Source organism: Juglans microcarpa x Juglans regia, chromosome 8S (genome assembly GCF_004785595.1).
Source record: "Juglans microcarpa x Juglans regia isolate MS1-56 chromosome 8S, Jm3101_v1.0, whole genome shotgun sequence".
Taxonomy (NCBI): Eukaryota; Viridiplantae; Streptophyta; class Magnoliopsida; order Fagales; family Juglandaceae; genus Juglans; species Juglans microcarpa x Juglans regia.
In genome coordinates this window covers 17,599,210-17,743,388 of record NC_054609.1, presented here as the reverse complement: position 1 = coordinate 17,743,388, position 144,179 = coordinate 17,599,210, and the positions used below count along the sequence as shown (strand labels likewise).

The 144,179-nt window shown below is 35.5% G+C and overlaps 6 protein-coding genes and 1 pseudogene across 9 annotated transcripts in view; 3 read left to right on the top strand and 4 right to left on the bottom strand.

The window, feature by feature from the left end:
- Window positions 1-994, bottom strand: part of LOC121244954 (receptor-like protein kinase 7) — a 2,301-nt gene extending 1,307 nt beyond the window's left edge. The window contains 1 exon segment of the mRNA XM_041143206.1: window positions 1-994. This exon segment is cut by the window's left edge and continues 298 nt beyond it. Coding sequence (XP_040999140.1) covers window positions 1-867 — 867 coding nt within the window. The 5' untranslated portion in view covers window positions 868-994.
- Window positions 995-41,159: 40,165 nt separating this feature from the next.
- On the bottom strand, window positions 41,160-45,135 carry LOC121244538 (receptor-like protein kinase 7). The gene is made up of 2 exons (XM_041142650.1): window positions 42,404-45,135; window positions 41,160-41,855 (listed from the first exon to the last, which is right to left on the bottom strand). The coding sequence occupies exons 1-2, from the start codon at window positions 44,979-44,981 to the stop codon at window positions 41,494-41,496; spliced, it is 2,940 nt and encodes a 979-aa protein (XP_040998584.1). The 5' UTR covers window positions 44,982-45,135; the 3' UTR covers window positions 41,160-41,493.
- An 18,278-nt stretch (window positions 45,136-63,413) lies between these two features.
- On the top strand, window positions 63,414-70,670 carry LOC121244523 (sucrose transport protein SUC4-like). Of its 2 annotated transcripts, none has more exons than XM_041142628.1 (6): window positions 63,414-64,034; window positions 64,990-65,735; window positions 67,285-67,348; window positions 67,430-67,473; window positions 69,598-69,757; window positions 70,520-70,670. In XM_041142628.1, the coding sequence occupies exons 1-5, from the start codon at window positions 63,551-63,553 to the stop codon at window positions 69,754-69,756; spliced, it is 1,497 nt and encodes a 498-aa protein (XP_040998562.1). In that variant the 5' UTR covers window positions 63,414-63,550; the 3' UTR covers window position 69,757; window positions 70,520-70,670. The 2 variants fall into 2 exon arrangements, with proteins under 2 accessions (XP_040998562.1, XP_040998561.1); XM_041142627.1 differs by having other exon boundaries at window positions 63,415-64,034; window positions 70,146-70,670.
- Window positions 70,671-74,345: 3,675 nt separating this feature from the next.
- Window positions 74,346-76,586, top strand: LOC121244999 (protein DETOXIFICATION 48-like). The gene is made up of 2 exons (XM_041143263.1): window positions 74,346-74,667; window positions 74,843-76,586. The coding sequence occupies exons 1-2, from the start codon at window positions 74,578-74,580 to the stop codon at window positions 76,385-76,387; spliced, it is 1,635 nt and encodes a 544-aa protein (XP_040999197.1). The 5' UTR covers window positions 74,346-74,577; the 3' UTR covers window positions 76,388-76,586.
- A 19,923-nt stretch (window positions 76,587-96,509) lies between these two features.
- On the top strand, window positions 96,510-99,853 carry LOC121244594 (annotated as a pseudogene).
- Window positions 99,854-101,135: 1,282 nt separating this feature from the next.
- On the bottom strand, window positions 101,136-116,587 carry LOC121244026 (symplekin-like). The gene is made up of 19 exons (XM_041142071.1): window positions 116,003-116,587; window positions 114,954-115,022; window positions 113,629-113,742; window positions 113,271-113,516; window positions 112,427-112,474; window positions 111,871-112,014; window positions 111,431-111,595; window positions 111,272-111,334; window positions 107,504-107,614; window positions 107,306-107,389; window positions 107,168-107,215; window positions 106,794-106,868; window positions 105,991-106,086; window positions 104,918-104,998; window positions 104,769-104,840; window positions 103,932-103,976; window positions 103,714-103,797; window positions 103,524-103,627; window positions 101,136-101,769 (listed from the first exon to the last, which is right to left on the bottom strand). Exons 1-19 carry the CDS (start codon window positions 116,447-116,449, stop codon window positions 101,655-101,657), a joined length of 2,211 nt encoding a protein of 736 aa, XP_040998005.1. The 5' UTR covers window positions 116,450-116,587; the 3' UTR covers window positions 101,136-101,654.
- Window positions 116,479-129,376, bottom strand: LOC121244027. Of its 3 annotated transcripts, none has more exons than XM_041142072.1 (9): window positions 128,918-129,376; window positions 128,624-128,783; window positions 128,424-128,516; window positions 127,171-127,273; window positions 126,857-127,022; window positions 118,118-118,292; window positions 117,402-117,530; window positions 116,746-117,315; window positions 116,479-116,619 (listed from the first exon to the last, which is right to left on the bottom strand). In XM_041142072.1, exons 1-9 carry the CDS (start codon window positions 129,118-129,120, stop codon window positions 116,506-116,508), a joined length of 1,713 nt encoding a protein of 570 aa, XP_040998006.1. In that variant the 5' UTR covers window positions 129,121-129,376; the 3' UTR covers window positions 116,479-116,505. The 3 variants fall into 3 exon arrangements, with proteins under 3 accessions (XP_040998006.1, XP_040998007.1, XP_040998008.1); XM_041142073.1 differs by having other exon boundaries at window positions 126,857-127,019; window positions 128,918-129,375; XM_041142074.1 differs by lacking the exons at window positions 116,479-116,619; window positions 116,746-117,315; window positions 117,402-117,530; window positions 118,118-118,292 and adding an exon at window positions 124,197-124,568 and having other exon boundaries at window positions 126,857-127,019; window positions 128,918-129,369.
- Window positions 129,377-144,179: the final 14,803 nt, after the last annotated feature.

Sequence of the window (144,179 nt, the reverse complement as noted above, 5' to 3'; positions counted from 1 at the left end):
GTTCTTCAACGAACGGTCTTGATCTTTTTCCTCCTTTGAGGAGACGAAGCATACCAAACACACAAGCAGGATGGCCAAACCTACTGCGAAGCAAATGATGAGTGTCCGGATGTCACTGGGAATGCCGGAACTGGAGGGACAGCGTGGGAAAACGGAGGTGATGCCCAGGATGCAGAGGCCTCGGTTACCAGAAAAGCTACCGTTGTACGCTTCGATTGATAGAGCTTGCGGTATGGGACCGGTCAAGCTGTTGTGTGAAAGATCGAGAAAGCTTAGCCGGAGAGAAGAAAAGCTCTCCGGAATTGTCCCTGAAAGTTGGTTGTCGGAGAGATCCAGAGAGTTAAGAGTCGGTAGACGTCCTAGAGAGGATGGGATTTGACCCGAAAGTGAATTGTTTGCCATGTTTACGTCACTGAGAGAGCCACAGGAGCCTAATGTCGCTGGCACTGAACCAGTGAACCTGTTGTTCTGCAGATGAAAAACGTTCAAATGCTCCAGTTCACTGATACCTGAAGGAATGTTTCCTGAAAACTGGTTGTCGTTCAACTGAATCAACACCAGTGAGGTAGCGCCAGAGATTTCGGCAGGTATTACACCTGATAAGCGGTTGTTTCCGGCGAACAGCTGCCCAAGAGACTTGCCGTTCTCGATATCGGACGTGATCGGGCCCTGGAGATTATTGGACTCGATGTCGATTATTTTCACGTTAGGTAGTCCCCAGATTCCGGCGGGAACGGTACCCGTAAGCGCGTTCTTGCTGACCCTGAAACGAGCTAGAGTGGAACAGTTGGCGTAGGTTGCCGGAATTTCGCCGGTAAGTTTGTTGTCAAGCATGAGAAGCTCCTTCAGGCTGCCCTGCTTGCACATATCGGGTGGGCTTGCTCAAGAAATTCTCAGACACGTCGATGAAATCGAATTGCGCCCAAGATCCAAGCTTCTCAGGCAGAGGACCCATCAACCTGTTCGAATACAGCGAAAGATTCACCAGTTTCTTAAACTCGCCGAACTCGGCCGGCACTCGCCCACTAAGGTTGTTATAGAATAGTTGCAGACTAACCAGATTGATCGAAAACCTCAGCTCCGACAAATCTCCTTCGAGATGATTCATAGAAGAGTCAAACATCTCAAGCTTCGTGAGGTTTCTTAGACCAACCGGAAGTTTTCCCGTAAACGAATTGTTGTAGAGCTTGAGCTGCCAGAGGTTTACGAGGTTTCCTATCTCTTCGAGAATCTCTCCGGTCATGTTATTGTCTGCAAATTCCAAATTTACTAGCTCTCTGAGATTTCCAATCCCAGCTGGGATTGTTCCTTGGATGTTGCAGTTGGAGAGGTAAAGCCATTCCAGTTTAGTAAGCTTCAGCACCTCGGTTGGAATTGAACTAGGATCGAAGGGATTGTCCCAAGGCTGAGCCAGACCAGACCCGTCATGTTTTGGAGCGAATTCCACGGAAAAGTGCCGGAGAATCCGCTGTTATTCAGGTGAAGATGCTGTAATTTGCTGAGAGAAGATATGCCTGATACCATGTTAGACTTGTTGAAGTTCTGGTTTGCTGGAATAAAAGAGAAGTAGAGTGACTAAGAGAGTAATGAAGAAGATGAAGGAAAGTCGTGTAGGAAAAGTATTCAATCTAATTTCTAGTATTCTGTACAGTAACTATTTATAAGATGAATAAAAAATAATCTATACAGAAGAATGAATATACTATATTGCCCCTAAACATCTATTCATAACAGAATATTGAGAGCAAGTTTGTTGTGCATCCGTTGGGCATGCAGTGGTGCTGTAAGAGCAGGTTTGCTGTGAATCCGTTGGGCATGTAGTGGTGCTGGCAGTACTGATTTGCTCTTTGTTTGTGGTAGCTGACTTATCATCTGGTAATAGCTCCAGTGAAGAAATTGTTTCCCAAATCCAAGTACTGCAATTTCACACAATTCTTCAAGTCCTCCGTGATGGGACCGGTCAAGAGGTTGAAACCCAATAAGAGCTTTTCCAGCGAATGGAGCTCGCATATAGAATCCAAGGGAAGAATCCCAGATAAGTTCTGGTTAGAAAGTTCTATTTCTATAACGGAGCCGACTGAGTTGCAGGTGATTCCGGCGAAATCGCAAACGGAATTGGTGGACTTCCATGAACTGAAGACGTCGGAATTCGATCCTTGGAGCGCGGATTTTACATTCAATAGAATTTTAAGCTCGTCGGAATGGATACCGACGAAATGGGAGTGGAAACAGAGGAGGTAGAAAAAACAATATAGGCATAGCCGGAAAAGTTTTGCCGGCGACATTTGGTATGGTGCTTGGAATTTGGCAAAATCTTTTTCTTTCCGATTAAGCAAAGAAGAATGGACGAAGAGAGGACAGGAGAGAATATATATATAAAAAATATATATATAAAATAATTTAAAAAAATATATAAAAAAACACATCATCAAGCCGCCCAAGTTGACTAAATGGAGCCAGCGCGCGGATAGTGGCTAAAATTTTAGAGGACGGGCGAAACGCCATTGTTCCCTCGCATCACGAAGAAGATTCGACGAAATGAGGGAAGGATGGATGGTTCAGCTTCTGGAAGAGGGGAAACGCCACGCGCGCGGTGGGTTTTGGGATTTGATTAGCGTGGGAAAGAGACGCATGTGTGGAAGATGTTTGTCTTGTCTTCGCCGTGGGGCTCGAAAGACATGTATATTATCACCTTTTCTTTTCAGAAAGAATAAAGTGTCGAATCCCAAGACCAGCCATGTGAAACATTTTTCATTCTACATGACTGGTCTTGGGATAAATTTGTAGTTGGTCACAATCTTAATATTTTAAGTCATGATAAATATTCATTCTAGATTCATCATAGCCATTTTTTTTTAAGCATAGATTCATGATATCTATTATTGAAATGTCACGTCGATCTACGCTTTTATTAATTTGGATAGATATTAATGAGTCCACACATTGTGTATATAATCTGATAAATATAGTGCGTGAAACTTTGCAGTTTTTATTTGGTATATGTGTAAAGCTTTTACTTGCATTAAATGATATACAAATCGTCTAATTAATGCAAAATTTCCATTGATGTGAATTGTGTTATGTATTCATTTTATCGGTCAATATCCTCCATGTCAAAGTAGTCGCATTATGGTTGATGTATGCATTAAGGTAATCATTGAGTTTTTGTAATCTTATAGTCTCCACTATGTTATCCCAATTTGTAATGAGGTTTAAAGTATGAAAAATCCTATTCACATCCTCACATCATACATTACATATAATTTTTTAATTGTTAATTTTTTTTCTTATTAAATGTATGGTGTATGAATAATAAGTAGAAGAATTCAATTAGTTTAAGCAGAATAAAATCAAAAAATAAAAATAAGTATTGTGTATGGAGATTATGAGTAATAAAGCTCTTAAAATATTGATGATGTGTCGTAAGCGTTGCATGCTAAAAAAGATATTGGCTCAATCCACTGAAATTAGAATCTAGAAACATTAGTTAGATCAATCATCAATGCATCTTAGACAACAAAACAAAGGAGTAGAGAATAATTTTACCCCTCAATTAGCTTCGCTAGACATACAACTTTTGTAGACTGATCTATGAACATGTATAGATTAAACATTGAGTATTGCTATTGGGCCATCTGAAAATTTATGTTTAGATGACCCTCTTGACAAGGTACTACCATGTAGTACCACATGGTTTAGTAAAAAGAAATGCAAAAAATATATTCAAACCAAAAAGATGTCTGAAAATATAAAAAGATGAAGACTACAACTCTAGGTTACATCTACTATTTTGTATTTGTGCTTTTAATTTATTTAATAAACTACGCGGCATCACATGGTTTTGCTGCCATGTCAATTTATTACTTGATCTCTTATGTTTTAATTTAGCATAATAACTACATAGATAATTCATTGTTGATGTCTTCTACTTAGAATTAACATTAAAGATGCCATCTATGGTTTTAGAAGCATATTAGTGATTGATCTTCTCAAAGATAAGAAGTGAAAATAGGGTATTTTAATATGGAAAAGGAAAGAGGAAGCTTCATCTTTCCACTCAAATTTAAATATGATGTCTATGATGTTTTCCTTAAGTTTTTGCCGTTTATTGAGCGATTATTTAACACAAAATTAATCACTCTTTAAACCGATGGTGGTGGTAAATTTAATCTATTTCCCACTCCGACATTGAAAAATAAATCACCCTATTTGCTGGTTTACAACAAAGACCTTGATTATAAACTACAGTTTCGGTCCAAATCCTACCTATTTTTGGGCTATAGTCCATCCTACAAAGGTTATAAATGTTTGGACTTAGCCACTAACAGGCTTTATGTGTCAAGAGATGTTTTATTCAATGAACCCTCTTTCCCTTTCTCAAAATCACGGGCCCAGCCCCAAGTCCTACCCATATCTCCTTCTCCGTCTAACGTCAATCTTCCCATTTTTCCCTCCTATATTTTAGGCCCAAGCCCAAGCCCAACCCACCAACTTCTTCTCTTCCGAATTCTCCTCCTTCTACCTCTCGACACTTGTGACGCCCCGACTCCCACGTACAAAAACAAGGGAATCGTGACGTCAGGATGGTGACAACACGGTCACGCATCCCAACGAAATGTGCTCAAGTGTGTGCAACATGCAAAGGTGCACAATAAAAGTCGCAGCGGATAATATAAATAAGTCAACTAAGTACCAGAAATTTAAATACAAATATTCAACACAATTTATCTTTAAAAATTATACAGTCATCCCAAATATAATACAAAAGGTAAATACAGTAATTGATAAAAACATAACTCACTAAACAGGAGCAATCCCAGATCACTCCTCCAACGGAGCCAAGCTAAGGCTCGTCATCATCATCTGCATCAAAATCTGCGATACCATAAAATGGTACCACAGGTAAGTATAAACCAAACAACTCTCGGGATAAAAATACATTAATGCAACCAACAATATAGCAAAATACATTTAGCCATAAAATACCAGTTTTTTCCCAGAAAAATGATTATTTCCAACACACGCCAAAAATTCCATTTTGGCCTAAAAATATAGTTTGTCATTTTCCCAGAAAATGATTCACACCAACAACTCATTTATCGGACACTGTAGGCGGGAATCGCAGGCGGGACTCTACCACCGTCCCTGCTTACCACCATCCCTACAGTTCCTTTACACACAATGAATACTTAACAGAGCACTGTAGGCGGGAATCACAGGCGGGACTCTACCACCGTCCCTGCTTACCACCATCCCTACCGCGTGCACCGTAGGCGGGAATCGCAGGCGGGACACAACCATCATCCCTGCTTATCACCATCCCTACCGCGTGCACCGTAGGCGGGAATTGCAGGCGGGACTCTACCACCATCCCTGCTTACCACCATCCCTACAGTCTCTTTTCCTTTTACTCACATGAGAATCCAATTCCAATAAACACATGAACATGTATGCAATCATGCGAAAACCCAGTTTTCTTTACAAACATGATCATGCATGCAATATGCGATGTACATGAACAAGCCATAACCAACAACCACAATTCACAATGCAAACAAGCACACAACTCCGTCCACAATCCATCCGACCCCCGAAACTCCTCAGACTCAGTCCGGCAAAACAAACCAATTCACAGATAATACGTGTTAGTGCAAAAATATATTTAAATCACGAAAGTTCTTTAAGGAAAATACTTACAGTGCAATATAACAATTTCCGAAGGATCACGAAGTTGAAAAAGGCGACGTTTGAGCAACACCACAGTGTAAAATACACTGTGGCCGTGGGTCACAAATACCAACTTTCAAACGGAGGCAAACGAAGACCCAAGATTGATAGGGTAGGGCCTAGGGAGGTCGGTGAAGCCAATAGTAGTGGTGGTTTGCCGTGGGTGGCGGCGAAATGGGCGGTAGAAGACCAAAATGCCCAAATCGAAAATGTAGATGGTGGAGCTTCACCGGTGGCGGATCGGAGGTGGGGTTGGGTCCAATAGGTTGCTAAGAGGTCGATGATGATGTGGTGTGAAGATGGTGGCCGGAGGTGGCGCGACGGCGGCGCTGGAATGAAAGTGACGCCGCGGCTTGAAGGGCTACTGGTGGTTAACGGCGGCGCGAATGGAGGTGAGGTTGGTGGGGTGAGGTCGCCGGCGGCAGGGGAACACAATGGGGTGGGCGGTGAAGGCCACCGCTGGCTCACGACGGCGCTGGCGTGAAAGTGGCCCGCGGCTTCGTGGGCTTCGTGGGGGCTAACGGCGGCACGAACGGAGGTGATATTGGTGGGGTAGGACGGCCGGCGACAGGGGAATGCAAGGGACCGGGCGGTGTCGACCACCGCCGACGGACAGCGGCGCTGGGAGGGACGTTAGAAACGGGCGGAGGAGAGGAGAGAGAGAGATAGCGCGGGAGAGAAGAAACCGAAGGAAAAATAAGGAGAAAAAGAAAAAAGGGAGGAAAAGAAAAGGAGAGGAAAGAAAAAAAGGAGAAAAGAAATGAGGTCCAATCCTCATAACTTGGGTCACAAAAATGATCCAACGGAGATGATTTTAAAACCACAAGTTAAATAAAATAATTTAAACGTAATGGTAAAGTCAAATTGAAATAATTAAATCCCACAGTAATTAATTTAAATATTAAAAGCAATTTAAATGCATAACAATAAATAAATATTAAGAAAGCACATAAAAATTAATTTTCACCAAATTAAAATCATAGAAATAAACTTACTAAAAACCCAACAAATTTTAAAATAAGAGGATAAATTTTTGAACAATAAAAAAAAATAATCCTTCAGTAAAAATACACTAAAATACGGGGTGTTACAACACTCTGCATCTTCTTCATCAACAGAGTCTTCCTCCCGCAATCATTCTTCCTCACTTATCCTTATTCCACCCTGATCCCCAATCATCACTCGAGCCCAAACTAATTCATCTCGCCCATGTGTTCTCATTGATGGCACCGTACCTCATCCCACTTGACAATGCCTCACTGTCATCACCTCCCCCCGGGGGGACACCCCTACCAGTTTTTCGGCAGCCTAAAAAATACTAGAATGGCGACATGTCATGTCTGAGGAGTATAATGCCCTTATTCAAAACCACACAAGTTCCCCTGATTTTGTCCTCTAATGTGATCGGTTGCAGGTGGATTTACAAAACAAAACTCAACGCAGATGGCTCATTGGAAAGCAAAAAGGCCTGATTGGTAGATAAAGGCTACCACCAGCAAGAGGGAATAGACTATTACACTACCTTCAGCCCTGTTATGAAAGCGTCCACCATCCGTTTGATATATCCATAACTGTTGCTCGTAAGTGGCCTTTTCGGTAGATTGATATCCAAAATGCCTTCTTACATGGCGAGTTGTCGGACATAGTCTATATGCAGTAACCACAAGGATTCACTGTTCCCAACCAACCAGATTATGTTTGTAAATTGAAGAAAGTCATCTATGGCCTCAAGCAGGCACCGCAAGCGTGGTTTGCAGAGCTTAGTAGTTGGCTTCTTGGGTATGGTTTCACAGCTTCAAAAGTTGACCCCTCTCTCTTTATCTTAGCACATGTTGATCAGAGAATTTATTTGCTCATTTACGTAGATGATATAGTCATCACATCTTCACATGCCTCATCCACTAATCAACTTATATCTAACTTGAGCCATGCTTTTCCTATTAAGGACTTAGGTCCTTTGTCTTATTTTTTGGCCTTAGAAATTAATTACCTGCGTGAAGGTCTCCTGCTCTCTCAAAGAAAATATATTAAAGATCTTCTCATTCGGAGCAAAATGTGGCAAGCTAAGCCAATGCCATCACCTATGGTAGCATCTTTAAAACTCTCAAATTTTGATATTCCTGACTTTCACGATGCCACCCTTTATAGAAGTGTAGTAGGAGCCCTGCAATATCTATCTCTTACAAGGCCTGATATCAAATTCGTTGTCAATAAAGCATTGACTCGGAACGCAAATGTCCAAGAAAAACGGCAACCAAGATGACTATAAACTACAAAAATTTCAAAGTATAGAGATCTTTTTGTCCCCATGAAAAAACACAAATGGAGTTAGCACTATTACCCTGACCAAAATTAAAGTACGAACAAAAAGCATTCAAAAGTGGCCAATTCAATTTCGTTTGAAAAAACCATAGTAAGGTTACAACCTACTTTCTTTTATATTTTTCTTCCCTAGAGTGGACTTATGCTGTTCACAATTATGTGGTTTTCATAGAAAAATAGAAATTCTAGTAGATATAATTGAGTCCCCAGATATTCTAATATTCAAATAGAATTATTCAAAGATTTTATTTTTTTCTTTTAAAAAAGATAAGAAAATTATCATATCTAAGCTTGCATGTAGATGTTACATTTAAAATTATCATATATTTTTTAAAGATTTTTTTTTTCTTTTTCTTTCTGAGTAAGGAATTATATTTTTATTGATGTTTTAAATTTATTTATTTTTAAATATTTAAATATATATATATATAAAATAATTTAAAGAAAATATATAAAAAAAAAAAACACATCATCAAGCCGGCGAAGTTGACTAAATGGAGCAGCGCGTGGATGATGGCTAAAATTTTAGAGGACGGGCGAAACCGTTCACTCTCTCAAAGGAGCACGTGATCATTCTTCCCTCGCATTACGAAGAAGATTCGACAAATGAGGGAAGGATAGTTCAGCTTCTGGAAGAGGTGAACCCCACGCGCGAGGTGGGTTTTGGGATTTGATTGGTGTGGGAAAGTGACGAAAAGTCATGTTTATTATGACCTTTTTAGAAAGAAAAAAGTGTCGAATCCCAAGACCAACGGGGTGAAACATTTTTCATTTTGCACGACCTTTGTCCTTTCTAGTGGGTCACAATCCTAAGATTTCAAGTCAGCTTCATTCACGGTAACGAACAAACGGTTCCTATAATTGTTTCTAGGAAAATAACAAGTTTGAGACAAATACGTGTGGTTTGGCTGACGGACGATGGAATTCGAAAAAATATTGGTGGGTTTGGCTTTTAGACAATGAGTTTGAGAGATACGAAGAATAATTGATGAGAGAATAGAAGAATTCTATGCATTTAAATTTAAATTTTTTATTATTTAAAAATAGGACACATGGGCATTCTACATCAAGCGAGAAATTGGAGCGGGATGAAGGAGAGGTGGAAGTAGCATTTCTCTTTTTATTTTACACGACTCTCATACCTTTCTAGTGGGGTCAGAATCCTAATATTTTAAGTCATGCTAAATATTCATTCTAGATTCATCATATCTAATATTGAGATGTGTATTTTTTTTTTTTTATGATATCATTATATTAGTAATGACAATGTCACATCCTAAATGAACAAATTTTATGTAAGTTTTTTTATAAAAAAAAAAAAGAAAAAAAATTAGATTCCCACTAATAAAAAGTGAATTTTTTTATAATTTTTTAAAGTGTAATTCACTTTTTTTATAAAAAAAAAAAAAAGTATGCATGGAATTTGTATATTTGAGACTTGTATATATTATTATTCTTATTATATATTGTGAAGTGAATAATTATGTCTATTTTTTTAATTATAAGAAATATCTAGAATACATAATTACGAAAAGAAATACTACAGACATAAAAATATTTCATAAAAATAAACACACACTAAAATAGTTTCATGTGATATGTTAATCAACTTTACAATAAAAATCACTAGCAGTTTTTCAACAGCCTTAAAAATAGCAGAATGGCGACGTGCAATGTCTGAGGAGTATAATGCCCTTACTCAGAACCACACATGGTCATTAGTTCCACCTGATTTGTCCTCTAATGTGCTCAGTTGCTGGAGGATTTACAAAACAAAATAGAACGCAGATGGCTCATTGGAATGCAGAAAGGCCTGATTCGTAACTAAAGGCTACCACCAACAAGAGGGAATAGATCATCACGATACCTTTAGCCTTGTTGTGAAAGCGCCCACCATCCGTTTAATATTATGCATAGTCCTAGCTCGCAAGTGGCCTATTTGACATATTGATATCCAAAATGCCTTCTTACATTGCAAGCTGTTGGACACAGTCTATATACAGCAACCACAAGGATTTACTGATCCCAACCATCCCGACTATGTCTGTAAATTGAAGACAGCCATCTATGGCCTCAAGTAGCCACCACGAGCGTGGTTTGTGAAGCTTAGCAGTTGGCATCTTGGGTATGGTTTCACAAGTTCAAAAGCTGGCCCCTCTCTTTATCTTAGCACATGGTAATTTGAGAATTTATCTGCTCATTTACATAGATGAAATAGTCATCACATCTTCACATGCCTCAGCCACTGATCAACTTATATCTTACTTGAGCCATGCTTTTCCTGTTAAGGACTTAGGTCCTTTGTCTTATTTTTTGGGCTTAGAAATTGATTACTTGCGTGATGGTCTCCTGCTCTCTCCAAGAAAATATATTAAAGATCTTCTCATTCGCAACAAAATGTGGCGAGCTAAGCCAATGTCATCACCCATGTTAGCATCTTTACAACTCTCAAATTTTGATACTCCTGACTTTCACGATGCCACCCTTTATAGAAGTGTAGTAGGAGCCTTATAATATCTATCTCTTACAAGGCCTGATATCAATTTTGCTTTCAATAAAGCATGTCAGTTCATGCATGCTTTGAAACTATCCCATTGGAGTGCAGTTAAAAGGATATTGCGATACCTCAAATGAACAATTAGTTTTGGTCTGATGTTCTCCTATTCATCTCCCTTTAACTTCCATGCATATTCCGATGTCGATTGGACAGGATGCCCCGATGATAGAAGGTCAACTGGGGGTTTTTGTATTTTCTTGGATAAACGCTTGATTTCTTGGAGTTCCAAAAAGTAAAAGACAGTGGCACGGTCCAGCACATAAGTTGAATACAAGTTCATTGCTTTCTCTGCTGCCAAGCTTATTTGGATGTAAACAGTTTTATGTGAACTTGGTCTTCCTCTTTCTCAAGCTCCCACCTTACGGTGTGACAATCTTGGGGCCACGTTCTTAGCTACTAATCTTGTTTATCATTCTCGAACCAAGTACATGGACATCGACTTCCACTTTGTACAAGATAGTGTTGCAACCAAGTAACTTACAGTTTCTTTCATCAGTTCTAAGGACCAAATTGCAGACATTTTTACTTGACAAGTTTAATAATTTTAAGGCGAGTCTCAATGCAGTTGATACCCCATTGGACTCAAGGGGGCGTATTAGCATAGATGACACCATTGGATCACAAGTACATAATAATATTGTAGTAGAGAAACCGTAGGGAATGTTTCTGTTATTCTCTCCTATTCTTGTAACTACATTGATTCTCTTTTTATTCCATATTCCTATGTAAAGCAGTGTATAAATACACTTGAATTCATAATGAAATGCAAGGATGACTTCTAGTAGTCGCATATCTTTGAGATATAATTGGAGAGTAATTCTACCTATAATAGTAAAGTACATAAATACTGCATAATCACTTTAAAAAAGAGTGAAGTCTGCTTTTTTATTTGCTTTCTGTCCTCTCTCTCTTTCTTTTATCTTCCCCTCTTTGTTTTTTTCTCTATCTCTCTCTTAGTTATTTTTTCTCTCGTTGTTTCTTGCTTTCTCTTGCTAATTTCTCTCTTGGCTGTTTTTTCGCATCATCTCTCTCCGAAACTAGACTTCTTTCTCTCTTTATCTTTTGTCTTTTCTTCATTTTGTATGTTGTTTTTATCTTTATCTTTGATACTTCTCTCTTTAGGTTTATTATTTGTAGCATTGAGTTTGTTTTCGTTTCATTGATGGTTTTTTTTTTCTCATTTCGTTATTTACACCTTTTTTTAAAAAAAATATAATTTTTTTGGTTGTTTGATGGTTTTTTTGTTGTTGTTTATGTGGATTTCCATGTTATGAGTTTATTGTCTTTGGATTTTCTCTCTTCAGGTTTGTTTTGCGGAGAGTTGGGATTTTTTTTCCCATGTCGTTGGTTTGGAGATTTTGCATGTTCTGGGTTATTCTATGTTTTCGTCTTGATTGCCCGGCTTTTTTTCCCTAACTTGGATCATACAAATCTATGAAAAAAGTTGTTCGCATCTTTTTTTTTTTTTTTGTATTTTTTGACAAACTCTGCCAAAATAAAGGAAAACCATCAAAAACTCTTCCAAAATAAAAGATGAGAGCTGTAAATTGTAATGGTGCATGCATGCAGTCTGCCCATCTTGGCTCTTCATTGTATCCATTTGCATGTCGACAAATATATATATATATATATATATATATATGTATGTATATAAAATTCAAAAGAGTTAATGGAGTAGAAAAATGTTGTTTGTCATTTCAAATTTGGTCATTTTTTTTCGGTTTAAGTTTTTGAGATAAATAGTAATTTCACATAATATCATTGTAAACATTTTAAGCTTGAACTCTGAGGAGATGCTTGCAAAATGAATGATATGAAAATTTTGTGAATAGTCATAGGATGATTTGAAAAAAGTTGTATAGCTGTTTTGGAATTTGAAAAAGTTTTTAAAAATTTGATAAAATTATAATGATTATTAGTTTGAAAAAGTTGTATGAATGTTATTTGGGAAGGAAATGGATGAGATGAGACAGGATGAAATGAAATATATTTTCAAACATTCCCAACTCTATACTCTAAATAATTAATTAAATATTTTATGTTATCTAAGATGGAAAATAATATTTCTTTTGGCATTAAGCATTTCTCATATTAAGGGTTTATAATTAATTAAGTAATATAGATCTTTAGGAACTATAATTTATAAAACATGTAAAAGAGATTTGCTTGGGTCCAAAATACCAAAGGTTGAAAGAGTACAATTAATTAGTAACGACTGCCTATATTTGTTTTGTCTTTTGGTCTTTTCTCAGATTAGGGAAAAAAACATCTAATTTTTTCAGATTGAATAATTTAATCCATTCATTTTCTTGATAAAAGGCATCATCTGGTTGTCTTTTCAGTTTTGTTAAAGTCAAGGGGCTAATACTAAAAAATCTATGGGATTTTCAGTTTCTCGAAAATTGCTATATTAAACAAGTAGCACTAATTTAGTGAGTTAGTTTATTTTATTATAGTTCAAAGAAGAAAGGAGTTATTTTTAATTTTACTTTTTATTCTCTCAATTAGTTTTAGTTTTCACTCTTCTTCACGTATGGATCGGATTCTCTCTTATTGGTGGATGCAATATGTGAAATATCTAATTAAATAAGATGAAGTCTAAAGTCAAATCAGTTAAAACTAAGAATCTCTATCCTGATTAAGCTAATAGGAATATATTAATTTAATTATTTATTTTATATAGAAAAATACACTTTAATCTTGAATTACTATGATTTTTAAACAATTTATCCACCAACTTAACAATTTAGATTTAGACAATGGTGCACATTACAAATTTATGGTAATTTAAGGATGCAAATATAAATTTTGAGAAATTATGACTGGAAATCAGTTAAAAGTTACAAAATATATATTTTCCGAAATAACAAGTAATTAGGATAAATATTCTTGGGTTAGATCTACTTTTCATAAATTTAGTACGAAAAGTTTAAGAACATAACTTTCCTTTCTCTCAAACCCTCTCTAAACCCATACTTGATGCCAACTTTTGTGCCCATCTAAGTTGGGTAGGAGCTCAAGTTCTTCTTCCATTGCTCTCCTCTCCTCTTTCCAAGGCTCATCAAAACATATATGCTTGCAAAGTTTTTATTTGTGTTATTACTCCTATAGTGGATGTTGATGTCGTGTTTCGCATGCCAGGGCAATTCCACTCTATCAGAGTTCGTGTGATCACCTGCACAATAACAAGGGGGGACGTCGGGGTCCGTTGATTCTTCGATGTTTAAATCAGTATGGTGTTGAGGATGAAGATGAAGAATATTGGCGATGATAGTGTTAGATTACCTACCTATGTGCTGCAGGTAGTGTTATTTATACTTGCCGACCTGGTCTCCCCGGTAGTGGAACGTTGTATAGCAGGAGATCATATATTCATACTGTCCACTCGCGGAGCTATCCTTTTGCCGCCAGTTCACTGAGCTATGGAGTGCTTAGTGCTATTGAGTGTTGTTCGTGCATTGGGCCGCATTGAATGCGGCGTATATTCTATCTTGGGCCCTTTCCATCTCATTAATGCTGGGTGTGAACTACCGCAAGTCATCTTGTCCAGCATTGAATGCTATATCCCTTCCCTTTTAAGCCCTACCTGTATTTCCAGTCTTGTTTCCTGATATAAGCATGATTTGACCTGGATCTTATACCCGAGCCTTGACCCAGGTGCTACCGTTTGACCTAATCCATATTATGTACCAATGCATTAATCCAGGCCTTGTGTCCAGCCCAAACCTAAGATCTGGGTTTTAACCTGGGCCCTACCATTAGCCAAATCCAATGGATTTTCCCTCTTCACAGTACCCTACGAATTTTTAGCACACTTGTGGCCTGGAAATTAAAAAAAGTTTTTTTTGTGCGAATCCCCATAAATATTTCTAACCTGGATGAGTGTATGGAAGATGAACGGGTTTGCACGTACTTAGCCGTTCTTTCCCCCATATCTAAGAGGATGCGTACCGATCTCGGCATTTAATGAATAATCATTAACTACGTTTCCATTAACTGAAGCCGCTCCCTGGTGTGAGCTTCAACATTGTTCGGGATTGGTTCGTTCCACGCACGCGTGTGGTAGTCAAGCGCCATTCTGTTTTTCCGTGTGGGTGTATCCCTTTGTACTTTGTGTTGTTGTTTCAGACACGCAACCATTCCATCGCACTGTTTTTATTCATTTCTTCCTCTCTTGCCATTTTCGTCTCGCCCTCCCTCTTCATTTCTCTGAAAAACAATACTCTAAGCTTTCTGTCTACTTTCACCATGACCAAACGAGGCGAGAACGATACCTGCTTCAAATATTTTTCTGGGAAGGGTTGGACGTTGGTCATGACTAGTAATGAACTTCGTGCATTCTGCAGAGAATACCCAATCCCTCCAGAAACAGTTCTTGAAATTCTTAGTTCTCGCATTCCGATGGTGGACGAGGCTGGATTGGCATCAAAGGTGGCTCTTTATCCCCATATGTTTTCTAACAGACTGCACTTGCCATTTTGCTGCCTGGTGTGTGATATTTTGGATTTATTGCAACTAGCCCCGTCGCAACTCAACCCCAATGCTTGGCGTTTCATTATGGCTAGTTGTGTGGCCTTTCGAATCATTCTGGGTGATTCAGAAGACTACCCTGATCTTACTGCTATGGAGTTTCTGTCGATGTATCGCATCAATCGGCAGCCAGGAAACATTTGTAGTTTCCAATCCCAATCCACCTAGAAATGTTTCACTACTCTGGAGTGGCATTATTCTTCAATAAGAGATTGGCACCAGCGATTCTTTTTTGTAAGAGGCTCTGAGTGGGAGTTCCCAGAAGGAGAGCGTGAATACGAGGAGTTTCCTGTCTGATCTGTCTGGGGTAAGGTTTCGACTACAAAATCTCTCTCCATCAAGTTATCAGAGAGAGAAGAATTCATGATTGTTTCCTTAATATCCTGGGCATCGGCTAATCCAACCCTTGCTGAGTCTGATTCGATGTTGAGCGATGAGAACATTCATTGTTACATTGTTCTTCCCCACCATGCACATATGCTAGGTTGGGACTTCTTAAAGGTTCCCCCTTCTCCTCCGAGGGAGAAGCGCCGTGCAGCTTTTTCGCCTGAAGATAATTGCACAAAGGGGTCTCGCACAAATGAATATGCCTCTGTGCCCATTCAACCTACATCTTCCCGGGATGCTCCTTCGAAACCCTCGCATCCCCCTCCGTCAAGTGTTCCCCATAAAGAGAAGAGAGATTCTCACCATGCTGCTAAAGACAGTAGTTCCCTTCGAGTCGATCCTAAAGGTGTTTTTCTCCGAGCTGCTAAGGAGAGTAGTTCTCATCGAGCTGCTCCTGAAAGTGCTTCTCTCCGAGCTGCTAAAGAGAGTAGTTCTCATTGAGCCTCTCCTGAAGGCGTTTCTCTCTGAGCTGCTAAAGAGAGTAGTTCTCATCGAGCCGCTCCTGAAGGCATTTCTCTCTGAGCTACTAAAGAGAGCAGTTCCCGTCGAGCTGCTCCTGGGAGCACTTCTCGTCGAGCCGCTCCAGCAAATAACCCCCCGAGAAGTAATTTCTTGAGATTTCTAGGACCCTTCCTCCTTTTTACTGCGTTCGTTTAAACAAAAGATAACATAATTTCGCCTTCATTTTTAGGCCTTGCCAAGGGAGATGAGGCTGACATTACCATTGCCTTTATCTTTTCTTCGACTTTTGACCACTCGGCTTCTTGTGGTTCTGGTCCAGCAACGAGAGTTTTCCCCTCCTTTAAGGAGGTTCTTAGTCAGGGAGTTCTACCACGCGAGTCACCAACTCCTTTTGAGGAAAGACTCGCCGAAGTTGAAGCTTCCTTTGGGGAGTGCTTGACTAACTCTCCTATTTCGCCTCCGAAGTTCTCCTGCCTGACTCCCCTCAGTTTTCCTTCGATCCCATTTCAACCGTTTTTGCCACTCCATTCCTCCAATCCCGCCCTTGGGAATGGACATGGAGGTTACTCCTATTGGAGACAAGGAGCTAACTCCTCCTGAGACTATGGAACCTTGTTCCGAGAAGGCTGCAAAATCCCCTGAGATTGTGGAACCGTGTTCCGAGGAGACTGCAAAAATGATTCCTTCGGAAGTTCAAGTCTCCTTGTCAGTGTTGGAACCGACGTCCTAGCTGGTGCCCCCAATCCTAGAAGTTACCCATTCTCTTCCAATCTTTCAGGTATTTGCTTCTTGCATCTTTGCTCGAACCCCCTCTTTTTTTTTTCCTTTTTTTTTTTTATAGTTTCACCTTATGTCGAGCTGCTTATTCTTTTCAGGAGTGCATAATCCCTCAAGCCGAGACCACTCCTCTGTTCCATGAAGATGTTATCATGGTGAAGAACGGTTCTTCATCTGCTTCTCTTTCATCTGGGAGCTGTTCTCCACATTCTGGGGCTACTCAGGGTGAAGAACGGCCAATCTCTCCATCCGTCCCTCCCTAAGCTCCTCAAGTCGAAGTTCCTATTCAACGTGAGGAGGAATCCGGTCCGCCTTCCATACCTATTGAAGTTATTCTGTTGTTGGTATGCGTAGAACCTTCTTCTTCTTCAGGGAAAAGAAATTCGTAAGAGCCTGGGTCAGGTTTTAAGAAGGCTCGGGCAGAATCCTTTGAAGCGCAGGCCTGGAAGTTCAGGCCTCTGTTTGCCAATGTAAGTGTTTCTTCTCTGTATGCTAACTTTAAGAGAAGATGGAACGGCTTACAAAGGCAATGGATCATAAGTTTGAAACAATGGCTTTGGAAATCGAGCTCAAAGATAAAGAGATTCGGTCGAGGGACCTAGAGATTGAAGAAAGCAATGCGGAGATTGCTTCTAAGGTCCAAGAGTTAGAGTCCGCCCATAAGGAGATTGAAGATCTCCAAGTCCACTTCGAGCTTCTCCTGGTTGAAAGGGAAAGCACCCAAGCCAAAGTGCAGAGGCTGAAGTGTGAGTTAGAGCATTTTCAAGAAGAGCTGAAGTAAAGCAAAGAAGTCATGGAAACATTGGCGAAGGAAAAGAGGCGCGCCATTGAAATTCGTTGTCGAATGTTCCACAAATATATGGGGATTGCCATACAAGGGGATAAGATAAGAGTTTCAGCTTGGGTCAGGGTTTTCCGTTTGGAGTCTTCTCTAGAAGCAGCTTGGCTTCGCATGGACCTTATTGATTCCCAACTTAGAAAAGCTCCCGCCCTGCACGATAAAGCCTGGATTTATGGGTATAGGGGATGTCTCGAGCGTCTCTGAGAGCTGCTACTTGAAGATCCCAAAATTGACCTTCGCACTTTAAATCCTCGAGAACTTGCTTCAAATAAGTCCGCTTATGAAGAAATGTTGACTTGGGGTGTAGATGATATGCCTCTGGCCTTTCGTGATGCTCCTCCTTAGCCTTCAAGTTTTTTTTTTTTTCAACCTACAATCGGTCTTTGATGTAATTTTGATAATTCTACACAATTGAATGTACCTCTGGTTTGTTTGAACTTGGCTGATTGAAAACTTTTGATTCTTTGTTCTTTTTCTGCTTGTTGCATTCGGTTGTTTTCCATTACTGAACCCATGCATTTTGATTTGTTTTGGGTAGAATAAAAAAGATGTATCCTTCAATTGTCGAGACCTAAGCGTAGTCTATTTTTTGTTGAAGGAAATCCGAGCCAACCTCTTTCTTGTTGATGGGGATCTTAGCTAAGTTCATTTGCTAAATGTTTACCAAGTTGCTCTACTTTACTGAATGTTTATCGCGCGACACCACTTCACTGAATGTTTACCACGCGACACCACTTTGGTGAGTGTTTACCGCACGACACCACTTTGCTGGGTGTTTACCGTGCGACACCACTTTGGTGAGTGTTTATCGCGCGGCACCACTTTGTTGAGTGTTTACCGTACGGCACCACTTTGCTGAGTGTTTACCGCGCGGCACCACTTTGCTGAGTGTTTACCGCGCAGCACCACTTTGCTAAGTGTTTACCACGTGGCACCATTTTGCTGATTTAAGAATCTTTGAGATTGTTGGATGCTGAGCAAGACTCGTGTCACATCTCATACTTGTTTGATTGTGTACTGATCATTTATGTACCTTTTATGCACGTGGGCGTCTCGATCTACTATTGATTCCACGTTGATCTTGAGGCTACCTTATTAACATCCTTTCAATTCATGTTTGCTTTGAATGCTGTTTAATTATGTTGCTGATGTTACGCTTGCTGCTAATATCCTATTAACCCGGCATTTAATTCTATCATTAACTTCTGCATGAACTTCGTGTAGCACGTTGGTTGCAGTGTCTACATTTAACCTTGTCATTAACTTCTCCACGAATTCTGTGTAGCACGTTGATTGTAGTTTCTGCATTTAACTCTATCATTAACTTCTCCACGAACTCCTTGTAGCACTCCGATTACAGTTTCTGCCTTTTCCGAATCTCAATGGACCACGGTTTCCCATGAGAGACATGTGGTCACTCTAGGAGGTCTCGAAGACACGTGGCCGCCCAGGGAGATCTCAAGAGTTGTGGTGCCCTGGGATGCCAAATGTCGTTCTCGCCTATAAAAGGGAATTCTCCCTTTTTCCTGAGGAATTCATCTCATTCCATTCTTTATCCATTCTCTCTAGGTTTGGTGACTTCCAAATTTCCATGTCTTTCCTATTTCATACTTTTTACCATAAGGGGCGACGTCTTCTTCTATAGTGTTCAGGTTGTGGTTGTTATGGCAGTTTGAATATCGAAGAAGAAATAAGCCACCCATACTTCTTGTCCTTGCCTTTTTGCTTATGGTGTCGTGCTTGTTCTTGCCCCTTTGCTTATAGGGGTCGACTCCCGAAGCTGTTGTACAAGAACTCACTGCTTATGAGTTTTGTGCAGAGCAAGAACAGAACAGTGGCATGGCGGTGGAGACTGAGGAGGGCAAGAACAGATGGTTAAAGGTGGAAATCAAATCTTTGGAGTTGATTTCTCTTGTCGCTCCACCATCCGTCTATCCTCCATGACGTCCACCCCAATCGACCCCGAACCAAGTTAGCTCTCCTGAGAACTTGGGTGGGGTTCCACTGGACTCCCCTATTCCTGAGAAGGAAGATACATCAATGTTGAGTGTCCTGCTCGGTTGTGCGTGAGGATGGTACTACACTGTTGAGCGCCCTATTTCTGCTCAGACAAATCTGGATCTACCTGGCACCCATCTTTTTGAAGGAGAGACTGTTCTGCCTATCCTATTGTTTGAACCTGAACATAACTGGCTTCCACTAGACGTCTTTCTCCCTGATGGAGATATTGCCTTTCCAATCATCCTGCTCTCATGTGGACGAGAATTTTCTTTCTGTTCCTTGTAATGTTTGATGATGTAATATTCTTCTTTGTAATATTGATGATGTAATGTTCTTCTTTGTAGTCTTGTTTGGAGAATAAAATGACTTTATGATACTTTTTTATGCTTGTTTGCCACGCTGTATTTCCTTTTTTACATCGGGCTTGTACTTTACGAAAGTCGGCAAGTCCAATCTAGGGACTGGCTTATATTCCGGCCAGCTCTCGAGTTTGAGCCGTGGGAGTCCACGCACATGGTGTTTTACCGAGCTGCAATTTTCTTGTTTCGCTACTCTTCTTTCTATTTCCTTTTATTTTTCCCTGTGGCCAGTCAAGTGACTGGGCTTGTACCCTGCAATGGCTGGGCTATATCACTAATAAAATAATTTTATGTACCTGGCTGTATGTTTTTTTTTTTTTTTTTTTCAGTCTTTCATTCTTGTTGCTTTTCCCTTTCGTTTCCTTTGTGGCCAATCTGTCAACATTGCACAAAGCTCGACAAGTCATTGGGACTTGCAGACCCGAGCGTAGTCATACAGCCCAACCATTGCAGGGTACAAGCCCTTTCTTGGCCAAGTTTTCATCTCATAGACGGCACCACTGTAATGTCGTGTTTCGTGGGCTTGGGCAATTCCACTCGGTTAAGAGTTCGGGCAATCACCTGCACAGTAACAAGGGGGACCTCGATCCCGCTCGAGGTATATTAATTCTCCGATGCTTAAGTCAGTATGGTGTTGAGGATGAAGATGAAGTATATTGGCGATGATAATGTTAGATTACCTACCTGTGTGCTGCAGGTAGTGTTATTTATACTTGCCGACTTGGTCTCCACGGTAGTGGAGCCTTGCATAGCAGGAGATCATATATTCATGTTGTCCACTTGCCGAGCTATCCTTTTGCCGGTAGTTTGCCGAGCTATGAAATGCTTAGTGCTACTGAGTGTTGTTCGTGCCTTGGGCCGCATTGAATGCGGCGTATATTCTATCTTGGGCCATTTCCATCTCATTAATGCTAGGTGTGAATTGTCGCAAGTTTTCTCGTCTAGCATTGAATGCTATATTTCTTCCCTTTTAAGCCCTGCTTGTATTTCCAGTATTGTTTCCTGATATAAGCATGATCCGACCCCGATCTTATACCCGAGCTTTGACCTAGGTGCTACCATTTGACCCAGTCCATATTATGTACCCGAGCCTTGTGTCCAGCCCGATCCAACCCAAACCTAAGATTTGGGTTTTAACTTAGGCCCTACCTTTAGCCAAATCCAAGGGATTTTCCCCCTTCATAGTGAAAATATTTAATCTATTGCCTTCTTCTTAACACCCATGCATGCAAAGTCGTACCATCATATTCATAGGTCATTGATCTACAAGCTCAACAAAAGGAGCATGTCAAAATAATCGACATGTAAGTATTATGTGCAACTATGTCTTCAAGTGATCTTCTTAAATAGAGAAACGATAATTACAGTCGTGAGTGCGCAGATGATGCTCAATCACTTTGAAAAAAAAGAATAAATACGGAATTTACATGAAAAAAAATATTTTTTTAATAGTGAATATTTTTATTTTTAAAATGATTGTACGGCGCTTGTGTATTTCATGACGACACGTAGTATTACTCTCAAGAGTAATTGTTGGGGGTCCTCCATTTTATTGGAAACCAAACTTATTTTCGCACAATAAATATTCCAAAGCAAGCCCAAATTAATAATACCATACCAAAAGTGACAAATCAATTCAAGGAATTAAAACTCATGAGCAATAATTGATCTTTTATCAGCGTCACATACTCATTAAATGAAGATCAATATTCGTTGTCTCCTGCCTATACTATGACGTTTTTTTTAAAAAAAAAAGTTCTATACCATCAAATTTTTCTACCATTTTTTCTTGACAAAAAAGAAGAAGAAGAAAATCCAAGACAGCCAGGCCGGGTGGGGCCAGAAAAAACGCAGATAACATGCCCCCACGGAATTGTTGATCTGCTCGTAAATCTGGATAAGCCACATCCACATGACCAACATGGTGTTCCATCATCAACACGGAATGTTCCACCTACTCTCAGCTCACACTGGCTGACTTTGGTATAGACGTTGACATTATTGGAATCAATTGCAACCCAACCCACCTCGCCATGGATTGTACCAAAATTGTACCTTTCGAGTTCTGGTTTTCTGGGTCAAAAATCAAAGTGCCGATTTTCTTATTTCGTGCTTGAGAAGTGATGAAGTCATTAGGTCTTCTTTGACTCGAATTGTCTTCATTCAATATATATATATATATATATATATATATATATATATATATAAACCTCCGCATCTAGGATTGAACTCTGGATCAGAAGAATTTTTTTTTGGATGGGTTTTGCAATTGCTTTTAGATTTAAATTCGTTTTTAAAAGACGATAATAAATCCTGTAAATCAAAGTGAGGGGTTTGCTCCCTTCAAGCATGTCATAACCAGAGGTTAAAATGTTTAAAGTTAAACATTTTGAAATATGATTATCATCAATTGCAAGAGTTAAATCAGGATAACAATTAAAATGGACTGGTCCATCCGTTAAAGAGGATTGAATCATTCCAAGAATACTTGTTTCAAATTGATTGAATCTGGCATATATATATATATATATAAATAAAAGAGTCATTTTCACTTATTAGTTTGATTTTTTTGGGTTAAATGTCTATATCAGAATCTGGTTTATATTTACATTAATTTTATGTGCCGGATCCATTTGATTGGTCATGATCATTGCAAGCTGAGCTTAGATTTGTTCAAGATAATGGATCAGCTTCTAATGTTGTTCATGTAGAACTAATTACTCATTTGTTTTAATTTCTTGCTGCATTAAAAGCTTGCCAAACTCTTTGGAAAAAAATTCAGAAAGTGATATGGATGCATTGCCGTGCAAATTCAAATGGAAATAACTAGCTAGGTTGGGTATCACTATCTTCTCTCTACCAAACAATATGGAAGGTTTGATGTCACACTATTTGAGGAACAACGTAAGTACACTATCTTCACCATTCCTCATTTCTCCTTTTTCTTCTCCTCCTCCTCCTTTAAAATCCCAGCAAAAAATAATAATAATAATAATAAACTAGACCCAAAAACAAAACATGAAAAAAATAAAAAACTAAAAAACAGGTGTGAAATATTTCAAAGAAGCTATATTTATATTTATGTTTATAGAGATAATATATATTGCCTGGCTTCACCCTGTCTGCCTTTTTCCACGCAGCGAGAAGAGCTACATTGTCCAGCTCTCATCTATGAAAGCCCAGAAAGAACCTTCGATTCAGAGATGCATGGGGAGAATATACCTCTTTGAGACTGAGGGAAGCCTGGCTATTGCATGAAGGGGAAGAGAAATACAAGTCCTCCATAGCCATAGCAGAACAGAAAAAGAAAGAAAGAAAGAAACAACAAAGAAGAGGTGGCCAAGCCCAGCACAAAGTATACTGCTGATGTGGAAACATTCTACATCAACAATGCAAAAAAAAAAAAATGATTGGTGTTTTAATTTTTTTTAAGTTATAATAGGTCTCACTATAAGTGATGTATTAACACACCGACTAATCATCTGTAACAAAACTCATATATATATATATATATACACAAATATATATATATATATTATATATAGTTGAGATGCATTAATTTGTAGAAAAATGAAAGAATCCCACGTCTCATTCAAAAGTGGCCAATTCAATTTTGCATGAAAAAACCAAAGAAAGGTTACAACTTACAACCACTTACCTAACCGTGTGAAGCAGTTTTCATTTTACACGACTCTGGTGTTGAAGTCTGCTCAACCTCTAGCGTTCAATGCCCAGTGCTCAACTATCTATTAAATGCAATTAAATGCATTCATACGTGAAGTAAGGTGCTTATAAATTGAAGCTCAATGTTAGAGCTTCAAATCACACCCAAGAAGAGAAGAAAAGAGAGAGAGCCCGGAGAACTCTGAAAGAAAAGAAGAGAGTTGAGTTGAGTTGAGTTGAGTGTGATCCTCTTCCTCTGTAATATTTTCTTGTGTACCACTATTTAATAGTGAAGCTCTTTTCTATGGACGTAGGTAGTTGCCGAACCACGTTAAATTCTTGTTGTCACTGAGTGCGTAAAGTGTACTCTTTTATTACCGCTTTTATCGATTCCGCTGTGTTGATTTCTCCAACAAGTGGTATCAGAGCGATTGTTGGGAAGAGTTTTTTTACAGAAAACTCGGTTTTAGTGTGTAACTCTGTTTTTAAAATTTAAGCATACCACTGTGTTCGTCTCATTGAGACAAGAAAAGCAGTGAAAACCAGAGGCCGAACGGAGGCTGCACGCCCTCCCACGCACCGTCTGAAGATCGGAGAGTGACCAAACTCTCGACACGCGTCGCACGTGCCCAGGAGAGGCCCGAGCGCGTGATACCCACTCTCGGCACGCGCCGCACGCACTCCAGAGAGAGTCTTGCGCGTAAGTACACGCACAATTGACTTTAGAAGGCGCGTGAGATACACGCGCCTACACGTTCCACGCGCACCAATGAGGTTCTGGTGTGTGAAGAACACGCACCTATGCGCTGTTTGTTGCGCCACGTGCTGCACGCGCTACAGTGTTCCTGTTTTGGTTCTTTTGCTCATTCTTTGTGCTATCTGAGTCCGATTTTGACGAAACAAGACTCGTTTCCAACAAAATCAAGCGTTCCGGACACAATGGTGCTGTCCATTTTATGATATTCCATCTTGAAGATCCTGAACTTGCATTTTATATTTAGAATCAGTCTAAATCCATAGAGGATTCAGCATTAGGCGCCATGATAAAACTGACTGCCTCAAACTACAGTTTTTGGAGACCTCGGATGGAGGATCTCTTGAACTGTAAAGATCTATTTGACCCTTTAGAAGATAAAGGGAAGAAGCCAGATGAAGTTACGGATCAAGTATGGAAAAAGATGCACAAGAAGACTATTGGTCAGATCAGACAATGGATTGACCATAGTGTTTTTCACCACGTGGCCCAGGAGACAAATGCATATAACCTCTGGAAAAAGTTAGAGGATATGTATTAGGCTAACACTGCTCGAAACAAGACCCTCTTAATGAGACGGCTTGTTAACTTGAAGTTGAAAAGCGACACATTTGTTGCCAAGCACACTAGCGAGTTTCAAAACCTAGTTAACCAGTTCGGGTCCGTCAACCTGAATCTTGGCGATGAAGAACAAGCCCTCTTACTTCTCAGTTCATTACCAGACAGTTGGGAGACGCTGGTGGTCTCCCTCAGTAACTCTACTCCAGATGGCAAACTTACCATGACGATGGTTAAGGATGCCCTGTTTAATGAGGAGGCCAGACGAAAAGAGACAAGCATGAATCAAACTCATGTCCTTGTCACCGAGAGTAGAGAAACACCTCGAGGTGATGATAGAGAGAGAAGTGGAGGCAGAAACAGAGGGAAGTCTCAACCACGTGGAAGGTCCAACAGTAGCAGGAACCAGCAGACGGGTAACATGAAGTGTTACCATTGTGGCAAAGAAGGCCACATAAGGAAAAATTGCCGCAAGTTTTTAAGAGAGTAAGGTCAAAGCAGTAAGCTGAAGAAAGAAGATGGTGAAACCCTTGTCACTCTTTCGGGAGATGTTGCAATACTCTCCACTAGTGACGTGACGTGTCTGCACGTTGCAAGCCATAATGTTGAGTGGGTGATAGACACAGCAGCATCATACCATGCCACTTCTCATAGTGAATTTTTCACTACGTACAAAGCAGGAGACTTTGGTACGGTAAGGATGGGGAACGCCAGTTCCTCGAAGATCGTGGGAGTTGGCGAAGTGCAGATAAAAACCAACGTTGGTTGTACCATGGTGTTGAAAGATATTCGACACATTCCTGACCTTCGACTCAACCTGATTTCGGGAACAACCCTTGATCGACAGGGCTATGACAGCTACTTCAGCAATGGCACTTGGAAGCTATCACAAGGTGCCATGGTTGTCACCCGAGGACACATTTGAGGTACGTTGTACAAAACCCATGTGAAGATTGGTTTTGATAGCCTCAATGCAGCGGAAGACGAGGCTTCACTGAATCTGTGGCACAAGAGACTCGGACACATGGGTGAGAAAGGGTTGGATACGCTTACGAAGAAGGCACTCATCAAAGTTGCCAAAGGAATAGCGTTAAACCCTTGTGAGTACTGTTTGTTTGGCAAACAACGCAGAGTCTCATTCAATTCATCTACGAAGAGAAGATCAGAGTTGTTGAGTTTGGTACACTCTGATGTATGTGGTCCCATGGAAGAAGAGTCATTGGGAGGTAACAGATATTTCGTGACATTCATTGATGATACTTCACGAAAGGTCTGGGTATATGTTTTGAAGTCAAAGGATCAGATCTTCGAGCACTTCAAGAATTTTCACACCCTAGTGGAAAGAGAGACGGGAAAGAAGTTGAAGTGCCTGCAAACGAACAATGGAGGAGAATATGTTTCCAAAAGGTTCGCTGCATACTGCACTGATCGCAGTATTCGACATGAGAAGACGGTCTCATACACCCTTTAGCACAATGGCCGGAAGAATGAATCGGACCATCATTGAAAGAACAAGATGCATGCTCAGTATGGCCAAGTTACCAAAGCCATTCTGGGGTGAAGCTATTCGTGCTACCTGTTACCTGATCAACAGATCACCTTTTGCACCACTGGAATTTGAAGTTCCTAAGAAGGTTTGGTCTGGAAAAGATGTCTCTTACTCTAACCTAAGAGTGTTTGGGTGCAAAGTCTTTGCACACGTATCCAAGGAGCTGAGACAGAAGCTCGATGTCAAATCAACTCCATGTATCTTTGTTGGATATGGGGATGAAGAATTCGGATACAAGTTATGGGATCCAGTGACAAAGAGAATTGTCAGAAGTAGGGACGTTTTGTTCCATGAAAACCAACATATAGGAACTGAAGCTTCCTCGATGTCAGTAGAGCTTAGTTCTTATACACATCCTGCACCATTACAGTTCGCCACAGATAATGAGGATATGTAGGATCGAGATCAAGAAGCAGAAGAAGAAGCTCATGGTGTCGAGCAGGGGGAGCAAGAACCCTCTCCACCAGCAGCTGGCGTACCACCATAAGGGTTAGATAGTGATTAGCCTCCTTTGGTTGATGAAGCTCAACCAAGAAGATCGGCAAGAGGCCGCCTATTGATTCCTTTGAGGAGATATCCAGAATCAGACTATATTCTGCTTACTAATAAGGGGGAGCTGGAGAGCTTCCAGGAAGTTCAAACTCATGCTGATAGAAGCCTATGGGTGCAGACAATGCAAGAAGAGATGAGTTCTTTGCAAAAAAATCATACCTATGAGTTGGTGAAACTTCATAAAGGAAAGAAAGCCCTAAAGAGCAAATGGGTGTTCAAGCGAAAGAAAGATGGCTAAGGAAAGCTGATAAAGTACAAGACCAGATTGGTTGTCAAAGGATTCCAGCAGAAGAAGGGAATCGATTTTGACGAGATATTTTCCCAAGTGGTGAAAATGATGTCAATCCGAGTTATATACTCGGATTGGTAGCCAACTTGAATTTGGAACTCGAACAGATGGATGTGAAGACAGCCTTTCTCCATGGAGATTTGGAGAAGGAAATCTATATGGAGCAACCAGAAGGGTTTGAAGCTCCAGGGAAAGATCACTTAGTCTACAAGTTAAAGAAGAGTCTCTATGGCCTCAAGCAAGCGCTGAGGCAACGGAACAAGAAGTTTGACTAATTCATGATGAGTCATGGTTACAAAAACTTGTTGCAGATCAGTGTGTCTATGTTCGAAGGTTCCAGGATGACAAGTTTGTCATACTCATTCTTTACGTTGATGATATATTAATCGTTGGTGAGAATAGGTCCAAGATTAACAAATTAAAGAAGGAACTATCCAAGTCCTTTGACATGAAGGACTTAGGCCCAGCACATCAACTTTTGGGCATGAAAATTGTTCGTGATAGGAAAATCAAAAGGGTGTGGCTATCACAATAAAAATTTGTTGAACGGGTTATCAGACGTTTCAATATGGGAGATGCTAAGCCAGTCAGTACTCCACTTGCTAACCACTTCAAGTTGAGCAAGAGCTCGTGTCCTTCTTCAAAGAAAGAGATTGAAGAAATGGAAGCAGTCCCCTACTCTTCAGCAGTAGGAAGCCTGATGTATGCAATGGTTTATACCAGACCAGATATTGCTCATGCTACAAGCATGGTGAGCAGATTCCTTTCCAGGAAAGGATCATTGGGAAGCAATCAAGTGGATTCTCAGGTACCTAAAAGGTACATCGAAGATGTGCTTGTGTTTTGAGGGAGCTAAACCAGTTTTGGAAAGCTATACAGATTCAGATATGGCAGGAGATCTGGATAGCAGGAAATCTACTTCAGGATTTCTCTTCACTTTTGCAGGAGGAGCTGTCTCTTGACAGTCCAAATTGCAGAAGCGTGTTGCTTTATATACAACAGAGGTAGAGTACATTACCGTAGCGGAAGCTGGGAAAGAGTTGTTGTGGATGAAACGTTTTCTCCAAGAACTAGGGATTAGTCAAGAAGACTACAAGGTACATTGTGATAATCAAAGTGCTCTAGATCTGAGCAAGAATTCAATGTACCATTCCCGCACCAAGCATATTGACATCCGCTATTATTGGATACGCAAAGCGATGGAACAACAGCTGTTGAAGGTTTTGAAGATCCATACAAAAGAGAATCCAGCGGACATGCTAACGAAGGTGGTTACAAGTGAGAAGCTTGAGCTATGCAGAGACATAGCTAGGATGGAGAGCATCTAGGTAAATGGGCATGGAGGGGGAGAATTGTTGAAGTCCCTGCCCAGTCATTGACTGCTTGCTGCTCAACCTCCAGTATCCAACGCCTAGCGCTCAACTGTCCATTGAATGCAATTAAATGCATTCATATGTGAAGCAAGGCACCTATAAATTGAAGCTCAATGCGAGAGCTTCAAATCACATCCAAGAAGAGAAGAAAAGAGAGAGAGCACGGAGAGCTCTGAAAGAAAAGAAGAGAGTTGAGTTCAGTGGAGTGTGATCCTCCTCCTCTGTAATATTTTCTTGTGTACCACTATTTAATAGTAAAGTTCTTTTCTGTGGACGTAGGCAGTTGCCGAACCATGTTAAATTCTTGGTGTCACTGAGTGCGTAGAGTGTACTTTTTTATTACCGCTTTTATCCCTTCCGCTGTGTTGATTTCCTCAACATCTGATACCTTTCTAGTGGGTCACAATCCAAATAATTTAAGTCATGATAAATATTCATTCTAGATTCATCATATCTATTATTGAGATGTTTATTTTTTTATGATATTATTATATTAGTAGTGACAATGTCACGTCCTAAATGAACAAATTTTATGTAAGTTTTTTATTTAAGAAAAAAAAAAGATTCCCACTAATAAAAAGTGAATTTTTTTATAATTTTTTAGAATGAAATTCATTTTTTTATAAAATGTCTGTATGGAATTTGTATATTTGAGACATGTATATATTATTATTCTTATTATATATTGTGAAGTTAATAATTATGTCTATTTTTTAATTATAAGAAATATCTAGAATATATAATTACGAAGAGAAATATTACAAACATAAAAAAAAATTCATAAAAATAAACACACATACTAAAATAGCTTCACGTGACATGTTAATCAACTTAACAATTAAAATAATTTTATAATCTGACGTTCCATATCAAATCATATCAATTTATAAGTTTATTTTTACAAAATTTCTTTATAATCAAAACATTTCTCAATTACGAAATGTCACGTCGATCCACGCTTTTATTAATTTGGATAGATATTACTGAGTCCACATATTGTGTATATGATATGATAAGTATAGTGCGTGAAACTTTGCAGTTTTTATTTGGTATATGTGTAAAGCTCTTAGTTGCATTAAATGATATACAAATCGTCTAATTAATGCAAAGTTTCCATTGATGTCAATTGTGTTATTCATTTTCTCGTTCGATATCCTCCATGTCAAAGTAGTCGCATATCTTTGAGATATAATTGGAGAGTAATTCTACCTATAATAGTAAAGTACATAAATACTGCATAATCACTTTAAAAAAGAGTGAAGTCTACTAAAAAATTAATTTTTTTCACGTATGTCTCATATTTCATTCACTTTTTTCAAAGTGATTACGCATCGATTACACAATTCACAGCTGCAAATATCTTTTCTCATAATTGGATTGTTATTGATAGGTGTTTCTTTTGCATATACTTAATTATGATTGATGTATGCATTAAGGTAATCATTGAGTTTTTGTAATCTTATAGTCTCCACTATGTTATCCCAATTTGTAATGAGGTTTAAAGTATGAAAAATCCTATTCACATCCTCACATCATACATTATATATAATTTTTTAATTGTTAATTTTTTTTTTATTAGATGTGTGGTGTATGAATAATGAGTAGAAGAATTCAATTAGTTTAAGCAGAACAAAATCAAAAAATAAAAATAAGTATTGTGTATGAAGATTATGAATAATAAAGCTCTTAAAATATTGATGATGTGTCGTAAGCGTTGCATGCTAAAAAAGATATTGGCTCAATCCACTGAAATTAGAATCTAGAAACATTAGTTAGATCAATCATCAATGCATCTTAGACAACAAAACAAAGGAGTAGAGAATAATTTTACCCCTCAATTAGCTTCGCTAGACATACAACTTTTGTAGACTGATCTATGAACATGTATAGATTAAACATTGAGTATTGCTATTGGGCCATCTGAAAATTACTATTCATATGGCCCTATTGACAAGGTACTACCACGTAGTGCAACATGGTTTATTAAAAGAAAATACAAAAAACATATTCAAACCTAAAGAGCATCCAAAAATATAAAAAGATGAAGACTAAATCTCTAGGTTACATCTATTATTTTGTATTTGTGCTTTTAATTTATTTAATAAAGTACGTGGCATCACATGGTTCTGCTGTCATGCCAATTTATTACTTGATCTCATATGTTTTAATTTAGCATAATGACTACACAGATAACTCATTGTCGATGTCTTCTACTTGGAATTAACATTAAAGATGCCATCTAAGGTTTTAGAAGCATATTAATGATTGATCTTCTCAAAGATAAGAAGTGAAAATAGGGTATTTTAATATGGAAAAGGAAAGAGGAAGCTTCATCTTTCCACTCAAATTCATATATGATGTCTATGATGTTTTCCTTGAGTTTTTTACCGTTTATTGAGCGATTATTTAACGCAAAATTAATCACTTTTCAAACCGATGGTGGTGGCGAATTTAAACCACTAACCCCTTTTTCCAAAAACTTGGCATCATGCTTCATTTTTCTTGTTCACATTCCTATCAACAAAATGGGCTTATTGAGCAGAAATATCGCCACTTTGTTAAGACGGGCCTTAAACTCTTGGCTCATGCATCTTTACGTTTCAAATTTTGGGCCAAAGGCTTTGAAACAACCATCTATCTAATTAATCTACTTCTCACACCGACGTTGAAAAATAAATCACCCTATTTTTTGGTTTACAACAAAGACCCTGATTATAAATTCTTAAAAGTTTTTTACTGTGAATATTGGCCTAATCTACGGCCTATAACTACCATAAGCTACAATTTAGGTCCAAATCCTGCCTGTTTCTGGGCTATAGTCCATCCCACAAAGATTATAAATGTTTGGACTTAGCCACTAATAGGCTTTATGTGTCAAGAGATGTTTTATAAAATGAACATTCTTTTCCTTTCTCAAAATCACGGGCCTAGGCCCAAGTCCTACTCATATCTCCTTCTCCGTCTATCATCAATCTTCCCATTTTTCCCTGCTCTATTTTAGGCCCAGGCCCAAGCCCACCAACTTCTTCTCTTCTGAATTCTCCTCCTTCTACCTCTCGACACTCTGCGTCTTCTTCATCAACAGAGTCTTCCTCCCACAATCCTTTTTCCTCACCTATCCTTATTCCACCCCGATCACCAATCATCACTCAAGCCCAAGCTAGTTCTTCTCACCCATGTGTTCTCACTAATGGCACCGTACCTGCCTCATCGTCATCAACCCCCCCCTCGCGCAGACACCCTTACCAGTTTTTTGACAGCTTAAAAAATACCAGAACTAAAGGCTACCACCAACAAGAGGGAATAGACTATCACGATACCTTCAACCCTGTTGTGAAAGCGCCCACCATCCGTTTGATATTATCCACAGCTGTAGCTCGCAAGTGGCCTATTCGGCAGATTGATATCCAAAATGCCTTCTTACAATGCAAGCTGTTGGACACAGTTTATATACAACAACCACAAGGATTCACGGATCCCAACCATCCCGACTATGTCTGTAAATTGAAGAAACCCATCTATGGCTTCAAGCAGGCATCACGAGCGTGGTTTGTGAAGCTTAGCAGTTGGCTTCTTAGGTATGGTTTCACTGGTTCAAAAGCTAACCCCTCTCTCTTTATCTTAGCACATGGTGATCTGAGAATTTATTTGCTCATTTAGTCATCACATCTTCACATGCCTCAGCCACTGATCAACTTATATCTGACTTGAGCCATGCTTATCCTGTTAAGGACTTAGGTCCTTTGTCTTATTTTTTGGGCTTAGAAATTGATTACTTGCGTGATGGTCTCCTGCTCTCTCCAAGAAAATATATTAAAGATCTTCTCATTCGAAGCAAAATGTGGCAAGCTAAGCTAATGCCATCACCCATGGTAGCATCTTTACAACTCTCAAATTTTGATTCTCCTGACTTTCAGGATGCCACCCTTTATAGAAGTGTATTTGTAGTCTTTCTTTCTTGTCATTTTTCCCTTCCGTTTCCTTTGTGGCCAATCTGTCAACTTTGCACGAAGCTCGACATGTCATTGGGACTTGCAGACCCGAGCGTAGTCATACAGCTCAACCATTGCAAGGTACAAGTCCTTTCTTGTTGCAAGGTACAAGCCCTTTCTTGTTGCAGGATACAAGTCCTTTCTTGTTGAAGGGTTCAAGCCCTTTCTTGGCCAAGTTTTCATCCCACAGACGACGTGTAACACCTCGTATTTTAGTATATTTTTATTGAATGATTATTTTTATTAATTCAAAAATTTATGCTCTTGTTTTAAAATTGTCAGATTTTTAGTGGGTTTATTTTTATAGTTTTTAATTTGTGAAAATTAAATTTGATATGTTTCCTTAATATTAATTACTGTTATGCATTTAAATTGCTCTTTATTTTAAATTAGTTTATTATTGGATTTAATTATTTTATTTTCATTTTATCATTACATTTAAATTATTTCATTTGACTTGCAGTTTTAAAATCTTTTTCGTTGGATCATTTTTGTGACCCAATATGTGAAGATTGGACCTCATTTCTTTCCCTCCATCTTTTCTTTTCTCTTTTTCTTTTCTTCTTCTCTTTTCTTTTTCCTTCATTTTCTTTTTCTCTCCCCTACTCTCCTTCGCGCGAAGGCCTTCTCTCCCTCTCTCCCTCTCGCCGTGTGCCTCACCGCCCAGCCCACGACCTTCCCACCCTTCGGCGACCACCCCCTCCAATCTCAGCCTCCATCGCGTCGCCATTTGTTCCCACGCACAACGCGAAACCGCGGCCTCCATTTGCTCCAGTGCCTCCATCGCGCCACCTCCAGCCACTATCTCTTCACCACTTCATCGTCAACCTCATAGCAACCTAATACACTCATCGTCAGCCCCGATCTACCACCGGTGAAGCACATTCTTCTACATTTTCATTTTGGGCATTCTGACCTTAACCCGCCCTCTACACTGCCACCCACGGCCAACCACCACCACCATTGGCTTCACCGACATCCCTAAGCCCTACCCTATCAATTTCGGGTCTTAGTTCGTCCCCGTTCAAAAGTGAGTTTTTGAGACCCACAGCCACAATGCATTTGGCACTGTTCTGTAGCTGTGTTGTCACTTCTTGCACCTCCGTGATCCTTCAGAAATTATTATATAGCACTGTAATTATTTTTCCAAAGAAATTTCGTGATTTAAATGTATTTTTGCACTAACTCATTTTACTGTGAACTGGTTGGTTATGCTGGACTGAATCCAAAGAGTAAGGGGGTCGGATGGATTAAAGAATGGAGTTGTTTGTGTGATTGTATTGTGTTGACATTTGTTGGTTGTTGGATATTGGTGTCGTGTCTTGTTCATTGTATTTGCACGCATGTTCATGTTTATAACTAAAAACTGGGTTTTCGCATGATTGCATACATGTTCATGTATTTATTTGAAAACTGGGTTTTCATGTGAGAAATGATTTTGAGTATGTTTGAAATGATTGGATTGACTGGTTTGAGAATAAGGGAAAGAGACTGTAGGGATGGTGGTATAGTCCCGCCTATGATTCCTGCCTACGGTGCATGCGGTAGGAATGGTGGTAAGCAGGGATGGTGGTGTAGTCCTGCCTGTGATTTTCGCCTAAGGTGCATGCGGTAAGGATGGTGGTAAGCAAGGATGGTGGTAAAGTCCCGCCTGTAATTCCTGCTTACAGTGCTCTGATTGGTACTCATTGTGTGGAAAGGAACTGTAGGGATGGTGGTAGAGTCTCGCCTGTGATTCTCGCCTACAGTGCACGCGGTAGGGATGGTGGTAAGTAAGGATGGTGGTTGTATCCCGCCTGTGATTCTCGCCTACGGTGCACGCAGTAGGGATAGTGGTAAGCAGGGATGGTGGTATAATCTAGCCTGCGATTCCCGCCTACAGTGTCCGATATATGGTTGGATTTTGTGTGAATCATTTTCTGAAAAAATGACGGATTACATTTTTGGGCCAAAATGGAATTTTGGCGTGTGTTAGAAAATAATCATTTTCAGGGAAATGATATTTGGGTTTGATGTATATTTCATCATATGCACGCATGTTGGTTGCATTAATGCACTTTTATCTCGTGGGTTGTTTGGATTATTATTTACCTGTGGTACTGTTTGGTGGTACTGTAGATTTTGATGCAGATGAGGATGAAGAGCCTGAGGGATCGGCTCCATGAAGGGAATGACTTGTGGTTGCTTTTGAATTATGGAATTTGTTTCATTTTGCCTATGTATTCGGCTTTTTACTTTATTTTACGAATAACTGTATAACGTTTTAAAGGCAATTTATTTTGAATATTTGTATTAAACAATTCTGGTACTTAGTTGGCTTATTTATATTAATGGCTGTGACTTTTATTGTGCACTTTTGCATGTTACACACACTTGAGCACATTTCGTTGAGATGCGTGACCGTGTTGTCATCATCTTGACGTCTCGATTCCCGTATTTTCCTTACATGGGAGTCGGGGGCGCCACATGGCGCCACTATTGATGTCATGTTTCGTGGGCCTGGGCAATTTCACTCAATCAGAGTTCGTGCAATCACCTACACAGTAATAAGGGGGTACCTCGGGGTCCGTTGATTCTCTTATGCTTGAATCAGTATGGTGTTAAGGATGAAGATGAAGTATATTGGCGATGATAGTATTAAATTATCTACCTGTGTGCTGTAGGTAGTGTTATTTATACTTGTCGACCTGGTCTCTACGATAGTAGAAAGTTGCATAGCAGGAGATCATATATTCATGCTGTCTACTCGCTGAGCTATGAAGTGGTTAGTGCTACTGAGTGTTGTTCTTGCCTTGGGCCGCATTGAATGCGGCGTATATTCTGTCTTGGGTCCTTTCCATCTCATCAATGCTGGGTGTGAACTACTGCAAGTTTTCTATTAAATGTTATATTCCTTCCCTTTTAAGCCCTACCTGTATTTCCAGTATTGTTTCCTGATATAAGCATGATATGACCCGGGTCTTATACCCGAGCCTTGACCCAAGTGTTACCGTTTGACCAAGTCCATATTATATACCTGAGCCTTAATACGGGCCTTGTGTCCAGCCTGATCCAGCCCAGACCTAAGATTTAGGTTTTAACTTGGGCCCTACCTTTAGCCAAATCCAAGAGATTTCCCCCCTTCACAGTGGAAAATATTTAATCTATTGCCTTCTTGACACACATGCATGCAAAGTCGTACCATCATAGTCATAGGTCATTGATCTACAAGCTCGACGAAAGTAGCATGTCAAAATAATCGACATGTAAGCATTATGCACAGCCATGTCTTCAAGTGATCTTCTTAAATAGAGAAATGATAGTTACAGTTGTGAGTGCACAAACAACACGCAATCACTTTAAAAAAAGTGAATAAATACGTGATCTACATGAAAAAAAAAATTATTTTTTTAATAGTGAACCTTACTTTTTTTCAAAATGACTGTACAACACTTGTACACTCCACGATTACATATAGCATTATTCTCTTAAATAAGCCTAACATCTAATATATTCGGATTTTTAAGATCTAACCATCCATACTTCACCTCTACGAGCGTATGATCCCTATGCCCCAATATAAGTATCTTTTGATGGACATTTTCTTGATACTTGATCGGCCAAGGAAGTCAAGACCATAGCATTTTGTGCTCTCTCTCTCTCTCAAGTTGCTCTACCTCAAGAGTTGTTTAATTTGTTGGGTGTCCTCCATCCAATTGGCGACCAAACTTATTTCGCCTAATAAATATTCCAAAGCAAGCCCAAATTAATAATACCATGCCATAAGTGACAAATCAATTCAAGGAATTAAAACTCATGAGCAATAATTCATCTTTTATCAACGTCACATATTCATTAAATGATGATCAATATTTGTTGTCTCCTGCCTTATACTATGATGTTTTTTTTTTTTTTAATTATATCCCATCAAATTTTTCTACCATTTTTTCTTGACAAAAAAGAAGAAGAAAATCCAAGACAGGCAGACCGGGTGGGGCCAGAAAAAACACAGATAACATGCCCCACAGAATTGTCGTTCCAAACATGGAGGTTCTATTGTTTGTGTTTGTCCAATATATGGACGACAATATATAGCACACCTACCCATTTATTATTACCTCACTATAAATATAAATATAAATATAAATATTTTAGTAACAATTTTTTTTTTATAAAAATATATTCATAAATTGATTTAATTTGATATAATATCTTAAAATTTGATCATAAGTAGTGTGCAGAGAAGGTAGATCCTGATTCTCCACCTTAACTAATATTTTTTTATATGCTAAACTCGAATGGAGTCTATTCGAGTAATTTTATCAAGAATTTGATGTAATATTTAATGGAGAATGCATATTTAAAATTAATTGAACTTGGATTTAAAAAGCATCAAATTGAAAATTAAGATCTCTGCCGACCAAGATGTGGAGAGACACAATGAACTTTCTATCACCTAGAAGGAATAAAAGAAACAACATGTTTTTTCTTCAACAATTTCTAATCTCTAAAGAACCTCTTAAGTAGTGTGCATAGAAGGTAAATCCTGATTCGAACCCATATAAAATTCTGACCATCTCTAAGAGAAAAAATTTAAATCTTATGAATGAAATTTTAATATTTAAATTTTCCTTACTAATTTAAAATTAGATATCTCAAGAAAATATATATAATTACTGAAAATTATTATGGATTTAAAATATATTATTTTTTAAATGTTGATAATAAGAGAGCCACCTTGTGACGTGAGATATACGTGGTTTTGGAGGCTTCAAGTTAAAAAAGGGTACCCTTATGGCTTGAATTTCACAGAAGTTTTGTTTCCGATAATGGACAGACTGCCAGGCAGGTCAACATAAAAACTAGGGGACAAAAGGGGGACATAAGAGTCTCTAGACATCTCTAGTCTAGACTCTACACCCTAAAAAATTCCATTCTCTTGCTTTATCTTTCTTTTATTTATATTCATTTTTCCACAAAAGTCATAACTATTAGAAGAAAATAAATCTTATGCGAGCCAAAAAGAAAAAATATCTTATGCAGTTTGCAGTTCACAATGCGGTCTGTAGATTATCATCTACTCAAGTTGGAAAGTGTTTATGATATGCACGTCTTATTTCATCTTATCATTATAACTTTATCAAATTTTTTCATAAAATATAATAAATAATTAAACTTTTTCAAATCTTAAAATAATAATAATATCAAAAAATAATATTCTAATAAAAAATTATTCAATTTTCAACTTTTATCTAATATCATCTCATCTCACTATCTAAATGAGGCTCGAAAAATAAAAAAAACAGAATCAATCACACATGAGTCATGATATAAGATTTATTTGGTTTAACAATATACCTACGTCTGCCGAGTTGCAGAAAATTTTATTTTAAATGATAACAAAAATATTGTGGCTGCAGTACAAGAATATAAGATCGGGAATCCATAATCCAGCGGGTTAAATATAGAGACAAGAAACGGGTTAAAAAATTTTCTCCATCTCTCGTAAGACTTGTCCAAGCTTTTGTTGTATGGCCCAAGCCACATTAAAAATCTACCACTAATCTGCAATGAATCACTCTCAACTCGGGTCATCAATGGGGCTAACCCACATATAAAATTAGACTCCACAAAAAAGCCCAACATTACAGAGTCCATTAATATCTGACCATGAAGATTATATTAAGTTAAGAGTGCGGCTACTATGTTGCCCGATCTTGACCGTTGGACGGTATGTCCAGTATAAAAAGGTTTTTTTTTTTTCTTTTCTTTTCATATTTTTTTAATATATTTAAATACATTTAAAAAATAAAAAAATAAATCAATACATTTAAAATTACTTCTTTAATCACTAAGTAAAAAAAAAAAAAATTTAACTAACGGTCAAATGGAAGTGTCAACTTGGAGCAGCAAAGTAGACTTTCTCTTTAAGTTAAATGCTTTTTGCTAACTCAACAGTTAGAAGTGGATGAAAGATGCTATTTATCATAAAATTATGATCGAGAGGGCTGTACTCTGTCGACGTTGATAGTTTAGGTACACATAATAAATTACATATCATTTTAGGAGATAAAAATTATTTTTCCCAAATTATTATATCATGCAATATATGGTAAGAAAAGTAATTAGACAATATATAAATTTTTGAATCTATGACAAAAGTTTATTAATTAATTTTGCAAGATTTTTTAAGTTTTTCTTTTCCTTGTTAATCTTTCCCTAAAGATTGTATTCAATTTCATATTGGGGCAATAGAGAAATTGATAGAGGGTCATATAAGGAATTATATGTATTAGTTACTAGTCACTTCCTCACTTCCACACTTTATACTTAAAATTTTTTTTTATAAAATGTGAGAATCATTTTTACGGGGTGTAAAATAGTGAATAGTAGTTGAGAAGAAAAAATTTTTGAACTATGCAAGTGAAGGATAAAATGAAGTAACACTTTTGTGTCCCCTTGACCTCTACACTGCACGTAGGGGTTAACTCATTGTCTCGATTTTGATGCCTTAGATTATGATTGGATATTGAGTCGAGTTAAGTTAAGTTGAAATGATAAAATATTGTTAGAATATTATTTTTTAATATTATTATTATTTTAGGATTTGAAAAAGTTGAATTGTTTATTATATTTTGTGTTGAAATTTAAAAAAGTTATAATGATGAATTGAGATGAGTTTATAATTCAAACGAAGCCTAAGAGTTCATTAAGAGCCAACTTTTTTTTTTCCAACTCTGATCTACATCTGGTTAAGTTTTTATGGCCATTTATGGTAAAGTTTGGCCAATTGTTGAGAGAAAATAAAACTGTTATAATTCATTTAGGAGTAATCCTAGATACAATCTGATGTGCAAGTTTCGTATAATTTTTTAATATTAAAAAAAAAAGAGTACTATTAAAAATAATTTTTTTGTGAGTCTTAAATTTATCAACTTTTTTAAAAAAGAATGTACGAAAATTGCAAACCTAAGACTGCATATATAAATTTCTCATTTATTGTGTGGTTCTTAGGCTTAAAATTGAAATTAATAGTTTTGAATCACGCAAGTACATTGACATGTAATAATTGTATATATGTTTATTTGTTGGGATATTTTTATTTTTCTAAAATCATATTATTAAGTAATGATGGTTCAATGATAGTGAGTTTTTTATTCAACATAAACTATAAATGACATCATTATGGCTACAAAACCTAACTGGATGAACACCCAATCCTTAAAAACAGGACTCATTTTGTATTTCGAATGATGTCAAGTGAATTAAGAAGCATTTTAGCAATGCACTTCACAACATGCAGTCTTTTTGAATATTTGGGCTAGTGTAGGGTCCAGTGGGCCATGCCCACGTTATGAGTTCTGTAGTCCAGACCGAATGGACCAGATAAGATATTCTCCAAACTTGAGCCCTGTAAGTAGCCCGATTTGATAAGGAAAGTGACACATCTCCAAAATCAACTTGGGCCGAAAGGTACTTTTTGTGTGTGTGGTCTGGGTTTGTTCCTACTCTTTTTCCCAATTCTAGATCTTTGACCCTTGAGACTAATTAAATATTTTCTTGGAAAATTATGAAATATTTAAAAGTGGAAAAATTTGTAAAAATATGCTTGACTTGAGTAATTTTCCCAGATATACTTTTTTATTGAGGATGTAAAAAAGTTGAGGCTCATTAGATATAGAGAAAAGCTCTAACCATAAAGTCATTACACAAACATAATCTCATAAACTGACATGACATTATGTGATTTACGAGATTGTAAAGTTATTTTTACTGTAAAACAGATCTAACGGATCACATGAAACCACGTCAAATCTATTTTGAATTTTTATAATTTATCATGAAAATCGAGAATATTTTTTTTAAAGAGATAATTTTTTTTTTTTTTTGTTTAAAATGTTTTTTTTCTAATTTTCTGGAATATTTTTTGGTGTTCTATTTCTAATAAATGGAACCCAAAAAAAGCATGGAAATATGGGTTTTGAACCAAAATCCAACACAAAAACTCAATATTACTATCTAAGTGACTTCGAGACCCATAATTATCCAGTCATATATGTGATTATTGAAAGCAATTAGGTATGCTGCATTTTATTTTACTTTTCTCTTTATTAATTTTAGGTTTATACTAAATTTGGTAAAGGCTCAAACTTATGAATGGGGAATATGTGAATGGAAACAAAAGTTGACCATAAACTCATTCACATAAGATAAATGTTTGGTCCACAAAGACAATTGCAAAATATCACTTTAAAATGAGTCGCGCTACACCGACCGAGGGAGTAGCCCAACAAATTCTCCTAAGAAGGCTAAATGCCTTTATATATATATATATATATATATATATATATATATATATATATATATATATATATATATTTTTTTTTAAATATATTATTATTAAAAAATACTTACTTAATTATTAAGTAAAAATAAAAAAGTGTCACACTCTCGGGATCCAATCTTGAGACCCCCAAGCATTTATGTTTTAAAATACACTGGATTTGATGTGATATTATAAAACTTATATTATTGCAAGGAAGACATGACTTTATTGAACGAAACTGTGTATTAGTTTCGTTTTCCATACATCTATGTTACATTACATTCTAATTTTACAAATATGAAAAAGACATGCACGCTCTAACTACTATTTTACAAAAGAAATGTTTAATTTTTAAATATATCTTAAAAAAGTAAATTTACAAACTAATATAATTTATTATAATATAACATATTATAAACTTCTTTTTTATTTAAAATATATTTAATATATTACATTAAGTCACGTCAAGTAATAAACTTCATTTTTTTTTGTCAGTCACTTACTCTCACCACCGTCTTTGGTGATGATAATTTTTACCAATTTGCAAGGCTCAGCTTCCTCTAGCATTTGGACAACACTTCTCATTGTGGGCCGAAGAGCTGGAAATGCTGATGTGCAAAGAATTGCAATTCTCAGTACCTTGATAACATCTTCCTCGAAAGCCTTTGGAATTTGAGAGTCCAAAACACTTAGTACACTCTCTTTGTTCTTTAGATTGACTGAAACCCAATTCACTATGTCTTTGTTCTCCCCGAACTCCGGCTCCATCGGTCTTTTTCCGGTCACCAGCTCCATCAGAACCACTCCAAAACTGTACACGTCACTTTTCTCATTCACTCTGCATGTGTACCCATATTCTGCACAACCAAGAAGAGTTCATGAACATTAAGGAATGGATATACATATATGAGCTTGAGGGGATCTTCCTTTTTTATTACATGATATTGTCATACTATTATAAAATGATGTATCACTAAAATTGCTTCACCCAGACGGTCATAACGATGTAGAGCTCTCGCAATTGTTTGGATATTTAAAATATTTTATTATATATGTGAATAATAGTGAAATAATTTAAGTTAAGATATTTTATTGAATTTTGAAAAAGAATAGAGAAAAAATATTGAATAAAAATATTATAAAATTAAAACAAAAATTAAAAAATAGTTTTTTTTAATATTATTTCTGTTTTGAAATTTAAAAAATTAGTATTATTTTTTGTGTTTTGTTTGAGAGTTTAGAAAAATTGTAATGATTAAAAGAAAAAATTCAAGATATAGAATTGAAATATGTTGCGCTGCCAAACGGCTCTAGAAGATCTGAGTTCAGGTGGAAATAACACTTAACATGAGCACTTCGAAAGTAACTAAAGCAAAGGAATTGATCAATGGATATGATCACTAACCAGGAGCAATATAGCCATGTGTTCCTGCAATGACATGGCTGGAATCCTTGCCACCATTGGTCTGAACAATCTTAGCAAGTCCAAAATCAGCAATCCTTGGCTTCAAGAACTCATCCAGAAGTATATTGCTGGATTTCACATCCCTGTGAATCACTGGCTTTTCACACCCATGATGCAGATACTCCAACCCTTTGGCCGCACCGACGGCGATCTCGTACCTCGTCTCCCAATCGAGCTGCTTCTTATGGTGGCCCGTGTGCAGCATATCCCACAAACTTCCATTTGGTAAATATTCATACACCAACAAGCTCGAGTCCTCGCTTGTAATGCTGCAATACAGCTTCACCACATTCACATGCCTTATTGAGCTCAATGTCTGCACTTCGCTGTCGAATTCCTTTGACTTTCCGGCAGAGTGCTTCCCGAGAATCGGCGTGGCGCTGCTCCGAATCTTTCTCCAGCGATTGGGACTTGAATTTGCATTCCATATGTGCTTGACCGCAAGCTCTTTGCCGTTGGGGAGTGGCACTCTGTATACACTCCCGGAGCCACCTTTTCCTATCATATTCTCCGGCTTGATAGCACCAAGAATCTCGCCCTCCGTGAAGCTCAACACGTGGAAGGACTTCAGGTCCCAGGATTCGTTCTTCAACGAACGGTCTTGATCTTTTTCCTCCTTCTTTGAGGAGACGAAGCATACCAAACACACAAGCAGGATGGCCAAACCTACTGCGAAGCAAATGATGAGTGTCCGGATGTCTCTGGGAATGCCGGAACTGGAGGGACAGCGTGGGAAAACGGAGGTGATGCCCAGGATGCAGAGGCCTTGGTTACCAGAAAAGCTACCGTTGTACGCTTCGATTGATAGAGCTTGCGGTATGGGACCGGTCAAGCTGTTGTGTGAAAGATCGAGAAAGCTTAGCCGGAGAGAAGAAAAGCTCTCCGGAATTGTCCCTGAAAGTTGGTTGTCGGAGAGATCCAGTGAGTTAAGAGTCGGTAGACGTCCTAGAGAGGATGGGATTTGACCCGAAAGTGAATTGTTTGCCATGTTTACGTCACTGAGAGAGCCACAAGAGCCTAATGTCGCTGGCACTGAACCAGTGAACCTGTTGTTCTGCAGATGAAAAACGTTCAAATACTCCAGTTCACCGATACCTGAAGGAATGTTTCCTGATAACTGATTGTCGTTCAGCTGAATCGACACCAGTGAGGTAGCGCCAGAGATTTCGGCAGGTATTACACCTGATAAGCTGTTGTTTCCGGCGAACAGCTGCCCAAGAGACTTGGCGTTCTCGATATCGGACGTGATCGGGCCCTGGAGATTATTGGACTCGATGTCGATTATTTTCACGTTAGGTAGTCCCCAGATTCCGGCGGGAACGGTACCCGTAAGCGCGTTCTTGCTGACCCTGAAACGAGTTAGAGTGGAACAGTTGGCGTAGGTTGCGGGAATTTCGCCGGTGAGTTTGTTGTCAAGCATGAGAAGCTCCTTCATTCTGCCCTGCTTGCACATTTCGGGTGGGATTGGACCACTCAAGAAATTCTCAGACACGTCTATGAAATCGAACTGCGCCCAAGATCCAAGCTTCTCAGGCAGAGGACCCATCAACCTGTTCGAATACAGCGAAAGATTCACCAGTTTCTTAAACTCCCCGAACTCGGTCGGCACTCGCCCACTAAGGTTGTTATAGAATAGTTGTAGACTAACCAGATTGATCGAAAACCTCAGCTCCGACAAATCTCCTTCGAGATAATTCATAGAAGCGTCAAACATCTCAAGCTTCGTGAGGTTTCTTAGACCAACCGGAAGTTTTCCCTTAAACGAATTGTTGTAGAGCTCGAGCTGCCAGAGGTTCACGAGGTTTCCTATCTCTTCGAGAATCTCTCCGGTCATGTTATTGTCTGCAAATTCCAAATTTATTAGCTCTCTGAGATTTCCAATCCCAGCTGGGATTGTTCCTTGGATGTTGCAGTTGGAGAGGTAAAGCCATTCCAGTTTAGTAAGCTTCACCACCTCGGTTGGAATTGGACTAGGATCGAAGGGATTGTCCCCGAGGCTGAGCCGGACCAGACCCGTCATGTTTTGGAGCGAATTCCACGGAAAAGTGCCGGAGAATCCGCTGTTATTCAGATGAAGATGCTGTAATTTGCTGAGAGAAGATATGTCTGGAACCGCTCCCGTGAAGAAATTGTTTCCCAAATCCAAGTACTGCAATTTCACACAATTCTTCAAGTCCTCCGTGATGGGACCGGTCAAGAGGTTGAAACCCAACGAGAGCTTTTCCAGCGAATGGAGCTCGCATATAGAATCCAAGGGAAGAATCCCAGGTAAGTTCTGTTTAGAAAGTTCTATTTCTATAACGGAGCCATTTGAGTTGCAGGTGATTCCGGCGAAATCGCAAACGGAATTGGTGGACTTCCATGAACTGAAGACGTTGGAATTCGATCCTTGGAGCGCGGATTTTACCTTCAATAGAGTTTGAAGCTCGTCGGAATGGATACCGGAGAAAAGGGAGAGGAAACAGAGGAGGTAGAAAGAACAATAGAGGCATGGGCGGGAAATTTTTGCCGGCGACATTTGTTTTGGTGCTTGGAATTTGGCAAAATCGTTAATTTGGCAAAATCGTTTTCTTTCCGATTAAGCAAAGAAGAATGGAAGTAGAAAGACGGAGAGAGGATAGGAGAGTGCCATTTTTAATCACTTGCGAAGGTGGGAAGTCACAGTAGTTTCTTTTCTTTTTCCATTCTTATTTATTTCGAAATCGCAGTCTCACTGTACAAAAATCATTGCCGTGAAACAGAACATTGAACTCACTCCTGTTCAAGACAGTTAGTACGGCTGTAATACTAGTAACGTTGAATTTAAAAATTAAATTATTTTTATTGTATAACATATCTAACTGTATATAATATAAAATTCAGTTTATAAATTTATTTTTATAATATATTTTAACATGTATATCATTTTTCATTTTTTTATTAAAAAATATAGATAACATTAAAATTAAAAAAATATAAATTTATGCATTTTTTTTTTTACAAAGCCAACACACTATTAAAAATAAAAGAAATTATTTGTATTCTAAGGTTTTTATAACTATAATGAATATCACAACAACGGGTGCATCGACACAATAGAGCATCTTTAATAGATGAGTTAAAAGTTAAATTCATCATATATTTAACTATTAGACAACAAAAATTAATTGTAATAGATTAGCTAAAGCTAAAAAAATTAGATTTTAGTTACAGTAATTTCTAAATAAACTCCAAACTTAATGATTACTGTACATAGATTAAATTTATTTTTTATTATTGTTTCTCTTTTTTCTTCTCATCGCAACTACCTTCAAGCAAGTGCTTTTTATGAAAGATTTTGTGCATTAATGCTTTCCTTTTCTTTTTATGATGTCCTTTTTATTTACTACCATGGTGGCATTGGCTTGCATAGATAACCATAAGTCATGAATATAAGATACTATATTTCTAGATTTTTAATAATGCACAGCTTCATTTGTCTGATAAAATTAAATATGATAAAATTAAATAAATTTATAATTAAAAAATTAAAATTTTTTTAAATTAATATTATTTTATTACTATATAATGAATAAATAGATAATCCAATGTAGGAATTTGATGTAAATGAAATAGTCAAAACTAAATTCATCTCATATTATTTTATTGTTACATAATGAAAAATTCCAATATGTAGACTTAATGTGAGTATAATAGCCAAAAGTAAATTCATCTCACATTAGTTAAAAGTATCATTTAGTTTTGACTAATCCATATTTGAGAGTGCTCTAATAGTAAAACTCTAGAATTAAATGTGTGTTTGGTTTTGAGTTTGAGAATTTTAACAATTTATAAACTCTTTTTAAAAAATAACGTGTTATAAATTTATGAAAAGTTCTTTAAATGCCTAAAAAATGCTAACCACACTTCTTTTTTTTTTTTTGAAAAAAAAATAGATTTCATTATTAAAAAAATAATTTTTTTATTTAGATTTTAGATTTATTTACTTTTTTAAAATAAATTACAAGAAATTTGAACACCATAATACTATAAATATCATTCCTTTTTATTAAATAGTACTTTGAGAAACTTCAAAAACTCTCATACAACTTTTTAAAAGTAGAATATTTAATAAATCTATATAATAATAAAAAACCTTTATGGCCTACAACAATCCAATTAGGCATTAGATGTAAAAATAAGTGAGGTTCATGAAAAATCAATGTGCGAGAGAGAGAGAGAGAGAGAGAGAGAGAGAGAGAATAGAGTTAACATGGATAAGATTGTGAGCGACCAAATATCGGAGAGTGGTAATCCTTCTAGATTGATGGTCACTACCACTCCTAATTTCGACTTGTTGTGAAGGCGTGACCCACGATGTCAGCAAATGAGTGGCCATTGTCACTGAAAAATGAGGTAAGAGCCAACAAGGGACGACCATTGACTCGGAACGCAAATTTCCAAGAAAAACGACAACCAAGATGACTATAAACTACAAAAAATTTCAAAGTATAGAGATATTTTTGTCCCCATAAAAAAACAACAAAATGGATCCAAAATTAAAGTATGAACAAAAAGCATTCAACAGTGGCCAATTCAATTTTGTTCGAAACAAACACAAAGAAAGGTTACAACAGCTTACAACCACTTACCTAAGTGATAATAAGGTCCCCACTTGCCTTTTTTTTTTTCTTCCCTAGAGTGGACTTACAATTATGTGGTTTTCATTGCAAAATAGCATATATAATTGAGTCCAGATATTCTAATATTCAGATAGAATTATTTTATGATTTTATTTTTTATTTCTTTTCAAAAAGATTAGAAAATTATTATATCTAACCTTGCATTGAGATGGGAGCAACACTTTAGTGTGAATAACCCATTTGTTTTATGATTAGAAGTGTTATAGTTACCAAAGAGAACAAATCTATCTGGAGCAGCGCAATAAAAATTGAGATTTAAGATGAAATTTAAATTAGTCATTCGTAATTATAATACAATAAAATATAAATTATTATATGAAATATTTTTTAAACTTTTCAATAAAATGAGATTTTATTTAAAATCTTTAAATACAGTTTTTGTGAATTTATATTTATACCAACAACTTAAAACGAGGCCTCAATGAAGATTTTGTTCCCTCAATTTAGTAAGATCTTAAAAAATTTATTTAAAATATAAATAATTCATTGTATTACTTATAAACAAAATTATTGTATTAAATATTAAATTTAGTATTATGGGGCCTTGCAAACATTGAAAATTCTAAAAATTATTTAAAATTTTATTTAATGAAATGGTTTTTTTTTTAAACATTTCATTTTTATTTTTAGGGGCCTTTGATAGGGTGTGGGCCTTAGGCAATAGCCTAAATGACCTTACCATTGAGCCGGTCTTGGAATCTATAAATTGATATAATTTTATATAATACGTTATATTTGCTTTACAATAAAAGTAAGTTTACAGTTTAACATACTATATGAAGGTACGCTAGTTTATGAGTTTACTTTTATATAATTTTGTTATGATTAAAATATTTCTCTTCTATAATTTATCTTAAATCTTGTCATGTCAATTTTTTTATTTAAGTTATTTTATATGTCGAGTACTGAATTAAATTTTATTGACAAAATTTGATTATTATTATTATTTAAAAATATAACAATAGAAAATAAATATAAATTGAATCTATGCAACAATAATTGCTTGAATAAAAAATTTTTCTTTAAAAAAAAAAACGAAATATTATGGTGAACATGTGGTGTGGGTGGACTGGTGGGCAGTCGTCGGCTAAGGCACTAAAAAATCATCAAGCCGCCGAAGTTGACTAAATGGAGCCACCCCGTGAAACTGTTCACTCTCTCCAAGGAGCACGTGATGATTCTTCCCTTGCATTTCGAAGAAGATTCGACGAAATGAGTGAAGGATGTTTGAGCTTCTGGAAGAGGTGAAACGCCACGCGCGAGTGGGTTTTGGGATTTGATTGGTGTGGGAAAGTGACGCATGTGTGGAAGATGTTTGTCTTGTCTTCGTCGTGGGGGGCTCGAAAACACATGTATATTATCATACCTTTCCACAAAGAAAAAAAAAAAGTGTCGAATCCGAAGACCAACCGTGTGAAACATTTTTCATTCTACACGACTCTGGTACCTTTCTAGTGGGTCACAATCCTAATAATTTAGGTCACGATAAATATTCAACCTAGATTCATCATATCTATTATTGAGATGTGTATTTTTTTATTATATTATTATATTAGTAATGACAATGTCACGTCTTAAATGAATAAATTTTTCACAAGTTTTTTTTTTTTTTTTTGTAAAAAAATAGATCTTATTAATAAAAAATAAATTTATATATATATTTTTAAAGTAAAATTTAATTTTTTATAAAAGGTCTGCACGATATTTATATATTTGAAATTTATATATATATCATTACTCTTATTATATATTGTGAAGTTAAGAATTATGTCTATTTTTTAATCATAAGAAATATCTACAATATATAAATACGAAGATAAGTATTATAGACACAAAAAAATTTCACAAAAATAAATATACATATTGAAATAGCTTCATGTGATACATTAATTAACTTTACAATGAAAATAATTTTATAATTTGACTAATAAATTTTGCATAAGTTTTTCATAAAAAAAAAAAAATAGATCCTACTAATAAAAAGTGAGTTTTTTTTAATATTTTTTTGAGTAAAATTCACTTTTCTATAAAAAGTTTGTACGAGATTTGTATATTTAAGATTTGTATATATCATTACTCTTATTATATATTGTGAAGTTAATAATTATGTATATTTTTAATTATAAGAAATATCTAGAATATATAATTACGAAGATAAGTACTACAGACACAAAAACATTTCATAAAAATAAATGCACACTGAAATAGTTTCATGTGATACATTAATCAATTTTACAATAAAAATAATTTTATAATCTGACGTTTCATATCAAGCTATGCTAATTTGTAGGTTTATTATTATGAATTTTTTTTTAAGCCAAAGCACATCACATCCCACGCTTTTATTAATGAAAAATGATAGTTGCAATCGTGAGTGTGCAACTACCACACAATCACTTTAAAAAAAGTGAATAAATACAGGACCCACATGAAAAAAAATTAATTTTTTAATAGTAGATCCTACTCTTTTTTAAAATGACTACACGACATTTACACACTCAACGACTGCATGTAACATTACTCCTTATTAATTTAGATAGATATACTAAATCTAAACATTGTGTATATAATATGATAAATAGAGTGCGTGAAACTTTGCAGTTTTTATTTGGTATATGTGTAAAGCTTTTAGTTGCATTAAATGATATACAAATCGTTTAATTAATGTAAAATTTCCATTGATGTGAATTGTGTTATATATTCATTTTCTCGTTCAATATCATCCATGTCAAAGTAGTCGCATATCTTTGAGATATAATTGGATTGTTATTGATAAGTGTTTCTTTTGCATATTATACTTAATAATGATTGATGTATGCATTAAGGTAATCATTGAGTTTTGGTAATCTTATAGACGAAAACTACAACTCTAGGTTACATCTACTATTTTGTGTTTGTGCTTTTAATTTATTTAATAAACTACGTGGCATCATCTGATTACAAGCACAAACACAAAAGAACTAATGATCCTTTTGCATTATCTGATTAAATTGAATGATAAAAATATAGATACATCGTGTGAGTCTTATAACTTCTAATGTTGTATAGGATTCTCAGACTATATAAAGATCTTATGATCGATTTGATATTGTGTTTATTTCTCCCGGAATTGGATAAACAATTACAGAAGATCTCATTCAAGTGAGTACAAGCAAGAAGAGTGTTCTAATACAACCTAACATCTTCTCCCCTTTATTTCGATAGTTTCTTTTCATTTCTATATATATATATATATATATATATATATATATATATTTCCCTTTTAAAGATCAGGACAAAGAACATGTTCTGCCAGTTAATTAATATAGTTCATGCCAGTTATTGGAGTAACATGTTCTGAAGGAATTCCAGGCAGAGTGGTTAAGCCAGCTAGCCACCGATTTGTCTGTCACCAAACCAATTAATTAATTAAAAGCAATGCTGTCAACCTCCATAATCTCTACACATCACATTTTTTTAAAATTTTTAAATTTTTTAATATTATTTTTAACATTTTTTTTGAATTTTTTCTTTTTAAACTAATTTAAATCTTCTATTCATTATTCATATATATTAAATATTTGATAAAACAAAAAAAAATAAAAATTAAAAAAAGTGTGGTATGTCGAGCTTGTGTGAATAATACGAAGATGTATAGATTTTTTCATTAATTAATGCTAGGGATAAATTCTAAGAAAAAATGCTAATTTGCCCTTGGATATCCTCTCTAGATTTGACCGCTAGTGTATTTTATTTTATTTTTATTTTTATTTTTTTAAATGTTTAAAAAAATTGTCAATAGTGATTTGTATATTTTTTTTAAATGTTAGAAAAATGTTTGAAAAAAAAAATTGATTGCACTAGGAGCATGCCCAATGACAAAGGCTAAGCGGCAAAATAACATGGTCTAATCTCAAAGGAAATTACACAAAATAATCTCACAAACTGATATAATTTTATGTGATCCGTTAGATTTATTTATAAGAGTAACTTTATAATCTAATGAATCACATAAAGTCATATTAATTTGTGAGATTATTTTTATATAATTCATTTGTAGTTAAAATATTTCTGATAATTATATATATATATATATATATATATATATATAAAAGGAGGCCCTAAAATATTCAACGTGAACCCACATCAGAATTTAATGTTTTATTTTATTATTGAATAGAGATTTTAATAATAGAAAATAAATACTGTGGTTTTTTTAAATTAATAAAAAAACTGGTACCGTCCTTTTTTGGAAAAATAAATAAATAAAGATGGCAAATCATGACATAGAATTCTCATGCTACTCAACTATAATTAACTTTATGTTAAATTGTTAATGGATAACTTGTGAATATAATATGTTTATATAAAAGTTCCAAAATTAACAATAGATGTTTAATAGGGAAAATTGAATTACTTTTACGAGTGATGCCAATAATCTAACTACAATAATATTATATACAATTCTAAAGTATGCAAGTCTCGTTAAAAAAAATTAATTTTTATATAGATCTTAGATTTATTATAACGCTTCAATAGAAGGTCTAAATCACATGACTTATACTTTAAAAGGACTAGTCAATAATACAATTGAGCCCCATTGAAACCTTATAAAGAGTAAGAACTTATTCTTTCCAAGCAATATGGAATCCTATACACCACCTACCATTATCTATATCACATAAGATATCACAATCTACCCTCTTAAATTCTCGACGTCCTCATCGAGCCTATCCATTGTAGGTGGCACGGCTCAAGTCCCACATTTCTGGTTGAAATAGGCTTTGATACTATTTGTAACGTCTCAATAGAAAACTTAAATCACATGACCTATATTTCAAAATGACTAGTCAATAATACAATTAGAATCCTATTGAAACTTTATAAAGAGTAAAAACTTTTCATTTTCAAATAATATGAGATCATATATATCACCTTTCTTTATCTATATCACATAAGATATCATATTTATTTTTTATTTTTTTTAAACATGAATTACTTATACATTTTAAGATTATAAATATCATTTATCGTCTAATAATTAATTGGAACATATATCAGGAACTAATGGTCTATATTGTAGAACATGAATGCTACTACACTTTTTCCTGGACAGCCGACAGAAACCACGTCACTCGTCAGGAAATTTTATGTTCCATGATGTTTCAGCTCAAGAACATCAATGGTTGGATGCACAAAATATATGAGCTGTAGTGTGGGAAAAATAATGTTTGAAAATGGAAGAAGGTACAAAAGTTGGTGGTATTGATAGTTATAAAAGGAGATGCATGGGGAGTTTTGAGTACATGAGCAAAGTGTCAGTGTCGGTGTCAGTGTGTATAGAAAACACCAAACTCCATGCATGCGTGTACCTAATTCCAGATGCTGTTCTTGTCAAATTTCATCCTTTCAGGCCTCCATGATTTGAAAAGGCCAAATCCACGAAACAGCTGAAACCATGTGCCTGACTAAAAGCACAAAAAAATGGAGTATAATCTGTGTCTGCGTCTCAGCATCTTTATCTCTCTTTATCACTGCCTAATTAGAATTAAAAGGTGTTGATAGTGTATGGTACTTTTTTTTAAAAACAAGTGATATTTTTCCATCTTTTAACCATCATGATCTTATGATATAGATCAAATGTTTGATTGATGAGTAAAAAAAAGAATAGATAATCTAGATTAAAGAAGAACATTTCTCTTACGACATCATTAGATCGATCAGATATGATATATTCATAGCCGTAACTAGAGATGACAAGATTTAAAATAAAAAAAATAATTATCGTTCTTCAAAATGTACATGATAAAGCACTTAGGGAATCATTTGTTGTGAGTGAAGAATGGAGGCTATGGACAAACGATAAAAGGGAAAAGATCACAAGTACTTGAATCATGGTAAAATATATAGAGAACTGTTACAGATATAAATAGATTATATAAAATAAACACACAAATTGATGTAGTTTCATAGAATCCATTAAATTTACTTTATAATAAAAGTAACTTTACAATCTGACGTACCACATCAAACCACATCAATTTGTAGATTTACTTATATGTAATATATTTATGACTAAAGTATTTTTCAAATAGGTAAGTTGTTTCGAAAAGAACTTTAAGAGAGAGAGAGAGATCCAAGACCATGAATTTGTGTCAAGGCTTTTGTGCATGCATTTATTTTGCTTATACATTTATTTTGCTTTGATAATTTGTACCCAAGTTAGGATAAATGGGGAAAGGATTGGTAAGGGCCAAGAGGGGGTTAAGGTTTTTTTTTTTTTTTTTTTTAATTTTGTTCAAAATTAGCAATGATATATCATGTTTCTAAGAAAATAAAATATCTTTCAAAGGAAAAGTGAAATTCAAGAATATCAATATATTTAAGCTGGCCCAATCTATGTGCTATAATTGGAAGGTTTGAAAACGATGCCAGTTTCAACAAGCTACATATAGGGTGACCTGTCTCCAACATGTTTAAGAGTCTTTCTCGAAATTTTGGTCGATATTTCAAAGCAATCAATTTTAGTGCATCATTTTCCAATATGACTTTCTAATGTATTACCACAACCCATTAAATATTAATTAGGTGGTTGAATTGCGTATTTAGGTCATAATAACTTGTCCTTAATTTGTTTGTTTATAGTTTAGTAAGGACAAGAAACTCCAAATACGACAAGCTAGCACAATTACCTTGTGCTAGGTAAATAGGAGTACTGTAACCGTTCTGGTTCAGTCTAATTTTGTATATTTTTTAAAACCGTCACTAGGGGATTATAATAAGGGAATTACAAAGCCCATCGCCCTTGCTCGCGAGCGTGATGCAGGCTGTCGCTGCTCGGCGGTTTATCTACGTAACTCTATATTGTAACAAGAATGCAAAGAAGGTATGGAAGGCAGATACAACCAGTAAGAAAAGGGATTACAAACGACACTAGAGATGATCACTTTGAAAATTTAGTATTGGGTTCTACTGTGTATTTAATGTTGGTGTTCATGACATTATCCACAGGCAGCATCCAATACAATGAGATACTCTCGCTTTAATATATTAGAAAGTGTTTAGATAAAAAGGATCTCATGATGGCCATTTTGTTTGTTTTGCTAAGGGGAGAGTGAGGAAAAAGAAGACAGAAAGTAAGAGAAGTGCATGTCTGCTTGGCATTAGATCCATCAATCTCTCATGTTTAGTACTATTTCACATAACCAAACAAAACATTGTTCATGAGTGTAGGTTGTGTCACAACCCACTGTTGACCAATCTTCACCAATCAGATTTTGCCGTTTACTAACCCACTTCCTCAAAAGTACTGCATGTATGCACTCTACACACCTTATCCCTAAACACTTGCTTTTCCTCGCTTTCTAAAACCAAAAGGGAGCTTTTAAAGGCATGTTTTTGGAAATTACTTGCTGTATCATAATTTTGTGAACAGCAGCCAAATGATTCGAATGAAAATATTTTATTGATTCTTAGGAAATGAGAAAGTAAAAATCGAATAAAAATATTATAAAATTAAAAAAATATTTGAATATAAAGTTTGAATATTATTTTTGGTTGGAAATTTATAAAAATTGTATTGATTTTTTTTGTTTTGTTTTGAAGTTTGTAAAAGCTGTATTTGTTTTTGTGCTTGGATAAAGATTAGAGAATAATTAGATGAAAATTCTAAAAATTTGAAATTGAAAAATATTTTGTGTTTGAGTAATGTTTAAGAATAAAATTATAAAAAAGTTTTAGAATTCTGAGAATTCTTTGCTTATCCAAACATGCCGATAAAACTTAAACACTTTGATCATAATAGATTTATTTCGGTGTCTCCATCGTCATGATACAAAATGATCAATAAAAATAGGATAAATTCCACTTATTATAGGATTGATCATTACATTGATAGAAAAGTTTAGAAAATATTGATATTTTTTTTATAAATAGTATGATCTATATAATGATGTGTTAGGTGTCAATAAGCGAGTTACAAATAAATCTTTTCTTATAAAAATAATAGCCTTAGTGCATGTTGGATGGGAGAATTTTCAAAGTTTTTGATGAATAGTTAAGTAATGGAGATAATGAGATTAAAGATTATAGGTTTTGGTGAATGCGTAGATCCCACCTTTAAACATGTTTATAAAACGAATTTGTAAATTTTTTTTTAAAATTTTAAATAGAAAATAATTTCTTTTTTAAAAAAAATTTCAGGTCACCATATGATCCGGGCCAGCCTCTCGGGCAGCTTAGATCGGGATGCCTACAGGGGATGAGCGCCGTCAACCACCTTGTGGGGTGGCCACAATTGGCCATCCCGGTTTTTACCATTCTTTTTTTAAAAAATAAATAAATTAATTATATTAAAATAATATATTTTATGTGTAGAGAAAATATACAAGGAAATTGTTACTTTTTGGCAAGTCCAAAGATCTTAAACATGATCTCAAAAGAGTTTGATTTGGCCCTTTGATGTCTATAGGTACAATGTACGTATAACGGTATTCGACAGTCCGTCCTCGTGACTTCGAACTTGCTTGCTTATGTATCTAAACCACATGCATATTAATTTTGTGGCCCTTAATTAGTAATTACGTAAGAATAAATATAGATAGAAGTCACTGTTAGGAATAACTATTTTGCATACATGATGTGGCATCATCTAGACCACACATCTCTCAAGTTTAAAATAAAAAAGTAGAGAATTAAAAGCAGTCATGTAATGAGTGCAATGTGTGCACTACTACAGTGACTTCTCTCTAGCATTACTCATTACGTAATACTCTACCATGTTATTGCATTGGTCAAATTCATTTGAATCCCTTCACTAATCCGCTGCAAAAGAAACCTTATAAATTATAAAAAAAAATCTATTTCATAAGGATGTTTATAAGTGTATAACATATTAAACACATCATTGATATAGAAGTCAATCACATCCAGGGACGCTCTGACCTAAAATAATACAATTTATGAAAAATAATTTACACAAAACATATGGTAGGAGTTGCGACATTGGGGTGATGACCACTCAAGTCACGCACCTCAACGCCAAGTTCAAGTGTGTGTAGACATGTAATATGTGTACAGGTTATAAACGTAATAAAAAATAATAAGATAGTATAAAAACTAAGTACCAGAAAATTTAAAATACAACCAAAACAAAGAAGTCTTCCATAAGATTATTACAGTCATCTAGCTTATTTAAAAACAAAATAAGAGTACATCAACTACAACGAAAAAGAAAACCCCAGGTCATCACTTTTCAGGTGAGGTCGGTCTTTCATGCTCCAATCCGTCTTTTGCATAAAAGTCTACGATTCTATGAAACGGAACCGCAGGTGAGAACCCCACAATGAGATCTCGCAATCTCAACAAGTAAATCCACAAATCAACAACTAGGAATTTCAAACATGGAAGCATACAAACAAACACGCATAACAATCATAATATTTTTTTTCCAAAAATACCCTTTTTGTGACCTTTCCTATATGTGCTTTGATTATAGCGACTTACGCCAAAAATCACATTTATACATAGATGACATTTATTTATTACGGTGTGCACTATGGTCTCCTCTAGGGACCATCCTCACATTCTGGCTCCCTTCATCACACCATGGGTAATGACCGTGCCTGTGACTTCGTAACAAGCAATGCCTAACTCAATGTCCAGCATGTACGTAACCAGACATCTTCTAAACCCTACCACCAGGGGGTCATGGAGTCGTACCATGAGCGTTACCATCTTGGTCGAGTCTGCTGTTGCCCAATGATAGTCCAGGGGACATAATTTAGTTTAACAAGTTCCTGAGTGGCTAGAGGAGCTCCACCGAGATAATACCTCATCTCGATTTGGGATCGTGACATCCACGCACCCACAAAATCATTTTATTTTTTTTGTTATAACACCAAAAGTCCCGATTTTTCCAGTTTTACAGCATAACCACAGGGCAGAGCACAATTAATAAAATCATGACAAGCAATAACAATAAAAATGCAGATGCATGACAAACAAACAACATACAGTTCATCACACAGACATCACAGTTGACAAAATTCCAACAATTTTACAATTTTTCAAACTTCACGCGATTCCCGCCCTAGGCCGACATTCATCATCAACTACAATAATATAACCCAACCCTCTACATTGGCCCTAACCGCTTTCCTTCACAACTAGACTACATCAACGTTTAGTGGCATTTTTTCAAAGTTAGAAATTCAAGGGTTGATCTAGAAATTTACTTACCACACGGAACAAAAATTTTGGATGATCGCGCTTGCCGTCTAAGAGATCTAGCGAGTGTGCACGCTTAAGCGTCACTGCAAGTGGAAAAAATCTGCTAATAATTAATAACACTGACTATAAATAAAAAAATAAACACGTAGGGTCACACGGCTTACAAAGGTGGCGGGGACGGTGGAGGCGCCACAAAGGCAATGGCGGATCTGGACAAGACGGGGAGATCTGCAACTAGGAAAAATTAAAGGGCGACAAATTCGATGTAAATGTATGGCGGAGAGTGGTGTAACACAGTGGAGCAGTGGCTAGAGTGAGCCTTAGTTAACGGGTTGGGTGAAATCAAGGGAGGAGGAAGTTAGGAATGGGAAGGGAAGGCCAAGGGGTGATGGAATGGCCGCTAGAACACAACTAGGAGTGGTGGCTAGCGGAGGCGCTCGGTAGTACTGGAGAAAACTTCTCCTAAAGCTACGAGAAGGTAGATCTGGAGGTGAGGAAGATGATGTGACAATATATGAGAGAATGAGAGGGTGTTTTTGGGGTGGTTTCGAAGAGGAAAAGACTTAGCCTATATATAGGCCGAACGATGCACTCGCGACAAACCTCGCCATCGGCGGCGATTGGGGACACTAGGCGGTGTGTAGGCCATAGACAAGGGGCTCATGGTGTCCAGACGCGTGTGTATTGTGATAGGTGTGACCATGTTAGGGACCCCGGTCTTATCCCTAAACACTAAGTCCACGAACTCGCCTTGGTGAGAATGATGACCGAGTGACCTTGCCCTCTTGCTTGATCTTTGAACAATAATGGCAATGAAGGGTTCCTAGGTTGATGAAAGTTTAATGTTTGAGTGATGGAATGATGATGATGATGATGAAATGTGTGTTCTAAATGATAATTATGAGTGTTTGATGCAATGTAGACGGCTTGAGGGTTGTCCTTGATGTTGTGGCCTCTTGGATGATGATTAGGGTTTGAAGGAGTAGTGTAGCTAAGGTTTTGTGTGGTGGCTAAGGAGGATTTCGAGATTGGAAGAGATGGACTAGGGTTGGAGTCTAGGATGAGTTGCTAGGGTTTGAGAATGATGTGGATGAATGAGACTAGGGTTTGGTGTCTAGGGTTGGCCGACTTTGGGTTTGGTTCACCCTTAATGTTAGGGTGGTTCGGTTTTGGAAGATGATCTTGGTTGACTAGATGGATTGGAAGAAGTTGAGAGAATTAAGAGATTGGATTATGGAGATAAGATGGAATTTGAATAAGTCTAGGATTGTTCTTTAAGTTTAGGAATTTGAATTTGAATTTGGCAAGAGTGGTTCCTTGAGTTTAGGGATTTGAATTTGAATTTGAATTTGAATGAGAGGAAGTTAAGACTTCTAAAAGGAATGAGTTTCCTTATAGACCTTGAGGTGGGTGGCTAGGGTTTAATGGAGGGAAGGCTTATGATGGCCGAATATGGTAAGTAAGGAAATGAAAAGATTAGGACAATTAGGGTTTCTAAATTATAGGAACACTAACATAGGAAGTGAAATGGGCGGCTAGGGCAATTCCAATAAAGCAAATGATTGCCGAATTTGAATGTGACTAATAAGGAAAGTGGGTTACGGCTAGAGCAAAGTGTATGGAGCAAATGATTTATGGAAAATGGACAAACACATGGATTGGTCGAAAATTAGGTTTGGATGGATTGGAAGAGCAACAATGAAAAGAACATCAAGAACTCAATGAAGAACACTCAAGAACAAAAGTAATAATACTTAAGAACTTGAATGAATCAAATGATAATAATTCAACAAAGATCCACGAATTTCACAAGAGTTGAATAAATCTCATATATTGAATAAAAATATAATCACACCTATTCATGGATTTCAAGGTGATGATGAAACAATAATCAAAAGATAGATAGATGGAATAACACTTATTCAAAGAATTGCAATGTGATGATCTTCTCCTTGGGGTTCATGAGTGTCACCCAAATAGCCCAAGTGCAAAAGCACCAAAGTGTTCACAAGAACAAGCCTAAACCGTCCACAATGGGAAAAAGTGTCGAATGATCAAAAGTTCTTAACTCAATACTTAAGGGTCCTATTTATAAAGATTACAAAGTGGAAACCCTCAATAGGTCTCTTGGAATATTATTAAATAAAATAAATAATAAATAAATAAATAAAAATGATAAAATGATAAGGCCTTGCATGACCAATGTGGCTCGTGACATGTTTTGGCCCTTGTTGGCCTAAGCTGGCCCATGGTATGGTTGGCATGACTGGCAGGCATGTGGCTAACATGGCTAGTGGCTTGACCATGAGTCACAAAACATGGGGTCCTACCAAACCAACAATGCTCACATGGCCGAAAGAAACCATTCACAGTGCGTGGCAGACTCGACAGCGGCTGAGGATGACGAGTGGTGGTCTGACGGTGGCAGGGAAGGCACGAACCATGCCAACACGTGGAGTTAGCATGGTGGTGGATTTGGGTGGTAGCGCAGCTGCTGCCTACTAGAGGGAAGAGAAATGAAAAAAAAAAAAATTAAAAGGGGGGGTAGAGAAGGGTTGTGCGGCGCTAGCGGTGGGGGAAATAAATAAAGACTTAAAAGTTAAAATCCTAGTCCCAAAATGCTACCGTTTTGCAAGAGGGGAGGGGTTGGGCTTGCTTCCAGATTTTGGGCTTACATGCACACGGGCTGGGCCAAAAGTTTGCACCCATGTCACACCAAAAATAAAAACCCACTTATTAAACCACTTGGGCTTTCCAAAGGAAAACACACACATAAGAGAAAACTTCCTTTTTCTAATTTGTATAGTAACTCCACAATTCGTAATTGGCACTAGTCAATGCTCTTAAATGGCCAGTCTTAAGGGGGCGCCCCGCAAATTGTCAACAATTTTTAATAGATCTTTCTTACTTATCATCAAATTAGGATTTAGTCTCATTTAAAATTTTATGGTTACTACATTTTATTTTTGTATTTTATTTCAAGAAATTTAATTAGAATATAATATTCACATTAGATTATTTCTCTTTTAAATTTTGTAATTAGATGGGTGAAATATATTTAACAAAAAACCTCACGTTCACTGGATAGTTGGCTACACAATATGTAATTGCGCTGCTTAAAAACTTTAAATATTTGACATTACTTATATACATTATTCAACAAAATACAAAAACTTAGTTTATAGTTTACATATATTACCTTTTGTTTTTTATAATTTCTATATAGATAATTTCCGGTTCAACCTCTTTTCTTAATTGCAATATATGAAAAGTTTAAATGTAAAGTTACTGATATGTTATGGAAGAATGCAAGTTTCAAAATTATTTATTTTTTCCTAATTACATCACTATAGTTTTGCCCCAAATGCCATGGCTATCAATGTCATTAGTGCAATATTTTGGGAGTCAAATTCGAATAAGAAATACTTGGTTTATCCTAAAATTTTATAAGAGTAAACTTACAAATTGATATGTCTTGATGTGATACGTCAGATTATAAACTATAAAGTAGATCAGCATATCATATCAAACAATATCATTGTATAAATTTGTTTTTAGATGATCTTCATCTAGATCTAATACTTCTCAATTCAAATATATGGTAAACAAGCCCTTGGGCTAAGTTGATTGGACTAGCTTCCTATTCACAAAAAAATGACATGGCTTTTTGCGGATTGGCAAAGCCCAAACTAGTTAGTTCCTAGGCCTGTTTTATTATGATTTGAATTAAAGCCTTTGATGCTTAAGTACACCTAACTTTCCACGCGTAAATCCTCATAAAAACCTCCTTCCTCTTTTAATGCGTATGGTGTGCACCTATAGTTAAAAGTCAATATGTTTACAAATTCAACATGAATTTAAAATATTTAACGTGTTTAATTAAAGAGGAGTGCTATTGTTTTATAATATAACATATCACATTAAATTACGTTAATTTGAAAATTTATTTTTGTGAAATTTTTTTATGACTAAAAAATTTCTCTTAATTAAATAAATTGAATTAGTTAGGATTGATTGATTTACTAACCAAACTCGACTGACCGCCACACTCTTAGCGTGGCGTGTCCCTCACATGTCATTATAGTCTTTTTGTTTCTTGTATTTTACTTTCTTTCAAGTTAAAAATTCAGATCTCCAGTTATAATCCGTTATTTTTACCTCTATCTTTATATCTATTGTTATTTCCTTTTGTTTAGTTAAAAATAAAAAAGAAATAATCTCCTAGACATTTTGTCCATAGAATGAAAATCATTTTCTCCTCTAGAGGTGAGGTTTGAAATCTCTATTTTAGACAAAGTGCAGTCTCTCAAACGATTTGTCTGTAGAGAGTTATAAAAGTTAAAATCATATCAGTTATAAAAAAATTTATATATTAGTCGAGCCTCAACTATGAATAGTTGGCTTGTAATCTGAAATTTTTTTTGTATGTATCAGATCATAGCTATAACTTCACTTTCATAAATAAATGAAGTATATTTGCTAAAAAAAAAAAAAAAAAAACTAACAATTTTGTTACAACACGCAAACTCGATAAAATCTCATACAAAATTAATGAATTAGAATAGAAAGACGTAGCCCACTAATTAACCCTATTATACGTAGATGTTGTGCTCGACGTCTACTGTTAATACTATTTTTATAGACTTGAATAATGCTATGAAAACTATAGATTATATGATTTATAGATATTAATTTAGGATCATATATCCTCATGTGTCGACTAGTCAATTAATCAATAAGAGGCTAGCGGAAACAAACAATGGCCCACTAGAAAAACAAAAACAAATGATTCCAAAACATGGTTCTATCTATTTCAACTAGAATGGGAAATGTCACCAAGATATATATAGATATGTTATTAATCATTAAAAGACAACCTTTCCATACTTACTTAATTATCGAAGGGGTTGGTAACTTGGTTCCGACCAATCTTGGGGATACACCTCTTCCGTGAATTTTGTAAAAGAATATTTATATCTATCTGTTCATCTGTCGTCAGGCTAGATGCGCCGACAACTGTATGCATGGATGCATCCCCCTTGAACAAAATGTCAGCATGCTCTCTCCACTTTCAGAGTGGAAAAGAGACACGAGTCCCAGGTTTGTGTCATGGGAGTGGATTAGATGATGTCATCTTTGTATGCTGCAGTCATTTGGATCAGCTATTCTTCTTCTTCTTCTTCGACAACTGGCCCCTGTTTTTTTTTTTTATTTAAAGAAGTAATTTTAAATATATTGATATATTTTTTTATTTTTAAAATATATTTAAATATATTAAAAAATATAAAAAGAATAAAAGAGAATTTTTTTTTTCACGCAAAGTAATATGTCTAACGGTCAAGATGGGATGGTATAATAGTCGCACCCATTTAGAATATGTCAATATATCTATAAATAATAATATAATAAATAAAATTAAAATATTTTATTAAATTATAAAAATAAAAGAAAAAAATTGAATAAAAATATTATAAAATTAAAAAAATATTTAAATTTTTTTTAAAAAATATGCGAAACTTTTACATCTTAGAATTACAAAATTACAAATTTCATTTCTTTTTTAAATTAAAATTATTTTTATTAACGATTATAGTTTTATAAATTGTATTATATAAGACTATATTTGGTAAATAAACTATTTTAATATTATTAATTATTTATTATTTTTTCATTAATATTTACAAATCACCTGACTGCATATGAAAATATAATTGTAGCCTAAAAGTTACGATTGGGTAATAAGATATTTTAAATATTTTTTTAATAGTAATAAAAAAATAATAAATAATAGCGAAAAGTATATATTTATAAAAAAAAATAGTAAAAATATGTAACAAAATAATAAATAATAATAAATTATTTTAAAAATAATTCAAATATTCTCGAAATTCAAACTAGACATAAATATCTCTAATTTAAATTGAATCATAAAAAGGTTACACACGTATATATATTTTTTATTCTCCACATCATCCATATGAGTTAACGCGTCAAAAATATAGATTTGTAAATTATTTTTTGGGGAATGACATTTGACAAAATAAAAAAAATATCAGAGGATGATGACGACTTGGACGAAATGTAATCGGACACGCAAAACCGCCAACTCAAGCTCCCGCTCTTCTACCAGAAACAGTTACAGACAGAAAAGAGCAAAGAAAAGTGAAAATTAAAAAAAATAAAATAAAACGAAAAAGCTGAAGAGAACAAAACCAAAATGGCGAACCCTGAAGCGGAGCGCCATCGGGGAAGAGCTACACTGGCGGTCGTAGCTAAGATTCGCTTGAGGCGGTTGCTGCGCGTGGCTTCTGTGGCGTGTGGGATTCAGTTCGGTTGGGCGTTGCAGCTATCTCTGCTTACTCCCTACGTGCAGGAGCTGGGGATCCCTCACGCCTGGGCCAGCGTAATATGGCTCTGCGGCCCGCTCTCTGGCCTCCTAGTCCAGCCCCTGGTCGGCCACATGAGTGACCGCTGCACCAGCCGCTTTGGTCGCCGCAGGCCCTTCATCCTCGCCGGAGCAATTATGATCGCCTTCGCCGTCCTCATAATCGGACACTCGGCAGACATCGGCTGGTTGCTCGGCGACCGAGGCAACGTCAGGCCCAGAGCCGTGGCTGTTTTCGTATTCGGATTTTGGATTCTGGATGTGGCCAATAATATGACTCAGGGTCCTTGTAGAGCGCTGCTCGCCGATCTTACCGGTAAATCACCATGGATTTTGTTTCCTATTATCTATCCATTTAATTTAATCGTTGCAAACATGCAACTGAGTCTTCAGTGGCAAATCAATAACTGGGCCCTTCAAAGCTCTGCTTGATCGAAGATTTTCTAGAGTTCTTTGTTGGCTGCTACTTTATCAGTGCTCCTTGGAACTGATGTGTGCCGAACAAAAATAAATTATTAAAAGAAGAGAAATAAGTTGTTCGATGGATATATAAAAATATTAATTTTGCTCATTAATTTGTTGGTTCCGTACAGTTACAAGCTTACATTGGACTTGGTAGGCATCGTAGGGTGGATTTTGATGCTTATTAATTATTGATACATATCTGTCTTAGATCGATATGGATTAGGATTTACCACTTAATGGATCTCTTTTACGGAAATCGAAGTACCAAAATCTTCTCGGACTAGACTTTGGTTGCATTAATATATTCGCAAGGTGGTAGAAACTCTCAGAATGTTTCCAATTGCTTGTTGTCGGCTGAGGATGGCAAACATTTATCAAGGAGAGTAAAAAAAAAAAAAAAAAAAAAAAGGAAAGGAAAGGAGAATGTTTCGCCTGTTTATGTTGAGCATGCAAATAAAATTGATCTGTATTCCTTCGGTCAAAGTTGTGTCTGATTGTATTGGAACACCACATAGTGTAAAGGTTGTGGATGGTTACAGTTATACTCCTTACTCAGGTTGACGGTTGAGTTCTGCAGCACATCCAGATCACATGTTTCTTGTGAGACATTTTTCTTGCAATCTACCTGGCAGACAGTAGAATACCCCTATTAATGGTGCATCCATATGGTTCATTCTTTCAGAAACACCACTTAGCAGTTACACCTACAAAATGTATGCAAAAGATTAAGTGCATCAAAAGATAACAACTTCTACAAAGAAACAACAAATTGACATTTGTCTTCTGCTTAATGTCTGTCATACTAGGAAACGATCATCGAAGGACTCGAGTGGCGAATGCGTATTTCTCTCTGTTTATGGCTGTTGGTAATGTTCTTGGCTTTGCCACTGGAGCATACAGTGGATGGTACAAAATTTTTCCATTTACTTTCAACTCTGCATGCAATGCTAATTGCGCAAATCTCAAGTCTGCTTTTTTTATTGACATCGCCTGCATTGCAATTACCACATACATAAGCATATCATCTGCTCAGGAAGTGCCTCTAGGTCCAAGTGACAGATCCACACCATTTCTTGAAGATGCTCCAGGAACTTCAGGTCAAGCTCAAGAAGCTTTTCTCTTGGAACTGTTTGGGACTTTTAGATATTTTTCAGGGCCTATATGGGTAATTTTGCTTGTTACTGCTTTAACCTGGATTGGATGGTTTCCATTTCTTCTTTTTGATACTGATTGGATGGGTCGAGAGATTTATGGCGGCAAGCCTAATGAGGGGCAGAATTATAGTACTGGAGTTAGAATGGGTGCGCTCGGTCTTATGTTGAATTCAGTTGTTCTAGGAATAACGTCGTTGCTCATGGAGAAGCTGTGCAGGAAGTGGGGCGCTGGTTTTGTATGGGGAATTTCAAATATCCTCATGGCTCTCTGCTTTCTTGCAATATTGGTACTTACCTTTGTGGCAAAGAGTCATCACTCTGAAGGCCATGCTTTGCCTCCCACTGGCATTGTAATTGCTGCACTTCTGATTTTTGCAATTCTTGGTGTTCCTTTGGCGGTATGTCATGCAGTTCTCTCCACTAAAAGGAATACAATTTTTCCTATTTTTATTTCCTAGCCATTCATACTCTAGAATAAAGCAATATATGGCCCATGCACACTGGTGGGGCTAAGTGGAGATAAATTATATAGCACCCAAAATTCTGGAAAACCCCCTTGGTCTTCCAAAAAAGTGTGAAGATATCATCTTGGTGTCTTCTTACAGAAGAAAACTTTCACTGGCTCCCTTTAAACCTTTTTTTTTCGGGTTTTTGAATCCGTTGGATCCCTACATAATCTGGAAAAACCCAGGTTAAAAAACCAAAAAATGTATATCTACATTTTTTTTCTAAGGAAAATTATCAACTTGCAACTCCTCTACAACTGTTTTACAACCCTATATGAAACGGAGGGTAGTTTTATAAAACTATAATTTGTTTTTAATGAAGTGGCATAATCGTGGTGTTTGGTTGTAAAATGAGTTGAGAAATAGTTGTAAAAAATTTGTTGATGTACCATTACTCTTTTTCTAAAACCCAAAAGCCACCATAGAAACAAAAAATCTGAGGCTTTTTTACGGCTTTGTATATTTTAATGAGAAAGTAAAATTTGGTAAAGTCCATGGAAGGCTACTATCTTGAACTATTGTCCATGATTTAAGATTTTAGAATGTGTGTATATTTTCCTTGCCTTTTGTTGTTGACCAAACATGTTGTGGTTCAGTATAGTAATTTTTGGTTCCATGTTAATAGAGAGTTCATATATTTGAAACTTTCAAAACCTATTTTATTTCATGCACATAATTTTTTTTCTTTGTTTACATTATGATTATTAAATTAATTTTTTCCTTTTAGGTTCAATTTATCTAGTCAAGCAAGTTTTGTTTTCTTTGAAAAAATAATAAATAAATCTTCAATAATCTGTTTTGTTACCTTTGTGTTTATTGTGGGCATTATCCCCCTCCCCCCAACAAAAAGAAAAAGGAAAGATGTTGGCTTCGCCATTCCTATGCATGCAGGGCTTTATCACCAGTTGGTTTTGCTCTTCAGCTAAAACATGACCATTAGGTTATATGATTTCTCCAGTGTACCCTAGTGTGGGAAAATAAAAAATTTTCTTGAGGGTCTCTAGAGTGAAATTGTGTTTCTATTTTTTAGGTAAGTTGAGGTTTTATTGATAGTGAGAGAGAGTGTTACACCCAGACACGCAAAGTATACATGAATCCTCTTAACAAACAAAAGGAACAAGTGCTAGAAATCCTGAAAAATTGAAATAGAAAGAGCAACATCATGGTAAGTCGTTATCCAATGATACAAGGTGTCAAGAAAGAATGACCTTAACTCTGGCACAGTTTTTCCACATCCTCAAAAGTACACTGATTTCTTTCTCTTCATAGACACCATTATTATACACACGATGGGAGTAAAAGGGATCATCTTGCATGCTGGTTTCTTTATCTTTTGCCCATGTGATCATATGTGGGAACTGCCTCATAAATAGTTAATATAAGAATTATGCATTATGTAAGATCTCAGTTTGTGTGTTGATTGTTAGAATATTTATTGCAGATCACTTACAGTGTTCCATATGCCTTGATATCCACACGTATTGAGTCTTTGGGACTTGGCCAAGGTGGGCTTGTCTTGAGGTTACACTAAAATTTCATGAAATGCTGGGTGCTGGGCTGCTTATCTAAATGGTTGGTTCTTGCAGGATTATCCATGGGTGTCCTCAATCTGGCAATAGTGATCCCACAGGTATGGATGCTCTTACTTCTATTCTTTCTATGTGTTTATCTGGCACTACTTGTTACATAAATAATCTACTTGTATCTTCATCATAGTGGCCCTGTCAAAGCAGCATGATCTGATGGCAACTCAATTATGTTTGTAGTTAGCTAGATAACCAAAGAAAGTTGTTCCTTTCCTCTGATTGTCTCACATGCGTAAAACACAAAATAATGAGTTTTCTCTTCTTCGTTTTTTTCCTTTTTCGGATCATTATTTGTTGTATAAATGAGAAAACTGATATGCAATTTGATAATGTGGAAGCTTGTTTTTCCGCATATTTACTAACTTATGAATCAAGTTCTACGTTTGGCCATTTAACAATTAATACAATTTTGTTGAGCTCACTAATTTCAGTCCATCTTTTCATTGTTCAGGTCTTTAATTAATACATTATGGTAAAAAGAAAACTTCGAAATGGATGAATTTTAGATTTGGGGTTAATTACATCTTTTCCCTTGAAAATACAACCAATTTATCACTTTCTTCCATAAATGGTGACCCAGGTCAATGCAGCCGCCATTTTGAAGTTTCAGTTTTAATTTTCCCTCTATAAAAACATATTACTTAGAATCACCCCCTTCACCACCCTTCACCATGCAAAAAGAAGAAAGAAAAGATTTTTTTTTTTTTTTTTAATGTCGGGGAACCTCTCCAAGGCCCTTCGGACCCACCCCTGCAGAGTAAACCCCAGTCCAGTGCACCGCATCCTACGAAATTTCCCTACACGGAACTGGTTAAATCGTTGGCTTTTCACCAGGGGCGTGGTCCCAAAGGATTGTTTGCACCTATGAGGTGTTGAACCTTGGACCTTGAAGGAAATGATACCCTAAAACCAAGGCCTTCAGCACTTGGGCCAACCCCTTGGGGTTAAGAAAGAAAAGAAAACTGACAGGCTGGATTTAATCATAGGCTGTAGATGCTAAAAGTTAAACTTAGAACTTTCGGCAGTCATTCATGGTGGCCTGGTGGTTGTGCATCTGGAGCAGAGGGTTATGAAAAGTGAGTTTTTTGGTGGCAGGTGGCTTTGTTGGGATCTGATAATGGAATGTGTTCCAGGGTTGGTGAAGCATTTTAGTGGCTGTGTGGAGGTTTTGAAGTTTGGTTTCTCATACATGATGCATGCACATTTTGCTTTTATACATATGATTAATGATAGGCACAGGCCTACGGTGTGCAAGCCCCACAAATGCCCTTTGAAAAAAAAGGGGACCCATATGAAAAAACTCATGTTATTTTAAATAATTTCTCTGAACATTCATTTCCTAAAATATTTATATCATTTATGGCTTCTTTTATATGTGCGTGTTCCGTTTTTTAATGTTCAATTTTCTGACATATTGTCTCGCTTTCCTGCACGTACAAGTGAGTTTCAGATGATAATATGCATGCTAATAGAACTCTGGTATTCTTTTTCTGAGTTTGTAGTTGAAAATATTTGCTGCAGTCACCAAATAGATTGTCTCCAGAAAACAGCTATCATTTACTATGAAGTTGAATATGTGAATGCCAGAGTAGTTTATCCATGAGGAGTTTATGGGATAAGCAGGCCTGGACTAGTTTTTATAGTAATTTCCATGTGGAACAAGCATCATGTCATAAAAAATTTGTGTGAATGGAAGGAAATGTTGGGAACTTGCAGATAATGGTTCTCGTTTATTTTCATTTAATCAGACACCCCTTTTATTGCAAAGGCAATGTTGTCCTTTCTGAAGCCTCATCTGTTTCACATCCAATGAAGAACCTCACATATATTGAGAGCTTCCATAGTTATCAGGGGAATGCACTTCCTTAAAGTCTATTGAAGGCAGAGTCCACACATATTTTGACACTGTAATTTTGCCGCCAAAATTGCCCCATGGTGAGATAGTAACATCTATAATTATGAGAAAAATCATGTGGCTAACCACCCTGTCTGGTTATGTGGTTTGATCTCTTATTTACCTGTTGTTTATCCCTGCTGCGTACTCTTAATCTATATCCTGGTCTATGAGTGAAATCCTGTAATTCTAGGAATAAAAATGTGGCAAAATGCCTCTGGCAGCCTTTTCCTTTAGTCATTTAAGTTGTGGAATCTTTTATTGGTGAGAGCAGGTGGTGGTATCCCTGGGAGCTGGACCATGGGATCAGCTATTTGGTGGTGGGAATTCTCCAGCCTTTGCTGTGGCAGCACTTGCAGTATTTGCCAGTGGACTTATAGCCATCTTAGCTATTCCACGATCTGGTCCTCAGAAGCCCAGAGGCTTCACATGAGGTATCATGTTGTATCCGCCTTTTTCCACAACTTATTTATCAAGCCAACTGGTACCCATAGCCATTGTTACTTCTCTTCCTATTAAAAATACAAATAATCGGTTCATTTTATCCATAAATCTGTGTCTTTCTCTCTTACTTTTTTCATTTTCTCAATATTTGATCTCATATTTTTTAAGATATTCTGAATCGCCTAAAGTTTCGTCTCACTGGTTGTTGACATGTTAAATAAGAGTTAGACTATAATTCGAGTTTCAGTGATCTTTTTTTTTTTGGAAAGGATTGGAGGCTGTGTAAACTGTTCGTCGTTTATAGCTTAATGACTAATGAGAACCCATGACTGAATCATGAATAATCCTTTTTTTTTTTTTTATTTAATGGTAAGTAAGGTCTGGGCTGGAGGCATGGGTCCCCATTTAGAATGGGCATCAGTGGACATTCTAAATACATAAATTAACGATGGAAAACAAGTCATTTTTTGAAGCAGTAGTTTTTCATACATACATGCTTGAAAGCTCCCACCAAATGCATGCTGTGCGAGACAAAGTTATCTACAATCAGTGGAGAATTTCTTCAACAAATATCAATCCCACCTTGGAGAAATGTTGCTTTCTGGCTAATTTCCATGTAAAAGTAGGCGATTTCGGCCACGGCTCTGGATTCCAAAATTACTCTGTACACTAATTCGTTACCAACCAAGATAAGTTGCCCCTTAATTGGGAATTATTCCTCATGAAAAATGATTTTTCTTTCTTTCTTTCAGGGAAAGGGTGATTATTCTTCTGTGGTTCAGTGACGTTCTTTTGGAATCTCATGCATTCTGTGCATGAATTTGTTGTATGGATATGGTGAAGTGTGCTTGGTGGCCACTAATGAATATATGAATTATGCTCTGATTGAAACCTTGATGGACATATACGCTTTTATGCTCTGATTCTTGTTTCTTTTTTCAGTGGAAAGCTGGTGTGATTTTTCTACGGCAGGTTTCCTTCAAGTTCATGATTGTTCTTTTTTATTATTTGGTTGCATCAGAACCTTGGAATAAATTCCTGTGTTTATTGCCCTTTATCAGTATCAATTTGTTTTCAGCTTTGAATGCTCCCATTAATGCTTGCTACGAATGCCTGTGACGCTTTTGAAAACACGACTCACTTGAGTTCCACCTGTTCAGATGTGACTTTAAAAATATTGAATGCTGTTCTCTTGGGTACCTTTTGTTCATTTCTGACTACGGATTTTGAACCAAGACATGGCAAACGTGTTATAAGCAATTGTAATGCCATATTAGCACATCATCCATCATTGTTCTTTTTTCTTTCTTTCTTTTCTCTAGAAAAGGAGAGAGGATAAGCAAAAGTTGGTATTCTTTTAATCTGTCGTGATCATAGTAGCATCTTTAATCTCTATACCGTTCGAGTATCGGGTGTTAATGTCATATTTTGTCTTAAACATGACAAATGATATTCTTTAATTGAAAGCATAATAAATTACATCACAATTCTAGCTTCTAATATCTTTTTAATGAAAAATGTTTGGTTGGTATATACAAAATTTTACTAAAACATACTTATAAACTAGTATGACTTGATATAATACGTTAGATTATAAATTAATTTTTATTGTAAAGTAAATCTAATGTATTACGTTAAATCACACATTTTTTTTTTTTTAAGATAAATGTGTAGATTTAACATTTCTGTCGACAATATTATAGAACAGTATATTATCGTCTAGAACAGTGTATATGCATGCTTTGATGCTCGAAAGTTGAAACCATGCAAAGATATGTATGTGTACAGAGGACTCACTATTGTGTTATGCTTGCTGTGTGAAGATGAAGCATAAACTTAGCACAATATGCGGCTTCTAGTAATGTGGCTTAGCATCTTAATGTGTGTGGGAGAGAGAGAGAGCATCTTAGGGCTTTTAAGATTAAGAATCGACCTTTATCGGGAAAAGGGGGGGGGGGGGGTAGAGAGAGAGGAGTCTTGGTGAGAGGGATGGCATCCGTGGAATTTGTTCGAGTTTCAAGGGGAAGTATAATCTTTATATTACAGGAAATTCTAACATCTCCTGTCACTGTTGCAAAAGTCCTTTTCCCCAAACTTGCATTGGTATTGTGTTTTTTAGACAGTTCCGATGCCAAAATGATCTCTGAGCTCCACTAACAACTTGGTATAATAATACTATTGTGTATCTTTTTTCCTGATTGACGTTGGTACAAGTGAATGGCATATCCCCACGTGAACAGAACTTTGTCAATTTCTGGGTTGCTACAACACTCTCTGGTGGGATCTACCAGCCCCATCTCCAAACTGAAGTCTTTCATTTTCTCCCCCCACCAAATCAATTGGTGTTTTGGTCACCTTTCAATGTGCTAGGGATTTTCCTCTTGAATAATGGGAATCGGGCTAGTTCTCGAAAATACTCGTTCCTTTATCGTTGAGAACAGAAGATATGGTTTTATATTATCTTATTTTATCTTATCTCATTATTATAATCTTTTCAAATTTTTAAACAAAATATAATAAACAATTCAATTTTTTTAAAATTTAAAATAATAATAATATTAAAAAATAATATTTTATTCACCTCTCTCGCTATCCAAACAAGGGCAGTTTCTAGGAACTCAATAAGGGAAGTTTTTTTTTTCCTTTTTAATTAATTGATTGTCCTTTGGATATTGGGGCTATCTTGCTTGACACATAGCTTTCATTACCAGAAACTTAAATGATCTAGAGACACATGGAGTCTGACATTGTGGAGGGGTTATGGGTCTCGGGGGGGGAAGTAAATTCTTTATACAATGAAACAAAAGGAGGTACTGACTCTTCGAAGTTGCTCAAGAGTGAGAGAAAGATAAGGAGGGGGGAATCGACTGCACTTGTTGTTTGGGGGTTGATGAATCATGATGAGGGTAAGGCAGGGGAGGGGGCAGGCTTTTTTGTTGTCACACAGACAGACACAGCCAAAGCTCTCTCCCAAAGAGAGACAGACACAGGGTCTCAGCTCTGTTGTAATTGGCGCACGTAATTTGTCTGTCTCCGAGTGTGCTGTGTTCCCTTTCTCCCATCTGCCTCTTCTTCTACTTACATCCATCTCCTGTCATCTTCCATTACCACACTCACTAGTGGTCCAATTCATGAGATAAACTTAAATAATAATAAAAAAAAATAACACAAATGTATGAAAAGTTGCAGGAAAAGATCTAAAAACTAGATTCTGCACTTTAGGTTCCAACCCTCCCCAAACCCCACCTGTTTTACTTTCTTTCCTCGGCTTAAGCTCAAAGTCATCTTCAAAAACCAGACAGCTTAAGCCAATGTCTGTTAAGCACAAACCAAGGCTTGGTTAAATCGGCTGGCTCGAGTTTAAATCAAAAACCAGCTTTTCCCCTTTACCTAGGCGAATCAAAAGTGTTTTGAGGAAACATCAAAAGAGCAAGCAGAAACTGAAAAGTTTTTGGCTTTTTTTAAATTTGAATGATTTTATTATGTGGTTAGGATCTTAGCAGATCTCTATTCATAGATCTCAAAAGGAAAATAAGATCTCTAGTCATGGATCTCAAGAGGAAAATATTTTAGCAATTCAAGAATTACATAAAAGTAAACTCACAAACTGACGTGGCTTGATATGATATGTCAGATTGTAAAGTTACTTTTTATTATAAAGTAGATCTAATGGATTTCATAAAGCCACGTCAGTTTGTAGATTTATTTTATATAATCTTTTTGTGTCTGCAGCACTTCTCATCTAAAAAATCCCTGTTATCTCCTGGTAACAAATATTGTATTGGCCACCCCCATTAATAACATGCTCGAGTACCCTTCACCTCGGTGCTTTTCACTCATTTGTCCAAGACAAGTAAAACAAAAGAAGCTTAAACAGATGGGGCCAGGAAACAGAAACTTGCACTAAAGCTTGTCACCTAAAACAGATCAAAGTACGTAATTTGAGCTAAGTTTTTGGGGAGTGTTGAAATGAGTCATTCTCGATCGCTCACATGGGTTTGTGCAAGAAAAGGATGATCAAGCTCATGCATGCTTAGCTTAGAACATGCAGACATGCAATTTCAAAATATTAGCAGCCAGCCATTGTTTTCAAAGGAAATATATGCTTATATTGAGATGCCCTGCCCTTGTCACGTCACAAGTAGGGGAAGAAAGCAAAGTGCTCTTCGATCCCTTCCACTTGAAGTCCCATGATAAACTTCTTTATTTTTTTACAGACATCAGAACCCAAAGATAGGGTTAAAAAGATTATCCACTTGACCTAAAAGGTTTCATTAAGAAGAAAAAGAAGGGAAAAAAAAAAAAAAACAGAGTACAGAACCAACCTCAATGAAATGCTATAAAGGACTGGCCACCACTAACTAATATTAGAAACTAATATCACTGCAAATAAAGTATTATTTTCATAAATCTAGAATTAAGAATAAGATCAGAGCTCCCATAACACTTGAGTGTTATTACTTTGTCTTTTACCTAAATTGCTTTCAATATGATTGAATAGTATAGAGAGAGAGAGAGAGAGAGAGTCTTCTGTTTACCCTTTATGCAGAAGCTTGCTTTATCAGCATTCTATTTGCTAAATCAACAGTAGGGCTTAATCCCTACCTGTATATAAACCCTATCTTCCATTCACCCGTTCCCATCTTCAAAGCGTCCCAGCCTCTCTCCAACAGAACAAAATAACTGCACGCTAGCACAAGCAAAGCAACACAAAAGCCTTGTTATTTTTCCAACCTCATTAACATCTGATCGCTTCTAACTTTCTTTTCCCAGAAGGCTTGCTATTTGTAACCCAAATCCATCTTCTCCCATGAAAACCCATACCATAAATCTCAACAAATCCGCGGATGATCTTCAGCTTGATGATGAAGAACTTCATAGGTGGCCAACTTTTTCTGAGGTAAAAACGAAAAAAAGGATATATCCATGCACACGGCCTACAATTTTCACGAGCATATATATATATATAAACAAACATGCATGTATATATTAGTAGACACTAAGGAACAGTAATGAAAAAGATATATGTATGTCAAAACACACTCATTTTTTCAAGCACTTTTGTTTGCATTCAGGCCTTGGCAGAAATCAAAGCCATAGGGAAGATCTCAGGCCCAACAACCATCACCGGTCTACTTCTATATTCAAGAGCGATGATCTCCATGCTTTTTCTGGGGTATCTTGGAGAGCTTGAGCTCGCCGGAGGATCTCTCTCTATCGGCTTCGCCAACATCACCGGCTACTCTGTGATCTCCGGTTTGGCCATGGGAATGGAACCCATCTGTGGACAAGCTTATGGTGCCAAACAATGGAAGCTTCTTGGATTAACTGTCCAAAGGACAGTCCTTCTCCTTCTCTCGACCTCCGTTCCCATCTCTTTCATGTGGCTAAACATGAAAAGAATCCTCTTGTGGTGTGGCCAAGACGAAGAAATATCATCCGTTGCCCATACTTTCATTCTCTTCTCCATTCCAGACCTCTTCTTCCTTTCGCTTCTTCACCCTCTTCGAATCTATCTGAGAACCCAAAGCATCACATTACCTTTAACTTACTGTTCAGCCATCTCTGTTCTCCTTCACGTTCCAATAAATTTCCTTCTCGTCTTCCATTTCAAGATGGGTATTGCTGGGGTTGCCATAGCAATGGTCTGGACTAATCTCAATCTCTTCCTCTTGCTTTCTTCGTTCGTTTATTTCTCTGGCGTGTACAGAGACTCGTGGGTGTCTCCAAGCATGGATTGCCTCCGGGGCTGGTCCTCTCTGCTCTCGCTGGCGATTCCAACTTGCATCTCCGTTTGCCTTGAATGGTGGTGGTACGAGTTCATGATAATGCTGTGTGGACTTCTAGCCAATCCGAAAGCAACCATTGCATCCATGGGAATCCTAATCCAAACGACTTCTCTTGTCTACGTCTTTCCTTCATCTCTCAGTCTTGGAGTTTCCACAAGAGTTGGGAACGAACTAGGCGCAAACCGCCCAGCAAAAGCCCGAATTTCCATGATTGTCTCTCTAGTTGGTGCAGTCGGTTTAGGCATTGCAGCCATGTTTTTCACAACCTTAATGAGGCATCAATGGGGTCGGTTCTTCACAAGCAATGCTGAAATCCTAGAGCTCACTTCAATTGCATTGCCACTCGCGGGGCTATGCGAGCTTGGAAATTGCCCTCAAACCACTGGCTGTGGAGTTTTGAGAGGCAGCGCAAGGCCAACCATTGGAGCAAACATCAATCTGGGGTCATTTTATGCAGTGGGAATGCCTGTGGCAATCTTCTTGGGATTTGTAGCCAAAATGGGGTTTCCGGGTCTCTGGTTTGGTTTGCTTGCAGCGCAGGTCTCCTGCGCCCTGCTCATGCTGCATGTCCTCCGCAAAACAGATTGGATGGTTCAGGTAGAAAGAGCAAGAGAACTCACACAAACTTGTGCCATGTCTTCAGCAGCTGCTTCTTTGCCAATATCATCAGCAACAGTACTGGAATCTAACAGTCCTAAGAAATCAAAGATCAAAGCTGCTAATCTTGAAGAGATATTATGGGTTATCAGTGATGAGTCAACCTCACTTGAAACAGACCCTCTCATCATATCATCTACTACTACTACTACTACACATACAGTACTGCATTGACGTGATTTTTGTCTCCCCATTTTTAACCCCACATCCCCCCATTGAGGAGCTGACATGAAAAACACTAATTAATAGAGTTCCAATGCCTCTTGTAATTAAGAAAGATTGGAACTCTTTCTTTAATTTGATTTTCTTTTCCAAAGTTGTTGTGGATCTTAATAAATTAATATTAATGCAGAATAGACTCAAAATACTTGTATCAGTTCTCCATACTCATTACTCTGGCATTGTGAACGTCGAGAGAGAGACAGAGAGGAAGCCAGGCTAAGCTGTCGGTTGTTTTTGAGGCGTGGGAAAAAGAATCTCTGCCTGCCTTTCCTGTTGTTTCTTTCCAAATTAGGCAAGCATCTTGACTGCCAAAAAGGGAAAAACAGCATAATCCTCTGCAAACTTTCAGCTAAAACCACAAATATATCTTAAAACTAGCTAGCTTGTTGCCATTATGAATCAAATAGTCGTACCAGATAATACAAGTTTTAGTAATTCTGTTAAAGAAAAGAGCATAAACAATTAGATTCTCATGGAGTTGGCTCTTGAACTTTCACATGTACACGTGGGGTTATTTCTGCAAAGAAATTGAGCAGTAAAGAAGGATATATCAATATTGATGATACAAGTACTAGTTACTAGAAAGTGTGAAATCATCACTTGTATTAAAAGTTTAAATTGATAGAAAAAAGTAAATTTTATTATTTATTTTATATCTTAACACTCCACATCACGTATGGGCTAAACTCCTCCTCAATAGATAGCCCAACACGTGTGATATTTAATTAAATGAGATAGAGTGTAGAGTCAAGATTTGAATTCAAAACCTTTGCTCTAATACCATGTAAAATCATCATTTATTCCAAAAACTAAACTAATAACAAGAGGTAGATTTTATTATTTATTTTATATCTAAAAACAAATAATGCAATTATTACCTGTGTCTACATCTCAGATGACAGAAAACACATACAACATAAATAGCCCTGTTGATCTGTATTAATTAGCAGTTCGATCTCCACACCCCACCAGGCCACCACCTCACAAATTAATCCACATTAATATAACACCAGAAAATAAATATCTGGTATATATATATATATATATATATAATATATTATTGGAAAAAAAAAAAAAAAAAAGCATGCATATATATTCGTATACAGCTGCATGCATGTTCACCATAGATGATAACAAAAATATATGGAGGGGTCCATACTCATTGGCTGAACTGAGTGGTACACGTATGACCATCTTCTGCTTTAATGAAGACATATTATATAAATATATATATATATATATATATATATATTTATCGCCTCAACTTTCCTCAATAATATGATTTCCTCAGTTTATACACATAGTATCAGCTTCTATATATATTCTGCTATTATTCCATTACATAATATATGTCACCGTGCATTTTCAGCAAAGAATTCTCTCTACATGCAGTGGGTGCATCATACTGCCAACATGAATTATGATTCCTAGACTTTGTACTTAGGTTAGGTTTGGATAGCGAGTTGTGATGAGATGAGTTAAAATAAAAGTTGAAAGTTGAATAAAATATTATTAGAATGTTATTTTTTTAATATTATTATTATTTTAGAATTTAAAAATTTTGAGTTGTTTATTATATTTTATGTATGAATTTGTGAAAGTTGTAATAGTGTTTTAGAATTTGAAAAAATTGAATTGTTTATTATATTTTATGTGAGAATTTATGAAAGTTTTAATGGTGAGATGAGATGAAATAAGATGAATTGAGTGAGAATAAATTAACTCCGTATGTATATATATATATATATAATATTACTTGGCCATCTGAAACTTACCGCTCAGATGACCTTCTTCATGTGATACCACCGTATCATGTCATGTGATTTATTAAGAAAAATATATATAAACACAAAAGTGGTAGAGAGAATCTAAGATTTCAATTGAAATTTTCAATCTTTTTTTGTGTTTTCGGACAGTGGCCCTTTTGTTCTAAACTACATGTAAGCTTCAGATGGCCTAATAACAGTATGTATGTATATATATATATATATATATAAACGCACACACAAATTATGCACTCTTAGTTAAGATCATGTAAACGTTAAGATAAATGAAAGATGAACCAGTAGTACTTTGGCACACGAAAAAGTGGATAGAGGCATTTGTGTGAAATTGTGAGTGGAGAGGCCGCTGGCAAGCGCAGAGTAAGAGAAAACAAGTGGTTGGGTAATTGAAAAAAACAAAGGATTATTTTGTTGACTTTTTCAGCTCCCATCCATGAAAAGGATGGTGTGGTTATACTATATGCTTGACACACGACTTTATTGTATTATATAACCAAATAAATGTGCCATTAATATTAATTTATAGGCAAAAACTAAAATGACTATTGAAAATTTCCAAAACTTTTGTTTAGAAATTGCAAAATTGCTTGCTCAATTTACTAGTAATATATTTATATAAACTTACAAATTCATGTAAAAATATTTTTAATGGTGAGAGCTAGGCCGGTGACAATGGACCACCCCACAAGGGTGGTCAATCAGGTGGACCACCACATGAGGCCCGGGGAGGGTGTCCCTCTGGGTAGCCAAGTCTGATCATGCGGTGGCTCAAATCTGGCCACCTTGGAAATGGGTGGCTTGATGTGCTACCATGGCCCTCAATCATTAATTCATTGGAGAGGTTATGGTTTTTCCAAAAAAAAAAGAATTTTTAGTATTAATTATTCTATATTTATATATATGGTTTTTATAAGTTGTTTCGGTTCTCAATTAAGAACTAATTTTACATTTAATCCAAAATTCAATCTTAAAAGATAAAAAAAAAAAAAAAAAAAAAAAAAAACAAAACAAAAGTGTATGGGGGAGGATCCCGAGCCGCGTTTGTTTATGCAGATGAAATGAGATGCGTTGAGATTAAAATCAAAAAGTTAAATAAAATATTGTTATAATATACTTTTTTAATATTATTTTTGTTTTGAAATTTAAAAAAGCTGAATTGTTTATTTTATTTTATATGAAAATTTTAAAAAAATTATAATAATTAAATGAAATGAGACAAGATGAGTTAAGATGAGTTGTGAAAACCAATAATATCGTGGCATATGGGACACTCATTCAACTGGTCATTCTCTCGCCAAAATAATATACAGTCATTCTTACATGCATGTATTACATTGTAATCAAATCCGAGTCCTCGTTTCAACTTTTTTGCTTCATAGAAGTTATGAGGTAAAGTATTGTCTGTCGAAGTGCCTCTTTAAACAGATCAAGTAACATATTGACTGCCTTAATAGATAATCGACACATTGATTTTATGTGAAGCAATCTTACAGTAAATGACAACTTACTGTGTCTTCTACATCCTGGATATAGCTCACGCTGTGAATTATTCCACAATCGTGCAAAAGTGTTATGGCTCCCATTATTTGAGCTTGATGTGTCTGTGTCATATTCATCCATAAACATTCACACACCGATGTCACCTAATATTTGTTTTATATCTTCATCGTATTCATCTCCAACAACCTCTGGTTGTACATCTTCATCGATCTCTTCTTTTTCATGTGGAGCCTCAAATGAAGTTGGATATGGTTCACCATGTAAAACTCAATCAGTATAACCCTTATCAATACATTTGACAAACAAATGCTCTCTCACCAAGTCTATCTTATGATAACACAAATTCTTGCATTCTCTGCATGGGTATCTAATACGCTCATTACTATCGCATGTGCCCAATAAGAACTCCAAGAATTTCTTAACACTTTCAGCATATACATTGTAATTCTAACCCAATCGATCGCTAACTCTCATCTAACTCTTATCCATGTCAACTATATTCATTACAAACAATCACGTGTGCATCAGCAAACAAGCATGTATCATATATCAATCAAGACGGATGCCACATTTCATCAAGTAGTTGGTCCTATCCCGTTCGGGATTGTAAGATCATAGTCGCCAACCTATGATCTATTATCTATCACGTCCAACAAAATTTCGGCAGCATCTCCCCATAATTCTCCAAATATGCTCGTTTGGTTGTGTGCACTGACGATTAACAAGTCGTTGCACCATCACCAAAATTGCATATTCAGAGAACAATGGATGAATCTACCAAAATCATAATTTTGGACGACAATAGATATAAATCGATAATTTGCGAGAATTATCTTACAATCTCAAATTGTCCACTCTGGACAATTCAAGAGTTATCAATCAAGCATTCATCCGAATTGATAACTCTCGAACGAGTCTAAGATTTATTTTAATGAACAAACAATGCAAGATATACTAACATATGTCAAACAATAACAACATATTATTTATACAACAATACAACAAAAACATAATTAGTAGGTATTATTTAAAGATTTAATAGTATTTTAATTTAAATATTAATTTTATTAATTTAGAATTAACTATTTAAGTGTTATTAAATCCTAACTATTTGTATTTTAATTTAAAGATGTAGTAGTATTTTAATTTACAAACTTCGTTTTATTAATTTAGAATTAACTATTTAAGTGTTATTAAATCCTAACTATTTGTATTTTAATTTAAGGATTTAATAGTATTGTAATTTACAAACTTCATTTTATTAATTTAGAATTAAGTACTTAAGTATTATTAAATCTTAACTATTTGTATTTTAATTTAAAGATTTAGTAGTATTTTAATTTAAATACTTAATTTTATTAATTTAGAATTAACTATTTAAGTGTTATTAAATCCTAACTATTTGTATTTTAATTTAAAGATTTAGTAGTATTTTAATTTACAAACTTAATTTTATTAACTTAGAATTAATTATTTAAGTGTTATTAAATCCTAACTATTTTTATTTAATTTAAAGATTTAGTAGTACATATAATTTACAACTATCCTTATATATTTGTATTCTAATTGTAAATACATTGATGTATAGTTTAAGTTCGAACGGTGCTAAACTATGTTCGAACATAACATACACATTCAAACGGCAAGACTAACCCGTTCAAACGGATTCATTCAAGATTTCAGTCATCTTCAACAACGAAAAACTCCATTAATCACGAACTCACAACAACACAAACAACAATATCAAGTGCATACAAATTTCTAACATTGCAAAATATTATATGTAAACCAAAATGAGAATATAAAAGGCATACCTGAATTTTTTCAAATGAAAAGGTAAGGAGATTAGATTATATGTTGTGCGAAGGAACTCCCCAACAAGTATTAATTCGAGAATAATTGAGTGAGATGAAAACTCTTTTGAGTTTGGAGACTAGATTGAGGATGAATTATACCTGGTGTCGTGAAGGGTCTTTGTTTTGTAAGAGACTGAGAGTGGAACGCAGGAGGAGAGCGAGATTGTAAGGTTCTGTCATGTATTTGCAAAAGATTTCATGTTCGAACAGTTATTTACTAACCGTTTGAACGTGAAAATATGTAGCGGGAAAAAATTTCCTCCTAAATTTTCACGTTCGAAAGTATAAATAGTATGTTCGAACGGTAATTGATGCATTCCCGCTCGAGCATTAACCATTCAAACGTTTATTGTTAACAGTTCGAACGGTTTGGTAAATGTTTACTAATATTTCTTTTACACTATACCTTCAAATAAAATAACAACATTAATATATATAGACATTATATGATACTATAGTTTAGTAACATAGAAATATCATATTATAATATATAATCGATAATGTCATCTAATTAGACTATAACACAAATATATTATGTTAATATATTAGACTATATATAATATATATATATATATATATAGTATCATATATAGTGTCATCTATAGTACTAGCATATATAGTATCATCTAATTAGACTATAACACAAATATATTATGTTAATATATTAGACTATATATATAACATATATATAGTATCCTATATAGTGTCATCTATAATACTAGCATAGATAGTGTCATCTAATTAGATTATAACTAAAATATATTATGTTAATATATTAGACTATATATATAACATATATATAGTATCATATATAATGTCATCTATAGTACTAGCATATATAGTGTCATCTAATTAGACTATAACTAAAATATATTATGTTAATATATTAGACTATATATATAACATATATATAGTATCATATATAATGTCATCTATAGTACTAGCATATATAGTGTCATCTAATTGGACTATAACACAAATATATTATGTTAATATATTAGACTATATATATATAACATATATATAGTATCATATATAGGGTCATCTAATTAGACTATAACTAAAATATATTATGTTAATATATTAGACTATATATATAACATATATATAGTATCATATATAGTGTCATCTAATTAGATTATAACTAAAATATATTATGTTAATATATTAGACTATATATAGCATATATATGGTATCATATATAATGTCATCTATAGTACTAACATATATAGTGTCATCTAATTAGACTATAACTAAAATATATTATGTTAATATATTAGACTATATATATAACATATATATAGTATCATACATAGTGTCATCTAATTAGATTATAACTAAAATATATTATGTTAATATATTAAACTATATATAGCATATATATAGTATCATATATAATGTCATCTATAGTACTAGCATATGTAGTGTCATCTAATTAGACCATAAATACTTAATTAATATCTTAATATATTAGACTATAGATAACATATATATAGTATCATATATAGTGTTATCTAATTAGACTATAACTAAAATATAATATATTAATATATTAGTATAATATTTAAATGTATTGAAGTAAACTGTTCGAATGTATTTAAACCGTTCGAACGGTATTGCGTAAATAAGTTCTCGCAGACGGTCATTTTCACGAACATTCGAACTATTAACAAAACTTCGTTTTCTCCAAGTGAACTGTCAATCTCCGCCGTTTAAAGCAGTCGTCGCCACCGCAAACAGTACCCAATAGAAGCCTCTTCCTCTAAGCACCGGTATGCTATTTTTCTAACTATTTTACCGTTTAAATTTAAATTTTTGATGGATTATTTGTTTAAATTAGGATAAAACAATTTATTCATAAATACTCACCGTAGATTTGCTTAAATCCATTATAGGAAGGTTTATTTAAGTCTCTTTGTATTAGTTTGTTGAAAAATCGATGGAATCGAAAGATTTCATAGATTTCAATGGTTGAGTCGACTCAACATAGTCGCTGAGTTATATTCACATACCGTTCGAACGCTGGTTAGGGCATTCGAACGGTACTAACCAAACATGTAGTATAATACTGTTCGAACGTCATTTTATACGTTCGAACGATATACAAGCCAAATAGGTTTGCATACCGTTTGAACATTATTTTAAGCGTTTAAACAATATAATTAATTTTAGTAATATTAGTGAATCAATGTTTTTATTCCATATTGTAGTTCTATTAAATCTTAACGATAATAGATATTATATTATAATTAAATTAATATAGAAATTTATCACATTTTGTTAAATATTTAATTTCTATTAATATTAATCTAATTAATATTAAATAATGTGATATTATTTTTATAAAATTCTATTGTTCACAATGTATCACTTTACTAATACTATTCGTATATAATTTAGTGATTAGTTATTTATTATATTTTTTTCATTAATGTTGTATTAATAAACTCTTTAATTGTAAATTTCAGGTTGATTAAAATGTCTTCTTCTAAGGCGGGACGTAAGCGACGCAATACAGCTGAGACTAGTATTAGTCCAGACAGGAAGAGGACTGTTTCACTAGAGTGACAAATGAAACTTTCTGACTTCCAGAGTCTTGTCTGGGAGGGTTATTCCCTGCCATCAGTTTTCAACGATCGTGGTTGGGGACCTATCTTAGATGAGCGAGAGGAATCATGGGAAACCGTCTCTTATATTGACATTGTTTTTGAGTTCTATAGAGAGCTCGGTGGTGCTAGCCCAGATAACGGAGGGGCATATAGGATCTCTGTCCGATGAGTTTCAATTGTATTTTCACGGGACGGACTCGCTGAGCATCTCGGTATTCCTAGGCTGCCAGATGCATATCCGAATGTGGTGCCTAGAGAGTCTGATCCTTTAGCTAAGGCAGAGATAGCTGAGGATGAGGCACCAGTTTTTGCAGATGAGGTCGATACCCTTGCTGATTATAAGGTGAGAGATTTGGTTGTTGGTCCAGATGCTCCGCCGTATGACGGGATGAAGAGCATCAAGCAGGCAGATCTATCTTCTTTCTTCAAGATCCTAAATTTGATAATCGCCAACATTATTAACCCTCGACAGCACAAGACAAAGGTTGGCATTGACCAGACGAAATTTATGATATGGGTCACTCGTGTTATTCCTATCGACCTGGTTGAGTATATATTTGATAGGATTCAATTAGAATCCCGATACATTTCGACGGATATACTACCCGATTTCTGTTATTTGTCGGTGTCGTGCCTTATGTTGCCGAGTATAAACTGGAGCCAATGGGACCGATCAACTACACCACCCTTTTATGCAGCACGAGACACTCAAGACTGCATCTTCGTGGACATGTTCCATACCCGATTGATCCTCAAAGAGATGCACAGCCGAGAGATCATGGAGCATCGGCCGCTGGGACATCCAAACAGACCGAGGCATCAGTACACATTGCTACTCGTGAGGACATGACCGAGGTCGTGCGTGCAGCGATCAACGAACAAACATCAGCGTTGATTGATGCAATGAGTATGGAGGTCCGTTTTGCTATGTCTGAGTTTTGTACAGAGATTACTGGTACCATCTCTGAGTTACATACAAAGCTTGATGTCATGTCTGTGACTCAGGTCACCATCAGTACTCGACTGACACAGATAGAGGAACACTTAGCTGCAGTCAAGGAAGTGTGCAAAGAGTTGGGGTCTTAGTACTTTCTATCTTTTATTTATTTATTATTTTTAGAATGGACAATATTTAGCGTTTTGTAAATTCAGTATTTAATTATGAATTAGTATTAATTTATATTTTCTAAACTAATTATTGATTGATATTATTCCTATTATTTAATTGATAAATTTTTTATAATTACTAGTTAATATAAATATAATTCTCTAAAAAAAACATATGATCACCATTCGAGCTATGCAAATAACGTTCGAACGGTATTGATTCATCATTCAAATGGTGAATATTATACGTTCGAACGATAGATCAATTTTTCGCTATAATAATATTACTTAACGCGTCAAATTGCACGTTCGAACAATGCTGATTTATCATTCGAACGGTGAAATTATACGTTCGAACGTAAAACAGTTTTTCGCTATAATAATTATACTTAACGCGCCAAAATTTACATTCAAACAGTGCTGATTAATCATTCAAACGGTAAAAATTATACGTTCAAACGGTAGAACAATTTTCCACTATAATAATATTACTTAACGCGCCAAAATATATGTTCGGACGTTTAAATTTAACCATCTGAACGTTAAAACATTACATTCGAACGGTTTCATTATTAGGAATAAAATATTTCGTCCCTAATTATCTTGTTAGAACGATTTTCATTTTGTTTCAAAAAACAATCGTCCCAAAAAATCTTTTTGTTATAGTGGATCAGGCTTTAATTCCCTCAGCATGAGAATGGAGGCCAGAGCGGGGACGTGAAGGTGATGGGATCCCACAAGACCAAGTTTTGTTGACTATATAACTAAGTTGTGCCAAACATACATGCATGGCAGGTGGGATAGGGGGTTCTAGAGATGACCCAAATTACAAAAGACCTATCTATATGATATATGTACATAATCATGCATATAAATATGGGTGTCATGTACTTGCGCACCAAAAAAATATGGTTGTTTTTTCAAAAATTCTATTCTAATATCATGTAAAATCATCACTTATAAGTTTAAGTTGATAAAAAAATAAATTTAATTATATGTATTATATTTTTAACAAAGACTTATGTCTATGTAAGTAATTTTAACGTACGATATATATATATATATATATATAACATCGTATAATAATAGGATAAAAGTATTGTCTCATCTATATTTATTTATTTTAAAACTATGTAATAATTAGCTAGAAGTACAATATATACATCTCTAACCACATGACATTTATAAAATAATAAAAAAAAAAAAGAAAAGAAAAGATTGCATGATGGACACAAAAAGGACTGGTTCGTTGCTCAGATTGCAAATACTACAAGTTGGGGCAAGCAAAGAGGGGTACCCGGCCGGACAGAAGTACCTCAGATTGAGGGCTTCTGTATTTCAAAAGGCTGATTTGGACCTTTCTTTAAACTTCCAATATAATTGAGGACTCCTAGGTAGCTGTATTATTGATGCAACTACAGTAACTCAGACTAGAAAAAAGAATTATTTTATTCTAAAGTTGATCTGTAAAATATATCATTCACAATATTTTAATAGAAGATTTGATTTGTAAGATTCAAATTTTAAAATTTATCTTTAAAATAAAATTATGCAACGTAAGCACTTTATTTGGTGTGCTCTATATACTAGTTTAAAAATATTTTTTAAAAAAAAAAAATTAATCAAGTATGATGATGAAAATCTTCCTAAAAGTATATATATATATATATATATATATATATTGTATTTTGATTTTTTTATCATTATGGAATAAGTCATATAATTTATGTTAAGCTCACTATATATAGAGAGAAGTAATTAATTATATATAATTTATTTTTCCAATACATTATATTTAATTAATTGCATGGTTTCAAGTCCAATGATCTTCTTTGCATGCATGGATCGGAAATGGTTTTTTCTTTTATATTACATTAATGGACATGACACATTGTATAAGTTGAATATTAAGTTTGTGGGTAACAAATAGTAATTGATTTGATTACACTTCATAAAAAAATAAAAATAAAAAATCGTCCAACTATAATATCTACAACTCGCACAATATATATATATATATGATAAATGATATTTACAATTTTAGGGTGTTCAAATTTCGACAAAATCCCTTTAAAAAAAAATTAGTAAATGATTTAAGACCCACTTCAAAAAATTATTTTTTTAATAGTAAATTTTACTTTTCTTTAATAAATTATCTTAAAAATGTATCTAATACTACTATATGTATATAATATAATATAAACAAATACCTTTTTCCTTTCTGATAAAGCCAAAAAGAAAAAGAAAAATTGTTAAAAGGGCAATCTTTTCAAAGTGGCTTATAATAAGCTTCTCTCATGGGATTATATATATATATATATATATATATATATATATATATATATATACACCAATCGAAAACATCAATGTTCAGCACCTCATTTTTAACTTTGAATCGAATAAACGCAGGCCATTTGTCTATGGACAAGTATTTCTAATCGCTTATTCACTAAGTGCTGGTTGAGAAGGTGACACGTGTCTCGCATCTCAAGCCACTTTCCTGATCAACATCAACATGTTAGTCCACCGATGGCACATCATGAATAATTAATTCCCATGGATTAGAAATAAATAAATAAAAAAAAAAAAAGGAACAATCACAACAATCTAAACCGCCCCACTGCTATTCTAAGATATTTGAGAGTTATCTTCTTCTGAGTGTGAGTGTGCGCGTACGCGATAGATGTTTTTTATTATCAGTTATTATTTATTATTTTACACTTCACATTTATGAAAAATATGCTCACATTTTATAAAATAAAATTATAAATATAAGGTATAAAAATAAATAGTAGATGATGTATAGAATTTTTCCTTAGACAGTAGCACTAATGATTTTGAGTTTTGAGGAGCATCTATTCTAGGTAAAATAACGCCCCCCACCCACTTCCTTTTCCATGTTTTCCTCCCCTTCCACCATTTGCCAAAAGGTGGCCTGGAATGGTGAGGCATTGTAATTTACATGCAGAGCATGGCCAGGCCACCTTTTCTCCTATATTATATTATATGAGACCAGTGTACCCTGCCAATTAGTGCCAAAAGTCTCAAAAGGTCCAGAATTCTTGTCAATCTTTTCCATTGTACTGCAGTAGTAGTGCAGATAGCTGGAGCCATTTCGAAGCTGGAGTAGATACATGCACATTTACATATACAATCATTGATCTGTTGAACTGCATGATGCATGGAACTTTTTGAATAAGGGAATGCAGTACTGCATATCATTCATAATAACCATATATAGAATGATGAGTAAGGGAGTACTGTTGAAAGAATAACTCCAGAAAAAAAATAATAAATAAATTAATATACAAATTCTGTATTTTTATAGAGAAATGTTGCAGCTAAAAAGACTCGATTTCACAAAATGTAAATATATAAACTAATATAATTTCATATGATACGTTAGATCTATTTTTTAATGATTTTAAATAATTTTACAATCTAATATATCATATCAAATTACGTCAGTTCATAGATTTACTTTCGTATGATTTCTATAAATTAATAACTATAAAAAGTTAGTAAAGATCTATTCTAAAATTAAAAAAGGGATAATATTAACAGCGCGCTCATGATTAACAAATCATGAGTTTCTCTCTTCAAAGGAAATTAGTCCTATATTTCTATTCAAAATTATAGTTTGGACAAGAACAAGAAAGAAGTTGAAGAGAACAACAGATAATAAGCGTTATGGATCTTTGTATTTATGAAAGTTTTGATAATTTTTTCATCTTATAACATTTCTATTATAGTCCTTTTATCTCAATATGCATAAAAATACACAATATACAAAAAAGAAATTACTAAAATTTAAAGAAAAATGTTTTAATTACATTCAAAAAGATTTCACAAAAATAAATTCATAAATTAACGTTGCATAATATAGTTCGTTAGATTATAAAATAGATTTAACATATCATATAAAATTATATCAATTTATAAGTTTATGTTTATGAGATATTTTTCTAGCTGCAACACTTCTCCATAAATATCAAATAAAGAGACCATCATTTTGGACTTCTAGATTAGTCACAGCTGAAAAAAAAAAAAAAAAAAAAAAAAAGAGAGAACAAAAAATGAAAGAAAGAGAAAAAGGAAGGCAAGCATGCAGCTTAATTGCCGTGCTGACCTAAAGGACTCTCAGAATTCAAAGATGAATAATGTAGCATTCAAAGATGCCAATTTTGTGGGCATTAATTAGCATACTCAAGCACACAACGACAGCAATGCCGTAATGGCAATTTCTTTGGGGTCCCGCCCTCTATGTTCTTCCATCTCAGGCATGGATGCAATGTTTGGACCATTTTGTTTTTTCCTTTGCGAAGGCTATGATCTTTCTTAGGTAGATCAGTTGTTCTTATTGATTAGGGGCAATATAGTGGCACTTGAGGGAACCAAATTAAATGTTCTGATGATGAAATGAGAATATAGAAATTATTTGAACAGACTTTTAAACAGACAAGTCTCATACAAATTTTTGTAAAAAAATGGATCCTAAAAAAAAAAAATTGTAAAAAAACTATTCTTTATTAGTGAGACTCACTTTTTTATAAAATGTTTGTATGCAGCTGGTCTATTTGAAGCTTGCACCCAGTATTTATATAATATATATATATATATATATGTGGATGTTTGAGAAATTGAGGGTAATTTCTTGCCTCTTATGATGGAAGATATTATATACTTGGTGCTTGCTTTCAGCTAGTTTTTGTGGATTAGCACTCAGCTTTCAATGTTAGAATTTCTCAGCAACTAGATCTGTCCACACTTTTCGATTTGCTTTCAGTCTCACTCACAAGCTCGGACAATTATAAGTGTTGTTAACATCACTTTTACGTGTGTATTTCTTTTCTACTTTTTGGCTCTAGAGTTCGGATAGAAACTAGTTCAATATATCTTGCCTAGCTATTAGTTCAAGATATGTTCATGTTCATCTTTATATGTTGCTTAACACGAATCAATGACGGAACTTTAATTAGTTGAATTAATTAAAAGTATTGCTACATACAATTGTGAAGTACGCAAACGTCATGTAGTCGTTTTGAAAAAAAGTGAAGTCTACTATTAAAAATTAGTATTATTTCATGCTGGTCCTGTATTTACTCAATTTTTAAAAATAATTGCACAACGTTTGCGTACTCATGACTGCAACTATCATGATTTCTCATTAATTAATTGTATGGCCAATTAGCTCAGTTGGTTAGAGCGTCATATATGCTAATAACGCAAATGTTTACATTGTTATCCCGTTAAATTCCTAGTTCGCCATATTGATGTTCCTTTAATAAATTACGGGGTATGACATTCTCTTTGCTTAAAAAAACGATATATGCACTAGTTAAGAGATTAGCATATATGTTCTTTCATTTCAAAACGATGAAGTAGTACCTAAAAAACATGCAACAATATTGTCAAGCAATTTATGCAGATGATCAACACACGTGGAGGATAGAACTAAACTAATTAATTAAGGGGTCGGAGAGGTAGCTAGCTAGCTAAGTTTTAATCATGCATAAATCGATCGTTGCTTTGAAGTGAGAAAGAAGCAATTAATAAAAGATGCTTTGCTTGAGCTAGCTAGCCCTCCAAATTACTTAAGTGCGTTTTGACATCTCAGGTTGTTTTTATATATATTCAGAGAACTACTGTTTGAAATTTGACCCCATTTCCATTTGCTTTTGTTGGTCGACTTTATGGTACTCTTTTTGTACGCTTTCAATCCCTGCAATTGAACAACCAACTAATGAGCTGATTGAGAACTACTACTGCTGCTGAGAGAGAGAGAATTAAAGTTGGGAAAGAAAGTCCAAGAAGTTATGAGCACCATTCATTCATATACATGATATGGATCACCTGCAGAAAGGAAAGGCAAAGATAGTTATAAAAAGATCTTGCTTCCACTGCATTCATTCCTTTCTATGGTGGGGTTTTGGAAAGGTCAAAATCCAAGAGCAATATATGGATATTGCATCCACAGTTTCCACCTGCTTGATAATGATCTTGATGACCCAAATGGCAGCTAGCTACTTCGTGCATGCCTGCAGATCAGCCAGCCAGTCAAAGACAAATATCATGGTCAGATGTTCAAAAACGCTAAACAACAATAAGCACAAAGACGCACGGATTTGCAATTTCTGATATATGGAAAGCATTCATGCCCCCATTGGCAGGTTCTTTACTATGTTTATAGCATGGTTGCGTTTCCAAGACAAAATGCATGAAAATCTCATTAAACATGATGATGGGGGTGAAAGAAAATCGATCACCTTTTCTGTTTCTTTCAAGTAGTGATCTTTGGCACTGATATTGTAGCTGAGAAGTTTTCCAAGGCCACGCACGCACCTAACCACATTTCCCACGGAAGGAAACATGCAATTGCATATCCGTGGTAAGCTTGCATGAGTTCGTGTGCCATTTTAAGTCAAAAGGCATATATATATATATATATATATATATATATATATATATATATATATATATATATATATATAATATTGCACCCCTCATGCATGCATGGCGACACTTTCCTTTATGAAACATGAACTGCAGCAGTACTTGTAAAGATCATGAATTTATAAATACATCATCATGATCTGTATACAATCCAAAAATATACGCACAGATAGAGAGTTTTAAATGCAATTTCTCTGATTAGTTGTGTCTTTATGGAAGCATATATGCAATCCGGCCTAGCTGGTGTGATTGTTACTGCGCATGCACCACTTTTGAGCAGGATGTAACAGGTCCTAATACTTAATTTGCATCTAATTAAAAGTAGGCATCGATCTATATAAACTATTATAATTATGTGGTAAGAAGTGATTGAACGTTACCTTACAATAATTTTTTTTTTTTTTTGTTGGGGGGGGGGGTGTGGAAGGGAATTAGATTTAATTATATGTTAAATATTTTAACATGGGACATTAATATTAAGATCGATCTTCAATTTCTATAATCTACGATATTTAATACAATAATACTAGTTAGAAAACGCACATCTCTTCTGGTAATTTGACGAAGAGCTGATCTGATTACTAGAGAATAATCACCCTTGTTAGCAACTTTCTTCTGAGTATTTTTCAATAACCAGAGTCACAATTATGTATACGTAAGAACCCTTGACTCTCTTAATACTTTAAATAGATTTCCTGGCCATCATGGAAACCCTAGAAGAATATGTGTCCCATTATAAACTCATTAGAAGTATGGAGTGTGTAGGGTTGTAATTGAGCCAAGTTGGTTTTTGGTTTGTCGAGTTCGGCCCAACTCAAAAAACTTGAGCTCGAGTTAAAATCTTTGTTTGAGATCTACTCAGCAAGTTAAACTTCCAACTCGAGCTCATCCTAAAAACAAGCTAGAGTTGAGTTGAGCTCAAGTTGTTTTTTTTTTTTTTTGAATAATAATTAATAAATTAGATAAATAAAAAAATAACATAAAAATCTCATTTTGAACTTGTACAACTAACAAGTAGAACTTCTATTGAATTATAAGATTTTAAAAACTTATAAATAATTAATATCTAACTAGTTGATATTTATCCGTAATAACAATATATTTATACCTACATAAATTATTAATACATACACATAGGTGAGATTTAGATAATGAGGTGAGATGAAAGTTGAATAAAATATTGTTAGAATATTATTTTTTTGATATTATTATTATTTTAGAATTTGAAAATGTTGAATTGTTTATTATATTTTACGTGTGAAAAAATTGTAATGATTAGATGAGATAAGTTGAGATCAACTCTGAATCCAAATAGAGCCTATAATATAATAACATATATCTATTTCATATATGATTCTCACATACTAGTCTATAAAATTATTAAATCTTATCAACTATTAATGTATAAATTATAAAATATAACTATGAAGTATATTCAATATATAGGCATAAATAATTAGGTTACATATTATATATTTAATTATAAAAGTGTTATGTTTATATTATTAGCTAATACATATATATATGTATGTATATATACATAGGTGTATGTATATATTTATCAATATATGAATGAGTTTTAATCGAGTCAAGCTAACAAGTCGACTCAGGCATAAACGAGTCTTAACTGAGTCGAGTCGAGTTTTGTCGGATATGTGTCATTTATTAATCAAGTGGATATCTGCTTTCACTGGCGATTTTTTTTTTTTTTTTCAAGTTCGATTCGAGTTTAACTAGGTAAGTACCAAACGGGGTATCAAACAAACTGGTTCATTTATAGCCTAGGACTGTGTGGGATACCATATAGAATTAAAGTTCTTACATTATAATTTTCTTAGAAATTAAAGCCTAGAGAACTATTACCAAATTAATTAGTGTAAAACATCTTTGATGCAGAATCAACATAAGTTTATTAGAGTTGAGTGGGCCGGCCTGAGCTCTGGCCATGGACTTTCTCTTCAAGTTGTTCCAGGTACATGGGCTGGCCTAATTGAAACAGTATCCAATATCACTTTTATGGCAGGTGCAAAAGAAGAAGAAGAAGAAAAGATTGTATTCTCCCATAAAATTGCTTTGATAATAGGGAAATTATTATACCATAAGGTGCCGTTTGGATATAGAAATATTTTTAACTTATTTTATTTCATCTCATTATTATAATTTTTTCAAATTTTCATACAAAATATAATAAACAATTCAATTTTTTCAAATCTCAAAATAATAATAATATTAAAAAATAATATTTTATTCAACTCATCTAAAACTATATCATCTCATCTCACTATTCAAACAAGCCCTAAATGTTATAGTATGCAACATGAATTCTTCAATTAAGATATGATCATTAAATTGAAGGAAAAATAGATAATCATGTGGCATAATCTTACTAATCATATATTAATTAAAACTTGTTTAAGGTATAAATTGGAATTTTATATGTACATATTACAGAATTCGTAGTAGTTTTGGAGGTATAAAGTTTAATTTTTTGGCCAAGTGCAATTACCTTTTTTTTTTTATTTCATATTTATGAAGATGTGAATTTTTAACTCGTAACTCTTTCCACTCATATATAGATTGAACTTATTCTTAATAAGTGAGTCCGACACGTAGAATATTATAGTAAACCATGTTATTTTTGTGGGGTTAAAGCATATGAAATGGCAGCAGTTGAAAAAACAAATGGGCCAAATGGGTTGGGCTTTGGTGAAATTTGAAGTTTGCTCGAATTCAAAAACTACAACGTTTTGCTCTAAATATTCAAAGCTACCATAAGAGCTAATATTGTTTGTTAGATTCGACCTTTTCAGGCATCAAAATCTCCATATTAAATTTTATTTATTATTATCTTTATTGTGAATAAAAAAAAAAAGTAATATTTATTCATCATCGCTTGATATCATATTAAATTATTGAAATATTATTGATTATTTATCTGTTAATCAGTTGATGTCACGCGATAGTATAATGATATATTAATAATTAAAAAAAATAAGTAAAAATAAACTAATTAAGGATCATTTCTTAAGAATATGTAAACGTGTGGATTATTTATAATCGTTCACTGTTTTTTCTCTCTCCGGACTGGCGATTGCCTATGCACAACATCTTATGAAATTCTATGAAAGTTTCATCATCATCAAGTATGAAATATTTTAGACACAAAATAATTACACAAAAACAAACACAGAAGACGTAATATAATGTAATTTATCAAATTGTAAAATTATTTTTATTATAAAATATATCTAATAGATCATATAAAATCACGTCAATTTATAAAAGATTACTTTTAACACTTCTTTAGAAAATCGAAAGGATTGGATGGCATCTGATAAATGATCAGCATCTAATTGGTTAAAATGTACCCAAATGGTGAAAAGTATCAGTTTATTTCCCTGTTATGAATGATTTACTTTATTGATTAGAAATGGAGGACTGACATGATACACGCTGTATAAAAAGGCTAGCAGCAATGGATCATAGAACAAGCTATTTACTAACTCCAACAGTAAAACAAGACATGAAGACGTGCGAACTAAATGAACATGGCTCTTTAGATAGTGAATGTTGATCTTTTCTCCCATATCTCATACTGATATAAGAGCATCTTTAATGGATTAATTAAAAATTAAATTTATTGAGTATTTAAATATTAGAGAATAAAATATATTCATAATAGATTAGTTAAATTCTAAATATTTGAAATTTAGCTACAGTAACTATCAAAAATTTTTTTAAATTTAAAAGTTACTGTACATATATCAAATATATATTTTATTAATTATTTTTATCTCTCTTTTTTCTAGCACATATTTTATCACAATTGATATCTTAATTTGAGTTAGTGATATATTAATTTAATAAGAATATGATTATTAATTAATATATAATAGGTAGAATAGTAAAATATGATAAAATAAAATAAATTAATAATTAAAAAAATTAAATATTTTTAAAATGATTAATTATTCATTACTACATAATGAATAAATAGATAATCTAATATAGAGATTTGATGTGAATAATTAAAGTTAAATTTATTTTATATTATTTTATTATTATATAATATAAAAATAATTATTTTAATATAAAAATTTATGTGAATGAAATAGTTAAAAGTTAAATTTTTTTTATATTTTTAAAAAATATCCTTTTAACTTTACTAATACGTTGAGAAGTTCTTTCCATCTTGGTTGAAAAACAAGATCCTATCTATGCATTCACTTGACTAACTGACACGGTTGACACGACAAGATTAGAAGCTCACGAAGCTTATTGCTATTAGGCCGCACTAATCAACCTATAACATTTGGCCTATTTAGGCTCCATTTTGATTGTTAAATTTATCTGAATTTAATTTAATTTAATTTAATTTTAAATTAAATATAACATCTAAATATTTAATTTTTAAATTATTAAATTTATCTTAATTTAAAGTATCTTTACACGTGATACTTAAATTTTTTTTAATTTAATATTTCTTTACATATAAGATTTATAATTTTTTTTAACTTCTTATAAATATATCTAAATTCATCTTAACATCTTAACATATTTAAATTTATTTTAAATAAAATTTATAAAATTCACTCTATTATTTTAACACACTATCATTTATAAAAAATTCAATTCAATTTAATATCTAAACACAATTTTATTACTTTTCAGTGCTTTCTTGCATATTTTTACGGAACCCGACGAGCTGTCTCTTAAACAATTGTGCCACTTTCGAGTTTTTCTTTCATATATTATGTTAAAGTTGACTCCTTTTTTGTTCGAGGAAAAGCGGTAGATCCAGAGTTTAGTTAAAAGTAAAGTAGTCATAACCCATTTCTGGGGAACAATTGTCAATTGGTAGTCCAAAGTAATTAGGGAATGATGATTATTTGATCGATGAGTGGAGAAAGAAGGAAGCAGGTAGAGTTCCGCCGTTTTCAACAACTGTTCATGCCGTGACTCGAAGACGACGCCCTCTCTCGCGCCTCGCACTCGACGTGTTTGTAGTAGCTTTTTATTTACCAAGCTCTCGTCTTTCTGCAAGCGCAAACCCACCCAGCTCTGCACTTTCTTCTCACTGCAACACCTTCATTATCTCTCTCTGCCGCTTCTTCATTTCTTTTTTTTCCTAAAACCTGAAACTCACAACAAATCAATCGTTCTCTCAGGCTACAAGTGGGAATTTTTTAATGGGTTTTAATAGATATGTGGGTATGTATGCTTTGTGAAGTGGAATAATGGCGTCGATCCGACGGGCTTTATCGCCGTACGACGATCAGCCGTACCATAACGGCGAGAGTCCGTACTCGCCGAAGCTCTTCCCCAGCTCCAGGTACTCGTCGCCGCTGAATGAGTTTGCGGCTCGATTGTGGCGATTCCTCGGGTATCCGCCGCGGAAAGGTCAGCACAGCTGGCGACGGGCGTTCTACAGGTGCTTGATCTTCTTCTTCTTGGGTTTCTTGCTAGGATTGACGCCCTTCGGTCACGTCGACGACGACGGTAGTAGCAGGCACGACTTCTTCGAGTTCTTCGAGATCACGCCCCCTCTAGTCAACGATCACCGAAGCGACGTCGTTGACCGCGAAGCCTCCGAGGCCAATCGTCTCTCTGTTGGCGAGCGCGAAGCCTCGGAGTCCAATAGTCTCTTTGTTGGCGAGCGCGAAGCCTCGGACTCCAATAGTCTTTCTGTTGGCGAGGTGAGCTTCGAGGGAGGATGAAGTCCGATTTGGTGCCGATGAAGCAGCTGATTGTGGTGACGCCAACGCACGGCCGGGCGCTCCAGGCCTACTTCTTGAGCCGGCTGGGCCAAGTCCTGCGGCTAGTGCCGCCGCCGCTCCTGTGGATTGTGGTGGAGACGAACTCGCTTCGATGGAGACGGCGGAAATACTGAGGAAAACCGGAGTGATGTACAGGCACTTGGTGTGCGCTAACAACTCCACTAACGTGAAGGACAGGGGTGTGCATCAGAGGAACGCTGGGTTGGAGCACATTGAGCGCCATAGACTCGACGGCATCGTTTACTTTGCCGACGACGATAACATATATTCCCTACAGTTGTTCCATAGCTTGAGAGAAATTGGGTTGGTAACCCCCCGCCCCCCCCCCCCCCCCCCCCCCCAAAAAAAAAAACCTTTAAGCTTTGAATTTCGTTATCTATATTTGGATACTTAAAATTCCATCTTGATGCTATAAATACATTCTGTACTCGTAATATGACTGATTTTGTTGGAGTATCTCATCTTCTAGTTTAGAACTGCTTAGAAATTGGAATATATATTTGTGTGTGTGCATAATATATATGAATGCCTGTATGTATGTATGTATTATTTTTGCTTGTGGCTGCCTATTATATATGACCTCTAAAACCATATCTTTGAGTTTGCTTGATATGTTTGTGATCATAGTACCTATAAAAAAGAGGTTTGTGATAATAGTAGAATTTTGTTTTGTAAACTGGTTGCTCTGAAGAAAAATAATTTTGCAAAGTAATCTTTTCAGGGAAATATAATTATGGATCTCATCTTTGATTTTTCTTCCGTTTACTCGAACAGTCATGAAGTCTCCCTCCGCACACTAAGGTCACAATGTTTGTTTAGACTCTTGCAAACACCCGATCAAGTGGTTTAGACTCCTGCGCTCTTCAATTTTATGTAGTATTACCGATCAAAAAAATTTTTTATGTAGTATGTGTAGCTTGAGATTTGATCAATTCATATCAAATTTGGAGTTGGTTTTTCACATCATCCCTATCTATTATGACATTAAATCCTTCGCCCTTAAAAGTTTTGAATTGTGGATTACTTGATATTGTAATCCTCTAATTGTCTAAACAGTTGAGTTCAATGTTTTCAGTTTCACTCCTCTTATTTTGTTTCAATTGTCTGTTTTTTTCTACAGAAATGCTCCCTTTTTCTGTCCTTTGTCTCCTGTTCTTTTGTTCCAGTAGATGAGATGGCATTCCCCCCATCCCCTCCAAAGGGAGACTGATAATTAAAAGAGATAAGAATAAAGATTGAGGTCGTAGTTTTTTAAGCACTTTTTCTGAATGAAAATGAGGATAACATACTTATTGAGTTAATTCTCTCTTTGAGAAACTGTAGGTATGGGTTTGTTAAGCATGTATTCATTTCATCTACAGTGTCAAAATAATTTATAATTGTTGAAACTTTGTCATTAAGAATGAATTGCATTATACCCTACCCACCTTCGAAGATCATAATATTGGTCTACTTGAGATGCAGCCGGTTTGGCACTTGGCCTGTTGCCATGCTTGAACAAAGCAAAAACAAGACCATTTTGGAAGGTCCAGTATGCAACGGAAGTCAAGTAATCGGATGGCACACAAACGTGAAAAGTAAGAGACTTGGGAGGTTTCATGTTGATATGTCAGGATTTGCTTTCAACAGTACAATCTTGTGGGATCCAAAGAGATGGAGATGCCACACCTCAGTTCCAATTCGACAGTTAGAGACAGTCAAGGAGGGTTTCCAGGTATACATGATAGAGTTGTCTTTCTTCTTTGCAATATCATTTTCAAGTTGCCACCTACTGAAAAATAATTGTGCAATGTCATACTCTGACTTCATGTATTTCACAGGAGACCACATTTATACAGCAAGTGGTGCAAGATGAAAGTCAAATGGAAGGTACACCAGCTGGTTGTTCAAGGATAATAAACTGGCATCTTCATTTGGAAGCTCATCATTTTGTTTATCCTAGAGGCTGGCTACTTCAGAAAAACCTCAATGCTGTGCTTCCAATTAACTGAATTAGACTTAAATACTGCAATTTTGATGCCTTGAGAGGTGAGAATTTAATTTATTTTTACAAATTCTTGGAGGAATGAGAAGTTTCATTCAACGGAGAAAGTACAAGCAAACCTACTTATGCAGGACAAAAGACAAGCACCTTAATGTACGTGACATTCCTAACTTATGGGAAGGGGTGCGTCAAATACAGAGATGAATTCCAAATATCACAAACCACACTGTTTTTGGATAGAGTTTCAATTGCTTTGCAACTTGCACCGTGAACTTTTTACATTTGTACTATTTGATGTGTCCCAGAAGTTGTGGAAGAGAGAGCTAAAAACAAGAGCCTTTTCATTTACTTTAATTATTGCTTTCTTTCATGACAAGTGTTACCATATTTTCATTTTGGTGGTTCATTTGTCCCTGGATTGATCTTTGCGAATTTGCTGCCATTATCATTGTGCAGGTATTTCTTGTGCTCTGCCGGGAACATCAAAGAAAATAGAGGGTTTTCTGTTTTTTTTTTTTTTTTTTTTTTTTTTTTGTGGGTATAAATTTTCCTGGCATGATATTCTTCCACAGAAATGGAGTTCCATTCGTGTTAAGAGTTCCAGTGCTTGGGGGGTTCTTATGGAACTTGCTCTGTGTATGATGTTGGCATTGCATGAAAAAATAAAGCAATGGCCATCTTTGTTCTCAATTACTTCTAAGATTGTCTGATATATGAATTCTTCTTGCAAAACGTCTTTCCTTCAGTGATGGTAAACCAATGTGATTTGGAAGCCATGTTTGTTGTCCGAGGTCGATGGAGTAGTCAGCTCAGACGACACTATCTTTAAAAAATATAATTAATTTAGAGTTATTAAAGGCTCTTTGAATACAGAAATCATCTCATCATTATAACTTTCTTTAATTTTTGCATAAAATATACTAAACAATTCAACTTTTTCAAATTTTAAACTAATAATAATATTAAAAAATAATATTTTATTCAACTCATTTCATTTTATCTCATCTCACTATCTAAACACAAACTATAATAAATAATTTAACTTTGTCAAATTTCAAAACAAAGATAATATTAAAAAAAATATTCTAATAATATTTTATTTAACTCATCTAAAATTATTTTACTATCCAAACAAACCAAACCCTAAGTCTTGAATAATTATATTTTAAGAATAAAAATACCAATAATTACATCGTTATTCCTGTGGCAACTTTCCTTCAAAAAAAAAACCCATCCGATTTATTGACGTCTCCATCTCCATCCTGAAATGTGTAACTTATTTTTTTTAGCCATAAAAATGTAGCTAGAATTTTTATATTTCATATGGATATTTATATAATAATAAATATTTGATTCTTAAAGTACGCAAATTCTAAAGTCTGAATCTTGAGAAATAGGAAGCTGCTCTTATGCAGGCTAATTTTTTATTTTAACTTCAGTACATTTCATTATGAAGTTAATTATAGTCCCTACGTAATACATTAGCCTTCCTGAAACTCACCTCAGCCCAGGATAATTCCCCACAAACCCCCCACCTCATCCCAGGATAATTCCCACAAGGCACAAACCCCCCCCCCCCCCCCCCCCCCCCCCATCTGTTTAAACCTGCACCAGATTCTTCGGCAGAAGATAAAAGTCGAGAATTGAAATGTAGCATACAAGATATGGAAGGTGATAACCGGAGAAAATGAAAACTTATTTTACACATGGATGGAGGCCGATATCGGCTCCAACAGTACTCTCGGCGGCTACTCAACATCGAACATCTACTCAAACCACCCAAATCAGGCAGAATGCTAAAAAAACAAAAACAAAATTTGAAAGAATGAAGCTACAAAAGAAAAATGGAAATATAATTCCTAAAACACAAAGCATGTTACATTCAGCAGGGTAGCTGCAGGAGGGAGGATTCTTTTGGTAATAGAATCAGAATCCCACCCCGACGGTTAAGATTCATCTTGGTTCCACAGGTCAGCAGTCATATCCAAGTGATCGGCCACTCTTTGAACTTCAGATTGGGACCAATGTCTTGACACTTTTGAGTTTGCCCTAACAAATTTGGGACCAATATCCGGAACCTTGGGATTGGGACTAAGGCCCTGACCATCCATACATTGCTCGTCAGTTTGCTTAACTTCAGATTCTCTTGTCATGTTGAAGTTGCTCCCTGAACTGAAGAACTCGTTTCAGTAGAATGCAATGATGACACACGAGGTTGTTGCATGTGTGTATCATTTGCGAGACCAAGAACCGCTAGTGTCGATCTGCCAAAATGCAAAACCCGGTAGGTTAACCACCCTTTTTTTTTTTTTTTTTATAAGTAGTAGGTTAACCAAACTACAACAATGTCAACCATTTCTGACAGATAAGCCTATTTCTAATATTTGCCTTCAGATATTTCAATATATCTCCATCAGGAGAACGTTTTCAGATGTAATAAACTACTAGAAACACCATGCACAAACAGAAAGAGTAATATTATTGAATAATTTGAATCCAGAAAAACAAATGTTCTAATACAAGAGTTCAAACAATTTGTACCATTTCATTCTGGCCTTCACAAGCTTATAAGGCTTATAGAAATGCCTTCACAAGCTTATAAGGCTTATAGGGCCAAATCTCAACCTAAGTTAGGAATTCTAGATTTTAAGCTTTTGCACTTAATTTGAGTTCGCTTAACCAAATACTCTCGCTCGCTTACTGGAGTTGGGGTGGGGGGCTGCATGCCAAACTTTAAAGAGAAATGCTTCAGCCACAAAAAATCCCACAAAAGCAAATCTACAAACAGATTAGATGAGTTAAAATTCGTAGATCCAGAAAGACGCATACCCACAGTGAAGGTAAAGATACCTTATGACACCTCAAATAAAATATATTAAATTTCCACAATCTGTTATTGAACAGCCTTGTGAAAAAAATTAAAAGTTTTGCTGAGGCGTGGGAAGGACTCCAAAATTTCCATAAACACCAGTTAAATATTAAATTTCCACATTCATTTATGGCATGTTACTTGGTGTGGGGATACAGCTCTTAAGAATACTTTTCTTTCCCTCTTTAGGATTGCAAGGGCTCAAGAAGCTGCTGTGGCCGATTCTTTTATTTTTTTTGGTACACTCTTCAATGGAATGTAAATTTTATAAGAGATGTGCATGATTGGGAAGTGAATGTTGTTTCTGATTTTTTTGGAAGGCTATACGATATGAACATTGTTCAAGGAAGAGAGGATGGTTTGCTGTGGGTCAAAGCAGGAAATTCCAGATTCTCGGTTAGCTCCTTCTATAAGCATTGACTTATCATTGTGTTAATAAATTTCCTTGGAAGTGCATTTGGAGATCTAAGGTGCATAGTAAGGTTGCATTTTTCTGCTGGTTGCATCCCTTGGAAAGATTTTGACCATGGATATTTTGACCACTTATTTCTTCATTGCGAGGTGGCTAAGAATTTTTGGATTTTCGATGGGAGAACTTAGGGCTTGTTCGGAGAGTGAGATGATATGAAAATTTTATGGATAGTAGTAGAATAGTTTGTGAATAGTAGTGAGATAGTTTGAGTTGAGTATTTTTTGAGTTTTGGGAAGGTAGAGAGAAAAAGTTGAATAAACAATATTATAAATTTAAAATATTATAATTATATAGTTTTATAATATTATTTTTGTTTGGGGATTTGAAAAATTTGGAATTGTTTTTTATTTTTTATTTGAAAGTTTGAAAAAGTTATAATGATTAGTTTGAAAATTTTGTATGTCAATTATGTTTGGGAATAAGATGAGATGAGATGAAAAGAGATCAAATGAGAATTTTGTGTCTCATCTAAGGCCCAAACCTGAGAGAGTTTTTCTATAGTACTTTGTGTATTTGGGCAAAGGCTCTTGTATTAAATGGAGACAATTTTCATGATTTGCTTATCCTATTCTAGTTCCTAACTTGTATTTAGGTGTTTTAAAATATTTGCCTGGCTTGCATAAGCCAGATTCATTTGATACAAGGTGGAAAGTTAATCAAATCGAAGACAAATGTACCTAGGTACTGAAGTTCTAATACTCGGCTGGGTTGCATAATCAGCAAGGGCACCCCTAAGGTTAGAGTGTTTGTTCAGAGTGCTTTCAAGTTGTGGTGGCGGTAACTGCAAAGAACAATTGGGAAAAAGTTAAATGGAGAGAACAAAAATTCAAGGCAAGGAGCACTACTCGAATTTAGATTATATGATACCTGTAGCAGCACGTCAAACGAATGTGGCTGCGTTTGCGACACACATTTCAAAAAGCCAACCCAAAGCTTAGGCATTCTCCACACCTGCACCCAAATCGTACACACCATTTTGTACCATAATTATGCTAATCATAAGGATGAGCTTGTAAAACATAGAGCACAGGGAATCTTTTAATGTATACTTCGGGAAAACCCAACTCCATGTTAGGCAAGTTTACCTGTCTAGTCACAAGTTTGGAAAGAATCTCCATAACAAAATCAACCTGAACAGAGCAAACATGACAGTTGGAAATTATTCTTCATTCATAATTTGTATCTACCACACAGACAAATAACGCATTCAAATTGAACGAGTCATGTCATTGAAAGTGACAAATACCACAAATTCCAGGTAAAACGAGGAGAGAAAATCCTATAAAACAGTGATGCCACCTGCAATTTTATTGTTCTGTTCATGAACAGTTAAAAAGTTGCAATTCCCTGCACTTTCAGTAAGAACGTCTATGTGCACCAATCACTTCCCAAAAAAATGCACCCAGAAGATTTATAACATGCACAAAGATCAATAAAGAATAATGCGGTAACATGAAGAGGCAGAAAATATTTCCTCATCAAAATTTCAAAAACTAAGCATCATCATTGCAACAAGGCAGAAATTTCACAGCCATATTATCGCATTACCAACCTGGTAGATGTCAAAATTATTATTATTTTTTTATGATGCGGAATCCCGGAAACCATGCAAACGCAACATATCTTTTAACCGGACCTGTGTAACACGTCCCCCATCACACAAATCAGATAAATCATCTGCTTTTCACCGATGGGATATGGCCCCTAGAAATTGTTTACACCCAACAGTTGGAACCTTAGACCAAGAGGGAGCATACCACCAAGACCAAGGCTCTTACCGCTTGAGCCAGCCCCTCGGGGTTATCAAAATTAAAAGTCTAAAAGAAGCAGCCATTCTGAATGCATTCTATGACACAAACTCAACATGGACATTACTATAGTGAAAATGGAATGAATGTAGCATATATGTAAATAAATCTTACCAGTGTAGGAAAAGCATCAATTGCCTGAATCACTGTTCTCATGAAGAGTAGAGGTAGAGGAGTTTGATCGACCTGAAAAATACAACAATTACAACTAACAAAGAACTGAAGATAATGTACATCATCCAGATAACATGGCACTCACATACCATCTGGCTCAATGCCTTGGCCAAGACCTGTTGCGTGAAAACTGTGCGTTGCTCAAAACAGGCTGAGCAAGCATCTGTTATCTGATAACATGAAATGGAACCACAAAAATGTAAAAATTGATGCATTTCACACAACATACATGCGACAACCACTTCAATACCTGTAATAACCATCTACACGTGACATGACCACCAGACATGCAACCAACATATAATGCTTAACATCAATCAGAAATCCTACAAGCTAATTTGAAAGCATTTTGCAGAGATACACTCCAGAATATTAAACCAGAGATCCAGGATTTGGGCTAAATTTTGAGCAGTGCAAGAAAGCAGCTGACCCACAGATTTCCCAACCAACAGATGAGCCTGGCCCAAGTTTTCACTTTTCAGTCAAAAACTACGCTGGTCTTTGGGCTTTCTTACTAATCTCAATGATGTTGGGCACTCAAAAGCAAAGCTGACTGTCAAGATAATATATGATTGTCAAACATCGTTCTGCAGGGTTTTTTTTCTTTTTTTTTTTTTTTTTTTTTGGGGTGGGGGAGGGGGGGGGGTGGTTTACCGTTAAAAAACTAAATGGAAAAATAGTAAAGTGATAGGAATCAAGGAAGAGTACATTACAGTATAGTGTGTTTAAGTTTGTAAATTTAACTCTCATCTTCAGAAAATTATGTGACATTCCTAATTAAGTATTTTTCAACCTGTCTTATGACCTAGACAAACCCCTAATTATCCTGAATTTGGGTTGAGCTATCGTTAATAAGGTAGTGAAGTGGAAGATGAGCAACCCACATAAACCACGAGATCATGCTAGGTGCTATATTCTTCCCATTATTTCTAACTTCATCCCAAGCCCATATTGGTTTCACATTTATGTACGAGCACAAACACTTCAATAACACCAAAGATTACAACTATTCTATTTGGTGAAATTTAGGTATATAACTCCTATTAAAAGATGGGACGGAGGGAAAAAGCATGCAGGTGGTAGCTTAATGTCTTCCATATAAAAAAAGAACTGATTGTCTCTTGATGAATAAAAGCAGTTACTCAAAATATATATCACATGCCTTTTTAAGTGGAAGGCCATCTTTCTCTGGAGCTATGTGATGGATAGCAACCAATACTTCCGCAGGTGTCAAAGCTGGACCCATATGAGCTGAACCCTGCCACAGACAAAAATGAACTCAATAAGTTTTGTTAACTTAGGGTGGGAAGGTGAAAATAATTTTTTGTTATTACTGTAAATCTATGTTTTTGCTCAAAGCAAATTTAGTATACTGCCAAATAGATTGAATGCAAGCTTTTCGTTTCTTTTTATTTTATTTTATCAGTAGTGATGAGAATCATGAGATGAAAGAAACGAAGCACAATCTTATAAAATCAACTCAGAACTGGAGGGGCATACCACCAAGACCAAGGCCTTTTACCACTTGAGCCAACCCCTAGAGGTTAACATCTAGACAGACAACAGTTGTTCTACAAGACAGGCCAAAGTTAAGGAGCCTCTAAATTAGCCTCGCCACAACTAGAAACAACAGAAGTCTCCCTCTCTATCTAAAAATTATAAAATAACATAGGAATGTGGAATCAATTGTTTTCCTTCTAACAGAAATATAACAGACGTCTTGTTTTCCCTCCCTTCCTCTCTATCAGAATGAAAAAAAATAACATAGGACCTGGAAGGATAAAAGATTTCAGATATGTAATGGACCCTATTTCTATGAATAATACAATTTTGTATTTTTTACAAGTAATAATACAATTATGTAGTATGCTTAAGATCTTATCTTTATTTGAAAAATAAAAGATAAAAGAAAAAAAATGATATGGTATCGTTTGTGAAAATCATATATAAATCCTTCACATTTACCTGCAGTATGTGAGCAAGTGCCATCTGGAACTTTTCTAGCGGAAGGTCAACAAGCCGAGGAAAAATAGGTAAAACCTGCATGCAATGCATACAATGATCAAAATCCACACCCAAACCAGCATCTATCTCCAGTTGCCAACACATTAGCATTCACTAAGCAGCTATTTTTTTCCCCAATTAGTTGAGTACTACTTTTAAGGAGTGGATGCAAACATAAAAAATTACCTTACCATGGCATATTCTCATGAATGAACATTACCTTGAAGATGTTTTGTTTTTCCATTCATCCAGATTACTAATTTATTGAATGTGAAAATCAACATATACAATCACAGATAGTAGAAATAGTACAAGGAAGAAAATTTGAAACAAACCTCATTTTTGGAAAGTGAAGACAGCATTGGAATAAGAATTGTGACATCCTGAAAAGGAAAATAGTCCACATAAGGACCAAGATGGCAAAGGCTGTATTTTACTAAGAAATAGAAGAAATTTTTAGTTACAAGAATAACCTTTAGCTTAGTTTCATATAAATGTTTAACAGTCGCTATCAGATCAGAAGAAGGCGTTGTCTCTTGAGTCAATATTTCCAACACCTAGCAAGAAAACAAAACCACTATCAGGATCATTCGTGTAAAATAAATCTCAGAGTAAAAGCAAAAGTTTCAAGGTTCAAACAGAGAAATGTTACAAAAACTAGAGGAACCTACCAGTGTCAAAAGATTTTCACTTCCTTGTGGTGGATCAGATATGATATGGAGCAATTCAGAACAAGATGACCCTAGGGACCTTATAAGAATCGGGATATGACGATGAAAAGCCTGATCATTCAAATAGGTTACAGAGAAAAAATTAGACAGTCAACATATCACATTTATATCATCAAACTTTTCAAACATTGCTCAGTTTAATGGTAATAACAAAAGATTTTCGTTACAATAGGGAGCATGCAGCCAATTGGGAAGGACTACTCAAGATGTTCACTACATTAAGGGATCAGTATAAACATCTCCATAACAATATTATTCCCCAATCTGTCCCCAAAAGAAACAAAATTACAATTGACAGAAAGAACCAATTTGCGGGATGCTATTCTTTTTTTTATTGGCACCAGGTGTCTAGAAGAAAGTCCCAACCAGTCCCAGGGTGCACAGGCCTTCGGCAAGGAGTTTCCCGTAAGTGCTCCTAGCAAAATTCAAGAGGAAATCCCCCCTATCCAATGGCCCACAAAAATTGTTTGCACACAAGAAGATTCAAATCTTAGACAAGGAGGGAGCATCCACCAAGACCAAGGCCCTTACCACTTGAGACAACCCCTGGGGGTTCAAGGATACTAGTCAGTTTTTTTTTTTTTTTTTTTTATCAGTAAATTTTTATTGATTAAAAGAGTATGCAAGAGCCCAAGTATATGGGATATATACAAGAGCAAGGCCTAAGCGTTCTAGTTTAGTGATACAAGGAATTCATGAAAAGTCAAGCCATGAAAATCAATTACAATCGACCAATGGAATAAAGTATTCAAAATAAGTTTCTAAGCTCATCCATTGACCGCTCTTGATCTTCAAAACTTCTTTCATTCCTCTCCCTCCAAATGCACCACCATAGGCATATTGGGACCATCTTCTATATTGATACAATTTGAGAGTTGCCCCGAATGTCTTTCCAAGAAGCGAGGAGGTCACTTACCCTCCTCGGCATCACCCAAGCTAACCCAACCAAGCAAAGACTTCATTCCAGAGTCGTGCAATCTCACAATGAAATAGTAGATGGTCAATGGACTCTCCGCTTTTCTTGCACATACAACAAGACTATGATCCAACGTTTCCTCAAGTTGTCTAGAATGAGGATCTTCCCCAAAGAAGCCGTCCATACAAAAAATGCTGCCTTTTGATGTGCCTTTGTCTTCCAAATGCTCTTCCATGGGAATGGATTTGTGTTACGCATGGTTATGACTTGGTATAAAGAGCGGACTGTGAATAACCCTTTCTTAGAAGGGCACCAAAAAATATTTTCTTCCACTCCCCCGACAAACGGTGGAATACACAATGTCAAAGATCGCCAAAAAAACATTCCATTGGGGAATACCATTGTAGATGATTAGTATATCTGCAATCGAGGCTTTTTTCATTCTTGCTAGACCATAAACTTGTGAATAAGTTTTCCCCAAGTGCCCTATCGCCTCGCCACACAATACATCATGCCAAAACTTGACCTTGGATCCATTACCCATAGTAAAGCGAATATTTCTTGCATGTGTATCCCAACCTCTTCTTATATGCTTCCACACCCCACTCCATAAAAGCCCACTCAACTCTTTAGAACACCATCCTCCCCATGGTTCTTCATGTTTCAATTCGATGACGGTTCTCCACAAGCGCACAAAAGCTCCGGCTCTCCCGCCTTGAGTCTACTTTTTTTTATAAGTAAAAGATATTTGTATTAATATGAATAGGCATATCCCAAGTACATAGGAGATATACAAGAGATTACAACTAGCTAGGAGGAAGAGATAGAAACAAGAAAATCATGAAAATTTAAGCCATCACAATCTACAACACTCGCCCATATGAACAAAGTTTTAACAAAGACTCTAATCTCCTCCAATGGTCGCTCCTTATCTTCAAAAGTCCGATCATTCCGTTCCTTCCATTGGCACCAAAGAATACATATAGGAATCATCATCCATGCTGCTAAATTTGTGGAATCCCATCCAAATTCTTCCAACTGGCCAGGAGCCCAACCAATGTATCAGGCATAACCTAGGCTAACTCCAATCTTCTAAAAACATCATCCCATAGTGATCTAACGGCTCATAATGCAGTAGAAGATGATCCACAGTCTCACCATTCTTTCTGCACATACAACACCAGTCCACAACAATCACCTGACATTTCCGTAGATTATCCGAAGTCAAGATCTTGCCCAGTGAACCTGTCCAAGTGAAAAATTTCGCCTTAAAGGGTGCAAATATTTCTCCATAGAAAGCTATTATGTTGTGGATTGGCGAGGGTCTTATAAAAGGAGCAAGCAGAAAAAGCACATTTTCTAGCAGGTGTCCACCACAACTTATCGGTGCCCTGATTTCTCAATCTCGTGGCATACAAGGTTCTGCAAAAATCAGCAAAATTGTCAACTTCCCAATCATGAGCCGCCCTCATAAAATTCACATTCCATTGGGTTGAGCCACTGGACATCTCCATGAGATCAGTAACTGATGCTTCATGTTCACATGCAATCCTGAAAACTGTAGGAAATGTGTCCTTAAGAGCTCGATCTCCACACCATAGATCATGCCATAATTTTATTCTAGATCCATCACCCATCACAATTCTAGTGTGTCGAGCAAATACCCCCCACCCTCCTCGTATGTGCTTCCAAGCTCCCACTCCACACACCCCTTGTACCTCCCTAGTACTCCAACCCCCCCCCCCCCCCGGGCGCATACACCCATACTTATCTTGTTTTTCCATGTTATATCGCAAGCGCCCGGTTGAATGCACTCAAGTTTCTAATTCCCAACCCACCAGTAGAAATTGGAGAGCAAACCTTATTCCATTTGACCAGGTGAAACTTAAACTCATCCCCTAACCCACTCCAAAGGAAATCACGCTAGGGTTTCTCTATTGAGTCTACTATTCAAACATTCATTGGCAATAAGCACCGAGATGAGGATTTGCCTACCTTTGACAAAGGCATTTTGAGGCTTCGATATTAAACTACACAAGGGCAGTGCCAATAGCACCCAATATTTACAAAAACAAAAGGATGGACTCCATATTCTCTTTGGGAAGCCACAATAACATCGAAGTCTGGCAAATGGTTCCTTTGCGCCTAATATGGTGGATTTGGCAAGAGCGTAATGCTATAACCTTTGAGGATGGTGAGAGGATAGTGTTTGAGTTGAAAGTCAGTATGCTCAAATCTCTTCATACTGGGATGGTTGCCCACAACAATCTCTTTGGAGTTGGTTACTTGAAGAGCCAATCAGACCAACATGATTGGAAGTGTAGCCCAAAATGACTAGTCGGCAGCTCTTTACAATTGGCTACTTTTACTAGGTCATAATTTGAACCAACTTAAATTGCACCCTAAATATCTTCAAGATAGTTTTTCTTTTGATTATTTTTTGATTGGCACCGGATGTCCAAAAACAAAGTCCCAACTAATCCCAGGGTGCAAAGGCCCTCAACAAGGAGTTTTCCACAAGTGCACCTCACGTAATTCAAGCGGAATCTCTCTTTTTTCCCTATTTCCGTCTCTTGATTTCCTCTCAAAATTTCTGAGATGGTGGAGGCTTTTACTGCAGAACTTTCCATGCATAAGATGTGAGATTGCAACACATAATGGAGCCATGTCAGCTTTCATGCATTAGACAGGTGGCTAATACAGAATGGCCTACTATAATTACAAAGAGCTTGCTTAACCTAATCTGTCAACTACTAGATGATGAAACACACTGCAACCAACAAAAAAAATACCTGCTTGACAGCTTTCGGGGCTTGGCAGTAATTATTAAATACAAGTTGCAGAAGACTTGGTTTCTGCATGGAAGGAAAATCCTTAAAAGCATTACCAAGAGATCAAGGGTACAAAGCTATTATCTGCCATCACCAGTGGTAAAGCAAACAGAGGCAAACCTTTGTACATAAAGCAAAAAACAAAGAAATGAGTCTTTGAGCTTCAGACAATGACATAGTTGAAGTGTTGGGCAGTAATGATTGCATGCCCCTTGAGAAGTTATTGTCAGAAGGCCCAGGCTCTGAAACCTGAGAACCACTTGTAGATGTTTCTTGGCTTTCAACCTGAAAAGAAATCCACACGATAAAAAAAAAATCAGTAAGTAAACAAAATGATTTGGGATGAAGGTCAAATTGCTTTGCAGTGATCAAACCAGCTCTTGTTAAAATTATATTAACTCACACTCCACTCATCAGAGCCCAAGTGCTTTACAGGATTGATAATGAAAATGTTCACATCAATAAACCCTTCAGAGTTTCAACATACTGCATATGAGGTATAAAAAAAAGTAGAAAAGGAAATATGAAGGAAAAGTAATTTAAATAACAATGACCGATACCTCTCCTTTGACTCTTTGCTCAGTTCCAGACTCTGAAAGCTCTATATCTGAAATATGCTGATCTACAGCAGCCAACAACATATTTTTTGCAAATTGCTCAATACTTTCTGATATGTAGCTTAGCTGATAAAGCTTGTTCGCCACCTGTCCAGATTTAATTATAAAAACAGATGCATTTTTTAGCATGAAAAATTATACAAATACAACTACTTCACAACTTTTTTTTTTTTTATCGGTACTTCACAACTTTTACACAACTCCTTCATAAATTATATATTTTTTTTTAATTCAAACACATCAAAGTCAAATAAACTAAAAGGAATTTAAAGAATTTTTTTTAATCAGTAAAAACAGCATTTGGGTAAAATTTAAAAGAAAATTAATATTACATAGCTAGTTGTGCAAAGGATGCGGAATGGTAGACTTGGTAGTGTCTATATCATTTTTGTTTTAGCATATAGAACACGCCAGATTGGACTTTGTACATCCCCCCAATGAAGATATACGTTTTCATTTCAACAGAATCAAGGAGGTTATAAGGTGCAAGTTAAAATACCAGCCGGATTGCTCTGGCTCGGATCTCATCTTGAGAATGAACAGCACACTGCCATTAAAAGATAATATCAGTAGAAATACAATAAATTATCAATCAATATACATATAAATACTTTTTTATAGGTAATCGAGAAGTTTTATTCATAAGAGAAGGCAAAGCCCAAGTACACAAGAAGAAAATGAAACATCAAATATACATATAAACACACATGAATATATACATATGCACATCCTAAAGACACACACACACACCAGCAACTGGACTTCAATAATCATTACATTGACCCCCAACCTCGATGGAAGCAGAAACCAATCCATGCCTTTCATATAAACCCTCTGAAGACCTCACCAGCAGGCAAAGAACAGTTCTCCGAACAATAGATTTAGATTAATGCTTTACTGATGCTCGAAAGTAAATTCACAATATCCAAGAGTTTAAGCTGTACATAGAATCTTAGATCGTTTGCCTCAATGAAGATCTCTTTATATGAATTAAAAATTAGTTCAATATGATGTACAAGGCATGATAAGTCATCATCTCTAAGGCAAAAATACAGCATTTAAGAACACTAATTACTTCACAATATCATAGAACCTCTACAAAAACAGTTAGATCCACTGGATAGTGTTACATCATCCCAAAAACTGCTTTTGAAACTCAATAATTTCTTCTCTATATTAAAATTGAAAAAAAAAATAGTCTTTTCCTCAAAAGTCTCAGCATCCAAATAATGTCCTATATGTCAGATATGAGCACTCCGAACTGCAGACAAACATCATACACAATAAACTAAAGTAAAAGATAACGGCCACAGAAATGCAATTAGATTCATATGCCAAGTCACCTTCAAAACTATATCCAGGCAGGAATGCCGATTAACCGGTCGCCCCAAAATCAAAATCCAGACAGCACCAAGGCCCTGAGTAACACGCTCACTATCACGTACATCTTTCCCGAGATGATCAGTGACATCAGCATAGCAGAGATCATCTAGTAGTTTCAAGGCAGAGCCAGGCAAAAGTGGGACTTCACCAAAAAGTCTACTAAAGGACTTGTCTGAAGCTGGAAAAGAGTCCAGCAAAGATTTGGCCTACATTGCAAGAGAGTAAATACATCTCATTTTCACACACACGTTGAAAGAACAGGAGGATATTGAGAAAAAAGTGATGAAATAAGGTTGAACTAACTCAAAAGGTGCCTACCACAGCCAAGAGCAGCTTTTCATACACAACAGCAGCGACTGAAGAGGTTTCCGCAGAATCCAAGATCATGAGGGTATGCAGATGGTACAACACGTGCAAAACAAGCTCATGCCCCTGGAAACCATTTTCTACTATTAAATCTAATTAAGAAATTAACCACTCAGACAAATATAACGCTCAATGCATTAAAAATCTCTTCCGGATTTCCACTCAACCATTAAATTGACACTAAAGGAGCCTTGAATAGACAATCAAACTTGAAAAGATACAGTCTGCATAGATTTTAGTCGAGCAAACAAATATTTATCTATTTCCACACTTTCATGAAATTGATTTAAGGACTTGTAAGGCACCTTCCTAGTGTTGCATGGTTATCTATTTCCCCACTTTCATGAAATCGATTCACACGATTCCTTCTAAAAATACAGTCCACAAAATCACCTGGTGAAGATCAAACAAAAACTTACAAAATTTTAAGTCCTCTAAACAAAGGGAACGCATGGCACACAAGACAATTAAAAAAGTCCCCTCAGCCATTACAATCCTATATTCCAAAAATATTCTAAAAAAAGAAGGGAAACTGTCTAAGGCTGTTAAATGCAGAACTTGACAAAAGCTAAAGCATCGCAATTAGTATTCTGACTTGTTAGAAGTTCCAGAATAATAATTAAAAAGCATCTGCATGATCTTTTAAGATATTTTTCAGGTACAATCCACCACTGAAACAAATGCCAAAACATGCCCAGCTTAAAACATGAAGGGTCTCCAGAAAGCAGTTGTAAAACTCAGATCGGTCCCTGGGATGACTTCTTTTTTATCAGTAGATCAGTCCTGGGATGAGTAACAGAAACTATATGCAAAACTGACTTTAAGGTATAATCCATCAATCAAAATGAATGCCTGGTTGTGGAACTCAAAGGGGTTAAGACAAAAGCATAAGGGACGTTCAGCTTGAAGAGCAGTGCCGTAATGTTTGATGCAATGCATTGACTAAGCATGACAATAGCAGCTTCAAGGAGTTGGTATAGTAAGGCATCACTCTTCTCCTGGTAATCCTTCAATCCAAGATTTGAGCCTTCATTTTCTGTTCTCAAGTTCATTGGTCTTTATCATTCTTCCCTTCTCTTTTTTCCCAAATACATCTTCATTGAAGTATGCTAATAAACTTAGATGGTTAAACAAAATTCATTGCATGGATAACATATTTCTGTCCCACAAACAGCTACAATCATGCTAAACAACAATTACTGATGGACAACCTTCGGGACAGTCATCCAGACAAAAACGAACAAAAAGATAACCTACAAGTTTAAAACTTAAGATACCTTCTGGCGTTGGTACTCAATGACAACATGTTCTTTCAGCATCATAACAACGTCATCATCAGTGCCAATCTGTGAAGAAAAAATAATTATCGGCAAGTAACGTAAATACAATTAGATGTAGACATCATATGAAACATCAGGTGGAAGTAGAGCATTATAGAGGAAAAAGACAGGTTCAAAAACCCATGTCCAGAACCAGTTTTATCTTGATAGTACTTATAATCCACACCCACAAATTTTACAAGCTCACTAAGCTAGTTGCATCTACTGGCATTTTCACCTTGATTAAAATTTGGCATCCTGGAGTTGAATGTTGCTGTAGCTTAAGTTTCAATTCAATAATTCCAATTCTTACTCAACATATGAAAAGGTTGTTTACAACTTAATGGATCCTTTTACAACTTAATTTTGAGAAGGTTCTATGTATGTGCAGTCAGATGACCGAGAGAAGTGAATAAAAATATGCCAAAGACAATGCATGTATGCCACTGCTTGTTTTTGTGCTAACAGAAATCGCTCGACTTATGCCAGAGACTGTGGTGAAATCTTTGGAGTGCTGGACTTCTATTCCAGCCAGGCAACAGATCAAAGCGGTGTGGAAGATGATCCCTACCTATATTATGTGGTGCTTGTGGCAGGAATGCAACGAACGGACGTTTGAAGACAATGAGAGAACACTGGAGGAGCTTAAAGTTTTCTTTTTTAGAACTCTTTGTACTTGGGCCATTATTGTGGACTTTAATGGCATGGACCTTCATGATTTCCTTGTTGCTAATGCGCCTACTTAGATAGGGCCTAAGATTCTTGTAATTGGCATTTATGTCCATTCTTTGATTAATAATACTTGTTTACTTATAAAAAAAAAAAAAAAAAAGAATCGCCCAACTTATGACATGAGAAAATATTTTTTTGGGTGCACTTGGCTACTGATGATGAGCAAAGCTTTGGCATCAACTACTCAAGAGAGTAATCTTACTGTCTACTTGATTTTACAAATTTGGGACACAAAAGTTACCTCTTTACATAAGAACAATCAGAATATAACCTACCTGAGCAACCAATCGAGCAAGTAACGCCATACGCGTCTGGCTGCACTCAGTCCCACATGGCTGCTCATATGATTCAATTATTTGTTCAACTGCCAATTTTCTCACACGTCTTTCCTGTTCTTCGGTCAGTTCCACATATGATGGGAGCAGAGGTAAATCCTGACAGGTGTCTTCAGATGCAGATGCGTTTGAAACAGTAGGAGAATGCTGATCGGATTCTAGAAAAGACAATGTATCAACCCCATTTGTCACTACAACATCCGACAACTTCATTTCAATTGAGTCCTCATCAACTTTGTTAACTGGAGAAGGTGTTGGATCTGAAGAGGGATTAACCTCTGGGATTAGGTCAATTTCCTCGGTTTTATCAAGAGGAGGAGTTAGTTGACTAGCACCAGAAACCAATGGACTTTCCAAAATCTTATCTTCACTTTTGATCATGGACATGAGATGTGTAGAAGGGCTTTCAAGACTGGTAGTAACAGAAAGTGAAATGGGTTTACTCAAAGAAATACTAATGTCAAACTCAGATTGCACAGCTCCAATGTCCTCTGCAATTGGATTGGAAGGGACCCAACAGGGACAACTACACGTCTTGGATCCAGCCGACGAGGATCCTGGAAAAGCCACTAGGAATTCATTTAAAGGTTTCTAAAAATTATAACATGTGAAGAACTAAAACACATTCAATAGCTGCAAGAGACACACAACATTAATAGCAACTAAAAGCCCGTGAAGTTTACCCTTCGCAGATCACGTTTTGAATCAGCAGAGAGATTATTGGCCAGAGGTGTATCAGAAAATGAAGAACTAGTTGCAGTAGCTGAAGAAAGAGGTGCTCGTGCACTGACATCTGGAGGATCTTCAGAATTTGTAGGAGCAGTATTTAGAGAGCCCAATTGTTGAGTTACTGGCAAGTTCCCAAGCCTTGTTAAAGGTGGAGGTGTCTTAGGCAAGTGCTTCATATTTGTTATGACAATATCAGCCAGCAGATCAGGATGTACTTTTGAAATAAGGATTTCAAGTGATTCAGCACCTCTTTCGCCTTCCGCAAGCAAAGCACCAATCATGGCAATCATCTGTTCCACAGGGCTCAGTTGGCGATGCAATACGGGAGATAGTCCATTAACAGTAACCGAATCATGCACAGAATCAATTACTTGAACTGGCAAAGCCGACTGGATGTCAGGACCATACCGGAACCGCTTGGAAGCCACCTCATGACCATTAGCTGGCTCTTCATTATCCAGAGGAAACGACCTTTTCGTCGACAGATCACCTGATATGGGCAACTGGCTTGATAATTGATCATCCTAAGCAGAAATTTAAAAACCAATGAGTGGATTTCAAAAAAAAAAAGAAATTGCTAAAATGTAAAACATGGTAATTCTGTAACTACCTTGCCCAGTCGAGCATCTCGTGAAGCACGCTCAGTGTTTTTCATTATTTTATCAACTTGCCGGATAACCTGATCAGCAGCATCCCCAGCATTCATAGCTCGGAGAGCCCCAAGCAATCTATCTCTTGACTGAAAATACAACAGAAGACCCAACTTGTCAGGCAAGAGATAGGTGAACGAACAGCAAGTTTTTGGGGCTTTCGTATTTATTTTTTGATAAGTTTTTTTTGGGGCTTTTGTATATTTATCATATAAGATATAATGGGTCTCTCAATTTGTTTCCTTTACTAGCATGCCATGTCTACAATGAGCCTATAAACATAACCCAGTGTCTTTGTTTTTGCCATTTTGGAGCTTTTTGCCAGCACAATGATCCAATCACTAAATAGAAGTCCAGACACACAAAAACAGTAGCAAAATTCTGTAGTCAATTTTCTTTGTGCAATAATCTGCTCAACTGACAGCATGTTGATAGAAAATGCTCTACTGATAGAAACACAATGGAAAACAAAGAATTTTTGTATCAGTATTTGATACACTGTAAGTGTTGCAGTAGCAAATAAAGCAATGAACGGGACATTCACATTTGAAGATCACATTATTGCTTCATGCAGCTCATTTATAGTTCAACTGCTGAAGGTGAATAGGAAGAGAAAATCTATTATGCTCAGGGAACAAGAAGAAAATAATGAAAAGAAAAGGCAAAATTGCTTTACCTCTATGATGGTTGGATGAGTACACCTTAGGAATCCCAAAAAAGCAGTTCTTAAGGAATACTGGATACTGGCAGCATGACATCCTTTGACCGACTCAAGGTTTAGATCAAAATCAAGAAGAGCAGAAAGAACAGAACTATAGTGGAGTGGCCTCTTCCTAGCTATGGCTGCAAGACTGAGGAAAAAACAGAGTTTTAGATTTATAGAATAATAATAATAATAACTGAAAAACATCCAAACTAATTCTTCAAAATTTGGACACCAGATTATCTGGCAAACTCTGGGAATATGTGTTGTCACAACAGCCAAAAGTTTGAGGGTTTACAACGCCTTCAAGAATACATCTGAGAGTACATTCAACCATGTATACTAATGAGCAGCGCAACATGGATAGGAGTATCCAACGAGGCAACCACAAGACAAGATGAACAGCCACATGAGCTGCAGTATAAAGCATAGTATCCAATACAGGAAACTATGAAATTAAGAGTTCCCTAAACAGAACACCCAATACTGTTTATTCTTATTTTTTCAGAAATCCCAACTACTATAATAGCCATTGATGCTTTTCGCAATTAGATGCCTGAAAACCATGAAAAGGTATCAATGGGAAAACCATCTACGCGAAAAGAGATAATGCACTGATGTCCATGAGTGGGAGAGTGAAATGCAGAGAGAAAAAAAGATGGGGAGATTCAAAATGGCTTGTTGAACCTTGAAGAAACACAATAGTTTTCAAAACACAAAATTGCAAGAAAGCTATACACAATAGCAGAAAAGATGCAACTGAATGGATGTGATATACATCAAAAGGGAAAACTCTCGACAGAAACAAGGCTGTTCTAGTGACATCCAAAAGTTGGCATAATCAAGTTCTACTAGATTAAAGCCTAGTTTGCGTACTAAGGCATTCTCATAATACCTCACTACTATTCATTATTTTATTATTACTTTTCACCTACTTTTTACTACTATTCAATATTCTATCATTATTTTTTCACTACTATTCACAGAATACCTGAGAATACCCCACTACCCAAATGCAACCTAAGGCTTGGTAGTGAACTAGAAACCAAGAAACAAGAGAAGCACCTGCAGTGCACCTTTTTGCCTTTTACACTTCCAATCAGGAGTCATACACTCCAAACCACCAATCAAAAAACATTTGTGCATTCCAAACCAACTATCTTACTCTTTCTTTATCCAACACATTTTTTATCAGTAAATCGGAATTTTATTAAAAATAGGCGAAGCCGAGTACACGGGACATATACTATCCAACTTACAAGCATAAAAGAACATACACAGACAAAACAACCATGGAGACCCAAGAAAATTTATTTTATTGATTGATTATCTGGCTATTTTGCTAGTTAGTGATGAATTTTCCCTGTACAGCCAAGGAGTATACGTGTATACTCGTCAAATGTCTATAAACTGTTATATTTTGTTTATCTTGTTCTCTTCTTGATTATCTTTGTTATAAACCAAAGGGTCAAGTCTCATGACATGAGGCTCATCTGTCACCTTGCATGAGTGAAATGCCTTAATCTAAAATCATACTGGCAATACACATAAAAAATGGGTCAAAACAATTGTGAATCAGATTCCCAAACCAAAACAGACGAGAACTAAATAGAAGAAAAGAAAGAAGGGTTTACCAATCCAAAAAAGAAAAGAACGAAGGGTGGTTAAAGTGAAAGTTACAATAGGACTTTAAACAGGGTGCAAATGAAAACAAAAAATTCCAAGCAGACCAAAACAAACGATTATTTCAATGGACAAGGACACTTCGTAACTTCATGAACAAAGATGAACCAAAAGAGTGACAACCCCACCACACAATCCTGAACAGCCAAATTTTTGGTTCATGACCAATCATAAGGAATAAAATCATGGTACTGTAGATAAATTCCATCACAAAATTTGCCATCCCATCCACCATCCTAAAACCAGACTACCCACCTCAACCATGGTCTCAAATCGAGATTTGAGTTAAGTTATGTAAATGACCATTCATGATGCTTATTTGAAGTTCAAAATGCATTATAAAAAACAGGAAAGCATCTAAGTAGCAAGTATCCCTGTAAAACACAATAAGAAAACAATATGAAATTAAAGCAATACATTGCAAATACAGACCACTTATTTCATTCTTACTTTTGGGGAAAAAATTAAGAGTCATATTGACTCTAAACACAAAGATTCATCAATACTTACAACATAAGGGAACAACACAAAAGGTAAGGATTACTTCTAAAAAGCTTGAAATGATCGTCATGTTTATTACATAAAAAATTGCTGTTCTAACAACAAAATGAGTTTATTAGGGCCATCATCATTATTGCAATAACTCCCACCGCTACCACTTGTCACTATAACTGACACTACCATAGCTGCCGCCACCACCAAAAGATGGTAACTTTCCATTCCCAGCACCACCCATTTTCCAACAAAACTTCAAATTCAATACCAAAAACTCAAAGTTCCATGATGCAGCCATTCCAAACATTCTACGCTAAAAGAAAGTATTGGAACCAAACAAAACCAAAAACAAAAAATAAACATTGAACAGTGTACTGCAACCATATTACATTCAGAATGTCCTCTTTTCTATAAATTTTAAAAATATAATAATAATCAAATAAGTCTCCGTTCACAAACGAGACTATCTCCCAGCAAGGTTCCATTACCCCATGCAACATAGTCACCATTATATAAATGAGAAATGCTATTCGTTAAGTCTTTTAATCATCATCCTTGATATAGCATCAAATGATTGAAAAATTATTGATTTGAGGCCACATCAGGGAATCATGAAATGATGATGGTTAGAAAGTATATTGATCCTCCCGCCCGTGGGTAGCCCAAGTGGTAAGGGCGAACTTGTGTGCATGAACCCCATGTCACAAGTTTGATTCCCCTTGGGATCAAATTGCGATTTAAGTGAGAGGCCATGGTAGTGGGTTGTTGTGCTAGTCTCCCCGGGGTTTACCTTCCAAGGGCGAGTCCTAAGGGCTATGCTGTGGGGTGGTTCCCCCGTTATAAAAATAAAAAATAAAAATAAAAAAAATAATAATAATAAATATCATTTCTACATAAACATACAAGATGTAAAAGGACACCTAAGAGGCAAGTTACAAGTACATTTCCAGTCCTAGCATATCATTTCAATTGAGAATTCTAATGACCAATCTATGTTTTTTTTTTTATAACTGAGGGTGTCCGGGCCAGCTTGCGCGCACCTCTACTAATCCCACGGGACCCTGAAGTTAACAACCAGGTAAACCTCCAGCGGCCCTAAAGGGATTCAAACTGGTGACCATTGGGGAGCAAACCCAAGGCCGGACTAGCTGAGCTACCTAGTTCAATGACCAATCTATGTTCAAAGAAAAAATTAACAATATTAACTCCAACCAAAAAAGGCAACACCAAAAAGAGTACTAGCAGTCACTTTCACACTCACCACAGCTTTATCGTACTTCTAATAATCTACCACACCAAAAAAAAAACAAAACAAAACACTTTCATAACATCATAATTGCACACATAGTGTAATGTCCATAATACTTTGTAAGTTATATCCACAAAAGTGTAAGCAAATAGTGCATGCATAGAAACATCTAATGAATACCTAAGTAGCACAAAATCTTATAACTTCTATATATTGTTATCTAGCAAAATGGAGTAAGAGTAAGACAATAATACCAAAATTTTTTTTAAAAAAAAAAAAAGACTAACATTAATGGGAAATATTACAAGTCTCAAATCTCAATCACATTTATTATCATTTTAAACATCCACATAAAAAGGGCATTGATATTGCTAATTAAGCAACTTTTATTTATTCAACATTTACAAGAACTTGAAATTTTTATGTTTGAAATGTTCTCATAGTCCTCAGTTGTTTATGATTTCTTTCGTTAGTGATAACAATACATCCCACCATTCCAAAATCACAACTTCGATCTTGAGAGCACAATCATTACTAAAATAATGTGGATATTCCCGGCTTGATCATCTCCATTGTATGTTAAATTGATCAAGCACAAGCTCATGTATCCCACAAAACAAATATATTTATATTTCCATCCATATAAACTAAATAAAAAAATCAATAGGTACATAACATCAAATTACACGAAATATACCACAAGCCATTTCATCTCACAAATTGTAGTGCATGATCGAAAAACAAGCTTCCAAGTGCAAAATCTGTGTAACAGATTCTCTTGCTATTTTTCAGTTTCTATCTTTTTTTTTTTTTTTTTTTTTTTGATAAGTAATAATTTATTCAAGAAATAGGCATAAGCCCAAGTACACAGGACGTATACAAAGGAAACACCTACAACTTCCACAAACGAAAAGAAACTACACACCAGAAAACTAAAACAAGTGCAGAAAATTATCCTCCATTACAAACACTTTAACCCAAGAACTCAAAGTACTCAAGAAAAAATCCCTAAGATCTCCCAATAAGCGTTCTTTATCTTCAAAGCATCTCCCATTTCTTTCAATCCAAATGCACCACATAAGGCAAAGAGGTATCATCTTCCAAACTCTCACCGCCTTCTTACAGCCCTTCAAACCCTTCCAATAAATCCACCACTTCTCTAGGCATTACCCAATGTAAACCTGTCCAACTCAAAACCTCAGTCCACAAGAATCTTGTCACTTCGCAGTGAAGAAAAAGATGATTTACAGATTCCCCTGCCCTTCTACACATGACACACCAATCCGCTATAAACAGACCTCTCCTTCTAAGATTATCAGTAGTCAATACTTTACCCAAAGAAGCCACCCAACAGAAAAAAGTAACCTTACTGGGAACTTTCACTTTCCATATACTTTTCCAAGGAAAAACACAACTACTATGACTTGACAAAAATCTGTAATAAGATGAGACTGAAAACTTAGCATTTCCAGCAGGGATCCACACCATGCTATCCTCTCTTTCAAGCACCAACTTTGGACTGTAGAGTTTAATCAGCAGAGCCTTAACTTCATCCACCTCCGAATCATTGACATCCCTTTTAAAAATGATATTCCATTCAACCTGGTTATTATTACTGCAGTAAGAATCATAAATAGATGCATTCTGATCCCTGGCAATTCTGAAAATTGAAGGAAAAACCAGCTTAAGAGCAGCATCCCCACACCACAAATCATGCCAAAAGAGAATCCTCTTACCATCTCCCACCTTCAATCTGAAATTATTGGAGAAGGAATCCCAACCTTTTCTAATAAGTTTCCACAAACTAACCCCATAAGCACCACTGGCAGCTTTAGAACACCACCCTCCCCACAAACTTCCATATTTCACTTCTATCACATTTTTCCACAGGGCTTTACTCTCCAAATGATATCTCCAAAGCCATTTTCCAAATAAAGCTCTATCTCTTTTATATGACAAAATATCAGTTGCTTCCATTCTATTAAAAGATTTATTGATGTGAAACAAAACTCGGGATCAAAATACTTTACAAAGACCAAGTCCAGATTGATAATGAGATACCATTGAGAAATGGCAACGATATGAAAAGAGAACTGTACAATTTTAGTTTTTTCCTTTAATCCAGGATAAGTGATGATTTTGGCAGATAACAAGATTGATTGCCTTCACACAATTTTGCAGGCATTGACTGATTGCATAAACAAGTCATATTGTTACTTAAATGAATTCCATTCTGCAGTCATCAACTGCAAATATATGGCTAAAACACCTGTGCTAGTTAAAACTGTTTCAAAGATAATAATAGGCTTCACACCAAGGCCAAGTTTATGGCCTACATGATGCAATCTAATTCAATCACCTATCTGGCAAGAAATGGAACAGGAGACAATAACTCATTTTATTTTATTGGTAAGTTATGCACACATTAAGTGGCTCTTGAAAGTAAACCCTCAATCTCCCCCTTATTAGAGCCAGAGCTCATCGCTAAAACAGGTGTAAGGTCATTACGGCTGATTGTTTAAAAAATGCATGTGTACTTCATATAATGAATCAAGTGTTGTGATGAAATAAAACGTGAGATGGAAATGTTGGCAAACATAACAGAGTAGAGATAAAATAGCAGGGTAATCCTCAGTTAAAAAGAAATTTGATTATTAGAGGTATTAAATAATGTGCATCAACTGTAAAGATAATACATTTTCACATAGCTTGCACATCATCCGCTGTACGCAAATACAGCATAAAAACTCAAACAAAGTTAAAATAAATGGTCTTTCTAACAGTTTACAAAGCATAAACTGCGTCGCTTGACCACCATGTTTCCCTCAGCACACGAGATGAACATTTTAATCCATCAGTTATCCGTTCCTATCACTTCCCGGTGCTCCACTGTACCCAAACAATGTGCAGTTTACATTGTCTAGACCTGTTCCCATGACCAACCAATGCAGCAGTATCCAATGCCATTAACTCCTCATAAGAGAACTGGTCAGCACGCTGCAATAATATCACAAACAAGCAGTTGAACTTGTCCTACAACCTGTTTCCAAGCTTTAGTTATCTCTCCATAGTTTCCAAGATAGCAAAAATAGGGCAAAATGATGTCTACAACCATGTTAAAGTTTTAAGTACTTCATTAATCTGAAGGTATTTAATGACATAAGTAATAAAGAAGACATGACATCATTGCGTAAAAAATAATTATTCATGTTGCAAAGTATTAGTCAACTAGAAATATATCCAACCATATTCAGGGTGCAACCATCCCAAAGTTTAAAGAAAATAAAGGGAGAAAACACACAATGAGGCTCCAAATAAGCTTCCGAAAATCGTTGCAAGGAAAAGCAAGGGATATGCAACCATATTCAGGTTGGATTTAAGAAATATCATCATGATAAGCAATTGGCATATATTGCTAGGCAAGGCAATACTATTTTGGCCATAAGCAAGTAAAATTTTATTAATGAATAGATAGTTATTGCTCAAACACCTAATAAGAGAACTTTCTGGGCAAGGCAATACTTCCATTTTAGATGCATATTTAGCATATGCAAGTGTATAGATGCTCTGTGTGCGCCTGTGTGAAGCACTGAAATGTTTTTTTCTAAGTAAATAAAAAGTGCAGTACTGAAATGTAATAATGGTATGTATGCATATATGCATATATGCATATCACCAACAAACCTACCTTTAGGCATACCAACATATGCTTATGCAGTTATTTATAATATTAACACGTGGTTTAATAACTTGCTTTTACCTATCAAAAAAATATTAACACATGGTTACATAAACAGACACATATAACCACAAATGCATGAGAGGCCCAATATCCAGAACAAAGATCTTCATATTGGCATCTCATTAAATGTCTCGTATGATTTTACTACGTTTGGAATTTAATATGTAGAAGAGCCATTTGGAATTTTCAAAACTCTGTGCACTTGCACATGTGACAGTGAGTACAAGTGCCAGAGTACGTCCCAGAGTGTGCGTGCACACGTGTGTGTGTGTGTGTGTGTGTGTGTGTGTGTGTGTGTGAGAGAGAGAGAGAGAGAGAGAGAGAGAGAGAAAGAGAGAGAGACCATATATGCTTCATCATCATGTGACACCCTCATCTTTTTTATTGTTTTATACTCATTCCTCTTCATCATTGTAACTTAAGCTACAAACGAAAACTTTGATGGTAAAAACAGGTGTTTGGACACAGTTTTGCCTCGTTTGTTTACACAAATGGGATGAGATGAGATGAAAGTTGAAAGTTGAATAAAATATTATTAGAATATAATTTTTTAATATTATTTTTGTTTTGAGATTTGAAAAAGTTGAATTGTTTATTGTATTTTGTATGGGAGTTTGGGAAAGTTGTAATGATTTCATTAGATGAGATGAGATGAGATGATTTGTGAAAACAAACGAGGCCATAGTGTCCCTCACTCTAGAATTTATAAGTCTACATGGAATGCTTTTTTTTATCGGTAAACAAGATTTTATTGATCATGAGAATAGGCAAGAGCCCAAGTATACGGGACATATACAAATAAGTCTACATGGAATGCTATACTAATCCCAACAGACTGAGCATCTTCCCCATGGACTATAAGGATCCATTCATCCTAAAAACATGCCACTCAAACAAACGAAGAAGATAGGAATGAGCCATTCACTAATTACCTACACAGGAGCCATTAAGGTACAAGCAAACAAAACTATCAACACAAAACCCAAGAGTTCCACATGCTACCACCAATAGTGAGGATAGCTAACGGTGAAAACAGGAGCTCAATCAAATTAATCCAAAGGAAAAAGTTAGCTATGAAACCTAGGAATTCCAAGGTCCCACAACACGCTAAAGATAACTCATGGTTACCTTCCCCAAAACAAAATAAAGAAATCCATTCATAAGTTGTAGATGGTAGGAAAGATTAACAATTTATATATCAAAATGATCAGAATACTTTAAATTTTATAATCTATTTCTAATATATTGTAAACTGAATTGTTAGTTAAAACATATGGCACCACACAATAGATTTTCTGGGAACAGCGAGTTTAATGTTAATGAAACTTATCCAGTATGCGAGACATCATTTATAACGATGGTTCATTTGAATGGAATCTGCCTTTCACAATCTGCTTAATTGTCAATATCTTTTTCTTTTACAAGACACCATGAAAATAGAGAATTTTTTACGACTCACTAGTCATGAAAAGATGAAAGATTACACAAAAATGCAAAAATCGAAAATGAGTTATACATTTTGATAATGCTACATGAAGCTCACCAGTTAATAACAGTTATCGTCACTGAACCAGGAAGGCTACTGGCTGACAGCAACAAATTTAAGAGAATGCCAAGTGTTCTGTTTGCTTCTGACATAAGCACAACGGGGTCCAAAATAGGGTGACCACCAACCAACCAAGATAGGTTGAAAGCCCGCCTACTTGCTGCTGTTAAGAAACAAGTTAATATCCAAACAAATAATGGCTGAACAAGTCAAAACTCAAATTACTGAAAAAGGCAAACTGGAAAGGAATCACAGGAGAAAGAAAAGTGCAGTAGAATGAACGTTAAACCCTCAAAAATAAAATGCATTACCTTCTGTGACAGGCTTTTCAAAATCATTGGTATCAGATGTAAAGTATAAAACATATGTTTCCAACAATTTCAAAGCCAGCAACTTTCTCCCAACAGAACCAGGCTACAAAATTAAGTTGAAACAACTTTCAGGTTAGCCAAATATTGCAAACAATGTAACAACTACAAAATACACAGTTATTTAAAATATAACAGCCAGTTATTTGGAATAATCAAAATTGAAAGATCTCACCAACCAGTTTCATAAATAATTTGATAACTGTTCTAAAAACCATCAAACTTCAAAGACAACAAAACCAGTCAAAACTTCACATCTCTGGTAAAAGACAACTAAATCTCATAACAGATTGTAATGATCGTATAGAAAGCACATTGTAAGTTCTATTTTTATCGGTAAATAAGATTGTATTGATTGTAGGAATAGGCAAAAGCCCAAGTACACAGGTCATATACAAGAGCAACGCCTAGAAGCGATGTTCAGAAAGCACATTGTAACTCCTACTGAAACAGGAAATTTCTTGAAGTTAATTTGGTAATACTGCTTGTCAGAATGAGTAATTTCAAATATGTACGAAAAGAAGAGACGTTAAAAAATAGACACGTGTTTCTTTTTATAATTAATATGAGAAATTTTATTCCAAGTAAATAGACATAGCCCAAGTACACAGGAAAAAAAATAGACACATGTATGACCCCACTTTCTTTAGTACCCCTACACAAGCGCACACAATTACCCGACAAACAAGTCCAAGGCCACAGTCTCAATAAACAATAGTCCAACTTACCGCACCACTTCATCAAAGTGTGAACTCTCACTGGGGTATATGAACTTCTTTTTACTAAAAAGAAAAGGACAACAAAAAATGGCAGTTCTCTTCACCCACCCACTGCCAACACACTAACAAAAAACGAATCGACAGTGTCAATATGACAGCAAAAAAATACACCCAAAACCTGCCAACGTCTTGAAGAAGCTACAAGTCTCCTCTTTTATAAGCTTTATTCTAACACAGAAAAATTCAAAGCTTTTTAATCTATGGCCTCCCCTCATTCAGAAGATGTCGTTTGTCCAACCTTGTATTGTAGTTTAACTAATTTATAATCGACATAATTACCTTTTTATTGGCAAGTATCGCATCATCAACGTGGCATAACCACGATGAATACAAGTAAACAAAAGAGAAAAGATAATCTTTCAAAGTTATAGGCATTAAGTGGAAGTTTAGAGGAACGAGTCAATGACATTTACACACCTCCAATGCAATGGAAATGACAACATCCTTGAACTTAGTCATCCACATCCAAAGCTCTTCAAGCCACCTCTCAATTTTACCCCGACGGTGATACTATAAATTTTCGGAATGAGCATAAGCAGTTTAATTGTGACAAGAAAGAAAAAGAGAACGGGAGTTCAAGTAGGAAATGTATTCGCGTGAGAGACAGAGAGAGAGACCTGCAGTGCCAATTCTTCGAGAACCCTAGAAAAGAAATTTGTGCCACTAATAATACATTGCCTCGCAACAATAGACTCGCCATCACTCAAAAGCGCCAATAACACCGGCATAAGCACAGAGGAAAGCTCCATCGCTTTCAAACCAATCTCTTCAATCACCCTATCCACCATATACAAAAAGATCAAAACAGAAAGCATAAAATAGAGAGAGAGAGAGAGAAAGAGGGGCATAGAATGGAGGGAAGAGAAAGGGAGCACAAGAAATCGATAGAATCTAGGGTTTTTCGAACTCACTCTATGAGCAATTTGCGGACGAGGCTTTCGGGGGAGGACTGGAGCTCGGCCAAGTAGGGGAAAAGCTCGGTGGCCAAAGAAGGGTCCACGGAAATGAGAATGTCCTTGGCCTGCTTCAGAGAAGACATCTTCACCGCCAGATCCCCGTGGTTGTTGGCGGCGGCGAGAAGGGAGAGCGCCTGGTCTCTGGGAGCTCCAGCCATGGCCGACCAACACGAGAATCAAAGGTGATAATCCAGTAAGGGCTTTTCAATTTTGGTTGAATTAGGGTTTTGAAAGGGGAGATAGAGGATTGAGAGGCGGGGAGAACGAAACACGAGCGGCAACGGTGGGGGTGTGCTTCTGAATTTACGAACGGACTCATACGGGTGCGAGAAAGAAACCTTAATTTATATAATAATATATAAAAATTATCAAATGTCACGTAGATTTTCTCTCTCTTATTCTGGTTCATAAATACTTTGACACCCTTGCCTCTCAAATTCAATGCTTCTCATGTACGCTTTTCGTCTCCGAGTCGGGATCGTAGTTCGAATGTGGTGAGAATATTCTCTCTTAAATTTTTTTATAATTCTCATTTTAAAAATAATTTAAATAAAAATATTTTTTAATATTAAATTATAATACCAAAAATTGCACAACAGATTAGAAGGAGAGGAAGAATCATTCCCGATCCACTATGATGATTTGAACCTTGATCGATATGGTTTGAAGTGTTAGGCAACAGTCTGGTGTGATTGGACGATGTCCATACGAAGATAGATCCAACAGTGAATAGAAAATAAATACATAAAAAATAAAATAAATTGAGATACGCATATTTACATGGTTTGGCACTGAGTCTACGTCCACAAAACATTTGGAGGGCAATTCTACTATAATATGGTTATTTCTTAGTCTCTCATTCTCGTTGTACAATAGAAATCGAATAGCTATTTGTTGGAGGAGATCTTCAATCTGGACCTCTTGTAAGATTGAAAAAGCTTAAGAAGTTACGGTCGAAATCCCCTTTCTCATTCAGTCTAATCCATTTTTTATCCTAGTCTTGGGAGTGATGAGAAATGACAGTATTATTCCCCTCCTCGCTTGCATGACTGACTTTTTTTTTTCTCATTTCTCCTATTTATTTTCCTTTATGTCACCTTCTTCTTTTATCTCTCACATCTAAGCCTGAGAATCAACTATGTCGGTTCAGTTTTGTGAGAAAATCGAAATCGATCGATCAACATTCTTTTATGCTAAAAACCGATCGAAACCGATCGGTGTTAAGGGTTGAAACCAGCCGGCTTCGATCCTACCCGTTGTCGGTCGGTTTGATCGGTTTGGGCTTGTTCTTGGGCCCTTTTTTTGGGCCTGTGTTCTTGCCCAATTGGGCCAATGCAACAAATGTTTTGGGCTTTTTTTTTTTTTCTCAATTCATTACCCAAGTTCTTTTTTAGCTTTTTTTCTGTTGATTTCATTTTAAATTTTAATAGTAATATCTTTTTTAATTTTCTACTATTACTATGTAACTAACTATATTAATTATTACTTACCACTTATTACATAATTTAAAAAAATAAAAATAACTTCACTAGATGTTTAGTAACATATTAAAAAAAAAATTGTCTTAAGCATAGCAAAATGCAACTAAAAATATAACATAATTAAATGACAACAAATTGGGTGCCCAACTTCAACCTTCAATCTTCAATAGTTGCTACTTCAACTTCAAGCCTTCAACCTTCATTCTTCAATAGTTGTCACGTTTGATTGTATGCCCAACTCTATATACAAACATTAATAAATATTAATAATAAGAATAAAACATCAAATGTTAGTGAATTTGGATTATAAAAAAGACTAAAATTAAATTACAATGAAAACAAAGAAAATATTACATGATTCTACTATGAAACTCTCCATATTATCTATAGCCTCCTGGATATCAATGGTTGTTGCCGGATACCTTAACCAATTTTGAGTACAAATAAATGTCTCGACTGTTCTTGAAGCCAATGAACTCTAAAAATGATCAAGCACACGACCTCCCGTACTAAATGCTGACTCGAACGCAACCGTGGAAATATGCATGACCAATAAGTCTCGTACAATCCTCACGAATATATAATAGTTAGTCTCATTAATTTTCCACCAAGTCAACAAGTCAAATGATGTGAAGAGTGCCTCACATCCATTTGATAAATATCGGTCTACTTCTGCTTTGACAATATTAGATCACATGGCGAAAGATGCTTTATACCACTCATAAAACCATTTGGTCTCATGCTTGCCATCACCATCAGTCATGGTTCTAGATGTCGGAAGGGGCACATGTTCTTGCGTACTCATGGTGGAGCCAAATTCTGCATTATATTCCGCATACAAATCTTTCAATACTTGTTTCACACTCGACACCAACTCTTCAACACGAAACTCATCATGAACTTTCCTCAAGTGGAAAGTAAGAAGTCCTAACTTGTTTCGCGAATCAAGCACAACTACAATTAACATGAACAAGTCCAGTCTGTCTAATAACTCCCAATACTTATCATATTTTGTTCTCATATTTATAGTCATACTCCTCAAGCAACTATTAGGACTCTCGCTCAACTCCATCAATTCATTTTGGAGATCACAAATCTCCAAAAAATTAGTATTGGCTATCACATATAAAGACTTAAAAAATCTATTAGTGTACCCAGACCCAAGGTTATCATCAAAGTAAGAGAGGTAATTATAATCCTCACTCTCCATTCGCCTGAAAGCCTTCTTAAACTTCTTAGCCACCTCCAACATCATATAGGTTGAGTTACATCATGTCTGTACATCAAGACACATCATTTTCTTACAATCAATTTTTTTTTTCTGCACATCTCTTAAACTTGTCTAATATTGCGGGAATGAACGCACATATCTAACTGCATTTTTAACCATTGTGATGGCGTCATTACACTCATTCAAACCCTCATTCACAATAAGATTTAATATATGAGCACAACATTTCATGTGCATATACTTACCCCCAATAAATTTTCACTAAAAAACTATTTCAAATATAAAATTGCAGTATCATTTGAACTTACATTATCAACAGTTACAGTAAATATTCTATTAATGCCTCAATCAAACAAGCATGACTCAAAATATCTCTTAATAGTTTCCCCTTGATAATTAGGGATTAAACAAAAGTTAATGATTTTTTTATGCAATTTCCAATTTTTATCCATGAAGTGTGTAGTTAGATACATATAATTTAGATTCTGTACTGATAACCATGTATCGGTCGTAAACGAAATCCTCATGCCACCATTTTTTTAACATTTTTTTAAGTTTTCCCTTTTCACTTTTATCCAATTTCATATAATTTATTGCCACTATGACACTAGGGGGTATTGATGTCTGGGTCTCCCTCAAATTGTCTCCCAAGTTAATGGTTGGTGTTGATGCATCAATATCAATCAGAGACGACGAAGAATCCATCTAATTATAAAACAAAACATAAATGTTACACGTTATTATGTACATTATAAAACAAAACACTAATTAGTATTACACAGCAGCTAGTTTGCAACATGGCAAACATCACAAGTCTAAGACTTTAATCTAAGTTTAGTTCACTCATCACATTTCATGCTTTAAATTCAAAGACTGCTAAGAAAATAAAATTAGTTTAGTTCACTCATCACATTTCATGCTTTAAATTCATTGATTCAAAGACTGGTAAGAAAATAAAATTTTCAAACACAACACATAAGTCTATCACACACACACAAATTATCACACACTGTAAGCATTTCGGCATAAGCTCATTTCGGCATAACCTACAATATTTTTACTTTAAGCAGTAAGCATTGCTCATCACATATGACACAATGTCACAAACCACAATATTTTTACTAAGCAAGGCAAAAACAGAGATTAGATTCGGCATTTCCTCTTCCTCCCAAAAAATTCCTCAGAGAAATTAATTAACAAATAAATGGAACCAAGCAAAGATGAAATACAAAGGAAATTATAAAACTTACAGTGGAGATATGGGTCGTGTGGGTCATCGACGACGAAAGAGGAGAAAGGGCCTTGGTGAGTGTGGGTTGTCGGCGATGAGAGAGGAGAGTTTGAAAGTGCAGTTCACGAAGAGGGAGAGGGAAAGTGCAGGTCACTAGGTCCGGGGAGAGGGAGAGGGAGTTTGGGGAGTAGGTAAGCAAAAGTGAAGAACGATTGCGATGCGAAGAACGAAATGAACGAAGAAAGGAATGGAGGGGGAAAGGATTCAAATTCCTAACCCTACCCAAAAAGGACGCTGTTTGGTTTAGACTAAACAGCGTCATTTCATTATTATTTTTTTTCAAAGGGTTAGGAACAAAACGATGTCGTTTTGTATAAGAAATATATTAAAAAATTAAATATATAAGATGTCGGCCGGTTCTGTATGGTTCTTCAGTTCAGACCGGGCCTGAACCGCAAACCAAACCTACCGACGTTGATTTTTTTTAATTTGTTACTGCCGGCCGACCGGTTTATGTACAACCCTACTCACATTTTCTTTTTCAAGGGCTGAAAATCGACGTGGTCAGTGCGTTTTTAGTGCAAAACTGATGTTGCACCGACGAGTTTTGGAGAGGCTTAGAGCCAGCCGATTAGGGAAGAGAAAATCGTTAGCCTCAATCTCAGCATGAATCGGTGTAGTTCATTGGCCTGCCGTTGACGTCTCTGTGAAGAAGAAGGGGAGCGGCGAATTGTGTCGCAGGTGAGAAGAAATGAACTTGCAAAGGAGAAAACCAGAGGGAAAAAGAAGACAGGAGAAAAAGAATAAGTGGGGGTTATTAATCCCAGGATGAAACAACGCTGTTTCATCTATTTTTTTTATAAAACTCATAACTACAACGTCGTTTCACTTAAGTGAAACGGCGTCGTTTTATATATGTATAATAGAAATATATATATATATATAATTAGCCGGTTCAGCAGTTTCGGTTTGGTTCAGACCGAAACCGAGCCGGTCGGCGTCGGTTTCTTTATTTTTATACCGTCGATCGACTGGTTCTATGACGGTTTCAGCCTATTTCGGATTTCGACAACTGGTCCTCATCAAAGACGGTCGGTCCCGTCGGTTTCTATACAATCCTATCTTTTTCCTTATCCTATCATTGTCTTATTGTCTCTTCTTCTTCTTCTCTGCTTCTGTTGTCTTTTAAGAGCATTGGCAATGGTCTAACCAAATGCTAATGTAAGTCTAAATTTTAGCTATATGTGAAAAAAAACCTCCACATTGGACTAGCCAAAAGTCCAAAGCTCAACACTTGAGTTACAGTAAATCTTGGATCCTCTCCAAACCTAGCCAGTTACTATTCATATTAGAAATCAATATTTTACTATTTCATCTACCTACCCCTCTCTTTGCCTTGTTATTTTCTCTTTCTTCATCCCAAAGAGCCTCATTTCCCTCGTTTTTCCTTTCTTCTCCCTAAATCTCCTAGCACGTTGATCATTCGGCTTCGTCTTCTTCAACCCACACAAACCTTTCTCTTTGTCCATTTCTTTCTTTTTTCTCTTCATTTTCTCTCACGTTGAATCACGCGCTCTCCTTTCTGCCTCCCATTTTCGTCTTCTCTCTACATCATCGCCGAACACCATTTTTGTCTTCTCTTTGCACCATTGCTGAATCACACTCTCCTTTCTCCCTCCCATTTTCTTTTTCTCCAATTTTCGACTCCCTCAGCAACACTTTATTTCCTTTCCGTTCTCGGAATCCATTTGCAGACCAACCCACGCCTTTTTGTTTCCTCCCTCCAGATTTTCTTTTATTTTCATTTGCAGAGAACTCATTGAAGGCATCAGCAACCAAAGTATTTAGACTTCTCTCTAGCCATGATTTTTTCCCTAGGCTACCAAGATCAACGTCATATTTTCTTTGGAAAAACACAAGGAAACAACATTAGGATTGCAAATCCTCTAAAGGTATGTGTGAAACTAAGTTGTTGATCTCTTCTAAGAATTTTGACAAGCTTATTTTGAAGGATACAAAGTTGTATATGTGGTTTGTTGATTTTTGTGGTTTAGAGGGTGCTTTCATTCTCCGGTTGAAACTGGGGGAATAACTTTTTAATAAGCATTATATGGTTCATATTTCTTAAATATTTGAGAATAAAAATATATCTTCAAAGTAGTATTTTTTTTGTAGTTAGGTGTGATCTGTGCAATTTCATTGATTCATGAGTTATTTTTAGGTCCACATGCCATGCTCAATTGAAGCAAGAGAACCATGACTTTAAAGTTTGTATGGTCAATTAAGGGTTAGTATTTGATGTGTAAGCAGCAATATTATAGTTGGCAGTCACGGTATAGTGTGTAGGACATGCCTCTGAATGGTGTTGGGATGGTGTTGTTTATTGTTAATAATGAAGTGCCCACTCTTTGATATTTATAGCTTTTATCATCTACAATAAATAGATTGGGAAATTGCAGGTTATATAATGTTTGCATTCGTCAAAATGTCACTCTGTTTTTTTTAGTTATTTTAGTTGATTTCTTTTCACTTCACAATCTTTAGCAGCTTTATTTTCCTTTGTTTGGAGATGTTGCTAATCCTTTTAGTGAGTTGAATTCAACTGGTCAAGCTTAATTATCTGGTTATTTTCAGTATTCAGAGAACAAAAAATTATAAGAAAGAGTAAATAGCCTTGAGCAATTGGTCTCATTCACAGTTAATAAGTCATCAATGTCTTCAGAACAGTATGTAACTGGAGAATATATTGATGAATTGAAAAAGAAAATTCAGTCTCAGTTAATCATTTGGCTTGTTTTGGATCAGAATGGCTAAATAAATTCAATTGCTTTGGCTATTGATAGTTTGGAACCTTTTCATTATCCTACTACAATTGAAGCTGCATTGATGTATAGTTTTTTTTCCCATCTACATATTTGCAAGGGCTTGCATTTATAAAATTCATTCTACCTTTGTTTGTTTGGATAGGAAATTGAGAACCATGGCAAAGGTAATGAACTATGCAGTGATTGAGGTGGAAAAGAATGCATATTGTAATGGGGACTGTGGCAAGGGTAGTTATGTCTGTAGAGTCTGTTTCCAATGGCAAGGGTGGTTGTCATGTTTCATATATCAAAGAGTATATGTTGTTCTATTTCATATACCAAAGATACGTAGAATTCGAACTAAAGAAGAAGAACTTTGATGATGTGCATTTTATGTATGATCTAGTGTTCGGACCTTTGATTTTTACTTATTATTTATAGGGTTTTATTAGCTCAAATGAAAGTTGTTGTGCATGAAGTGTGGCGCCCCCAATCCCCATGTAAGGAAACACGGGAATCGAGACGCCAGGATGATGACAACATAGTCACGCATCCCAACGAAAGTGTCAACAAGTGTGCGTACATACAACAATGTACAATAAACAACGCAGCGGATAATATAAATAAGTCATCTAAGTACAATAAGTTTAAATACAAATATTCAAAACAAATCATCTTAAAAAAAAGTTATACAGTCATCCCAAATAAAATATATACAAGTCTCAAACCAGAATACGAGTGATCCCAATCACTCCTCGGACAGAGCCAAATCCTCAAGCTCACCCTCATCCTCCTCTGCATCAAAATCTGTTTTATCATAGAACGGTATCGCAGGTAAGTATAAACCGAATAACCACGAGATAAAAACATATTAATGCAACTAACATGCATGCATATGATGAAATATGCATCAGATCCAAAAATATCATTTTTTCTGAAAATGGATATTTTTCAACACACGCCAAAATCCCATTTTGGCCTACAAATAATAATCCGTCAGTTTCCCAGAAAATGACCCAAGTCAATAAAACATCATTTTCCCAGAAAATGAATCACATAAAATCATTTTATTCAACACACGCTATTTTTTCAGAAAATAGCCCATTAATCCATTAATCATATGCACCATGATCTCTCCTAGGGATCATCCGCACGTCCTGACTTCGTAACGATGCCCAGTTCCGCACCCAGCGCGTTCATGGCCAAGCATCCTCTAGCCCCCACCAGCAGAGGGGCCACAGAGTCGGTACGAGACCATCTCGTCAGATCCTGTTGTCGCCCAATGACAACCCATGGGACGTCACTCAATATATTCCGCTCCCGAGTGACCAGAGGAGCTCCACCGAGATAATGCCCCATCTCAGCTTGGGGTCGTGATACACACGCACCCAAAAATCTTTTAACATATGAAAACTCAGTTTTTAATAAACACATGAACATGAATGCATGTACACGAAAACCCAGTTTCCTTTACAAACATGATCTTGCGTGCAATATGTCATGTACATGAACAACACTATACCAACAACCAACAATGCAAACCAAACACACAATAACTCCGTCCACAATCCATCCGACCCTCGAACTCCTCGAACTCAGTCCGGCATGTTCAACCAGATCACAATAATATGAGTTAGTGCAAAAATATATTTAAATCACGATAGTTCTTTGAAAAAATACTTACAGTGCTATATAATGATTTTTGAATGATTACGAAGCTACAAGAAGTAGTGGCTCAGTAACGTAACAGTGTAAAATATACTGTGGCCGTAGGTCTCAAAAACTCACTTTTGAACGGAGATAAACCAAAACCCGAAATTGATAAGCTAGGGCTTAGAAATGTCGCTGAAGCTAGTGGTGGTGGTGGTTTGCCATGGGTGGCGGCGTAGAGGGTGGTTTTAGGCTAAAAATGCCCAAATCGGAGATGGAGATAGATAGGCTTCACCGGTGGTAGATTGGAGTTGGGAATGGGTGCATTGGGTTGCTATGAGGTCGAAGATGAAGTGGTGAAAAAATGGTGGCGCGACGGCGGCGCAACGGCGCAAGGAATGCCACTGCTTACGTCGTGCGTGGAGGAGAACGATGGAACGAGGGGGGCTGGAATTTGGGATGTGGGGTCGCCGGTCGATGGGGAAGCGAATGGTAGGGGCGGTGACGGACACAAGCGGCGCACGACGACGCTGTGGGTGGAGGAGAAAACGGATGGGGAGGGAGAGTGCAGGGGCTTTGCGCGCGGGGAGAGAGAAGGAAGAGAAAGAAATGGGGAGAAAGAAAAGAAAAATGAGAAAAAGAAAAGTGAGAGGAAAGAAATGAAGTCCAATCCTCACATCTTGGGTCACAAAAATGATCAAACGAAAAAGATTTTAAAACCGCAAGTCAATTAAAATAATTTAAACGTAATGATACAATGAAAATAAAATAATTTAATCCAACAGTCAATTAATTTAAAAGAAGAACAATTTAAATGCATAACAATAATAAATATTAAGGAAACATCTCAAATTAATTTTCACAATTTAAAGATCATAAAATAAACTATTTAAAAATATCTGATAATTTTAAAACAAGAGAAAAATATTTTTGAATTAATAAAAATAGTCTTTCAATAAAAATACACTAAAATACGGGGTGTTACATGAAGTAGTACTGCATTCAAATTATAAGGTTGTAATATGTAGGAAAAATGAGTAATTATATGTTTTTTTTTTTTTTTTTGGTTTTGATTCATATGCATTCTATTTATTAATTAATGTATGGAGTGTATTTGAAAAATCTAAAAAAAAAATTGTAACATACTATTAAAATATATAATATTATAATACTATTTTGGCTTTAATATGATTATTCCAATGTGGATTCACCTAGCTAAAATTTAACCCTATAGCCAAAACTTGAAATTCTAGTCAAATTTTAGACTTTAGGCCATTGCCAATACTCTAATGAAGGTCATTTGATAGACTGGACTTGGTTTATCTAGGTTAGGGTGATATTCTACCCCATTCAATAAATATTCAACTTTTTTATCTAATCATTACAAATTTTTCAAATTTCAAAACAAAACACAAAAAATAATACTAATTTTTCAAATTTCAAAATAACAATTATATTATAAAATTATATTATGACAATATTTTAAATTCATAATATTTTTATTCAATTTTTTAACTATTATTTCCTAAAACCCAATAAAATATTTTAACTCAAATCATTTCACTATTATTTACAGAATTTCCATCTCGTCTCACTTCTCAAAGATAGCCTAAGGGATGCTTGAAAAATGAAATGAGATGATAAATCTGTGAATAAATAGTAAAATAATTTGTGAACAATAGTGAAATGATTTAAATTAAGATGTTTTATTGGATCTTAGGAAAAAATAAAGAAAAAGTTCAATAAAATTATTATAAAGTTAAACTATTGTTAGAAAATAATTTTTTTAATATTATTTTTGTTTTGAGATTTGAAAAAATTGAATTATTTTTTGTGTTTTGTTTGAAAGTATGGAAATATTGTAATGATTAGGTAATAATTAGAAGAAAAAAATTGAAAATTAAAAATTAAAAAATATTTATGTTTAAGTGATGTTTGAAAAAAAAAATGAAATGAAATAAAACATATCTATTCTCAAACAACTCTCAAGGCAAGTTAGAATACTACCAAATAAGGCTTCAATTTCTTTGGTTTAAAGAATTTAAGCTTCATCCCTAATTTGAAATTTATATTATAAAAATAATAATAAATAGTTTGGAAGATAAAATAATATTATTTTATGAGCAATAATAGGCTAACAATCAATTCACAATTTATAAATAATTTTAAATAAAATAATATTTTTATTAAATTAAACGTCATCGACTCAAAAGTAAAAGTTCAAATTAAATTAAAAAATATATTATTTTATTACACATGAAGTTGTAAAAAAATTGTTATCTTTCTCAGTATCTCTTCATCCCTCCCATTATCAATGACAAACACATATAATAAGCTTAATTAGAGTAAGAAAAATGCTACTTGCAAGCGCATGATGTAAACAGCTTGCAATCGGCATAGCCACGCCAGTGTTTTTATTTTTCCTTCTCTCTTAATTTTGTTCTATCTCTCTTAAGGGAGTGAAGGCGAACTCAAGGTCTCACTCCTCAGTCTCCTCTAACCTCTCCCTCCGCCCCCTCCTCTCCGTCTCGATCGAAATGGCTGCTACAGTTATGTCAGTCTTCAAGGCCTTGTCAATGGCTGACTCATCTTGCGTAACCACCTTTCCCTCACTCTTTACCACCGCCACAAAAAACCCATATTGGATTCTCTCTATACCCTCCAAACCTATCAAGCTCAACCTCTCGTGCTCTCACTCTTCACTCTTTTCCCCACGTCTCTCCCTCAAAAACAATACACAATCTTCCTCCATAGCTACCTTTAGCCCAGACCTCAAACAAGACTCAATCTTCCTCCATAGCTATCTTTGTAGCCCAAACCTCAAACAAGACCCAATCTTCCTCCATAGCAGACTGGGCTCAACAAGAAGAAGAAAGCAACACCATCACCATTGACACCAAGGATCGTGTTTCGGGTTGGGAAGCTGAGGGAGAGGATTCGGTCATGGAGGGCGTTGAAACGGAGGCAGAGAGTAGTGATGATGGGGTTTTTAAGGAGATAGAAGAACATGAAGACCAGTTTGTAGAATCTCCAGAAGAAGCAAAACTTTTTGTTAGAAATTTGCCTTATGACGTTGATAGTCAGAAATAGGTTATGCTTTTCGAGCAGGTCGTGATGGTGGAGATTGCCAAAGTTATTTACAATAAGGAGACTGATCAGAGTTGTGGGTTTGGGTTTATGACGTTGAGCACTGTTGAAGAAGTTGAAAAGAGAGAGGTCTTATTTTTCTTTTTTTACTTTTTTCTTTTTTTATTTCACGTCACATCCCGATTACCTGCCGCTTGCACGCCTGCTTGTATCCAGCACAACTGATTAAAGTAAGCTCCTTTGCATCTAACCCTTCCAGCTAGCTTCATGCATTCAAATAACTTGATGGCTTTATCTCCTCGCAACGGACCCATAAGCAGCAATCGTAGCACTCCGCAAAACAACAACCGTGAGATCACATTCCAATGAACAGTTAATTGAAGTCAAATCCACATTTCACAACATGATAAGCATGAATTTAATCTGCTGCCCTGCATAAAAAGTTATCAAACCCTACACAGCTCCTCAGCACACTTCCCAGATCAGTGATGAACTCACAAGGCAAAAATCCCAACACTGTGTTTGTCTTCAAAAATGAGGAGAGATGAATAGCTGGAGAGAGGAAATGGCAGGAGAAATTGGGGGGAGGGGGGAGGGAGGGAGAGAGAGAGAGAGAGAGAGAGAGAGGGGATGGCCGAGAGGTGAAAGTGGGGCTGCAGAGGAGAGTCAAAACTTGAATTGGCCCATTAATGGGGCCATGAATTGGAGACGAGAATGCAGCGTAGTTTGGATAGTGATTTGGACGTGATAAGTTGAGATGATTTATTAATAATATCGTGATATTTAAGTTGACATATAATATTTTATTGGAATTTAGAAAAGTAAAAGTAAGAAGTTGAATAAATATCTTATAAATTTAAAATATTATTATGATATAATTTTTTTTTAAATTTAAAAAAATTGAATTGTTTTTTATGTTTTGTTTGTAAATTTAGAAAAGTTATAATAATTATGTAATGATTAGATGAAAAGATTAAAAATTTAAAATTGAAAAATGTTTGTATTTATGGTGTGTGGATATTAAGATGTATGCATCTCTCAATCTAGACCAGGCGTCAGTGTTTTTTTTTTTTCTTTTCTTAAAAATGTTACTAATGAAATTTACACGTTAGCAACAAAAAATAAAGTTACTATTATAAAAATATTTCACAAAATAAACTAATCTAATTTTATATGTTACATTATATTTACTTTACAATTTAACGTAGTTTTATAATCCGACGTACTACATCAAGTTACATTATTTTATAAATTTATTTTTGTGAATCTCTTTATTACCAATCAATTTTATTTTATGTCGTGGTAGTATCATTTTCCTTCATTAAAATACAACTAAAGGCAAAGAGAGCAACCAAAATACGATAAATATATAATAGAGGTCAAAATACGATCAATATATAATAGAGGTCCAAGATAGGGATCAAAATGTAACATTAATTCCTAACAAATAATTACACTTTTTTCCTTTGACCTTATAATTGAAGCCACTATGTGTCCCACAATAGATACAAAGTCCAGGCATCAACACATAAATTAATTAGATGATTGGTACATTTTCCCATTAATATTAATTTCAAAAAAGGAAATTATTTGTAAACGTTTCAAATAGATAAGTCTCATATAAGTCTTTATAAAAAATTAGATCTCATATTTAAAAAATGTAAAAAAACTATTCATTATTAGTGACTTACTTTTTACAAAGAAATTGTATGAAATTTGTCTAATATTTGAAATTTGTACGTAGCGTTACTCTCTTAAAAGAAGTCATCATCAGATGTCAAATAAGAATTCCTTCTTTTCTTTTTTTGTGTTTATTTTATTTTATTTTTATTTTTTCTTCCTTTAGCCAGTTTATCAAAGCAGGTAGCAAGATCTCGAAGAACCGATGTCAAATAAGAATTCCTTCTTTTCTTTTTTTGTGTTTATTTTATTTTATTTTTATTTTTTCTTCCTTTAGCCAGTTTATCAAAGCAGGTAGCAAGATCTCGAAGAACCGTAGAACAAAGGTGGAGGAGATGAAAGACGTACGTAGAAAAAAGAAAACAAAGATCATGACCCCAAGGCTAAAGTAATAGATAGGCTGCAGGCCGGTGTCGTTTGCTGAGTAATTATCACGTAAAAAGTTGGGTTAGAGAGATAGAAAAAAAAAAAAAAAAAAAGTGATCAAAGAGAAAAATAACTCATATGGAAAAATTTTGTAAGTAATTGTCACGGAAAATGTTAAGAAAAAATTACAAAAATTTTACTTCTCTACATATCAGTTATTAAAACTTTAATTTAAAAAAAAACTTACAAAATAAGTCTTTTAAGTAAAAGTATAGATACATGTAACATTACTCTATAATTAATTATAGTACTTAATGATCCAATCTCACTTCTATATACTTAGGCTTTGTTTGGATAGTGAAAATATTTTATTTAATGATCATTTTATCTCATCATTATAATTTTTTCAAATCTCAAAATAATAATAATATTAAAAAATAATATTTTAACAATATTATATTAAACTTTTAACTTTAATCTAAAATTATCTCATCTCATCTTACTATCTAAACCACACCTTAATTACTTACCATGTTCATTTCCACAAGATAAAAATGCAGGAATTATATATCTTGCATGTGTAAAAACTTGCTTTTATGAACATGACTTATTTGTGACGAGAACAAGTCAATTCTAGTTGCAAATAGTTGTTCTCACCCAAGACTCATTTTCGTTGCAAATGATCAATTTTGCTATAAATAAATGATCATAAATGCCTATTTTCTTATAGTGATTAATCATATATTCCCTTATACTTAAAAGTCGCTATAAACGTGAATATTAATGAACAGTGACATGAACAGTACTGAACAGTGATACGTGTTTTACATTTTTCTTCTTTCACCTTATGTCTCTCTCTGCATCCTCACAGTAAAGTCACGACAAAATCACAGCAAAATCACCACAAAATAAAAACATACCACATAAATCACCAAATCAACACACAAGTTTCCACACAAATCACAAAGCAGGGTCGTTGGCTGGAGGAAAAGAGGAAGTAGAGGGGTCGTCAGTGAAGAACAAGGCTGAGGCTGCTGGTGGTGGTGGTGCGGTGCCGTAGGAGTGGCTAACGACGACACTACAGGGAGAAACCCGTGTGTGTAGAGGAGGAGAGAGGGCTACGGGCTTCAGCCTATTGCGGTGGGAGAGAGAGAGGTCTGTGGGGATGAGCTCGTAGGGCTGGTGGTGGTGGTGCGGTGCCGTAGGGGTGGCTAATTGCGACTCTACGGGGAGAAACCCGTGCGTGTAGTGGAAGAGAGAGGGCTAAGGGTTTCGACCTGTTGCGGGGGAGAGAGAGAGGTTTGTGGGGATGAGATCGGCGTGGGGAAGGTCGTCTGTGACTGGGCTTGGTGGTGGCGCAATAGCGGCGGCCGGTTGCACTGGGCGGAGCCGAGGAGGAAAGATTGAGAGGGAGAGAGGCGTGTGGCTGGAGGGAGGGAGGGAGGGAGGAGAGAGAGGGAAGTGGGAAAAATGAAAGAAAAAGTTAGGATTTGAGATTTTAAATCTCAACCCTTCATCTTGAATCTCCAGAATTGATCTAACAATGAAGATTAAAACATTAAAAATAAACTAACTTAAAATATATAATTAAAATATAGATTCAACTTTAATTTATAAAATACTAATATTTCATCATTAAATAAATGATTGAGTTTTGTTAAATATTTTTAATAGAATAAAATCATAT

What these genes read in the sequence shown, in the direction of transcription:
- LOC121244523 (XM_041142628.1), top strand. Translation starts at nt 63,551, where the DNA reads ATGGCGAACCCTGAAGCGGAGCGCCATCGGGGAAGAGCTACACTGGCG. An exon ending in GCTGCTCGCCGATCTTACCG is followed by an intron (nt 64,035 to 64,989) that starts GTAAATCACCAT and finishes CTGTCATACTAG; the next exon opens with GAAACGATCATCGAAGGACT. An exon ending in GTCTTTGGGACTTGGCCAAG is followed by an intron (nt 67,349 to 67,429) that starts GTGGGCTTGTCT and finishes TGGTTCTTGCAG; the next exon opens with GATTATCCATGGGTGTCCTC.
- LOC121244538 (XM_041142650.1), bottom strand. Translation starts at nt 44,981, where the DNA reads ATGTCGCCGGCAAAAATTTCCCGCCCATGCCTCTATTGTTCTTTCTAC. An exon ending in ACATGGCTATATTGCTCCTG is followed by an intron (nt 41,856 to 42,403) that starts GTTAGTGATCAT and finishes TTGGTTGTGCAG; the next exon opens with AATATGGGTACACATGCAGA.
- LOC121244027 (XM_041142072.1), bottom strand. Translation starts at nt 129,120, where the DNA reads ATGGCTGGAGCTCCCAGAGACCAGGCGCTCTCCCTTCTCGCCGCCGCC. An exon ending in ACGATAACTGTTATTAACTG is followed by an intron (nt 118,293 to 126,856) that starts GTGAGCTTCATG and finishes TTTTTTCCTCAG; the next exon opens with TCTTGCAGCCATAGCTAGGA. An exon ending in GAGATGCTCGACTGGGCAAG is followed by an intron (nt 117,316 to 117,401) that starts GTAGTTACAGAA and finishes ATTTCTGCTTAG; the next exon opens with GATGATCAATTATCAAGCCA.
- LOC121244999 (XM_041143263.1), top strand. Translation starts at nt 74,578, where the DNA reads ATGAAAACCCATACCATAAATCTCAACAAATCCGCGGATGATCTTCAG. An exon ending in GGTGGCCAACTTTTTCTGAG is followed by an intron (nt 74,668 to 74,842) that starts GTAAAAACGAAA and finishes GTTTGCATTCAG; the next exon opens with GCCTTGGCAGAAATCAAAGC.
- LOC121244026 (XM_041142071.1), bottom strand. Translation starts at nt 116,449, where the DNA reads ATGTCCATGATCAAAAGTGAAGATAAGATTTTGGAAAGTCCATTGGTT. An exon ending in TTTTTGCTTTATGTACAAAG is followed by an intron (nt 111,335 to 111,430) that starts GTTTGCCTCTGT and finishes CCTTCCATGCAG; the next exon opens with AAACCAAGTCTTCTGCAACT. An exon ending in CCCCGAAAGCTGTCAAGCAG is followed by an intron (nt 107,615 to 111,271) that starts GTATTTTTTTTG and finishes TTGAATGATCAG; the next exon opens with GCTTTTCATCGTCATATCCC.